Raw genomic sequence first — 121,896 nt, forward strand, 5'->3', positions numbered from 1 at the left:
GGCAAGTTTACAAAAACACTATAAAATACAAAAAATAAAATAGAATAACATGTCGTGTGTGTGTGTGTGTGTTTATGTGTGTAATACACACATGCCCACACTACCCTAAGTAAGAGATGGGGTGGCGCTTCTGGGTACTTGATGAAGTGCTACCCATGTGACGCCGTTTGGTGCTCTCATGCTTATGAGTGACTCTGATTCTTCATTTTGCTAATTAATACTATCATTGATATTGCCCCGCTCAAGGAAGAGGCAGGCTGGGCAGAGTAGGTCTGACCTAGATTTGTCCCTCAGAGTACTCTGTGCAGCATCAACATAGGCTGGGGACACGGGGCAAGGGATGGTGGTTCATAGGATGACAATCAGGGCCAGCGCGTCCATTAAAGCAAACTAGGCAGCTGCCTAGGGCGCCATAATGGAGGGGGCACTGGCCAGCCTGCCTGCTGCCCGACGCCGCCCGCGCCCCCTGGTGCTGCCTAGGGCCGCCTCCACTGCGCCTGTCAGCTGTTGAATGGCTTCAGGCTGCTATCCCGAGGCGCATGGGGAGCGCGAGCCTGGGGCCACATCGCTGCGCCTCTCAGCTGTTTTTTATTTTATTTTTATTTTTTCTATTTTTCTATTTTTCTATTTTTCTATTTTTATTTATTTATGTTATTTTTTATTCCACTTTTATTTTTTCTAAAAAAAGGTCAACAACTCTGGGAAATGGGGGGGGGGCAGAAGGTGATCTCGCCTAGGGTGCAAAAAACCCTAGCACCGGCCCTGATGACAATCTTACTCACCTGGAAGCACCTTTTTCTTGGGAATGGGCCTGGGAGGACCGGCATATGCTGTTGGGACATTGAATGGGGGTGATGTTGGTGTACCACTCTCCTTGCTGTCCAGCTGAGGGGGTTGAAATGGTCTCGGCTGTGGTGCTGGAAGTGCCGAAGATTGCATTTATTCTGAGGTTGCCTCTGATATGTCAGCTCGGGGTGTCATGGGCTCCATGACAACCATGAGGATACCATAGGTACTCATCTGCTCAATGTACAGAGCGCAGCATACCCCTGGTTTGGTCTTTGTAGCTTGGGAGGACTCTTAGCTGCATCCCTGTCACTGAAGGCAGTGCTGTTCCCCAGCTTTGGCTTGTAGGCCAGATGTGTACGTTTATGGACAGGGATAGCTTGGCCACCGTGGGGCAACCTTTGGTTACCCAGCTCATGGCCCATTCTAGGTGCTGACCAGGTCAGCACTTCCTCTGCCTCACCCGAATCCTAGAAGAGAGATAGAGGTAGGCGTTGTCAGCATCCTGATGATATTTCACCCCACATCCTTGAATGACCTCTCTTAGCAGCTTCGTGTAAATGTGCAGGGGTCAGCAAACCTTTTCAGCAGGGGGCCAATCCACTGTCCCTCAGACCTTGGGGGGGGCAGACTATTTTTTTTGGGGGGGTGAACGAATTCTTATGCCCCACAAATAACCCAGAGATGCAGTTTAAATAAAAGCACACATTCTACTCATGTAAAAACACGCTGATTCCCGGACTATCCGCAGGCCGGATTGAGAAGGCGATTGGGCCCCCGGGCCTTAGTTTGCCTACCCATGGTTAAAGGCGTAGGGCACAAGATAGATCTGTGCACAAATACCATAGCACAAATACCATGTGATGAAAAGGAGTTCCAAAACGGCACAGGAAAATGAGCCCCCCCCCACTTTTATTGCTCATAGGACCCAGATGTAAATCTTGAAAAAGTTGCTAGCATTCATGATTTTTCAGAACATCTTGTATCTAGGATGTCAGCGCTTCATAAATTAAAGGACAAAAAGAAAAGGGAAAAAACCCAACAACTCTGATGTCATCCAAAAGTATAATTATTTTTTAATATCAGGCTTTCAATTTAGCTCATACTTTTATAAATCAACATGGAGTTGAAGGTACATGAACTTTTGCTTACCCCAGTTATCTAGCAGAATAATTGATGAGCTTTTAAAATTGTTCTCTGGTTTTGCTGCTGTTGTTACTGAGTTTCCCACTCCAGTCATAAAATAAATGATAGAAAGGGTGTTTCTATACTCAAGAGTAGACCCATGGAATCAATAGGCTGAGACTGAGGAGAAGGCTGTGGCAGGCAGTGCTTTGGACCGGGTGTACACAACAGTTAAAGGCCCAAGAATTCATCTTCTGGTCCCTGAATGTGCAAACACTGGGAAAACACATAAACATTTCTCAAGCATTTTAACCTGCATAACACCTGCCACTTATTTGCTGGGCTGGCTAATGTGCACCATTTTTCTCTGTGTACCAATTACCAACATAATACCGGTATAGTCATGCTAGTGAATTAAGATAGCCGGAATTAAGATTGCCGGAAGAAATATCAACAACCTCAGATATGCAGATGACACAACCTTGATGGCAGAAAGCGAGGAGGAATTAAAGAACCTTTTAATGAGGGTGAAAGAGGAGAGCGCAAAATATGGTCTGAAGCTCAACATAAAAAAAACCAAGATCATGGCCACTGGTCCCATCACCTCCTGGCAAATAGAAGGGGAAGAAATGGAGGCAGTGAGAGATTTTACTTTCTTGGGCTCCTTGATCACTGCAGATGGTGACAGCAGTCACGAAATTAAAAGACGCCTGCTTCTTGGGAGAAAAGCAATGACAAACCTAGACAGCATCTTAAAAAGCAGAGACATCACCTTGCCGACAAAGGTCCGTATAGTTAAAGCTATGGTTTTCCCAGTAGTGATGTATGGAAGTGAGAGCTGGGCCATAAAGAAGGCTGATCGCCGAAGAATTGATGCTTTTGAATTATGGTGCTGGAGGAGACTCTTGAGAGTCCCATGGACTGCAAGAAGATCAAACCTATCCATTCTTAAGGAAATCAGCCCTGAGTGCTCCCTGGAAGGACAGATCGTGAAGCTGAGGCTCCAATACTTTGGCCACCTCATGAGAAGAGAAGAATCCTTGGAAAAGACCCTGATGTTGGGAAAGATTGAGGGCACTACGGTAGGAGAAGGGGACGACAAAGGACGAGATGGTTGGACAGTGTTCTCGAAGCTACGAACATGAGTTTGACCAAACTGCGGGAGGCAGTGCAAGACAGGAGTGCCTGGCGTGCTATGGTCCATGGGGTCACGAAGAGTCGGACACGACTAAACGACTAAACAACAAAAGTGAACAACACATTTCTTTAAGTAAGTGCATGTGGCAAATATTTAAGCCCCACCTCCAGAGTTTAATAAACTAAAGATTCTATGAAATGGTGTGCTCCAGACTAGAGTATGTAGAGTAGATGATCTCATATGCTCCCCCACCTGCTGCTGCTTTTTAAAAAGCTGGGTCAAAGCTGAATGACAGGCAAGAAAGTTTAAGAAATGAAGTTTTCCCAAACTACCATCTCCAAGCTGGGGAAATCTTCACTGGTTGAATTTGCACCTGTTCTGAAGGCAATGGAAATTCTAAGCACATGAACAATACCAGTCAAACTGGTTGTCCTAGAATAACCATATTTTGGTAGGATATTTATTTCATTCATATCCCACCTTTCCTTCAAGAGGCTCAAGCTGGTGATGTTTTCCCCCTTGGTCATTTAATCCCCACAACAACCCGGTTAAGTGCCGTAGGTTAGGCTGAGAGTGACAGGCCCAAGGTAACCCTGTGAGTTTCATGGCTGAGTGGGGAGATTTGAACCCTGCTCTCTCACGACTTAGACCGATACTTGGTCTAACCACTATACCATACAGTACTAGCTCTTTGGACCAAAGCATATGTGACAGTGGGATATATATCATTGGATTGTTTTCAAAAACTTAATTGCAGCTGTGTGGGGTGGGGTAGGGGTGAAAGGGGAGCAAATCCAGTTGGGTCATGGTACAGAAAAAGAGATCAAGCCTTCCCATGCTTAAGTTTACTGATAAAAATTAAACCCCCTTTCTCTAGTTCTGTGTTTCTGATAAGATTTCCTCTCCTTGCCCTCCTGTCATTAAACTTCTTTAAAAGACAGCAAGAGATCCAGTTACAGCTCTTACTGTCACATGCAGTTATTTCATATGTCATCATGTTAGTAATCTCCCACATCCACCTACCTGCTTCAGAGAAACATTTTCAATCCAAATGTTAGGTCCTACACATTTTTTAAGGTCCTATGTGTTGAGCTTCGGAGCAGAGCTTAGTGGTGATTAAATGAATGTTTTGTGTGAAAGGTCCTAGGTTTAATCTCCAATTAAAAGGATCTTATGTAAGGCTGGGGAGGCCCTCTGCTTGAGACCCCGGAGGGAGAAGGCAATAGTGAACTGTCCAGTTTATCATAAGATAACTTTTGTGATCAGAAAAAGGCGGTGCAAATTCTGTTCCCCCAAAAGCTGGAGAGAGAAAAAGGGTTGTAAGCTCCTTATTGACAAATAAGGTGGTCAAGATTTTTATTATTATTGTTTTTGTCCTTTTTCTTCCTATTCTGTTGGTATCAGCTTTCAGCTCTTCTGGTTTTCACATCCTGTTGAGGTTGCAGTTCATATGAAATAGCAAGATCATCAAAGGGAAGATCATGAATTTAAAAACTGTTTTATGACATGTCTTCAAAGTGCCGTTTTAAAAGTTCAAAGGACATTAAGAAAGGAGGGGATAAAAAAAATCAAAGGAAGATGGGGAGGAAGAAAAGAAAATTAAAGCCTCAAAGGATCTTGATGGTGTGTTTTCTGTAACACTTTCAATGCCAAAAGTCAAAAGTGTTCACAGCAAAGGGCTTTCTGTTCATATATAACCAATGCAAGGAAAACAGGGTTGGTTTCTCTCTCACACCCTCCCACCCCAACTCACCCCTGCTGTTTTTTTTGCATGTAGAGATTTCAATACAGGGGGGCAGGCAAGCCATCTCCATGTTGTTTTGGCTAACTGGCAACAGGCATAGGCATAACCAATAGAGGAGGTAGTGGGGCAGCTACCCCCTCCATCAAGTAAAACTATAGGAATGCTTAACTAACTGATCCATTTATAAGATATGGGAGAGTCTGCAAAGGTCCCAGAACAGGAGGGAGATAGCGAGCATAAAACTTATTTACGGTAATACATTTCTATTCTGCCTTTGGCAGGTCAGCTGATAATCTGCAGTATTACTTAATCATTTATGTACACCCTTTTTCCAAATGAGCTTTATCAGTGCGGGAGCCCTGCATAACACAACAAAACCTTTTCTTCTTTCCTCCCCCCTGCATGCCCCCATACCCATGAAATTGGCTTTGCAGGGTTCCCTCTTCCATGTGACAGCCCTTTAGATATCTGAATATGGCTATCATAGCTCCTCTCAGTCTCCTCTTTTCCAGGGGAAACATTCGCAGCTCCTTCAAGCTCTCCTCATAAGGTTTAGTTTCCAGACCCTTGATCATCTTGGTTGCCCTCCTCTGCACATGTTGCAGCTTGTCAACATCCTTCTTTAATTGTGGTGCTCAGCATTGGATGCAGTATTCCAGGTGTTGTCTGAGAAAGGCAGAATAGGGTGGTACTATTACTTCCCTTGATCTGGACACTATACTTTTGTTGATTTGTAATCAAATTGTCCCATATGAATAGGGTAGTTTTGAGCAGGACTACACCAAATGTCCTCTAGTTTCAGCTTCCCCCACCCCAGCCTCCCCTCCAGCATTTTGCTTTTGAATTCATTTCTAAAATATAATTTAAACAACAAAACATTGGATATGTACCTTTATACCACCCCGCTCCCACAAAAGGCCTCTATATTTTTTTAACCTTCTAACAATGCTTCCCTACTTCTGGAAGGGCTGTACACAGATAGGAGATTATTAGTTGTGGGTTTGGGTTTTTTTCCTGCTTAACTAAAAAAAAAGTCCTTAGCAGGATTGATCCAACGATTCACAGGTGCTTAAAGCATTAAGTAAAGAAAAAGCAATATATTAAGGTCAGGGAGCCCTTTTCCTTGCAAGTAAAGGATGTAGTTTCCCCAACAGAGGATATATCACCTACTTAAACTAATAATATCTGGCTTGCTCAGACGTTTGGTCAGGTTTTACCACTCATCCCTAATATAAATGTGGAAATCACTTGGCTGTCAAGATTACCAATAAATGCAGAAGAATAAAATATCCTGGAGTCTTACTAACTCAGCAGTTTCCAACAATGTGTTCTGAGCGAAATGTTTTCTAATTATAGAAAATTATTTTTGCAAACATGTTCCTCGGAAGGGATTTCTTTTTTTGCAGTCCAAGAACGAGAATGGAGTAGGATGCTGAGAGGTTTTGGGGGGACAAAAATCGTAATAAACTGCAAATAAACTTACTGCCAGTATAGAAAGTTGTCCAAAAGTCTGTTTGAAATAAAGGATTGATTACAGTAATTCATTTAAAAAGTAAAATTGAGTACTGGTACCACAGACTTAACTGGGATATCTAAGCGGCAGATTTGTCTACCCTTCCCAATATCAGTGCTACAAGTGAAACACATCTTTCTGAAAATAATAAGAATGCCACCAACTTACATCTATTATAATCATTGAAGTAATAAATTTCCTGTTAAGAAACGTATAGCTCAATAATAATGAGGCTTAATGTTTTCCTGTTCAGTTTATATTCTCTTCCATCACAATAATCTAGATTAAGATTTTAAATTTTAGAACCTAGGAACTCTTCCAGTCAGAGTTAACTCTTGCATTCTTAAATGTGTCTCACTGAAATCAATGAGTGATATCCAACATTAGTCATGTCCAGACTGAAGCCAATTGCTTTCGTCTGCTCTGCTCTGAGTATGTCTAACATTGCATATCACCCAAAAGAATTAAAAGTATTTAACTTTGCTTGGATTCTGAACACAAATCCACAACCTTCGCTTTTCTAGCCAATAAAAGAGGAGGTTGTTTCAGGTTGTGGTATTTGTGGATTGGCTCCAATGGGTGCCACTCTCCCTGAGCCAGCCCTGCACGGCTTTGCAAAGCATCTCAGGGAGGGCAGCATGAGAAGTAGGGACACCATGTGCCCATCGATCGCTGGCTCACCCCCCTCCAAGGGTTTGGGGACCACAGGTTCCCCAGCCTTGTTATTAGCCCAAGCTATAGTGTGGCTTACAAAGATAAAAGCAACAATCAATAAAGCAGCAAATATCAATTGTTGTTGTTGTTTAGTCGTTTAGTCGTGTCCGACTCTTCGTGACCCCATGGACCATAGCATGCCAGGCACTCCTGTCTTGCACTGCCTCCCGCAGTTTGGTCAAACTCATGTTCGTAGCTTCGAGAACACTGTCCAACCATCTTGTCCTCTGTCGTCCCCTTCTCCTAGTGCCCTCAATCTTTCCCAACATCAGGGTCTTTCCCAAGGATTCTTCTCTTCTCATGAGGTGGCCAAAGTATTGGAGCCTCAGCTTCACGATCTGTCCTTCCAGGGAGCACTCAGGGCTGATTTCCTTAAGAATGGATAGGTTTGATCTTCTAGCAGTCCATGGGACTCTCAAGAGTCTCCTCCAGCACCATAATTCAAAAGCATCAATTCTTCGACGATCAGCCTTCTTTATGGTCCAGCTCTCACTTCCATACATCACTACTGGAAAAACCATAGCTTTAACTATACGGACCTTTGTCGGCAAAGTGATGTCTCTGCTTTTTAAGATGCTGTCTAGGTTTGTCATTGCTTTTCTCCCAAGAAGCAGGCGTCTTTTAATTTCGTGACTGCTGTCACCATCTGCAGTGATCAAGGAGCCCAAGAAAGTAAAATCTCTCACTGCCTCCATTTCTTCCCCTTCTATTTGCCAGGAGGTGATGGGACCAGTGGCCATGATCTTGGTTTTTTTGATGTTGAGCTTCAGACCGTATTTTGCGCTCTCCTCTTTCACCCTCATTAAAAGGTTCTTTAATTCCTCCTCGCTTTCTGCCATCAAGGTTGTGTCATCTGCATATCTGAGGTTGTTGATATTTCTTCCGGCAATCTTAATTCCGGCTTGGGATTCATCTAGTCCAGCCTTTCGCATGATGAATTCTGCATATAAGTTAAATAAGCAGGGAGACAATATACAACCTTGTCGTACTCCTTTCCCAATTTTGAACCAATCAGTTGTTCCATATCCAGTTCTAACTGTAGCTTCTTGTCCCACATAGAGATTTCTCAGGAGACAGATGAGGTGATCAGGCACTCCCATTTCTTTAAGAACTTGCCATAGTTTGCTGTGGTCGACACAGTCAAAGGCTTTTGCATAGTCAATGAAGCAGAAGTAGACGTTTTTCTGGAACTCTCTAGCTTTCTCCATAATCCAGCGCATGTTTGCTATTTGGTCTCTGGTTCCTCTGCCCTTTCGAAAACCAGCTTGCACTTCTGGGAGTTCTCGGTCCACATACTGCCTAAGCCTGCCTTGTAGAATTTTAAGCATAACCTTGCTAGCGTGTGAAATGAGCGCAATTGTGCGGTAGTTGGAGCATTCTTTGGCACTGCCCTTCTTTGGAATTGGGATGTAGACTGATCTTCTCCAATCCTCTGGCCATTGCTGAGTTTTCCAAACTTGCTGGCATATTGGGTGTAGCACCTTAACAGCATCATCTTTTAAAATTTTAAATAGTTCAGCTGGAATATCATCACTTCCACTGGCCTTGTTATTAGCAATGCTTTCTAAGGCCCATTTGACTTCACTCTCCAAGATGTCTGGCTCAAGGTCAGCAACCACACTACCTGGGGTGTATGAGACCTCCATATCTTTCTGGTATAATTCCTCTGTGTATTCTTGCCACCTCTTCTTGATGTCTTCTGCTTCTGTTAGGTCCTTACCACTTTTGTCCTTGATTATGGTAATCTTTGTACGAAATGTTCCTTTCATATCTCCAATTTTCTTGAACAGATCTCTGGTTTTCCCCATTCTATTGTTTTCCTCTATTTCTTTGCATTGCTCATTTAAGAAGACCCTCTTGTCTCTCCTTGCTGTTTTTTGGAAATCTGCATTCAGTTTCCTGTATCTTTCCCTATCTCCCTTGCATTTTGCTTGCCTCCTCTCCTCCGCTATTTGTAAGGCCTCGTTGGATAGCCATTTTGCTTTCTTGCATTTCCTTTTCCTTGGGATGGTTTTCGTTGCTGCCTCCTGTATAATGTTACGAGCCTCCATCCATAATTCTTCAGGCACTCTGTCCACCAAATCTAAATCCTTAAACCTGTTCCTCACTTCCACTGTGTATTCATAAGGGATTTGATTCAGATTGTATCTTACTGGCCCAGTGGTTTTTCCTACTTTCTTCAGTTTAAGCTGGAATTTTGCTATAAGAAGCTGATGATCTGAGTTACAGTCAGCTCCAGGTCTTGTTTTTGCTGACTGTATAGAGCTTCTCCATCTTTGGCTGCAGAGAATATAATCAATCTGATTTCGATGCTGCCCATTTGGTGATATCCATGTGTAGAGTCGTCTCTTGTGTTGTTGGAAGAGAGTGTTTGTGATGACCAGCTTGTTCTCTTGACAGAACTCTATTAGCCTTTGCCCTGCTTCATTTTGAACTCCAAGGCCAAACTTGCCAGTTGTTCCTTTTATCTCTTGATTCCCTACTTTAGCATTCCAATCCCCTGTAATGAGAAGAACATCCTTCTTTGGTGTCATTTCTAGAAGTTGTTGTAGGTCTTCATAGAATTGGTCAATTTCACTTTCTTCAGCACCGGTAGTTGGTGCATAAACTTGGATTACTGTGATGTTAAAAGGTCTGCCTTGGATTCGTATCGAGATCATTCTGTCATTTTTGAGATTGCATCCCATTACAGCTTTTGCCACTCTTTTGTTGACTATGAGGGCCACTCCATTTCTTCTACAGGATTCTTGCCCACAGTAGTAGATATGATAGTCACCCGAACTGAATTCGCCCATTCCCTTCCATTTTAGTTCACTGATGCCCAGGATGTCGATATTTATTCTTGTCATCTCATTTTTGACCACATCCAGCTTACCTCCACTCATGGTTCTTACATTCCAGGTTCCTATGCAATATTTTTCTTTACAGCATCGGACTTTCCTTTCGCTTCCAGGCATATCCGCAACTGAGCGTCCTTTCGGCTTTGGCCCAGCCGCTTCATCAGCTCTGAATCTACTTGTACTTGTCCTCCGCTCTTCCTCAGTAGCATGTTGGACGCCTTCCGACCTGAGGGGCTCATCTTCCAGCGTCATAACTTTTATATGCCTGTTGTCTTTGTCCATGGAGTTTTCTTGGCAGGGATACTGGAGTGGCTTGCCAGTTCCTTCTCCAGGTGGATCACGTTTAGTCAAAACTCTCCACTATGACCTGTCCATCTTGGGTGGCCCTGCATGGCATAGCTCATAGCTTCTCTGAGTTATTCAAGCCCCTTCGCCACGACAAGGCATTGATCCATGAAGGGGGCAAATATCAATAACAGAACCAAAAGCAGAGCACATCAAATTCCAGCATCAAAAACCAAAAACAACTAAATGAATTGGTGGAAATCTTTTAGCAATGCACTTCAGGTACTGAGTCTATGAGAATGATCCGCAAAAGCCACCCCCTGTTTTTTATGTCCCCCTCCTCTCTATTTTGCAGCCATGCAATCTCCATCAAACTCCAGGAAGACCTGGGAGCCCAGTAACTGCATGGTTCATTGATTGTCCTGTCCTGTTCCTGGACAGCAAATTTTGTGACTGTGATTAAAAAATGGTTGTAGATCATACCATGAATTTTAATTAAGTCTTCTGCCCATATCTTAACTTTTCTAACACCCGTGATTTAGTTTGCCGTGTTATCTCTATGTAAGCTGCTCTTTAGTACATCGGTTAAGAACTAATGAGAGGCTCCTATTTCTTTCCTTCTTTTCTTTTTTTTAAAGAAAAAAATAAAGTTACTTCAGCTAATTATACAGCCATCCATTTAGCTGATCAAACATGTACCGTTTCAGCAGATAGGGGACCCTGCCACAGCAGAGCCGTTCAATAGTCCAGCAATATCACATGACCCAGATTGTATAAAGAGTACGAATGATTTCCGCTCACAGATATATAATGGAGGTATCTCTTTACAAAGCCCCTACTTCAGGCCAGCTGAATGCCTTAACAGTGCCTCAGAAACCCTGCAGCCCTAATCCCTTTAGCAACAAAGATCTGTTTCTTTGCTTAGCATGAAGTAGGCCTCAGAGGCCTGTGTGTGCCTTGGCCTCTAGGCCAAAAGCCTCCTGTTTACAATTTCCCTATTCCTGTTTTTAATGTTGTTCTGAGAGGAGCCACAAAGGGCTAGTTTTGTCCATGAGGAACAAGGGAGCTATTAGAGAGGGCCGGAGGAAGGAAGGAAGGGAGATCCAAAAGGAGCAGCCCAGGAGGGATTAGCATGCACAGCTGTTCCCTTAGGGAGTGCAGCTTTATGCATTTTATAATTTCCCGCTCATTTACATTTTATTATCTTACTTCCTGGTTTTCCTATCTTATCAATTTTTTTACAGTATCATCTGCCCGTTTTATTGGATTGGATTGCTAAACTTTAAAAATTAGTATGCTAACCCGTGCGTGATTATTATAAGTTAAATTCTCAGGGTTTTTGAGCTGCCCTGGTTATTATAGAAATTATACAGGTTTGGGTGTTTCTCTCCTACAAGTCTTCACGTTGGACATCAATCTCCACCCATCAGGACCTGTCACTTAAACACGCACACATGCCCATACAAGTCTGCAAGCAACACTCTACATTTATCAAGACTTGATGAATTTAGATCAATTAGTATGCAATAATGCCAGTTAGAACCAAACACAGATGTTGGCTCCTGCATCGCTATACTTTGTTTTGGTCTGTTCAAGGAAAAGCAATCATTTAAAACTTTATATTGCCATATCAATTATATTATATTATATTATATTATATTACATTATATTATAAATATTTCAGAGCAAATAAAGTTTTATTTAGTAATACGGTACTGGATTTTACATCACTGCTCTGCTATCAAAACATTTATGGGGAACAGAAACAGTCGTATGGTGGTAGGAGAAATTAAGTATTCAAACAGCACTATTGCTACTATGTCACAAGAGACTGTACTATCCTACCATGATTTTGAGATCTTCTTTTAAGTGAAGACCATGATTTTTGAAATTATAACATGAACCAGATATAAGCAAGATTTCACCAGCTATGCAGAGGAGACTATATGAACAAACCTCTTTTAGATGTAATACTAAACCATGGCAAGCCTTGGAATTGCACTTTTTCCATGTGCAAAGGGGGGAATGAGATGCTTCTGGCTTGCAACAAACCAGTTTCCTGGTTTGCCTGAATATGTGGAATTGTGGCTTGTACAAACTCTTGTTTTGTCACAAATCAGGGCATCAAACCAGGATCAGATCCTATTTTGTGAACAAACTTTGGTTTCGTATCAACCGCCTCCTTCTGATATGATACCCTGGTTTGTGAGCTAATAGCTTCACTTATTCAAACAAAGCAGCGCAATGCACTGACAGAAACATCTCATCTCTCCCCTTCACATGCAAAGGTAAAAGTAATGGAAAGAGGAAGTGCACAATGCCAAGGTTCATTGCAGCTCAAGTCATGAACACAGTGGCAATCTGTGGTTGGCCATTACATCTGAACTAAGCCTAAATGCCTTCAGAAGGGAGGCCACAGCTGGCTTTATCGCTATCAGCTTGTTCCCCCTGTTTCTCAGGTAGAAGGAAGATGGTTTCTTGGAGTGCATGATAAACAAGGATCACACTCTATAAAGTCAGTCTTTTAGCATCAGGCTGAAGTATGGGCTGAAGAACGTGGACCCTGCAAAAACACTTGAATGCATGAGGACCAACCAAACCCACAATAAACAGCAGTCAGAAAGTAGCATCACCTAATGGCTCTAATTTGGAAATACTGTAATACCTTTGGACCTAGGTCTGCACTCTGCACCTATGCTAGTATGCTGTTTTTACACAGGGTTCCCCAAGTGGTACTGCTACTATTGTAACTGCTACTTGGCATTTGTTGAATGCAACACAAAACACTGAATTGTACATGACATGGAGAAAAGCAGTTACATTGAACATATTCTGTGTTCTAATGTTTGTATTTACTTTGTAAAGCTATATCAGGACCACTCAACATTTTGCTTTCGCAGAGTAGCTTCTGCATCTCCATAATGTTTGTGAAGCCGTCAGGAAGTATAATCTGTCTTTGCAAGATCTGTCTCTCACCCTTCAGGATATTTCAATATAACGAATTAAACTTTAATTTTAAAGGAATATAGCAGAATGAATCTCTTTCCTTGCCTGCAAAACATATCTGAAATAAATGTGTCATTCTTCTAAGGAAACGTTCTTAAACATTCTCGTGGAATTTGAGTGTTTCCTATAGGAAGCCACTGTAAACTGGTCTTGAGTAACAGAGAAATGTCTGTGATTAACATTCTCCTGATTTACCCTGGGACATGAAGTCTAAACCCTTCCTTCCTGCCCAAAGTGGAATTATCATTAACTGGTAACTAGTTTTCAAGAGGAACATTTTTTGTAGTCTGTGGAATTCTTCAAGGTATATATTCCCCCCCCCATTTTTATAAATTAAAATGGGGAGTTGAAGCCAGATGCCAACAAAAATGCACTTACTATATACCAGCTAGCCAAGGCAGCAAACCACAAGTTAAGCAGCACAACCTCTAAAATATCCTTTCTAGCACTGGCTGGTAAAAACACTCTCTAAAGCCACAGTTGCAGTTACTCTTATTACTCATAATATCCTTTATGGAGAGGAACTTAAATGATACTTTAGGGAGCATAAGCTTCAACAACCCCAGGCAAACCTTGGTTTTTGGTTCTGCAGCAGAGTTTTCTTTTACAGGATTATAGACTACAAGCAATGATTGCAATGTTGACAATCATGTATGCTCTTTAAATCACTATCTGCCTGTGTGAAAAAACATGTGGTGCCTTTCTCTTCTTTATTTAGGAGAATTGCATGGCAGATTTTTCTTGCCAACAGGTGTTGCCAAAGAGATATTGGGACGGATATGGTCCTGACTGTCATTTTCAAAAAGGGGAAAGGTTGTCACTCATCAATGTTCTGTTATGGACATTTTACCCAACATTTTTTTTATATTTCTTACCCTCCCTGTAAAGGCTTTTAAAATACTTATTTAGAACTATGTAAAGCCCAGGTGGCGCTGTGGTTAAACCACTGAGCCTAGGGCTTGCCGATCAGAAGGTCAGCGGTTCGAATCCCTGTGACGGGGTGAGCTCCCGTTGCTTGGTCCCAGCTCCTGCCAACCTAGCAGTTCGAAAGCACGTCAAAATGAAAGTAGATAAATAGGAACCGCTACAGCAGGAAGGTAAACAGCGTTTCCATGTGCTGCTCTGGTTTGCCAGAAGCGGCTTTGTCATGCTGGCCGCATGACCTGGAAGCTATACGCCGGCTCCCTCGGCCAATAATGCGAGATGAGCGCGCAACCCCAGAGTCGGTCACGACTGGACCTAATGGTCAGGGGTCCCTTTACCTTTACCTTTAAAGTAGTATGAGAGAGACTGAGGGCGCTTTTACATGGCATTTTTATTGTGGACTTGGTGCATCTCATGCACAACCACCACCACCAAAATGCTGTTCCACAATATTTTCCCATTTTATCCCGGGGCGACCATTTCCAAAGAAAATCCACTAAGTAACAAAACAAAAAACCTGTAGTAATGGCAAATCAGGATGAAATGGGAGAGAAAGTGGGATGACATTTGATGAGGATGACATTGTGCGGATGCTGTGAAAAACTTGCATGCGTGAGCAGCACCGAGTCCAAAGTAAATTTCTGTGTGGAAATGCTGTGTCAAAGTGACTGGACACTTTGTGTCATGGAAAATGTAGAGGACACATCCATCAGGGTTAGTGCTTTTTTTCTAGGTGCCAGTACTCCCCATGAAGTTGCTACAGTAAGTGCCACACCTTTTAACAACAACAAAAGAGGTGCCGGTACTGCGAATCATTGAGTACCCCCCGGAAAAAAAGCACTGGTCAGGATGCTCGTCAAAAACTTTGTTGCCTGTTAAGCAAGAGCAGAGCAACAACAGGAAACTCCTGCCTCCATTCAGATACAACTACCGTAAGTCCAGTGCCACCCAGGAACTAAGCTATAAAACCATCCCCACACCCAGTGACCTTTATGGCTCAGCAAGGACTTGTGCTGTCAATTGAGAATTTATTGTAGAATCAGTGCTGTTACATACCTGCATTTTTCACAGCGTCCACATATCATCATAAAAATTCTGCACTCAAAAATGTGCATATTAGGAGAGAGTGAACTAAAATGCTAATGAATTTTCGTAAGGCTTTTTGAATAAAATTGCTGCAGAAATGTGGAGAACAAAATTTAAGTGAAAAACTGAACTAGTGAGAGAAACAAAATGGACAAGTCCTTCCATCACTACTCCCAGGTAACTGTATAGGATTGTAGCCCCAAGGCTAATAACATTTGGTCTTGTACTCTTGCATATTCCTAGTAATGTTTTCGTTTGTTTGTTTGTTTTAAGGTGCACACAAGCAGGACAATAAATATCTGCACACTTACTCAGAGCAGGAAAAGGTAGTGGAAGGTGGAGGAGGAATGAAGGAGATGGGGGTAAGCCTCACCAGGCATAGGCAAACTCGGCCCTCCAGATGTTTTGGGACTACAACTCCCATCATCCCTGACCACTGGTCCTGTTAGCTAGGGATGATTGAGGGCCGAGTTTGCCTATGCTTGAGCTACACCTCCTGGTTGTGAACCGTCCTGTGATCTTCAGATGAAGTGCGGTAATACATACATACATACATACATACATACATACATATGCATATATATATATGCAACCCAGGACCCTAATACCTCAAGGCTTGTGCCCACAATTGAGGGGGCTGATGTCACGTGACGTCCCACACATGATGTTGCACAATGCCATGACATCACCACTGGATATTTAGGGGGCTCCGCCCCCTCCTTAAAAACAGGGGGGGGGAGAGGGCTGCTGCCCCCAGAAGCTGGTGCCCCTGCCTCAATGACTGCCTCTCCCTCCATGAACCCACCCATACCCTGTGTTCATCATCTGAGGAAATTCTTTGTGTGCCCCTTTCCAAGGGAGGTGTAGAAGGTCTTCTCAGTGGTGGCTCCCCATTTATGGAATGCTAGTGTTAGGTGTCATGCAAAAACACTTTTATTTACTTAGGCCTTGGACCTTAATTTCCACATATTGTTAGCAGGGTGGGGGTAGAGTTGTAGCTGTTCTATTATGTATATTATTATTAAAATTTTAGGTTGTTTTTATTATTATTTTATATTCCCTTTAAAGTTTATTTGCTTTGATGTCAGGCAAGAAAACTCACACGCAACAATACAAGACCAGTAAAGCAATAAAGAAACTCACTCAACACAATTCTAAGCATTGGGACAGCTAGAGTGAAACAGCATAAGGAAATTCTCCTTAACTATATAATATATTTTAAACATGGCATTTACACCATAGTCAGAAAAAAATATAGGCACCTGTATTTGATTGGAATTTGATCAGAAGCTTGAAGGACTTCCAGACAGGAAATAAATGCGAACCACAGTGCCAAAATGTGTTTTAAAAACGCATACGTCAATTATAAGTTGTCGGATATTAAAAGCCACTGAAATAGAATAAGAAGTGAGAAATTAACATATTTTGATTTATTGTTAGGCCCACTTCATACAGCATTGCAGCAGCCAACTCAACTCAGAAACTAGGCCAGATTAATAAACATGAAGTCAATCTAGTCAAAGGAAGACATACCCACCAAGTGTCCCAGAAAAAATGGGACATCCTGTTTTGTTGCTCAAGATCATGGTGGTGATTTTGGATGCTGCAATCTCACCCTCAATCTCGCCCCCCAGAAATCTTTTATCAGGGCGAGATTGTGGTGCAGGTCACGTGACTCACATGGGAGCACATCCTAGAAGACACATATCCTGTTTTTTTATCTGAAAAAGTTGGACAGTATGAGGAATAGCTGCAATGTTCTCAAATCTTTACCCACATTTTCACCAGTTTCTCAGCTGGGATTTGTTGACTGCTTCAAAATAATATGAGCTGCCTGCAAACAGGACCAGTGTTGTAGGGTACAGTCCTATAGACCAGGCTTCCTCAACCTCGGCCCTCCAGATGTTTTTGGCCTACAACTCCCACGATCCCTAGGTAGCAGGACCGGCTGATGGGAATTGTAGTCTCAAAACATCTGGAGGGCCGAGGTTGAGGAAGCCTGCTATAGACCCTTATCTTTAGAGCAAGTTCCATTGAACTCAATGGGGCTTTACTTTCTAGCAGACACATATAAGATTGCATTTTTGGGTTAAAACAACAACACTAGACTTCACAGTCTACTTTGTAATGCTAGGATGACAGAACTGATAATAAATGAATATATATTGGCATGTTACCCAGCACACAATACCATTTTGGGGGTTTCCAATATGTAATAAGAAAGAAGTCATGGCAGTAGACAGTGGGAATTTCTGCTTTCTTTTTCAAGATACCCATGTCTTTTTCGCAGGCTGCTGCATTGCTTGGAAAGGAAATCCTTCCCCACCCCCAAAGTCTCCTATTTTGCTAGCTTGCTTTTCTTTTATTCCTCTTGCCACCAGGCACCTCCCGGTTCAGATTTGTCACCTTATAAAGATCTGGCTTTGCTGAGATGTTCTAGTCCTTACCAATGAACGGCAGGATATTGAAGGATTTGGACTGCAATCATCAAGCTGCAGCAAGCCTGCCTCTTTAATCCAACTCATTTCCATGCGAGATATAACTCATTCAGCTCTTGATTTCCTAGAGTTAATACTCTGTTTCCGAGACTTCATGTTGCTAGTCACTAAATCTTCGAGGATATACTGTGTGTGTGTGTGTGTGTGTGTGTGTGTGTGTGTGTGTGTGTGTGAATGAATCTGGTGCTTGTGAATGAAGGTGAAGGTGGTGGTTTTTTTTAAACCTTATTACTGCAGATCAGCAAAAAGGTTCAGACCCTCAGATTGCTCTCTTGGTGTAGAGCAGGCATCCCCAAACTGCGGCCCTCCAGACGTTTTGGCCTACAACTCCCACGATCCCTAGCTAACAGGACCAGTGGTCAGGGAAGATGGGAACTGTAGCCCAAAACATCTGGAGGGCCGAAGTTTGGGGGTGCCTGGTGTAGAGCTTACAGATAACCTGATAGATGCAACATCAGCTGCACATCTTGCCCATATGTATTGTCAAACTGCACAAAGGAACACTTGGAAGAGGATCTGGCAGCCTTTTTTTTCCTGTTAAGAGCTGCAGTCTTTTTGAGGAAAGCAGCCGGTGGGAGCTGCATGCTGGCAGTGGCCAAAATCAAAACTGGACAGGGACACCCCCTTATCTATGTCCTTCTGCCAGCACATGGCTTCCTCCCAAAAATAAATATTGGGAACTGTAGTAGAGACTAAATTCCTAGCACCCTTTACAAACTGCAGTTCCCAGGATTCTTTGGGGAAAGTCATGTGCATTGGACATACTTTTAATGTATAGAATGACTGTCCCTCCCTCCCAACCTTTCTACGCAGCATGCTGCCAGATATTTGATCTTGCTAGAGATTTGAACTGATGGCTTGCAGAGGTCTTTTGAAGTTAGGCCAAGTGTGCCCACTCCTGCTTTATGCCAGGGGTCCATTCCCTGTTTCCTCTCTTGCACTAGTTGTTGTTGTTTAGTCGTTTAGTCGTGTCCGACTCTTCGTGACCCCATGGACCAGAGCACGCCAGGCACTCCTATCTTCCACTGCCTCCCGCAGCTTGGTCAGACTCATGTTGGTGGCTTTGAGAACACTGTCCAACCATCTCGTCCTCTGTCGTCCCCTTCTCCTTGTGCCCTCCATCTTTCCCAGCATCAGGGTCTTTTCCAGGGAGTCTTCTCTTCTCATGAGGTGGCCAAAGTATTGGAGCCTCAGCTTCAGGATCTGTCCTTCCAGTGAGCACTCAGGGTTGATTTCCTTCAGAATGGATAGGTTTGATCTTCTTGCAGTCCATGTGACTCTCATGCACTAGTAGAGATGAGGCAAAGGAGCTTCAGGAAGTCTGCTGCTGCTGTAGGCCTGCGACTTCTCTCCCCAGAATGAGCCAGTGGCGCCCATTTCCAATTCCAGCTGGATCTCTTGACATCAAGCAGATCCTTTGCCGCCTTTCCTTCCTCCTCTTCCGTCCAGTAGCTTTATCCTCTTGGAAATGTTCCCCCTGGTAGTTGAACAAACCACTTGGCTGGATCGTCTCCCTCCTGGGCTGTAGCTTAGGAAGGCAAGTCTGGAACAGGAACTTAAGAAAGAAATTTTCACTCACTGTAAAATGTGCCTCATGCAAACATTTCTTCTCAGAATTAAAAAAAGAAAAGAATACCCATCTGCACTGATGGCTTTTGCATATTCTAAGCATGTGCTGTTGGCAATGCTGACTGAACTGAAATGTGAGGAGAAGCAAAGAGTAAGAAACATCTATCAGACAAAGGTTAGAAACGTTTTTTAAAAAATGTACAGGAACTCCTCCTGAAGCTTAGGAGCTGTTGGGTTGATGTATGGACTATTAGTCCATCTGGGTTGGTACTTCTGTTCTGACTAACTGCAACTTCCAAGGATCTCAGGCAGAGGATTTCAGTCTGAACTTCTCAGGTGCCTTAAGGAGAAATGCCAAGATGTATTTGGGACTGGCTGTATGGAAAGTGTGTGTCCTCCTGGCCACTGAACTATCCACCCACCCTTCCCCCATAAAACTAGCTGTACCTTGTTGACACCCTTCTTCTTCATCTAAACTACTTATTTATTTTATTTTGTAACATGTATATACCAGCTGATTGTAAGAAAAAACCACTGAAGCTATGACATCAAAGCCATGATGAGTCCCGTAAACCCTGTCTTCAACTGAGACTCTTATTAGAAGGCTCTTCACCTACAGTATATGAACATAAAGCATTGTCAAACCTACACCGTGAAGAGCAGTGGCAGCTGTTTGCTGGTTTTCCCATCACTCATTCCACGTTTGAGAGAAGCCTCTTTAGACATATGGCTAATTGCACAGGAAACACAAGAGTCCTTTACAGGAAGAGCCAAACTGGAGTCTGCCGGCACTCAAACTGCAAATTGCTGTCACCTGGAAAATAAGATTCCCCCCTCCCTGCTACCAGTACCACACTAGGAGTGCTATGCAGACAGCGGCTCTGTGTGTTGGGCGGGGTGTGTGTGTGTGTGTGTGTGTGTCAAAAGCAGGTATTGACTACTGCCAGTGATATCACTGGTCCCCAGTAACACTTGCAGATGCCATTTTGACCCATTATTGTATTGTTCTGATCTTATCTTGCATTGTTTTGCATTTATTTATTTACTTTTAAAATTTATGCACTGCTTAGTGGAACTTCAAGTGAAAAAGTGATCTACGAATGAGAAAGGATCTTTTGTTTCTGTTTCTCTCTCGCTCTCTTTCTTTGAGGCCAGCTTCTGACCAGTAGAGTATTCCAGCAAGAACACTACATGGTTAAAAAATGAAAACGCAGCTCTTTAAATTGGGGGGTGAGGGGAGAGGGGAACCAGCTGATCTCATTTGAGTACAGCAGTCCTCCCCCCACATGCACTGAGGGTATCCCAATTCACATCCAGCATGGGAGAGCTGGCCTGTACTTACCTAGGTCTGCCTTAGCCCCATCTTTATCACCGACAGACTTTTGCCGTTTTCTATCATCTGGAAGAGTCCTAGGGAATTTGGACAAGAGGTGCCACACATTTGCTTGGAACTAATATGCACAAAATGACCTGTTTGTTTGTTTGTTTGTTTGTTTGTTTGTTATATACATAACTGGACACACATCTGCAATCCCAAGCTGTACCTCCACTGAAAGCTACACACAAAGAACGGCTCATACCAGAGGAGACACTTTAAAGTGCCACATGTATTCACAGCACCTAATTTGCCTTGTCCTTTGGTAATTTGTCTGCGTTCTTTCCTCCTCTGCTGCTTCCTGCCTCGTAAAATGATAGCCAGCTGCCTCTTCAAGGGAATGATGGAAATCCCCTGGGAACAACTTAGAGGGAGGGAGCGTTGAAGAAAACATGTACACACACACATACAACCCCCAAATGGATGATCACCTAAATGCTATCTTAAGCTGTTTATCAGTCCATATGGCTGATTGCCCACCAGGGCTGTGGAGGAAAAGAAATGACAGACATATTCTTTAAAGGAAAAAGTGGGGGGTTAGCAGTTTTTCCTTTTGTGGCAAACAGTTAAAACATCCTAGTATGTTTTTCATATACCTTCCAAGTTACTGACACCTATCCATCCTTCTAGGAATATAGGAAATTGCCTTACACTGAATCAGACCATTAGTTCATCCAGCTAAGAATTGTTGACACTGACTTGAAGCCCAGGGTATTCAGGCAGGGTCTTTCCCAGTTCTATCTGGGGATTGGGGGTGGGGTGGGGTGGGGTTGAACATGCAACCTTCTGCATTCAAAGCATGTGTTCTACATGTGACAGACCTTTCCTCTCTCTTTTTTTAAAAAATAGAATGTTGCATTTATTGAACATGAATGGTATAGCAGTGTCCTTTCAGACAAGAAGAGGTATCTGCTGTGACCCAACATATGTCATGGAAGAAACCACCAAGAACATATTTATGCTGTACAAACAACACACCAGATTTATACCAATTTTAATTGCCATGGATTCTTCAGTGCTGCAAACCCAGTGTTCCTTTCACAGAATTGTGGAATAGGAATGTCCATTAACCTGCTTAACCTGTTTGTGATGCAGAAATAGCTCAACTTTTTGCCTCAAGGCAGAATATTTTAAAGCATCTCCAATGTAAGGCTCTGGCTATTCCTTCAAAGCTCGCAGGAATGAAGAGTCACTCTAAAGCTGAACAGGTTTCAGAATTATGAAGCTTTCCAAATTTTGAAGCTGTTGTTCTGTCTCAGCGGGTCTGGTGAATATTTATAAGGGTGAATTTTTTGTGGCTGGGGGGGAGGAGAGGAGAGAAGCCCTGCTACGCAAACAGAAATCCTTGTGCAGGGCTTATGCTCCTGGGGGGGGGGCTGGTGAGGTGAATCCTACCCAAAATATATGTCCCACCTTATCATTAAAACACCTAAGGGAGCTAACACGAATTGTAAAGTCCTCGATGAAAATTAGAACAATTCTAAAATGAAACAAAAACAATGCAAACAAAACATCGCAGTTAAACATAAGGAGCTAACAGAGCCATTCTTTCTGTCAAGTGCCTCTCAAAGCTCTCTGGGATAAAATGGCTTCTGCCTGGTGTCTGCTGGACTCCATAATCCCAGTGCTGCTACTGAGACAGTCCTATCTACTGAGTAATAACCTGAAGAACATCTTAATGTATTAATAGGTTCATATGAGATGTATCCTGTGCCTAGATCATTTAGGCTTTAAAGCTCAAAACCAGAGCTTTGCGTTGGGTGTAGAAGCCTACTGAAGTCCGTGGTTTGTGGTCCGTGGACTAGGGGGACTAGGCTAGTCTCCTAAATGCTCCTGGTAAATTAGAGTATTAAAGTATTAAAGCCTGGTGCATCCTTCCCAAAGCCTGGGTAGCTTCTGCCCAGCTTAGGGAGTGAGACACGATGCTCATGAGTGCAACGTCGAGACATCGAGATGTCACACGTGCAACATCATCCCTGCAATTGCCCTCACAATCTGGCACCTCTGGCCCTAACTGTTCCCCTGTGAAAAATTTCACTGCACATCACTGACTGCAGCCAATGGAGAAAGCCAGCATGAAGCCTATACAATAGACTATACAATAGAAGTCTATTGGATTTAACAGTGTAGGTTGCCTCTTTCTGGACCACTTGTAATTGATCTCTGTTTTCTTCTTGCTTTTAAGTATTTTAAATGGCAACTGTGTCTGTCCTTGGTCATCACTTCTTCCCTTTTCAACTTAGCCAACTGTGAAATTTCTTCTCAATGGCAACAGCATCCTTACAGATCTTTTCTGAGTTAGTTTCATTTTGATACTGCTCCATGGTTCGTGAGATCCAAAACTGGATGGAGGACGCACTAAAGAATATTTTACCGGCACTTAGGTAGAGCTGTGTTACTTTTTATGGGCTTGGACACAAGCTCTTGATAAACCTAACACTGGCAAGCACCACACGCCAGCACTTTAGTTCCTGGAGAGTAACAAGCACTCAAGACAAGCTCCACAATATATATAAGGCATCCGTTCTTGGAACTGCAAGGTGTGTAAGCACATGTCAATTGGTGGGTGGAAGTGGGAAGAGAACAGCTATCTCAGCAATGTGCTTGCTGAACTGCCTGACGCATGCCACTCCTTGTAATATGCTGGACTGGCCTTGCAAATGGTTTTAAAACTTGTTTCATATGGGATGCTGAAGAGCCCAAAGGAAACACAGACTCTAGCCAAACCCAAATTTATGTCTGTGGTTTTCAAGCTCATGAGATCCATTTTTGTTCAGTTAAAGAAAAAAAAATCCAAAGCTTGAGTTTCTTTTTGTGTTTCTGGGCAATGTACATGGTGCTATGGCTCATAGGAAGCGTTGCTGCAGACCCATGGCTCTACATTTGTTGGACCACATGCAGAATGAGGCCTGGCTGAAATATGGGTCTGTGGGGCCTCCTGAGGGTCAAGTGGGACTCAGAATGCATTACAGAGCACTCTTGGTCACTGCTTCCAAAGCAGAGGAGGTATTGATATAATGTCAACAAAGGGGAAAACCAAAGGGAGAGTGGCCTCCCTTGGGATTAGTATACAGCCCTTGGATATATGGTGTAATCTAGCTTCCAAGGGAAATTTACTCTTTGAGCTTCTAAGATCATTTCTGAATAATCCCTTATTTGATGTCAGTCTCAAGGTATGCTTTACAATCTGCACCTAAGCATGTTTACTTGTAAGTCCCACTGACTCCAGCGAGAGTAACTTTCTCATAAATAGGGTTAGGTCCGCAACTGGTAAATTAATGACCCTGTCGGCCTGTTTCTTGTTATGAGGAGCAGCGTGTGCTGTTGACTCCTCCGTGTATTCTGTCATAACAGGAACCCTGTGAGGTAGGCTGAACAGAGAAAGAGCGACAGGCCAAGGGAACTTCATAACTGAGTGGGGATTTGAATCCTGCTTTCCCCAGTCCAAAGCTGTGTCCCCTGAGCCATGCTGACTCTATAATTTAGGCTGCAATCTGTAATTTAGACAAAAATAATTTAGGCTGCAATCCTATACACATTTATTGAGAGTAAGTACCATTGCACAACCGGACTTCATCTCCTCTCCCATGTGGCTGCCAAACCCTCTGGAGCACTCTTGCTCAGGGGTGCACTGCAATGGAAAAGATCAGCAGTCTTGCAGAGAATCTAGGATCATAGGAAGCTGTCATCTAGCTTAGTATTATCTATCTAGTATTATCTATCTACCTGCTATCTATCTAAGTATTATCTACTATGACTGGCAGTGGCCTTCTAGGGTTTCAGACTGAGGCCTTCCCCAGTCCTGCATGAAGATGCCAGGGGAACCTTTTGCATGCAAAGTGGATGTGCTACCAGCGACCTATGGTCATTCCTCTAATCTAGTCCACCATTACTGATCTTGTCACAGAGAAATTGCTGGTATGCTTCCAAGGAACCTCAGGATTTTCTATGAGTTGTTTGAAAAACACTACCTGAATGGATTCCAACCTACTTTTCCACTGAAGAATTATAAAAAGAGAATGTGGATTGAAGAATTCAGCAAATAAAAAAGCTCAAAAGTTAGTAGACTGCCTCATGCATTTGATTCATCTATTTTATTCTTGCATAGGCCAAAGAAGCCTGTACATTTTTTTAAAGTCTGAAACACGCAACAATGGTTGATATATTTAGGGTTTATCCCAATGGGATGTAACAGCCTGGAAAGAAATGCATATTAACATCCTTCAGGATAAAGTGTATTGGAAGATAAACATGTGGGATAAATAAAGTGCAGAGCAGGAAGCAATGGTTTATAAAGCAGTGGCCAAGAACAACACAGGTGATGTCAGATCCTAAATCCCCCAGTCCACCTCCTCCCCTTTTTGAATCCATTCATATCACTCAATAAGGACCTCCAAGATGAACTGTTAGTTTCTTTTGGAATTTCCCCAACTCAGATCTTGGTACCGGTAGTTGGGGAAGTGGAGACTAGTATTTTAACATTCATTGCCAAGGCCAACCTTAGCATAGAGCAGCGGTGGGTAACTGGGACCCTCCAGATTTTGTTGGATAATGTGGATTCCCAACTAACTCTCATCAGCCCCAGCCAGCCTGATCAATGGTCAGGGACGATGGGAGTTGAAGTTAACAACATGTATTGCTTTACTTCCTTACATTTATAATTCCACTTTTCTTCAGTCAAGGAACCTAAAGTAGTGTACATGTGATTCTCAGATGGTCCCCTCTTCAGGCACCAGATCCATATCTGCTTAGCTTTATGTGCCTTCAAATCATACCTTGAGGCCTTCAGGAGCATGTCAGGTTTCTCCATCCCTGGCAGTGGCTTTCCAGGGTTTCAGATAAGAGTCTTTCAGAGCCCTATCTGGAGACGCCAGGGATTGAACCTGAGACCGTACACATGCAAAGTGGATGCTCTACCACAGAGCTAAGGTCCTTCAATAATGCGTTGCTTTTTAATAATTCATTTTTTCCCCTTCTGCTTTGGATACAATAGGGCCATTTTAAAGGATTACTTTTCAAATGTGGTCTTTTTGCTAGCGACGGTGAGCCTGTGCTCGTGGATGTGGACATGATGGCAAGTGCCTTTCCCCTTCTGATTAATCTCATTTGAAAATGCCATTTGGATTGTTTACATGGCGTTGACAACACGAGTCTGCCTTTCGCAGAGCACAGATAACAACAAAGTGGATTGTTAACCTTTCAGATGTTGTGCTCTGGATACAGCAATAAACTCTTTTCCTGAATCACAAAAGCATTTGTAAGAGTGGAGTATTCTTGAATCCGCAATGCCAATGCATAATGCAGGCATTTAAAACAGGGACCAACTACCTTCCTTTAAAAGAAGACGAAAGAATGAGACAGAAGCTCTATATAGGTAAAAGGTAAAGGTACCCCTGCATGTTAGGTCCAGTCAGATATAAGATATCTTTATTGTCATTGTCCCCTTGCGGGAACAATGAAATTACTCGGTTGCTACATCCACTCCGATAAAGCATTCCGCATAATCCAAAGTTATAAAAACCTAATTAAAACAGTAAATATAATACAAAATAACAAGTAAAATAAGATGACTTCAAAGTCCAGGCTTTCCATTTAAGGCCAAAATTGCTCTAGAGAAGAAACTGTTCCTGAGACGGCTCGTTCTTGCCTGCATTGTTCTATATCTCCGTCCCGATGGCAGGAGCTGACAGAAATGGTGACCAGGGTGTGTTGGATCTCTTGATATATCTAGTGCTTTTCTATGGCACCTGGTGGTGTAAATTTGTTCTGGGGTTGCGGTGCTCATCTCACTTTACTGGGCGAGGGAGCCAGTGTTTGTCCGCAGACAGTTTTTCTGGGTTATGTGGCCAGCATGACTAAGCTGCTTCTGGCGAAACCAGAGCAGCGCACAGAAACGCCGTTTATACTTTCTCTCAATCCTACCATTAGGCAGTGAGATGACTGCCTCAGGTCATATGTACACCATACATTTAAAGCAGTCTTATACCACTTTAACTGTCATGGCTTCCCCCAAAGAATCATGGGGATTGTAGTTGAGAATTGTTAGGAGACCCCTAACAGACCTACAGCTTCCAGTACCCTTAACAAATTGCAGTTCCCAGGATTCTTCTGGAGAGCCATGACTTTAAAGTTGTATAAGAGTGGTTTATATGTATCAGGCAGGTGATTTGGGATGCCTTGAAAGGCAGCAAATGGTTATTGACTCCAATCCTATACAGTACATATTTACCTGGGATCCCCATCAAACTCAGTGGGGCCTACAAAATTCCTTGGGCCAGCCATGCTCTTTCTATTCTTACCAATAAGGGTGCCCCCACCAAATGAATTGCAGTGGGTGGCTATTCCCTGGTTATGGAATGCCCTCCCCAGAGAGATTCATCTGGCACCTATGATCTGGTTTCTTTAATGCCACACCAGGTAAAGATCTTTTTTATTTTCCCAAGCTGCTTTAAATATTTTTGCCTAGAGCATTTTTATGACTCTATAAGATTTTGGGATCCTTAAGATCTGCGAGAAACAAAGCCTTAAATCCCTTGATAGGGAAAAAAAGATGGAATATGTTCCTATAATAAGTTACATAAATAAAAAGGTAATATGATGAGATAGTTATACTGTTGACAGGATGGTGAACAGGTTTAGATGTCAGTTTGAAGTTAATTTGGGGATTAGGTCCCTGGGATACAAGAAGGTTAGAAGGGAGACTCTATGAGTGACGACAGTTTTGTATAGATTACAACCTTGCAGACTAACATCAGGAGAAGACAAAGAAAAATGGAGATGCAAGGCAAAGAAGTCTTTCAGTGATCTAAAGAAAAGGAGAATCATACAGGAGATGTTGCAAGGAAGGATATGTCATATATTAGAGGGGGGAAATTCAAAAGCCAAAGAGTGAGTTATATATCTAGCGAAAGATGCTAGTAACAATAAGGGAGCCCTTATTGTCAGAAAGAAAAGAAAGGAAGAGGCAATTGCAGGATTGACAGTCAGTCGGGTGGTTGCATTACTCGCAGAGCACACAATGAAAAGAATTGTTCAGTGATTATGTCTGCATTGGTTGTGAATTGTGAGCAGGTGATGAGCAAAGTTTAACACAAAGAATGGGAAGCCATTGGAAGTGAACTGGGGAAAGAATAATATTGGTTCCTCTCAATCAATTCAAGCCCACATGATCTGATACTGAGTACTGTTAGGAATTTATGGAGAGTTTTCCTCCCCAAGTAATACCGGTAGTAATCAACCTGAAGAACTGGGCAAATGTTAACTGCCTATGTTTTAGTGGAGAAGCAGAATCCAGGGCAGGTGAGTGTAACAATGTGGCCTGCAAGCTGATTCTGATCTTCCAAACCATTTTATCTAACCTCTGGTAGCACTACCAAATGTTAATGAAGAGGTAATAGAAATTTTACTCAGAAGGAAAGTAAGTGTTGTAAGGGATATTAATCCAGACTATAGCACGATACCTTTCTCTTTGCTATTTTTATATAACACCACTGCTATGCCTGAATGTATGTGATCTGTCATGCTGAAACTTTCATTGCTGGATGGAACAAAGATTATTATAGAGCAGCCTTTTTCTTATGCCTGGGTCCCCAGATGTTGTTAGACTAAAACTCTCATCATCCATAGCCAACAAGGGCAGCAGTCATGGATGCTGGGAGATTAGTAGTCCCTCCCCAGAACACTGCCTTAAAAAAGAAAAAGTAAAAAAATTGGAGATCCCAGACATAAGGAATTGTGGATCTGGCAATCCTTAAAGAAATTAAATGATGTTACATTTCTTGCAGATCCGAAGCAAACTCAAGAGATGAGTAGTGGATATTTTTAAGCTAGTTAAAAATCCATAATATAAAAACAAACAGATCTGGCATTGAGTTACAAATATTTGATGTATTTACCGGCCTTACTTAGGAGTTAGATGCAGTGGATAAGTAGAAGAGGTTAAAATCTTTGAAAGCTGCCTGGGGTGGAGAGAACAGTATTCTATTATCCTGATGTTTGCTGCAAATGATTGCACAGAGAGAAGGTGGAGAAGGAAAGGACATCTATTGAGTTAAGTCAACGTAGAAGTGAGCATGAGTGGAGGAAGAAGTTATTATCTGAACTAATAATAAAAGTCCTCCTGCCTGTCATAAAAAGTGTAATTTCCTCTTTGTGTGAGTAGTCCACATGACAAAGGATATAAAGAAACCCCCCCAATGTAGTCAATTTGAAGGAGATCAGAGCAAGGTGTGCGTTTTCCCTTGGTGTGCGTACAGTCACGTTGCAGGAAACTTGCAACTTTGAAAGCCTCTGATTCAGCAAAAGACAGCTAGCAAGCTTATTCTTTGAAGACTGAAGATATTATTTCCATATGAATCACAAAATGTAGCAATGGAGGGGATCTGAAAGCTACCTTGCACCAACCATCTAAACCTAGGCAAGACCGTCAGCACCAAAACCATCAAGCCAAATAACAGGATAATGCCTATGACTGTCATGGAGAGTGTAGTGTTCAGGTCATGCAATGAGAACAGGGATGCTCATGGTGTAGTGTCAGAAATGCCTATGGTGCAAAGAATCCATCTATTCACTAAAAGCAAACCCAGATGTCTCAAGCCATTTTCTGTAGTGGTGATGAATATAGTAAGTGAAATGTATTAGCAATTGGTTAGGCAGCTAGGGTGCAAAAGAGTTAAATATTTGTGTGCTGGTTTGTGTATGTGTTTGTCTTATCCTTCCAGATAAATGCAGTTGGACATCTCATTGGAAAGACATGATTCCAAGAAGCTTGAGCCCTACTTCTGTTGACAGAAAGGCAGGAATGGGGAAGAAACTAGATAACCACTTCAGAGCTGCCATCATCTCTACAGTTCTTCCATCACACCCTGTTAAGACATTTGGGGCCTGCTCACTAAGCACAATGGTTGCTACTAGTTAATTTCAAAGGGTGGGAAGAGAATGCACAGGGTGGTCGTGTGTGGAGTTCCTTTTGCAGAGGGATGTCCTCTATTGGAAAGGCCCTCAGAGGACCCTCTTCTATTTGACGGCATCCTCTAATATGAAGGGTGGTCCACCTGATCTTGTGTTGTTCCAAAAGAAAGAAAAACAAGAATGGTGAGTTGGGGGTGAGGGGCTTGAAGCTGCCCAACCACAACCTGAAAAAAGAAGAGAGTGAGCATGTTTAAATATTCAGTCGTTATTTCTTGGAATGTCCCTGTTGAAGGACCAGTAGAGTCTGAAACGTGTTAGAATAATAAATATCTCTTTTGTCTACCCCACTGCTTTTTGTACCTACTTCCAGTTCCTTTGGAGGGTCTCAGTTTTTGTTGCATTTCATCCACAGTTAGCAGACTAGGGGGAGGTCCACGGGTCGCCTGCTCCCAGTCTTTCCTGCTGTGGTGAGATGCATTTTATTTCTATCTCAGTTAGAACAATTATTTCTAAATTTGCATCTATACATATCAGTTGGCACCTGCAGATTTTATGCCCATCTGCATCCATCTTTAGACCTTTTTGGGTGGTGGTGGTGGTGCTCTTCCTCTTTTATTGGCAATGCGCAAATGGCCGTCGCAAGAGCACACTTGAATGTAATGAATGGCCCTGTGCAACAAATTGGGGCTTGTGTCATGTAGCCGGTCGTTCTTAGTGACCCACGTATGTTACAGATGGCTGTCTGCCCAAGCAAGGTAAAGAACAGGAGATGGCAACTCCAAATGTGAAGTCCTTGGAGGGCAGATGAACAGAACCCACAAGGCCTCAACACCTGAAAAATACTGACTGTTGCTTTTGAAAAATAAACTAATATTCCAAATTCCTTGCGAAAGTCAGCTCCTAAGCCTCAGATGTCCAGGACAGAGGAAACAAGGAGCGAGTCTCTTGCCAGCAGCCTCAGTGCATTGAAAACATATTTTTAATAATATCCAGATGGATCCGCAGAAATTGTTAGCTCCCCACCCCCCAACCCTAAATCAGTTGCAGGATAAATGAGATTCAAGTGGTTTAGGAAGGGCAAATTGGAAGAGAGCTCTAGTGCTGTGATCCCCAAGAGACCTAGGATATGTCTGAAATACAAAACGCTGTGGTGGGAGTAGTGCTTCCTATGAAAACTTGGAAGGGAGGCAGTGCAGAGGCCCGGCGGGCTGTTGCATTGGGGAATGACAGCTTGCATGCACCAGGAGCGATTTGACAGAGCCACTACCTCTTATGTTTGCACAGAGCTCACTAATTTGATCTGGATTTGAAATCCTGTTTTATTTATGAGCCTGCTTTTAGAAGCGGCCTCCCCCTTACACCGTTTGGGTATCTGGGGATGTATGACTCCCCCCTCCCCCTTACCCGCAAAAGAAAGGAAATGGGACTAACTTTGCTAGTCTGAAAATGCTGAGTTTTCTGCGCTGTAAATCAAAATGGGAGAAAGGTAGGAGGAGGGGACAGGAAAGGGGACTTGTAAGGCCTGGAAGCCTGGATTCAAAAAGTATATTGGCACAGCTTGTTCCTCTTGGTACATTTAGCAGAGTTTGGCAAATCTACCGTCTACTTCAATGCTGGGTGATGGTGAGGCCGAAGAGTCTGCCCTCCTGGACGTGTCCACCACAAGGTTGAGGGAGCTCCTCCGCAGACCTGCGGCGGATGTTTGGAGAATTCCCTGATGGTAGACGGTCTGACAACCATTTGCTTTTAAGGCACAGGAGTGCTCCAACCAGAATCAAATGCATCTAAAGGCAATTAAAAGTTATTTCTGTTCTGGTTACATCTAGGGCTGACTATTGTTAACACTTTGTACATAGCTGAGCAGTGTTTAGAAAACACAATTAGTTCAAACTTCAGCCACTGGACTTGCTTAGAGGAACTAGTCTGTGGAAACATACCTCATTGGTATTTAAATAATTTCACTGGCTAGAAGAAGAAGAAGAAGAAGAAGAAGAAGAAGAAGAAGAAGAAGAGTTTGGATTTGATATCCCGCTTTATCACTACCCGAAGGAGTCTCAAGGCGGCTCACAATCTCCTTTCCCTTCCTCCCCCACAACAAACACTCTGTGAGGTGAGTGGGGCTGAGAGACTTCAGAGAAGTATGACTAGCCCAAGGTCACCCAGCGGCTGCATGTGGAGGAGCGGAGACGCGAACCCGGTTCCCCAGATTTCGAATCTACCGCTCTTAACCACTACACCACACTGGCACCACACTGGTTCTAGCCTGTTTCCAAAGCTAATTTAAAGCACTAGTTCTTGGCTTTAAAGCCCTATACCATAAGCCACCTGAGAGCGCCCATACCAACCTGCCCATGCATAGAAGCCCTCTTTGAAGTACTCAAGGGCCACACCATTTGAGGTTAGTGGCAAGCAGAGAGAGTGAGTGTACCCACAACCTAACAGTGAGAGTGTGTGTTTTCTCAGTAGTGGTACCCCATTTGCAGAATTCTGTCCCCAAAGAGATCTGCCTGGCACCAGCATTGCTATCCTTTCAGCACTAAGCAAAGATGCTTTAAACATAAATCACCGTATTTTTCCGTCTGTAAGACGCCCCCATGTATAAATTGTATAAACTCCGATTTAAGAATATGGGGGAGTTGTATCCATGTATAAGACGCCCCCATTTTTGACATTATTTTTTAGGAAAAAACCCTAGTCTTATACACAGGAAAATACGGTATATAAGTATACAGTGGTGCCTTGCAAGACGAATTTAATAGTTCTGTGAGTCAATTTGTTTTGCGAAAAATTCGTCTAGCGAATCCCATAGGAATGCATTGAATTTTTATTTTTATTTAATAGAATTTCAATGCATTCCTATGGGAAACCACGATTCGCTAGAAATTTTTTTCACAAAACGAATTCGTCTAGTGAGGCAACCTCCGCTCGAAAAATCTCTTTGTTAAGCGAAAAATTCGTCTTACAGGGCATTTGTCCAGCGAGGCACCACTGTATAAGAAAAGCCTGCTGAATCAGGCTAGTGGCCCATCTATGGTAGTCCAGCATCCTGTTCTCTCACTGGCCAACCAGATGCTAGTGGGAAGAAGAAGAGTTTGGATTTGATATCCCGCTTTATCACTACCCGAAGGAGTCTCAAAGCGGCTAACAATCTCCTTTTCCCTTCCTCCCCCACAACAAACACTCTGTGAGGTGAGTGGGGCTGAGAGACTTGAGAGAAGTGTGACTAGCCCAAGGTCGCCCAGCAGCTGCATGTGGAGGAGCAGAGACGCGAACCCGGTTCACCAGATTATGAGTCTACCGCTCTTAACCACTACACCACACTGGCTCTGAGGGCACCACAGAATCTGAGAGCAGCAGCATTCTCTCTTTCCCACAACCCTGGTGATTTCCAGCAACTGGTACTCAGAGGCATTTTGCCTCTTGACAGTGGAGGTGTAGAACATAGGCATAAGGATTAGTAAAGCACTGGCAGCCTTCCCCTTCCCAGATTTGTCCAATCCTTTAATTTATTTCTAAAAATATGCTGCCATTTATTACATTTCATCTATGCATTTTATCTTTTTGGTGTGCTGCCCCGGAAGCTTCGCTGAAGGGCGTTATATAATGCTTACAAATAAAATATGTTTTAATAATAACCATAGTACATTACAAAAGGAGCCAGACAAGAAAAGCCTGGCTGGGTTTTTGGAACTAGTTCCGATTTTCTGCATCCAATTTTCTGTGTTGGCCTAAAAGGATGGATGTCTACCAGCAAGGCAGGCAGGGCTGCAAGCTTTTATCAGTTCAATCGATAGATGAGTCATCTAAAGCTTGGGGGCATTTTTAATTGGAGAGCATGCATGTTAACCCCTTCATGGATCAATGCCTTGTCGTGGCGAAGGGGCTTGAATAACTCAGAGAAGCTATGAGCTATGCCATGCAGGGCCACCCAAGATGGACAGGTCATAGTGGAGAGTTTTGACTAAACGTGATCCACCTGGAGAAGGAACTGGCAAGCCACTCCAGTATCCCTGCCAAGAAAACTCCATGGACAAAGACAACAGGCATATAAATGTTATGACGCTGGAAGATGAGCCCCTCAGGTCGGAAGGCGTCCAACATGCTACTGAGGAAGAGCGGAGGACAAGTACAAGTAGATTCAGAGCTGATGAAGTGGCTGGGCCAAAGCCGAAAGGACGCTCAGTTGCGGATATGCCTGGAAGCGAAAGGAAAGTCCGATGCTGTAAAGAAAAATATTGCATAGGAACCTGGAATGTAAGAACCATGAATGGAGGTAAGCTGGATGTGGTCAAAAATGAGATGACAAGAATAAATATTGACATCCTGGGCATCAGTGAACTAAAATGGAAGGGAATGGGCGAATTCAGTTCGGGTGACTATCATATCTACTACTGTGGGCAAGAATCCCGTGGTAGAAATGGAGTGGCCCTCATAGTCAACAAAAGAGTGGCAAAAGCTGTAATGGGATGCAATCTCAAAAATGACAGAATGATCTCGATACGAATCCAAGGCAGACCTTTTAACATCACAGTAATCCAGGTTTATGCACCAACTACCGGAGCTGAAGAAAGTGAAATTGACCAATTCTATGAAGACCTACAACACCTTCTAGAAATGACACCAAAGAAGGATGTTCTTCTCATTACAGGGGATTGGAATGCTAAAGTAGGGAATCAAGAGATAAAAGGAACAACTGGCAAGTTTGGCCTGGGAGTTCAAAATGAAGCAGGGCAAAGGCTAATAGAGTTCTGTCAAGAGAACAAGCTGGTCATCACAAACACTCTCTTCCAACAACACAAGAGACGACTCTACACATGGATATCACCAAATGGGCAGCATCGAAATCAGATTGATTATATTCTCTGCAGCCAAAGATGGAGAAGCTCTATACAGTCAGCAAAAACAAGACCTGGAGCTGACTGTAACTCAGATCATCAGCTTCTTATAGCAAAATTCCAGCTTAAACTGAAGAAAGTAGGAAAAACCACTGGGCCAGTAAGATACAATCTGAATCAAATCCCTTATGAATACACAGTGGAAGTGAGGAACAGGTTTAAGGATTTAGATTTGGTGGACAGAGTGCCTGAAGAACTATGGATGGAGGCTCGTAACATTATACAGGAGGCAGCAACGAAAACCATCCCAAGGAAAAGGAAATGCAAGAAAGCAAAATGGCTGTCCAACGAGGCCTTACAAATAGCGGAGGAGAGGAGGCAAGCAAAATGCAAGGGAGAAAGGGAAAGATACAGGAAACTGAATGCAGATTTCCAAAAAACAGCAAGGAGAGACAAGATGGTCTTCTTAAATGAGCAATGCAAAGAAATAGAGGAAAACAATAGAATGGGGAAAACCAGAGATCTGTTCAAGAAAATTGGAGACATGAAAGGAACATTTCGTACAAAGATTACCATAATCAAGGACAAAAGTGGTAAGGACCTAACAGAAGCAGAAGACATCAAGAAGAGGTGGCAAGAATACACAGAGGAATTATACCAGAAAGATATGGAGGTCTCGTACACCTCAGGTAGTGTGGTTGCTGACCTTGAGCCAGACATCTTGGAGAGTGAAGTCAAATGGGCCTTAGAAAGCACTGCTAATAACAAAGCCAGTGGAAGTGATGATATTCCAGCTGAACTATTTAAAATTTTAAAAGATGATGCTGTCAAGGTGCTACACCCAATATGCCAGCAAGTTTGGAAAACTCAGCAATGGCCAGAGGATTGGAGAAGATCAGTCTACATCCCAATTCCAAAGAAGGGCAGTGCCAAAGAATGCTCCAACTACCGCACAATTGCGCTCATTTCACACACTAGCAAGGTTATGCTTAAAATTCTACAAGGCAGGCTTAAGCAGTATGTGGACCGAGAACTCCCAGAAGTGCAAGCTGGATTTCGAAGGGGCAGAGGAACCAGAGACCAAGTAGCAAACATGCGCTGGATTATGGAGAAAGCTAGAGAGTTCCAGAAAAACGTCTACTTCTGCTTCATTGACTATGCAAAAGCCTTTGACTGTGTCGACCACAGCAAACTATGGCAAGTTCTTAAAGAAATGGGAGTGCCTGATCACCTCATCTGTCTCCTGAGAAATCTCTATGTGGGACAAGAAGCTACAGTTAGAACTGGATATGGAACAACTGAGTGGTTCAAAATTGGGAAAGGAGTACGACAAGGTTGTATATTGTCTCCCTGCTTATTTAACTTATATGCAGAATTCATCATGCGAAAGGCTGGACTAGATGAATCCCAAGACGGAATTAAGATTGCCGGAAGAAATATCAACAACCTCAGATATGCAGATGACACAACCTTGATGGCAGAAAGCGAGGAGGAATTAAAGAACCTTTTAATGAGGGTGAAAGAGGAGAGCGCAAAATATGGTCTGAAGCTCAACATCAAAAAAACCAAGATCATGGCCACTGGTCCCATCACCTCCTGGCAAATAGAAGGGGAAGAAATGGAGGCAGTGAGAGATTTCACCTTCTTGGGCTCCTTGATCACTGCAGATGGTGACAGCAGTCACGAAATTAAAAGACGCCTGCTTCTTGGGAGAAAAGCAATGACAAACCTAGACAGCATCTTAAAAAGCAGAGACATCACCTTGCCGACAAAGGTCCGTATAGTTAAAGCTATGGTTTTCCCAGTAGTGATGTATGGAAGTGAGAGCTGGACCATAAAGAAGGCTGATCGCCGAAGAATTGATGCTTTTGAATTGTGGTGCTGGAGGAGACTCTTGAGAGTCCCATGGACTGCAAGAAGATCAAACCTATCCATTCTTAAGGAAATCAGCCCTGAGTGCTCCCTGGAAGGACAGATCGTGAAGCTGAGGCTCCAATACTTTGGCCACCTCATGAGAAGAGAAGAATCCTTGGAAAAGACCCTGATGTTGGGAAAGATTGAGGGCACTAGGAGAAGGGGACGTCAGAGGACAAGATGGTTGGACAGTGTTCTCGAAGCTACGAACATGAGTTTGACCAAACTGTGGGAGGCAGTGCAAGACAGGAGTGCCTGGCGTGCTCTGGTCCATGGGGTCACGAAGAGTCGGACACGACTAAACGACTAAACAACAACAACATGCATGTTAAAGGTCCCCTCGCTTATTTTTGAAGCTAATGTTGCTCTTGCGTTTTCAGAATACCTGGATGTAAAGTTTAAAATAGTAATAATGACTTTTCCTCCTAAAAATGAGTGGTAGATTTTGTTTGTTAAATGATAAAGTTATATTATTCTAAAATCTCAAAAAGTCACCCATGCTGAAGTTTTGGTAATATACACATTTAATTAAAGTTAATAGATGGATGAGTTAACCAGTTTAAAGGCAGATGGCTGATAAGCTAAAAATTCATTGATTCGTTGACACCAAATCTTTCCTATGTTACATTTTTTTTAGACACGAGTGTCTTTCAAGCATGGCTGTAACTCAGTGACTATGAGATTGCACTATAAATCAGGAGGTTGCCAGTTGAGATGTTGCGTGCATCTGTTTTGATCTCACCTGGTGACCGTAGGCCAACCGCTTTCTCTCAATCTCAATAGCATCCTATTCCCTCCATCAGCCGTTAATACTTAAAATGTTAATACTTTCAACCTTACACAATTGTTTTAAGGATTTCAACAATGCAATGTATATGAAGCACTTCCTCAAATTGCCCCAGGTTGCGGGGGGGGGGGAGGGATTCACCATTCTATTATTCGTTTTGAGCCAGATGCTCCCTATGTTCTGGTGGTTTTCCCCCCAGATGTACGTTTTGGAGCTATTCAGTGGGGCAGGGCATGGGGAGGGAAACAACAGGAGAGTGGACCTGGACTTTGGTCTGAGCCAGCTGGGCTCTCCATAGGCCTTCTAAATACTATATTATGTAAATGTGGATGGTAAAGATGATTTAAAAGTGTATCTTTAAAAAATGGGGCTTAGGGCAAGTCATAGCTGCCAAGTTATCCCTTTTTTACAGGGATTTTCCCTTATGCTGAATAGGCTTCCTCGCGAGAAAAGGGAAAACTTGGCAGCTATGGGGCAAGTATCTGCAACAAATGCCAATGCGGATTGCTTCCTTGGACAGTGATGAGCATTGGATGTCCACAGAGAAGCCAGAGTGAGGCGAGAAAGGAAAGTCCATGTCCTGTTCCCAGAGGACCAGTTGCATAAATTCCCCAACCAGGAAACACTGTCAGAGAGGATGTGGCTATCAGAAGATTCATATCCTTGGAAATTCCAGTGCATAATGCTTGGGGTGTTTGGTACCATATAAGTGTGTGCATGTATGTCTTATTTGTATATATATCCCAACTAATGCGGAAAACAGGATTTCCTGTCACAGGCTGCGTTACCAGAAACCCCTAAGCAGTGAGAGCCACAGGAATGGTCATTAAGCCATAAGCAGGTAAACTCATTATATAAAGCCACCCCACTCTGTTGGGATTGTGTGGGCAGTTGCTCTCTCTTGCTTTACCCCCAAGTTTCTTTTGAGGAGAGTAATGGCTGCGACTGACAGCTTGTCTGCTTGTATGGAATCTCACATGAGGGCTGGAAAGGCCAGATGAACATGTAGTTGTCACAGGATTCTTCCTCCTTGCACCCTGAACAATTAGAACCAATACAGAAGTGTTATCATTTATGCCAGTGCTTCTTGAACTGTCTGATGTGGTGGCCCAGCAATTCACCCTCCCCAATGTGCCAGGGAACAGAACCATATCTGGTCCCGGTGGAGTTGCTGTGGACTCACAGCTGATGGCTTCTGGACCAGCACCTTAGTCCTTGGACCTCCACTTTGAGTAGCCCTGATTTTTGCTAGCTGTCTCTCTAGTGCAGGCATCCCCAAACTGTGGCCCTCCAGATGTTTTGGCCTACAACTCCCATGATCCCTAGCTAACAGGACCAGTGGTCGGGGAAGATGGGAATTGTAGTCCAAAACATTTGGAGGGCTGAAGTTTGGGGATGCTTGCTCTAGTGCATACAAAAACACAAGCCAGCCATTTAGGCTGAGTTTAACCATAACATTAAATCAAAATTTCCTGCTATGGGAGCAGACCTGAGGGAACCTTGGCCTTGCAAGCTCCTCATACCATCTCTTTTTCCAGCACAGCAGTCAGAAGGAAATTGAAAGCATCTACTTTGGTTTTCAACTACCTGCAGTTTGTCATTATTTCCAACTAGGTTTTATTGAGAGTAGAAACACTGAAATGAATGAACATGACTAATTTCAATAGGTATGTTGTGAGTAAAACTTAGCCAAATACCACCCCAGGGACCTTAGTTTGTTTTAATGATAATTTACCCAAACAAACCAGGACTGTAAATCATGGTTTGACAATGGAGCACAGTTTTAAAAACTATCTACAGTTTGTCCCAAGTTAGTTTTGGGGATCAAATGCCTCTAGCTTCCTCTTCGCAACTGTGCTGGAGAGAGGAGAAGGGAGAATATATAAACCCAAGGCTCATTCAGTCTCATTCCCATAATGCTAAGCTATGGTTTTGTGTTAGGTTTGAATGAGGCCTTCCTCTCTTCAGCCACACATTTTAGTATTCCAGGTGGAGTGGGACGTTATTTTGCCAGTGACATTTGTTAGAGAAAACATCCAAAATCCAACTGACTCCTGAGAGATTCGGTGCTATATATTTCTCACAGAGTCTGGTGCTACACAGATGTAATGCCGTGTCTGCCTCATATCTCAGATCTTAGCAACCTGAGGTTTGACATTTATTTTCTCTCCCTGGTATGTAGCTGCATTCAAATAAATCAAATTCAGCTGAAAACAAGTTTTGCAAAATTTTACATCTGTAATTATCAATCATAGCTGGAATGACACTCCTGTGAGACTCTCATTGTGTTGAATAATATCCTGAGCAGCATAACTAAGGATTACCAAAATGGGAAATGTTTGGGGTTGAAGACATTCAGGAAAACTTTGGCTTGTGGAGTTTAAGACAGATAGTATCTAGCTATGAACAGAAAAGGTATTATAGGAAGATTTGCTGTAGACCATGAGGCACAATTGAAATGTCTTATTAAAATAAGAGAATATAAACAGGTGGTGTTTCTGAATTAGACATTCAAAGCAGAATTTTATGTGTGGCTACTGAGAAGCAAGACCTGTGTATAGGATTGCAGCCTGACTGAGATATTCACAGGGATCAGGATTCTCCCCCCCCCCCCAAAAAAAATATTGTTGTTTTAGATGTGTTATGTCATTCTCCAATCCTGGCCGATGAAGAACAGCTAATTAATGGAACAAACAAGGAAATAAATACATTGTTCACACAACCCCACTGCTCTTATGAGAAGACGTTAGACTGAGAACTGGCTATGTTTTATGAAAAAATACTGTGTAGAAGAAGGGGGCAAATCAGCTGGGCCAATGACACATTTTGACATGTGTTTGTGTGTTGAGTTTGCATGTGCCCCCAACCTTCTACGTTGTGGGGACATATCTATTAAGTTCAGAAGTCTGCTCACCTTCTTGCTGAAATGAAGGGGATAGTTTTTAACCACAGAGCCTAGGGCTTGCCGATTGGAAGATCGGTGATTCGAACCCCCGTGACGTAGATAAATAGGTACCGCTCCGGCGTTTCCGTGTGCTGCTCTGGTTCGCCAGAAGCGGCTTAGTCATGCTGGCCACATGACCCAGAAAAACTGTCTGCGGACAAATGCCAGATCCCACAGCCAGTAAAGCGAGATGAGCGCCGCAACCCCAGAGTCGTCTGCGACTGGACTTAACTGTCAGGGGTCCTTTACCTTTTTAACCATCTACATTAATTTACATTTAAATATTCCTGCAGTAAATCATCCTTAGGTTACACTCCTATAACCACTTACATGGGAGTAATCCTCATTGTAATCATGCTTTTGAAGACTTGCATAAGTTTGTGCTGTTGTTGAAGGAAACGTGAAAGGGCGTATCGTTTCATAAACAAAGGTTTAGTACTCCGGGACAGAACATATGCTTTAAATTATAGAATCATAGAATTGAAAGGGACCCTGAGGGTCTTCTAGCATAACTCCCTACAATGCAGGAATATGCAGTTGTCCCTTACGGAGATTGAACCTGCAACCTGAGCACAAGAGCACTCTGCCCACTTGTGATTCCCAGCAACTGGCATTCAGTGGCAGGATCCCTCTGACAGTGGCAGTAGGTATCGGTACAGAAGGGTTGGTATTGGTACAGAAGCACAGTGGAGTGAGAAGAAGGGACAGATTTGACTGGGACTAGTGAAGTATAAAGCTGCAGTCATTTCTGGGCTCAGTGTTTGGGAAACGGGAGAACATGCTGTTTTTGAATTAGTGTGCAACATGCCTTTGATTTGCTCCAGTGTATTGATTTGCCACCGGTGGCAGAGAGGAAACTCTGTTCTCTGCAAGGCTACCAGCTTTTCATCCTTCTCATCCCTATCTGGGAAATGTCTCATGGTTCCTGACCATTGGCTATGCTGGCTGGGGCAGATGGGAATTGCCACAACATCTGGAGCCCATTGTGGGGGCTGGTCTAGTGGGGCAAATGAGTCACTGCCCCAACTGTGTGCCCAGCCAGCCCCCACCTACCTGCTTCTTACTTAGAGTCTCCTCCTCCTCCTCCTCCTCCTCCTCCTCCTCCTCCTCCTCCTCCTCCTCCTCAGTCTCATGGTTGCCCCTAACTCAGAATTATGGTTATGGGTAGAGTTTTTCTACTCTGTCTTCCACTGGCATTGACTCCCGCTTCCGTTTTCCACTCTCTCCCCCCCCCCCGCCGCCACTTAGGTGTCCCCCATCTGCTTTCTTTGTCCATTTCCAGTAACTGTCCCCTAGCATCTTTTGATTGCGATAGCATCCCATGCTCGCTTTTTTTAAAACATGGCTTTTCTTGTGATTTGTTTGCATCCAGGCTACAGCGAAAGCTGTCACAGCAAATGTAAGTACATGTGTCATTTCCTCTTCCAGTTCTCCCAGGCTGTGTCTTTGCAGTCCAAATCGGATGGGAGAACTGTTTAGCTTCCTTGCTGGTGAGATTTGCTTAGTGGATTTGCTGTTTGCCTGGGGGTGTGGAGCATTTCCTTTAGAAAGGGTGTTGAGAAGGAAGCCTTCTATTTATGTACGGTACCAGCTAGCTGTACTGCAGGTGGTAAACCTTAGAATACATTTTCCCCTGCTGTAACATCTTAGAGGCAGGCAGCACCCTCTTCTGGGCTTAATCCAAAGGCTTCTGACTTACTGAGATGTTAAGCATGACAGTACCAAAAAATAAGATAAAAAAAATCTACATGTCTTTTTTAAGGCTGGTGACTGCCTCTGTACTGCCCCCTTCTGGATCTTCCTCCTAGCTTTACTTCAGAAATATAAATTATTTTCCACTCCAGCAAATGCTAGGAAGCTACCGTGACTCTGTGTCCCTTTGCACCTTACAATGTAAAGGTGGGCCTTTAAAATGTTTCATGTGTACATGTAAAAATGTACATTACCACCATGCCTGATGTGTGCTTAAAGGTAAAGGTAAAGGGACCCCTGACTGTTAGGTTCAGTCGTGGACGACTCTGGAGTTGCGGAGCTCATCTCGCTTTACTGGCCAAGGGAGCCGGTGTACAGCTTCCGGGTCATGTGGGCAGCATGACTAAGCTGCTTCTGGCAAACCAGAGCAGCACACGGAAATGCCGTTTACCTTCCCGCCGGAGCGGTACCTATTTATCTACTTGCACTTTGACGTGCTTTCGAACTGCTAGGTTGGCAGGAGCTGGGACCGAGCAACAGGTGCTCACCCCGTCGCGGGGATTTGAACCGCTGACCTTCCAATCAGCAAGCCCTAGGGTTACAGGTATGTTATTTGGATGCACTCGAAGTTGGGAGCAGTTCCCATTGCCCGAAAAAGGGCTTATGCATCAATGTACTGTGGGAATTCACCCTAATGGTAGTAATTGAGCCTCTGGCTATGTTGCCCTAGGGTGATTCCAGGGCAGTCCCTTTAGTGCTGCTGAGACACGGAATGAAAAACGCGGATGTTCTGCACATCACTTAATAGCACACCGCAATGTCCTTCCCCCATGGGCACGTCTTCAGTGAGGTCTACTCAGACTTAAGTCCAGTTCAGCAAACGCCCTTCTTAATGCCAAGCCTCCTGTTTGTAAATCCAGCTGCTGCTTAGTACTTTCTTCCTTTTTGTGTGGATCCAGCTGGGGAAATAGTGATGAATTCCCCACCCCACCCCAGTTTGGCCCTTGAATGGCCTCTCTGAATTGCCCCCTGTCATTTTCTCTTCCTGTGTTGCTGAGTGGGTGGGGGGAAGCTTTAACTACTGACTTTAGCTTCATTGTTTGTCCCCCCCCCCCCGTTTTAATGGCAAAATTTAACTCTAGCGATAGCAAAATAGTACTTTCAAAAGAAAAAGAGAACATCAATAATGAAACCCCCCCTGTCCCCATCCCACCAGGAAAGGAACTGCAAAACCCGATGTCCAAGGCTCAAATAAATTGAGGAACAGCCACCACAGTTAGGTAAGGTAAAGGTACCCCTGACCATTAGGTCCAGTCACACACTTTGACGTGCTTTCGAACTGCTAGGTGGACAGGAGCCGGGACCGAGCAACGGGAGCTCACCCCATTGAGGGGATTCAAACTGCTGACCTTCCAATTGGCAAGCCCTAGGTTCTGTGGTTTAACCCACAGCGCCACCCGCGGTTAGGTAGGAAGCTGCAATTCTGGCATTCCCAAAAAGCACCAGAGCAGGGATTGTAGTGTCCTCCAGATGCCACTGGAGCACAGTTCCTATCATCCCTGGACATTGGCCATGCTGGCTGGGGCAGATGGGAGTTGGAGTCCATCCATACCCGGAGAGCACCGCTTTGGCTACCCCTACCTCAGAGCAATGCTACATCATGGGATTGTGGAACATCAAAATGCTCTGCAGCTCACAGGGTCCTGGATTGTGAATTGTGGGTCTGCCAGGGCTTTGCTACAAACCCACTCAGACTTGAGAATTGGGGGTGGGGGTGGAGGACGACGACGACCCACCATTCTAAGAAGTTAGTAGGCCAAGGAAGGGGAAGGAAGAGTACTTGATCAGAAGAATGAAAGGGAGAAATGAAGGTCAAGAGTTAGATGTCTGAGAGGGGGAGGAAAAGTGCAAGAGGGGCATATAGAGTTAGGAACGGCAGAGTTGAGGTGGGATAGTCATACGCTGATCTGAAATAAGCTGTTTTTTTCTGTGGGACTCTAGTAAAATATAATATGCAATGATGATGATGTTGCTAACGTACAAAATGTACATTTTGTACATTTGACTGCAGGCCTCTTGTAAAGTTATAATAATACTATAGAAAATAGAGTCCTCACAAAGAGAGCATATCAAATATTAATGGATGTTAACACTATCTCGGTCAATGATATCATGTTGCATTATGAAATATGCTAGAACTACATGGTCAAACACCAACAGCTTTGTTTTTGCAATCTATTGCAGCCTAACAGGGTGTCCCTAACTTGGGAGGGGGAGAGAGAAGACCTGAAAGGCAGGACAAAACTGTTATCAATATAGGATGTAGCATTTTACATTGAAATATGAGACAATCCTGCATTACACAGAACACATGGCAACTTTAGAGTCTTCTGTTTCTTCTTCCCTTGGAGAGATCCAAACCTACTTTCTCCTCAGCTTTTGGGGAACCTTCTTTCTGAGCTGCCTACAAACCAATTTTCTCCCTAATCTGGTGAGAGTTTATGTCCTGTTTATCTATCACAGTCTTTCTGGAAATATAGAGGCGGCGGTGGCGGGGGGGGGGGGGAGACGACACATAGCTCAGTGGTAGAGCATCTGCTTTGCGTGCAAAAGGTTTGATTTCTGGTGTCTCCAGGCAGGACTAGGAAGACACCCCTTTCTCAAATCCTGAAGAGCAGCTGCCAAGTCAGAGCAGACAACCCTGAGCTAGATGGACCAAGGTGTTGACTGTGGTACAAGGTAGCTTCCTAGGATTTCTATTTTCCGTAATATTCTGAACTACAAAGCAAAAGAACGTACAACACCTGGACACAAGCAACACGCAGCTTGCTCTACTCTAGCTTTATCTGTTTGATATTTAGATCTCCCTTTGCCCCCATTGCTGCGTATGGGATTGCCAGCAAGGCAAGCCGTGAATAAAGCATAATAACTAGAAAGAGAAAGGCAGCTTCCTGCTTCGGTTTGCCGGAACCATTTGAGATAATCAATTGCAGGATCACAGGCTTCTTCCTCTGCGATAGGAAGGAGCTGTGTCACTCCCATGCCCTTGTCAGACTGACACAGGCCCATCAGCCGGCTTTGTTAAGTAGCATCCTGCTTGCATTCCTGCCCTGCCTCCCAGTGTTCTCATTTGAGAGGAAGCAATTCTCCCCTCCCCTGCACTTAATAGGTCCTTTCCTGCCCCTGATGGCAGCCTCAGGCAGCAGCAGCAGCTTCCTAAATCACTTTGAATTGATTTCAAGCCTTGGCACTGAGGGTGGGCTTCAGGGCCCCCTAATCCTGCTGAGCAGGAAGGCTTTAATAGGAAAATGTTGTTTGGCTGAAAGTTAGAAGGTCAAATAAACCCAGTCCAGAGACAATCGTACTATTTTATCTGCTGAACAAACTACTTTCCTTTCCTCCCCTCCCCTCTTACCACCAGCTCCTTGCAACATTTGCTTTGCTTTTGACAAGGGTCTTATGTTTGGTTAGGGGGGTTTATGGTGATGAGGGATTTGAATGTGTCTCTCTGTTGTTGTTGTTGTTGGTATTGTTGTTGCATGGAGTCCTTTTGCCATCAAACGCCAGTTCAGTTTTAATGCTGTGATGGTCTGCTTTTCAGGTCCCCCCCACCCCACTAAGAATCAAAGGAGACAAGCTGCTTCAGGCACTCAGCTACACACACACACACACACACACACACACACAGAGAGAGAGAGAGAGAGAGAGAGAGAGAGAGAGAGAGAGAGAGAGAGAGAGAGAGAGAGAGAGAGAGAAACAAAATTTTAAAAATTCCTTCCAGTAGCACCTTAGAGACCAACTAAGTTTGTTATTGGTATGAGCTTTCCTGTGCATGCACACTTCTTCAGATAACTTCTTCAGAGAGAGAGAGTTGGCAGGTGGATACAGGTTGCTAAATTCCATGGCATTTTATTTTTTTTACTTGTCATAATGAAATCATCAGCATCAACCAAGAGTGGCTGGGGCAACCTAGTCAGATGGGCGGGGTACAAATAATAAAATTCTTATTATTAGGATGTCCTCAACACTCCCATGACAACTTTCCATGCAGCACGGAGAAGCTAAGGTGGAAGGACTGCAAAATCTATCATTATTTATTATTTATTTATACCCCACCCGTCTGGCTGGGTTTCCCCCGCCACTCTGGGAGGCTTCCAACAAATACCAAAATACATTAAAATATCACAGATTAAAAACTTCCCTAAACAGGGCTGCCTTTAGGTGTTTTCTAAATGTCAGGTAGTTGTTTATCTCCTTGACCTCCGATGGAAGGGCGTTCCACAGGGTGGGCGCCACTACCAAGAAGGCCCTCTGCCTGGTTCCCTGTAGCTTTGCTTCTCGCAGTGAGGGAACCGCCAGAAGGCTCTCGGTGCTGGATCCCAGTGTCCGGGCTGAACAATGGGGGTGGAGACGCTCCTTCAGGTATATAGGACCGAGGCCGTTTAGGGCTTTAAAGGTCGGCACCAACACTTTGAATTGTACTCGGAAACGTACTGGGAGCCAATGTAGGTATCTTAGGACCAGTGTTATGTGGTCTCGGCGGCCGCTCCCAGTCACCAGTCTAGCTACCGCATTCTGGATTAACTGCAGTTTCCGGGTCACCTTCAAAGATAGCCCCACGTAAAGCGCATTGCAGTAGTCCAAGTGGGAGATAACTAGAGCATGCACCACTCTGGTGAGACAGTCTGCGGGCAGGTAGGGTCTCAGCCTGCGTACCAGATGGAGCTGATAAACAGCTGCCCTGGACACAGAATTAACTGTGCCTCCATGGACAGCTGTGAGTCCAAAATGACTCCCAGGCTGCGCACCTGGTCCTTCAAGGGGACAGTTATCCCATTCAGGACCAGGGAGTCCCCCACACCTGCCCCCCAAAAACAGTAATTCTGTCTTGTCAGGATTCAACCTCAATCTGTTAGCCGCCATCCATCCTCCAACCACCTCCAGACACTCACACAGGACAGAACCCTGAGGCACCACACAAGTGAGAGCCCAGGGGTCCGAACACTCATCCCCACCACCACTTTCTGAACACGGCCCAGGAGGAAGGAGCAGAACCACCGTATGACAGTGCCCCCAGCTCCCAACCCCTCTAGACAGTCCAGAAGGATGTTATGGTTGATTGTATCAAAGGCCGCTGAGAGATCCAGCAGAACTAGGAAACAGCTCTCACCCTTGTCCCTAGCCCGCCGGAGATCATCAACCAGCGCGACCAAGGCAGTTTCAGTCCCATGATGACGCCTGAATCCCGATTGGAAGGGATCCAAATGGTCCGCATCCATATCAGTTCAGTTTTGTAGGTTGAATCCTGGGAGACCTTCATCTACCCACAAGAAGAGATGCATTTGTTAGAGCAACGTTGTGGCATCCAGGGATCGCTCCCTTTGCAGAAACCATGTCATGGCAAAAGCTGTGAATCCAGAGAAGTTGATCTGCAGTCTACTATTCAGCATGTCATTTCCTGTATATGGGTAACATGGCCACATGGAAGCTATTATCTCCAAATTTACATTCTTCTCTAACTAGCGGCAGCATTTGTGTATAAACACACACACACACACACACACACACACACACACACACACATTGGAGAGTGTTATATGTATTCAAACACTCATATGTACACACACACACACACACACACAGAAAAGGTCTTTATGATTAGGGTGGGAGAGGGAAATCAGTTGTGTGTTCTTCCTCAGATCAGAGGACAGCTGGTCAATTACACATTGCAAAAAAAGAGGATATGTCTCACCAAACAAGAGAAATAATTCCTATAATTTAAACAGAAATACAAGACACCTCACCATAGTGGGTAAGAGTAGAGATGACTTGTGTGGCTACTTAGTCACCTGCCCAGTTGCTAACTGGGTGAGCAATGTCAAGGCCGCTGCCCTCCTTTCTTGTGGTTCTTTATCTTTAAACTAAAGCAGACAGCCCTTAAAATAGAAGACTTCCTTAAATAGAACAGCCCTTCAGATAGGGGACAGCTTCAAACAGAGGGCTGTCCTCTGTAAAGTAGACAACATGGCCAACCTCCTAGCAGGGACAGATTTAGGGCTCTGTGATAGGTGTGCATGCACTGGGCACTGAGCAGAGGAGGGGCTTTGTCTCAAAGCGAGGTGCTGGGCTTTGGAAAGGAGGCATGAAGGCACTGAGGGTCCTAGAGCCCTCATACCTTCTTCCCAAAGCCAGGATCTCCTTACCTGCCTTCAGAGAAGGCAGTGCAAGAGCTGGGACTGGGGGGCACATGCCAAATTTTAGAATCACACAGGCTGCCATAATGCCCAAGTCAGCCTCTGCTCCTAAATGATCAACTAACTCAATCCAGCAACATAGATTTACTGTAGTTCTCCAAAGAACTGAAATCCCATAGTTGTCTTAAAAACCTCTTTCTATGTTAGGCTTCCTTGTTTAGATTTGGTGGATGGCTTTGGTATATAACAAAAGGTGTCACAACATGTTTGTTTGTTTGTTTGTTTGTTTGTTTGATTAATGTAATGCTTGCCTTCACCACATTCTTATGAATCTACCTGTCCTGCAAGTGGAATGGTGACTGGACCACCTTCAGCAAAGATTGGGAGAGGAAATGTGATCTTCTTTAAAGAGAGAGAGAGAGAGAGAGAGAGAGAGAGAGAGAGAGAGAGAGAGAGAGAGAGAGAGATAGGATTCTACACTAGCAGGAGAAGGGCTGTAGCTCAGTCAGTGGCAGAGCATCCAAATAACAACAACAACAACAAAAATAAAATCAAGAAATATTAGAAAAGAACCATAGTTCCTTATTTGATGTGGGGAATTACATTTTGTGTATTTGATGCATAGCCCTCCAGCCAGCCTCCATCTAACCCCAAGCTCATCACTGCTTTTATTTTCAGATCTGGAAGATACTCTCTGTTTTTCTGGTGGTGTGGTACCCTACATTTAAACAATTTGGGTATTGCTTATCAGATTGCAGTCTGTTCCCACTGGAGAGGCATGGATATGGAGAAGGGAAGGCTGAAAGTAAAGGTCTGACTATCAACAGATGCAAGAGCATCAGGCTCTTAGGCAAAGGGCCCCGAGGAGAAGGCAAGCTGGGGGGAAACGAGATGGGTTGGGAAGGATGGAGTGAAAGAAACTCATGGAAGTCCAGGTAGAAAAGACAGATTGGAGGGGTAAGGGTGACAGACATTGAGAAAAGTACTGGGAGGAGAGTGTGGATATTATGAGAGGAAACATGGAAGGTTGTGGTAGGAGATTGCTGGGCTGGTACAAGTAGCATTAGGGGAATATTACAAACCACAGGAAATGTGCGTGAAGGGAAAATGAATGCAAGCACTGACCCAACACTCTGTCTCCTCCAAGATTTTCTGCATGTGGTCTTTGGGCCTGTTTAATTTCCTTTCCTCCTGACAGCCGAGACTGTATACTGTACTGGTTTCTATCCCTTCCAAAGTCTGCCTATAACCTGGAAGACTTGAGAAAGAAATGCGAAGATTCTTGCTTCCTGCTTTGGGGAGGCAGTAGGCTGTGAATGCAAAAAGGTCAGGTGTGATGAGGAGAAATGGGTGGGAGTGGAGGCTTTCTATTGTGTGTGACAGAAAACAGAAGCTGTAGAACTGGATGAGGAACTCCCCTCCATTTTCCTAAAAAAAACAAAACAAAAACCATAGAGGGCGTCTCTAGGGAAGGTAGAGGGAGCCCCTTTCTGGTTCCTCTTGAGACTGACCTGAGTGTTACAGTTGTTACATGCACTGCTCCATGCTTACCACATCACTGAATAGCCACTGTGCAGGCCAGCATCTCAGTGTAGCGACTGTAACATGTAGACCACCATACCTCAGATTGTGTCTTCCTTGGACTAAGAATCACCTTGTATGTGGAGGTGTTGTCACCAGTAATGATCAGTCGTCTCTCTTTCCCACCTTCAAAATGTTTTATTGGGAAGCTTAAAATGCATTTTCTCTTCACCTGCTTGTCTATTAGCCGGTATACATCGCCCGACAAAATTTTCTCTTGACAGACCACCGGAATTATTTGTGGACTATTTGAAGGCCTGGTACGCTAGGAATGAAAAGTTGGAATTTTTCAACATAAGAAATAATTAATGCTGTCATCGGCTGAGATGCAGCTATTATCATTGTACTTTATCGTGGCAAAATATGCGCTTAAAGGCATAAACTAGTTGGTAACCTGCTTGTGAAACCACGATTAGTTCAATATATGTTTACACATGTAAGGGACGAGCACACTCATGGATTGCCCCTTCAGTATGAATGCACCCACCCATTCATGCTTTTTTACTCCTGTGAAAAGGGACCGACATGTACACACGTTAGGCACTTTCACAAGAGCAGGGAGACTCTGCTGGGAAGACTCATTACACACCCACATGAGGTCAAACACTTGGCTACCTAGGCATAGCTTGTGAAGGTAATTCAGTTTCCCCATGTGCACATTCACTGAGTAGCCCTAGAGAGGTCATTCTGTGAGTTGCCAGCTGTTTTCTAAAATGGCTCCTGTGCCTTTAACGGGTGCATGAGACACAGAACAATTCAGCTGCTACAGTTTCAGGGGGCAAGCGGGGGGGGGGGGAGAGAGAGAGAGATTCAGATACTGTATTGGGCTTTCTGTTTGCCCCACAACTGCTAAAGGAACAGGAGCCCTGAAGGAAAAAAGTAAGCAACCCATATCTTTCATTGCAAATGGTCCTCAAGAGCAGGTAAGGGAAACACACCCATTCCAAGCTTAGGGCTAATTTAACTCCTAAGGCTTAGCTGGAGAAAGAGAGGCCTCTTTTTTTCATTGCCCCTAGATAGCCTCCCATATATAGGCTGAACAGATATCTGGACCAGCTCCATTTAGGTGGATGTTTTGTGGGCATCCGACTGCAGAAAGCTGACCTGTAAGAAATCACACACACACACACCATAGCTGCCAAGTTATCCCTTATTTTAAGGGATTTTCCCTTATGCTGAATAGGCTTCCTCGTGAGAAAAGGGAAAACTTGGCAGCTATGACACACACACCCCTCTGCAGGGCTTGCCAATCCGCTTGAAGTTCTCTGAGTATAGGACCCAGTAATTCTGTCTCTGTGTTCCTTTTCTACAGATTGTTTATTCATCCTCATTATTCAGTTACCAGCTTGTCATGGGCTTTGGAGCTGCAATTTTTTGTCCAGCCAGCTTTTTCTTTATTACACTGAGGGGCCCTCTCTATCCTGGGGCTGTGGGAGGATGTGTTAACCTCTCTGCAAGAGTTACATTCCAAACATCCTGTGCTGCTGCAGTCCCGTTCAGTTTTTTCCCTTCAGGTGCTTGAAGATCCTCTACCCTCCAACACCCTCCTCCTGTTCTCCATTCATACAAAATATACTCTACTCCAGGCATGTCAAACCTGCGGCCCTCCAGATGTTTTGGCCTACAACTCCCATGATTCCTAGCTAGCAGGACCAGTGGTTGGGGAAGATGGGAATTGTAGTCCAAAACATCTGGAGGGCTACAGGTTTGACATGCCTGCTCTACTCACTTTCTTACCTTCCCCTTCAGCCCAGCAGCTTGAGAACTATCCTGACCCCCCTCCCCATTTGCCATCGTTAACAGATATTTAGTTCTGATAATCTATTAAATCAATTTTTTAAAAGGAAGGTTTTGTCATCTTTCATCTCTTCATCTGAGCTGGAGGAGGGATAAAACTCCTTAAAACCGTGTATGGCCATATTCCAGCGCAGATTTAAGCAGCCTTAAACCCATTGAAATTGATGGGCTTAGGCAGGCTTAAGTCCATGTTGGATAATTTGTGGCCTATAGTTTTAGCTGGCAGCGCTGTTCTCTCCTGTTCATCCATCTGGAGCAATTACTGGGGATTATTTTCCAGGCAGGAGTGTTGACATTTCCCCCCAGTTGGGTGTCAAGTATACACGTGAGGTTAGCAATAGCCAGGCTTCAGATGTTTAATGAAAGGAATGCCCTGAGGTTAATGAGGTGCTGGGAAACAGCAGAACTAAATCCGATATTACCGTTTTCCAGCTTTCGGATTTAATTAGAAACTCCAATCACCTGTGCACACAGACATTTCTGTTTGCACCCAATTGGCAACCTGGTTCTTTGAAAGAGGTGTGTGTGTGTGTGTGTGTTATGGTAGCAAAACCTGACTATATATGCTGGTTAGCTGTAGATGGCCCATGAACTAGTTCTAGCAGTTTCTCGTGCCATGTTCCAAATCTGTTAACCTCTGAATGACTACAGTACTGTATCTCCCTTTCATAAAGACTTCCTTGCACTTTCCTTTGCCTTTTCCCTGTGGCACTTAAAGAGTTCCATTTCAGTTTTAGTGCACGCTTTTGGTCCTTTGCAAAAGTTGCTGCTACTGTGTCCTTGCACTTCTTTTAATCCCTGGGCTTCCAGCTATTATCCATCAAAATTAAGCCACTCCAGCATCAGGTTAATGGATGTGAACCTTACCTAGGTGAATGAATGATGGAGTTAAATGCTAAGTCGTTTATGTGTAAGGATGGCTCATATCCAAGAGGGCTAAGATATTTGGATACCTGCTTTCAAGCTGCACTGCAGAACCGACAGGTGCATATACACACAATCACAAGTGTCCTGATGGAAAAGGATAATCTAACTCTTCTAGCCAAAAAATAACTGCACTGTTGAATGAGGTGATCCATGTTTTTGCTGCTTAAGCATTTTTGAAAACATGCCTAGAGTCTGCATACATGTATCGCTTTGATCTACTCAGAATAAAGTTGTCTCAGCTCAAGGAAGACACAGAACAGGTTGTAGGATGGATTCTGCACCATTTCAAACCACAGGTTTTATTGACTATTCCTCTATATAAACAAAGCAAAAATGGGCATACAGAAAAGCAGAGGTCAGGGGCAAGGGTTCTTATCTAGCCTTCTCCTGAGAAACCATTTTCTTTGTTTAAGGATGTATTGTCATGGAGAAGTTTTCATCCGTGGCCAGAGGTTCCCCATCCTTGTTTTATTGTATAATTATAGCACAACGTTGTTGCTTTGGGATTGCCATTTGTTCCAATCTGTTGCAAAAGAGCAGGTTTTACCTCGGAAAGGAGCAGGACAAGGAGAAAATTGCTCGGATCCGCATTTTCTAGGCAGGTTACAAGTAGAAGCACGGACAAGCTCATGGTCAGTTCCTGTCCCAGCGGTTTGTATAAGACTGTATGGAAGGAGCATAAACAGAGCAGAGAAGCTCCTCTTGATTGGATTACATCAGATGAGAGTCTCCAGCAGGCCAGGTGGAGCAAATGCACATAGAAAAGACAGCTGGACATTTCAACAGAAACAATTAATCCCCGGAGAGGATGACGACTGGGAACAGAGAAGAAGTAAGCGAGAAGAAAATTTGGCAGGAGTTTACAAACAGAAGAAAAACAGAATGGTGGGAAAGAAACACTGATCTCATTTGACAAACGAAGTGCTTGCTGCAATGTAGTACTGTTGAATTGTATCTTATAGAAGTAAGAAAAACAAAACGAAACCCTGCACGCACACACTGGAGAAAAGAAGTTTCCAGCAAATAAGAAAGTGCCTTGTGAATCAGAGGCATATTTCTTGCAGACTCTGGTTCTGTGGAACTCTGTTCCTTTGCTGAGGAAAAGTTTCTATCTTGGGACAGGAACGGATTTCCTGAATTGTCCTCTGTCCAAGAAATAACAACATACCCTTCCTTTAGCTGCTATCCTGGAAATACCTCCCACATGCTAAGACTAGAGACAGGATGTTAGGTAAACTGGACTTGCACCCTGACACGTTCCCCCCCCCTTTTTGGAAATACTTGGTGGGTAGGCTTTGCTCAAGCTCAGGATAGGAACATGGGGAACAGCCTTATGCTCAGTCAGACCCCTGACACATCTCGGTCAGGACTGTCTAACCATGGGTAGGCAAACTAAGGCTTGGGGGCCGGATCCGGCCCAATCGCCTTCTAAATCCGGCCTGCGGATGGGGCCAGGAATCAGTGTGTTTTTACATGAGAAGAATATGCCCTTTTATTTAAACTGCATCTCTAGGTTATTTGTGGGGCCTGCCTGGTGTTTTTACATGAGTAAAATGTGTGTTTTTATTTAAAATGCATCTCTGTGTTATTTGTGGGGCATAAGAATTTGTTCATTTCCCCTCCCAAAATATAGTCCCTACCTGGGTATTGAGCCTGGGACTTTCTGCATGCGGAACAGATCACCACTGAGCCCCGGGCCAGACTAAGACCACCATAGTCTGATCTGAAATCCTTCCTGTTCACAAATACCAGGCTAGTGATGCTGGGAAGCTTTTCCTCGTTGCATGCAGCTTAACTCACACCCTTGCGATATCTGGAGCTAGTGCTTAGAATGTGAGGGACCCAGGTCTGGGGCAATTATTCCAAGTTGTTTTGGGTGGGCTTATTGGCACAGGTGGCTGTCATTTTCCTCCCCTTAAAAATGTGAGTATTGCAATGGAAGACGGTTCCTCCAACATCTTGGCACTGAATGTAGTGGTCCTCTGAGGGCACTAGGAGAAGGGGACAACAGAGGACAAGATGGTTGGACAGTGTTCTCAAAGCTACTAACATGAGTTTGACCAAACTGCGGGAGGCAGTGGAAGACAGGAGTGCCTGGCGGGCTCTGGTCCATGGGGTCACAAAGAGCTGGACACAACTAAACAACTAACAACAACAAGCTGCTGAGGGATAGACCTGCCCTCTATGCATTTGTCTAAGCCAAATCTCTCTCCACCCCTTGCACCTATGGTTGTTATATGATCCCTGTCCGATACCAAAGCAAGAAAATAATCAGACACAAGAACGCATCCCTGCAAAAAGGCCACTATTTAATCCATTGAGGAATATGATTAGCAAATGGGCCAAAGGATTTCAGAAACCTGCAGTGATAGTTTAGGAGCAGATGGTTCCATGGGTAACACAGAATGCCCTATGTCTGGGTTTGTGCTGGAACCAAGTGTGACTTTTTGGAAACACTCAAGTAATGACATGAACAACCCTTACTGGTGTGAGATGTAGGAACTGACAGTGGGGAAGCACTGAGGGTATCCTTTGGTAGTGCCAGATATGTTGAAATACAACAGAAAACAGATTGCCAGCAAATTAGTGTATTACAAAAGCTTTGATTTGAGCACTTTTAGCCAATTGATTTTTGTTTTTTGATGCACTTTAAATTTTCTATTGTATGCTTTTATAACAAAGTATGCCACTTTGAGACATGTTTGTAGTAAGCGACAATTAATGTAATTAGTAGTGATAAAAATAAAACTCGGGAAAGGCAGAATGTTTAATCAGAAGTTAATCTGATTTGCTGCTGTGGAAAACACACTGGGAAATCCGGAAATAGGAACAGCAAGATAGAATAGTTTGCCTCCCCTTGGAACTAAGAACTGTGGCCTGCCAAATATATAGCTGGTCAAGCAGCTTTTGAAATGCAGTAAAATAATACAGATTACTAATACCTAGGGAAGAAAGTGATTCATCTGTCATTTTGCAACTGGTCAATTTGCAATTGTATCCCCAAACCACTCTAGAATGTGCAGGTGTTACATTCAGATGTTATGTCTATTAGTCTTGGCCTCTCCTTCAGCATAGAGCTATGCCTGTAATGTAGGCAGATAAACAGGCTCTTTTGAGAAATGATGCTGAATGCATATAGCTGGGGATAGGGGATGGGGTGGTTCGGTCAGGGCCAAAGTGCATTATTTTGCTCCCACTTTTGTGTGTTTAGTCAACATTGAATGCAGCATCTCTACAGCCTCTATAATGATCTAGATTCTAGAGTAATGGCACGCAAACAGGCCCACCCTTCAAAATCGTGGAAATCAATGGAATTCAAAGAGGTCGAGAAACCTGGGATATGACCTGCAAATCACAACAAGGTTCCATCTTACAAGGATAGAGAAAAGTGCAAGTTCTCTTAGGAGGTCGTTGGAAATTCGGTCATTTAACCACACAGTCATTGTATGCAGTTAAGCTGGTTGTTTTTTATGTCTGCGGTAAGTAAATGAAATATGAAACATGTGGCAAAGTATGACTACAGATGAACAATGAATTCCTATCACACTTATGTACAGTAAATCTGCTCCCTAGGGAAATCTGCTTTCTACCAGAGCTCCTTGCCCCCACCACTCCCCCCAAACACCAGGCAACCAGAGAGCACGTTGTTCATTGGTTCTGACATAGCTTGTCATGTTACAGTGACTGGTGGAATAAAGCCCCATCAGCCTGGAGCACCAAGCCCAGCTGCAACACTCATCCTAACTGGGGGCTGTACCTACCCATAAGCAGTGTTAGCCTTTATCACATGGCCTGTGGGCCTTGCAACTCCAGTTCTTTGGTTTGCCTGGGATTTTCTGGGGCTCAATAGACTGCGCTGGTCTCGAGGGGTGTGGCAAAGTGTCACATCAGCACACTGCAGACCAAATCTTTAATGCCACATTGAAATCAGCAGGATTTTGGCTCATGGTTAAATTTTCATTGGTTCCAACTGGAGCTACATTTGTATATAAACGCTCCACTGTGTTTTTATATTTGTTCTGTGTTTGCTCATTTTCCTTGCCAAAGTATTCAAGATCTTTTGGATTCATTTTAATTCCTGGTGTGCCTTTGTCTTATGCAGTGCTTTTTTTCTCTAAAAAAAAATGTTTAGGGGTACTTTCATTTTCCTACTCATATTGAAATACTGCCCCTCAACGATGCCAAACTTAGATTCACAAAATGTTCAGGGGTATGCGTGCCCCTGCATCCCCCCAGAAAAAAAGCACTGGTCTTATCTAATATACACAATATTGATTGTCTACAGTTAAAAATGGCCTAACAACGTAGATTGTATACAGTCTTATTAATAAATAAATATATATTACAGAAATATTACCAAGAACCAGAGCAATGTTACTTTTTAAGAAGCAAGGATCCTGGTACTATAAGCACACAGTTAAATTTGTTTTAAATAATAGGATAGCTTCAGCATTGTTGGTTATGATTCCATGTGATACACAAGGATTATGAAAAAGCTGTCTGGAAGTTAGATCATATTGTTTAAATGCGGGTTTCAGAAAAAGGGGAGCTTTGCTATATATATGACTGTAGAAGCTGAACACCAATGTACGTTCTGTTGTATGACTATTAAGTGACTTGGTTCATGTTGGAGGCAGTGCATCTGAGATGCCTGTGTACTCTGCTTGTATACATGCATGTTTTATGGAATTGCTTTGCAACTTTTTTTTTCATCTCCCACATCTTTTTCATGTTCCCCAGCAGGAGGGAGAATCAAAGGAAAGGAAAGGGAAAAGTCTACTGGCTGCTTCGTTCTAAGGAACCTATTTTGCTACGTGGGGAAACTATCTAATCGGGTGAAACTGGCAGGGGAAGGAAGAGGATTGCCTTTTGACCATAATGAGTCCGTGGTCCCAGTTTGCTTTTCCCATTCTTCTTCAGGCCGACAAACCAGTTTTTATCTGCATGCATCTTTGATGTGTAGGTATTGTAATGGTTTTCTTCCATCCTCTCCAGGAACAAACACTCTTCCGCTGGCAACTGCTGAAGGGGAGAGAGAGAAAGAGAGAGAGAGAGATTGGATGGCCATCTGTCATGGATGCTTTAGCTGAGATTCCTGCATCACAGAGGGTTGGACTAGATGACCCTCAGGGTCCCTTCCAACTCTACAACTCTGTGATTCTGTGTTGATCCATGTGATTGGGAAACCTGGATGGAACATAGGAAGCTACCTTATAGCAAATCGGCCCATTGGTCAATCTAGCTCAGCGTTGATCCGTCTGACTGGCAGTAAAGCTCCAGTATTTTGTCAGCCTAGCCCAGTGATGGGCAACCTTTTGAGCTTGGTGTGTCAAAATTCGCCAAAAAACCGAGCATAACTCAGGTGGTGTGTCACTTCGAGAAAAAAACCATAATTTCGCGATATTTATAGTTTAAATAACAAAAATGTATAATTGTAATATATAACTGTATTTAATAAACAAAAAACTAATTATTTAACCTAACCAAACCCAAAACCCCTTATTTAGTGCCCAGAGTTGTTGAGCTTTTGGGGGGAGCTGCTGACCAAAGTTTTGGAGGTTTTTTTGGGGGGTGCAAAAGTTGCTTAGCTTTTTGGGGGGTGCCCCAAAGCTGCTGTGCTTTTTGGGGGGGGGAGAGAGAACAGAAATAAATGACGAATAATACCTTTGCTGGAACTAGCACGCAGCACCGACCTGCCAAAGCGCCAAAAAATATCAGCACAGAACGGGTTAAAAAATGAACACTGTTATACCCAATCATCGTCTGCCAAAGCGCCAGAAAAAACAGCAAGGAAAGGGTTAAAAAACCAATCTCTGGCTATCAGCAGCAACAACAACAAAAAAGGATCCGGGTTTTAACAGAAGAGACAATGGGTTTTAACAGGGTTTTAACAGCGGAGACAAGCTGTAGGTGAGGAGGAGCGGGAGAACAAATGGGGGGGGATAAAACAACAACAGCGCGAATGGGCCGATGGGGCGCATGCCAGCAGTGAGGGCTCTGCGTGTCATAGGTTTGCCATCACTGGCCTATCCCAATGCTGAGATTGAACCTTGAACCTTCTGCCTGCCAATATGATGCTCTGCCACTGAGCAACAGCCCCTCCCGAAGTGTGAGAGCATCACGCTTGTCCCAAGATGGCAGCACTAACTTTTTGGCTCCACCTACGTATCTGTTGTTCTGCAGGGTTGTTTCTTTTCAGCTCCTTCTGTATCCTTCCACCACTCCAACCTGCTGAGTGAACAGCACATACAACATCTCTGATGCTCGTTTATCTTAGGGTTAAATTTGGCTCAGTGTCGCTAATGGCATCACCCACTGTGATTTGGCCGCTGGAGGAAGAAGCAGCATTGCTCCTTCCAAATACGAAATCCAATATCTGGAAGTATTTTGGAACATCGCTTCTCATTATTTTATTTATTTTTCCAGAAATAAAGCTGGGCAAAATGTGGCAACCCAGCTGCAAAAACAACAAACAAGGTCTATTTGCTGCTTGTGAGCTACAATATATCTGCAAACCTCAAAACCTCCCCCAGTCCCAGTCCCACAGAAACCTCATACTTACCGAGCCATATAAACGGCCATTGGCATCCATGGCTAAGTAGTGCCCAGACTCTGTGCTCTTTATGTACACCTCACCCAAATTTTCCGCACTTAGCAGCAGTTGAACTGCAATAGAAAATAATAAGAAGAACAGCAGCAGGAAGGTAAAGCAGTTGTCCAAAGATGTAGGAAAGGATGTGCTAGCTCCTTGGAGGAAAAAAATGTGGCATGGGTGTAGCAAATGAGACCAGCAGCAAAATATTGCAGTGTGTGGAATGTTTCTTGCTCAGCTTTCCAGTCTTTTGTAAAGTCATGCATTACAAATACCCCTGTTTCCTTATTCTCCGTGGTTGCAAAAAATCCAAATCTGAGTATTTACTATTTTAGTATACCAAATTTAGTATTTTGGTATGACTCCTTTCACATTTCTAGACCTGTCATCAACATTTAATGCCTCCCCTTAAGTATGAACCATCTCACAGAAAAAAGCAAGTTAGAATGACTAGCCCAGTGTGCCAGGACAAAGGTTATGAAGGGGAATATGCACCCATGCCAGAGGTTCTTCAAGTGGCAGGGAGTTATTTTGTTAGATGACTCAATCAGATGAACCATTCCTCTGCTGAAGGAGAACTTGACCACAACCCTCCAGGATCACTTGGGCTGTGCAGTAGCTCTGGATGCACAGCTACAAGTAGATGTGAAAATTGCAGCCAACAGCCATTTATGAAAAAAAGAACTGCTTCCTATGGGAGGTTGGGGTAACGATTCTTAATTCATATTCATGTTGTTGCTGTTGTTTTAAGAAATGTGATCTTGCAAGATAAAAGATGGATGCTGAATCCTCTAATGACTTTGTATTTGAGAAAAAGTTGGCTGCTCATGGACAACTCATAACAAACACCAAACAGAGAAAGAGAGAGGAAATTACATAATATAGTCAGGGGGAAACTGACCTTATTTATATTAAAATTATTAAACCAATCCTTTATTTTATATAATAAACTCCAGTGGGTAATTTGGGGTCAATAACAATGAGGGGTGTGTTTTTGCCATAGATGTTCATTTGCCACTTTCTCTCTCTGTCTCCCATGATCTTCTTGCTTCCTTTCTCTGCCTCCCATTTTTTTTCTTTACTTCGCTTTAAAAGGGACTCTTAGTGACAATCTGGCAGTGGTGCCACGGGTTCCAATCCACCACCCAATGGCACAGCAACCCTGTTCATGTCTGCTCATTCAGTTCAGCATGACTTTTTCTGAGGTAAGTGTGTTCAGGATTTGCATGTGTGCAAACACACACATATAGAGGGGGGGGGAGAGTGCATGAGAGGAAGGGGTAAAGGAGAAGATTATGTTTCCCTTAGTAGCAACCCATGCCTCATTAAAGAAGACCTCTTCCTACTTTTGTGGCTGTTTTGTGGTGTGAGTGAGAGGATGGACTGCTTATCACCAAAAGAAACGAGATTGCTGTTTGTGCGCATCCTTCCATGTAAATGGGCTCTGCTCACTTCAACAGAGTCAGGGCTCTGGCCCTGTACAAATGTCATTACAAAGATTAGTTCAATAGGTTGTGGAAAGTGAGGGCACCACCCAAGTTTACTTACGTCGTCAGCCCAAGACTTGTCCTCTGTAACTAGGGTTATTCCGCTGGCACATACCCGTTTAAGGAGTTTCCTCTGTAAATATTTTTTCATCAGGATGTCCAAGTTTAATAGCTCATTTACGCTAAGCTCATTTCTGGCACAGGCTAGCAAACATACACCCTTTAGAAAGCAACACTGGCTACACGCAACATTTTTCCGAGGGGGGTGGGGGGAGAAAGCATTGAGAAGACTATAGTGTGCCAGTGATGCATGGTGGGAGGTGTGTGTGTGTTTTCACATGGAGCTAATGCTTTCCCTAGCTCATAGCTGTTCTTCCGCTTACAGCTTGCTGACCTATTAGGGAGTAGGAACCCACCCTTGTTACAACACAGCTAGACACTGGGAAGGCCTGGAAAATCTTTTGCTACCACAAAAACGAAGCAATGGCTACTGTGTTATATGGCCTTTTCAAAAGGATTAGACAAATTCATGGAGGAGAGGACCTTCAGCATCTGGTGGTGGTGGTGGCTAAATGGGACCTCTGTGTACATAAGCAGCATACCCCTCAATACCAGATTATCAGAATACACAATAGAATACACTTCCGGTCTGCTGTGCCGACGAAAGAAGACGCAGGGACTGCGAGCTCCGCAGTCCCCGGCATCGCGGAGGGGGGGGGAATTCCGCGGGGCGAGCGGATTCCCCGTAAGAACCTCGGGTAGAGCGTCCCGAAGGCTTAGAGACCAGCGGGCTCCGTTTTCGGGCGATTCCTCTGCTGCCCGGAGACACAGTAGAGTCTCCGAGAGCCAGCGGAGTTGGAGTCGCGGGAGCCATTTTGGTCGACATCGTCACCTCCGAGAAGCGAAGCCCCGAGTCTTCTACCGGGCAGCGGCAGATTCTCCCAAGAAAACAAAAAACTTTTACAAAGTAAGTGAAATCTTCATTGGGACTTTTTGGATTTTAAAAATTAACAATCGGGAAAATTAGGAGAGATTCAAAAACGGGACTCGATCTCTTCCTAATGGTCAATTAAGAGGCGCATTAAACATTCCAAAGCCAAAAAAGGGACTTCGTTCCTAGCACCCGAAAGAAACAAAAACTTTATACTCCTTCACAAACCCCGGTGCCGATACCTCCTGAGGAACAGTAAGTGCACAAAGGGGAAAATTTATTTGACAGCTGTCAAAGCTGTCAAAATTGCTAAAAGACAAGGAAAATTCATAAAAATTTGTTGAAAGTTCAATCGGCTGCAAGATTATACTAAAAGAGAAGTATCTGGAATTAAGAGATGTTCTATTGTTGGAAAACTAAAGACAATGGAAAGAACAGGCAAGATGGAGGAAAGCGTGAGTGAATGGAAATTTCCAGTGTACTCTGCCTCCTAATCTCCTGCCAGTCTGTGGTTAGAAGGAATGAAAACAATGTATTCACCAAGCTTCCAAGAGACAGTTTTGAACTATTTAGAGATTCTGAAGGACATTCACAGGACACTGCAACACTCCAGTCCAACATGTTCAGAGACTTTGGTTCAAGATCAGGACTTAGAGGATAATGTGGAAAGCCTATTTGAGAGCAAAGAACAAGAAGTGGATTTGGCAAAAACTGAAGTGGAATATAAAAAATGTGACTTGGAGGAAGAACAACAAGGACTAGAAAAGGAAAATGACAGCTGTCAAGAACAACAAAATGAATTAAAGATTCAAGAAAAGAAGGCTCCTGGAGGGACTAAAAATTGGGCATGGGCAACTGAGGGAAAGGAAAGGCAGAGGGAGGGGGGGACAGAGGCCTGGATTTGGAAGTGGGAAAGAACGGGTGTGGGGTGAAAATTTTTAGTTAAAAAGTATTTTGGTGATTGATTAACGGTTTCTGAAATATTGGCTGGTTAAAGGACTGCTGATCCAAGGGGGGGGGGAAGACACCGGGAGGAGAAAGGAGAGTGAATAGATATAAAAATTTAGTTTTCTGGAGGGGAGTAGAAGAATGGCTTGGGAAACAATTTTTGGATTTGTAGCAACATGTTTGTGTTCAGATAAGTGTCTGGATGGAGGGCCGCCTTCCCCCCTCTCTTTGCTCAGAAGCACCTGGTGGCAGAAGGTTCTCTGGGGGGGAGAGGAGGGGGTGGAGGGAAGCCCAGACACAAAAATGGAACCTTTGAAGTGCTGCGCCTAGCAGGTTCCTCTTGTGGCAGGAGGGGACTTGTGGGGAGGCAGCATGAAGAAGGAGGAGGAATAAGTTAATATTATAAGGATAAGATTTGGAATTGGAGTAGAAAATCCGCCACAATCAATTAGAGAAATTAGGAAAACCAGGAAGAAGAGATTTGAGGAAGTCACAATTATAATGTGAAGAAAATAAGAATTGGGAATTTTTAAATTTTTATTTGTTTTCTTTTTTGTTGTTGTTGTTGTTGTTGTTGTTGTTTTATAGGTATTGTGTTTATGTTTTGTTTAAGGCTTGTGTTAAAGGAGCAGCTGAGGGGAAACCAATCCCCAGAGCCCCTCCATCCCTGTCCTTTCAGTGGCAGGGAGGGGATGAGGGGGGAGGGGGGAGGTCAAACCCAGCCTTACAATGGACCCCTCTGATTCTCAATGCCCACGGGTACTACTGGTGGCAGAAGTGGACTTGTGGGGGGAGGGAAATTGGAGGGACAGATCATGTATTGTGTGTTTTGCCTGTTTTGTTTCTATAAAAAACCCAATAAAAATTATTATAAAAAAAGAATACACAATAGAGCAGGAATGGGGAACCTCTGGCCCTCCAGATGTTGCAGAACTCCAGCTCCCATCAGTCCCAGCCAGCTGGTTGGAGCTAGAGTTCAATGAGATCTGTAGGACCATCAGTTTCCCACCACTATAATAGAAGAAGGCCCTGCTTTTCTCCCCACTCCATTTTTAAAACAAAAACTATTTGCCAATATAATAGAAAGCAAGAGAAAAATAAACACTGCCAGTTTACTCTATCTTCAGGGTCAGTTTCAGAGAATAGCATTGGGTGGTTGACTTTTGGCCCACCGGCAGTTGTGCTGGCGGGTATCATAGGGTACCATCTGGTCCCCAGTGCTGTTTAACATCTATATTAAGTTGGGAACAGTCACCAGGAGATTTGGAGCAAGGTGTTACGAGTATGCTGATGATACCCAACTCTCCTTCTCTTTAACACCTGAACCAGGAGAGACTGTGCACAATTTAGTCTTGGTAGTGTGCTGGGTAAACTGACTCTGAATCTTGGCAAGACGGAGGCACTGTGGGTGGGTGGTTCCCAAGTCCAGATAATTTATTGCTTGCTTTGCATAGGGTTGTATTTCCTCTGAAAAACCAGGTTTGTCAACTGGGGGTGCCTCTATATCAGGGGTCCCCAAACTACGGCCCCCGGGCCGGATGCGGCCCAATCGGCCTTCCAATCCGGCCCGCGACGACCCCCGCCGCCCGCTGCCGCCGCCCGCTCTCACAGCGCGCGGCACAGCGACAATCAAAAAAATCGGCAAAAAATCGCCAAAAATCCTTTGTGCGCATGCGTACAGGCCTCTCCCGACCCGGAAGAGGTCATTTCTGGTGCACTTCCGGGTCGGGGGAGGCCCATACGCATGCGCACAAGCGATTTTCGGCTATTTTTTTCCGCCCGTGCGCGTGTGCGCATGCGCACGGGCGCGCACTCCCCCGCCCTCCGGCCCGCTGCGCGCGCACTCCCCTGCCGTCCGGCCCACCGCGCGGGCGGCGCGGCGGGCACCGGCCCGCCGCTCGGTAAGTCTGGGGACCCCTGCTCTATATCCACCTTTGTTGCTAGAGACCCAAGTGACCTCAGTGGCTAGGAATGCCTTCTACCAGCTAGGGTACATAAGATAGGTAAAGCCATTTCTGGACCACAATAGACTGACGATGGGCTGGTAGCCTATCGGACTACTGCAATGCGCTCTATGTGTGGCTGCCCTTGTAGTAGGTCAGGAAGCTGCAGCTGGTGCAAAATGCAGCAGCTGTACTGCTCACTGGGGCAGAATATTGTCAGCACCATGTTATTAAAATCTAAGTGCTGGTCTTTTGCACCTGCTTCCAGGGCGACTCTTGGAGTTCTAGTAAAACACATAAGCCTGGAGTTGGAGTCTGTTTTTCTTTGTTCTGAACAATGTTCTCTTCCCCTTCTACACACACACCTATCTGTGAAATCAGTGCATTGTGAGCGTGTGTTCCAGTGTATAAAAACAATGTCAATATTGTTGTGAAGTAGGGAAGACCTCAGCTTAAAATATTTATCTGTCTATGTGTGCATACCTGCCAACTCAGGATGGCATACAATGGATCTGATGAAGTGAACTCTCAACATAATTTGACTACACTGCATCCCCTCTGGAGCCTATTCTTGATATATCTGCAATTAATGGTAGAGGAGTTCCTGCCAGATTCTTTATGTTCTGCTGTGAAAAGCAAACTTTTTCTGAGGTCCACAGAACTCCCTGAAGGCAGTGGGACTGACTGATGGCTTTACTTTGAACTACAAACATATTTCCCCTGTGCCATGTAACTGCTTTTGAGTGTCTGCTAAGTTTGGAAGACGTTATGCCCTTATGAAGACCATGTTCTGAGCAGGGAGTTGGAACTAGTTGACCTCAAGGATTCCCTGTGGGATGAGGGGGCTCTCTTTTCAAACAGCGCAAGCCCAGACCCCACATTCCATGCTGAGCTAGCTACACAGCTCTTCGTCTTCCAAATGACCCACAGGGCTGACACCAAAGGTCAGCATCAGTGGACACCAGGCAGGGGTCTTTCAGTGATGATGGCAATGCAGTGGGGCCACTCAGAAAGGGCATCTTGGCCAAGCCCCCCCCCCAACCTGGATCTAGAGCTGGGGCTGCCTATGCATCACAGAAGAGAGAGGTGTTAGCAAATACACTTGTTGGGGGGGGGTGGGCCTCTGCATTTCAGAGCATGCCTCTCCTCCTGCATCTTGCCTTTGGCTTGTTCCTTGCAAACGGCAGGCACGCTTGTGTGCCTTCTGCAGATTTCCCTCCTTGTTTGCTTTCCTACCTCCGTTGCTTGAACAGGGTTTCTGAAAGGTTGCATGCCAGTTTACTCTGGGTTAGAGACTTCCCGTCTGTCCTTTGCTATGTTTATTCAGGATGAGATCATCTTCGCTCAGTCCACTGTTGAGCGTGTGTGTGTGAGAGTGTGAGTGTGTAAATGGCATTTATAATTAAACCTCTGCCATAAACTGACTTCAGAAACAAACCAGAGAGCAAAGTTGGGGCAGGGGAGGGAAACCGCATATTCCTGTGGCTTTCCTTTTAAAAAAGGGGGGGAAAAGAAGAAGGTGCTTTTCTTAGAATTTGGAGAGCACGTCTGACTGCGTCCTGTCAGCACATCCTGCAGCAGGGAGCCCAGCTGTATTCCAGTAAGTGCACAGCAGCACAGAGTACACACACAGGGCAGGAAAAGGCTGCTCCTGTGGAATCAGTGCATTGCGAGTGTGCGTTCCAGTGCACAGTGGAGCACGGTGCATGTCAGAGCTGCTGAACCATCACAACAGTGGAGCTTCTTGTACTGTCTTATCTTCCAGTATCCAGCTGCCAATCGCACCCGCCAGTTTCCTGGGACAAAGGAGTTCAACAAGCCTCCCAAGCATTTTGCGACCGTAATAGCGCTGGAACTTCAAAACGCAGATTTGCATGGGTGGAGCAGTAAGCCATACATCTGTATGTATGATTTTGTAAAGAAAAGAGCCGTTTCTTAATGACATAGATACAGGTAGAGTTCCACAGCTGCCTTAGATTGCAGAATTGTAGAGTTGGAAGGGACCCTGAGAATCATCTAGTCCCGTGGTTCCCAACGTGGGGCACACGCCCCACAGGGGGCAATTTGATTTTTAAGGGGGGCAATTCAAGAATGAGTTAGAACTTTTAGGCTTCCTCCACGTGAAAAGGATGTCACTTTTTGAGTAATAAGAATATGTCATGGGATGGGGCATCAGGATTTTAGAAATGCTTAGGTGGGGCATGGCCCAAAAAATGTTGGGGACCACTGATCTAGTCTAACCCCATACAATGCAGGAATATGCAGCTGCAGGATTGTACCTGCAAATTTTGGCATTATCCTCACCATGCTCTAACAAACTGAGCTACACCCCCTACACCCCTTCCCCAAACTGGCACCTGCCAGATGTTTTGGACTACATCTCCCATCAGTCCCAACCAGCACAGTGAGCGGTTGGCGGTTTTATTAATTCATTTGTTACATTTCCATCCCGTTTCTCCTCTGAGCAGCACAAGGTGATGTACACAGTTCTCTCCCCTCCCCGGTTTTTATCCTCACAACAACCCTGTGAAGTAGCTTAGGCTGAGAGACTGTGACTGTCCCAAGGTCACCCAGTGACTCTGGAAGGATTTGAATCCTGGTCTGGCAGGTCCCAGTCCAGCATCTTCACCATGACACACACTCACACGCCACCTGAAGAGCGTTGTAGGTCAAAAGATCTGAAAGGTATCATGTTCAGGAAGAATGCTGAACACTAGGCCATATGCACCAGGCAGCATGGGAAAACTGATTCATACCCAGTGCTTTTCTTCTAGGAAAAAAATGGTGCTGGCACTGTGTATCCTTGAGTGTTTGAAAAAAAACACTGGCGAGACCCTTCCCCCTCCCTGCTTTGCAGTGTTATGGGTAGGAGACAGGTACTTTATTACAAAAGTCATGTGACACAGTCCACGACGAAACTGGAAGCAAGGCATTTGCTCCTAACATTGTAGTCTGGACATGCATGAAAGGCAAACGTTTGGAAAACTGCTGCTCTTAACTGATCAAGGATAAAGTCTCTCTTAAAGCCCCGTTTAGTCAATTTAGGACATTCTTCACAACACACGGCGCAAGGAGCAAGCACTGAATCCCAGTAAGAGAATAAAGTGTTCTTGTCCTAAGGAGGAAACTATTGGCTCCCATGCATTCTTCATCCTTCCCACTTCCTCTCTCTCCATCATGTTAAAGCACAGAATAAGCATTTCAGCAGATTCTGTTCCCTCAGGAATCCATTATGAAGTGCTGTGTAGGGGGAGAGGAAAATGGATCTTGTGTTGAGAACACATCCTATACGAAACAGCGATAAAACGCATTCCTTATCCATAGGACCTTCAGTTACTGTAGGGTACTGCATACAGTCCCCAAACATGGAAAGTAAATTGATAGGGTCAAGTAGGAAATGTGGGCAGGTAAGCTTTAAGTGTTTTATAGTATGGTTGGCACCGGTGCCACGACTGCTGTTTTTCATCACTGTGCTTGACCCATCCTGAACGTCATAGAATCATAGAATCGTAGAGTGGGAAGGGACCACAAGGAGTCCTGTAATCCAACCTCTTGCAAAGCTGGTCAGCTGAAAACTGGGCAAGGGTGCTGGCTTCTATGCTTAAAGTAAAAGGTAAAGGTAAAGGTCCCCTGACAGTGAAGTTCAGTCACAAACGACTCTGAAGTACTCCTCCGTAATTGTATATATTTAGTTTTGGGGGCTGGGGGAGAACACGTTGAAGGCAGTCTGTACATGATCAGAGACACATTTATCGTATTTATTCTCTCCCATATTCCAGGATCCATCACTCATGCTAATTAATGTTTTTGAACCTGAGCCCTTGAACAAATGAGGCCTAGGTAAGTGCATGATTTCCTCGGTGTTTTGGGATACAGGGCATCATTTTTCCCGAGGTTTAGAGCGGGCACCATGTTCCCTGTGCTTTGGAATTGTAAATGTAATAATATACCGTATACAGGGCCAATGAGGGCAATTATTCAAGAGGTTTGATTAAAATGAGCAGGGATAAGGCTAGACAATCAAGACTAATAGTACTTGCAAGAGATTGCTGGCCGTGAAGCAGGCTAAGGGCTGAGCTCGACTTTATAAGGGACATATCGCTGCCATAGATCTGCACCTCGCCTAGTAAAATTTCTTGTAAAAGGCATGTTCAGTGTAACAGTATCCCGTTGGATTTTTTTCCACTTGCAGTGGGTTGGGAAATGCTGAACAAAGAGATCTCACTCCATACATTTCTCTGACTAGATACTGTCTGGGAGAATGGAGGGGAGAGATGCTGATTGGTTGTTACAGAGCAACTTGCACAACACTAACTTCTGACTGAGGTCCATGGAAAGAGCCAGGGGATGACCTACAGACTGTGATGCACAATGCGGACATCCTCCTAACCAGCTGCAGTCTTTCTCTTGTTGAATCTCAGGCATTCAGGCTGTGGGATCAGTGAACACACGTAAGGGAAATGCAGCAGGATGAAGCCTTTGCCTATGTGGCTGGACCCACAGCCTGTCTCCAAGTGCAAGCTTCCCAATTGCAGAATGGAAGGATCATTCTGCACATTGCAGGGACTCTGTTCAGACGTCCTGCACACATGTTCATTGATCACACAAATCGAACCATTATCTCCTGGCTTACAGGGTTTTTTTTGGTTTTCAGCTACCTGTGTCTGTGGATGCGGCTATGATTTGTGTTTTAGGGGTGGTGGTTTATATTTAATGGTTTAACTTACACATGCGTACATATTTAATGTCGAATTATCACAGACACACACATTAAAAACGCACGCATATAGATGGGAAGCCTTTGGCATGCTTTAAACATCAGTGCTTGCTACATTGCCATGTAGAGGAAAATGAGATTTGGTGTTCGGCATGTCCTAGGCTACACTCATTGGTCAAATGGTAACCCCCCCCACACACACACACACAACAGTGCACTCTAGAATGTGCCACCAGGATCCTTTGCCAAACAGTCAAGTTCCATGGCAAATGATCAAAGGTTCCATAGCGGAGAGGTCCAGTGCTGTATTTAGGGTGGTGTGAGTGGTTCCCCTGTTTTGCCCAGGGGGTGCAAAACAGAGAAGATTCATAATTGAGAAGATATATTTGGGGGCCTCACTCAGTGCACCATATTACCAAAGATTACCAAAGTCCACCCCAATAGGCCACCACAATAAGGGTTTCTTTAACTTTGAGACCCACTGATTAAAAGCAAGTAAAAGCTTACTGTGTTGGTCATTTCGATCCATTGTACCATCCACTTTGCCATCAGGAAGTATCCTCAAGAAATGGCCTCCGTTGCTGCAGTAGAGGAGTTTGGGCTTCTTGTAATTCCCCATTGGGAGATCAAACTTCTCCGTCAGAGCTGTGAACGTTGTGATTTCCCCTTCAGCCATTTCTTGCACGGTCTGGGTGTCTGGGTTTCAGTCCTGAAAGAGAATTTCAACAGGCCCATAGATAATAGCAACAGTCCCTTTCCCCCCTTTTTCTCCCTCTCCCTCTCAACATTCCTCCATTGCTTCCACCCACCTTGCGCATCACCTGCATGAAATGAGAGACCAAGGGTCACAGGTTGCCCACCCCTGCCTTATGAGAAGATACCAGAAGCAGAGGGGAAATGGGGAAATGTTTTCATTGCTGCTTTTGAGATATGCCAGCAAAACAAAGGGGGAGCGGGGGGGGGGGGGAGGAGGGCTCTGCTGCCTGCTGTTTTGGTGAGGTTTTTGAATAGCAGCACCTACTGCCAAAGCAATCAGAAATCAAGGGGGTGGTTAAAAGAAACTGAGGAATGGGAATCCTTTTCATCTCTGAAGAATGAGCTGGGTTAGACACAAAGCTGTTTCTAAACAGAGGTTTCAAGGTATAGGAAATGAACAGCTTGAGACAACCCAGAGGGTGTTCCTCAAGCCAAGCTCTGTTGAAAAACTACTCTGATTTTTTCCGTGGGGGGGGGCACATGGAAGAGCATCAGCCAGTGCTGCAGCCAATACTGGGTCTGAGTCTCCTCTTCACCCAGTGGATGAGATACCCTCTTATACTGCTGGGCTGGAGGCAGCTTTCCAGCCAAAAGCCCACAATTCAACTGAGTAGCAAAACTGTTTAGTTTCTTCTTTTTATTGTCGCTATTATTTTATTTTTCGGTTGTCCCGAACCGCCTGATCTTAGGGACCTATGCTGAATGGAGAGGCACAAAAATAGAAAACAAAAAGTAGGACGGATATTGACAGGTCCAGTTCCAGCTCTTGTATGACCCATTTAAACTCTTGTGTCAAAGCAGACAGTCTACTGACTGCAGGTCATAGAAGATACCCTAGGAGGTGTCTCTCCAAGCACCTTGCAGCCTCTTGTCTAATTTGTCTAGTACAAATAAAATAGAAAACCAATTCAGACCCATTCGTTTTATTTGTTAAAACAAGGAGGGCTTGACCATGACGCTTCCTTCCTGTATATACAGTGGTCTAAGAATCCAAGTGCTTCTCCAGATTGTTTTAGCAGAACAGCTCTATGGGACATTTGGAAATGATTTAGTTAATTCCACGTTGCTTCTCTCCTTTTAAGATTCGGCACTATTTTTAGAACCCATCCTTGCTTGCCAGCAGCCTTTGACTCCACAAGAGAAGTTGAATGAATACTATTTTCCACCCCCATTGTCCCGCTGTGCTAGACGTGAACGCTGTTCTCATACTTTTATGACCGTGTCGTTGGTATTCTGCACACAGCTCTCCTCATGGGCTCGCTATTATACTTTTGGCAGGGAGAGGTTGGGTTTTACGGGAATGAAAGTGTGTGTGTGTGTGTGTGTGTGTGTGTGCGCACACACACACACACACGAGGGAGAGAAGACAAACCAAAGACAACATAAGGGGCCTGATTTTTCTGGTTAGAGGCCTAACCCGCTTAATGATTAAAAAGCTTGGAGAAGGCCAGGAGGCTTCATCCAAGATGACATCTCCCTCCAGTGCTTTGCAGCAAAGGTGGAATAGTCCAAACTAAGACACCCTGTAAGGAAAGGCTTTTGGCCTTGGCTTGGCCAGGGAAGTAATGAATGGCAGCACAAAAGCATAGGCATCTCAGGCAATTTGGGAAGCAGTTTTGTCTACTGATTTTAGTCACTTGCACCCAGCTTCAGTTTTATTTATTTATTTGAAAAATAATTACATACTGTTATATCACTAAAAGAAAAAAACACACACAGCAATAATACATAAAACATGCCATAAAGCCATATAAAAAGTTTAAAAACAGACATCAATGAACCATGGTGGACTGTCTCATTTGTAGGCAGGCATTCAGCGCAATGTTTACCTGGAAATAATTTGCACTGAGCTCAGTAGCCCTCAGTAGCTCAGTTCCACTAGAACTCTCCTTGGTTGGTTGGCATCCGTTTGTCTTGGGAGACAATGGGAGGGTGTGCCTTTGGGGAACTCTCTACATGCCCTGAAATGATGTGCTTGTTTTCTCCTTGCTTCAAACAATGAGTCTAATGCCTTTGCACAGGAGTCAATACTGTGTATTTAGAAGTAATTAGACTTGGGTATACCCCCATCAAGAGAAGCTGAGGTCTTCCAGTCAAAAAGATAGGGGAATTTCCCCATGGTGACTGATATGCATAATGAACTATGTAAATGCAGGCCTAGTTAGTCCCCTGGAATCTCTGCCATATCTAATGCAAATAGAAATCCTTATTTAGCATTCATTAATTCTTGACAGTTATCAAGGAGCAGTTTCTATCAAGCAACTTCTATCAACCCCAGGTAATTAGATTAAACTGCAATTTACATTTCCTTTAAAAGTCCTCCACCTTTTCCTGACTTACTAATTCATGACAGCTCACTGCCACATACCCTTTTGTCATGCAATGTCCTTGCATGACAATGTCCTTCACATGATAGTCCTTCACATGATAAATGTCCTTCACACAATAATCCAGGCATCCCCAAACTGCGGCCCTCCAGATGTTTTGGCCTACAACTCCCATGATCCCTAGCTAACAGGACCAGTGGTCAGGGATGATGGGAATTGTAGTCCAAAACATCTGGAGGGCCGAAGTTTGGGGATGCCTGCAATAATCCTTTGTTTGTGAGCCCAGGCCAGTCAGGAAGTCTCCTTCCTATAACTGGGCACCTCTCTGTCCCCAATCTGTTCATTCTCTTTGGTCTGACACTCACCACCCTGATCCACATAACTTGTTTCAAAGTTTGCCCCTACCTCGTGGATACAGACTGGAGTAGGACATCTTTTTTCTGAGCTAGACCCTGTACCTTTGATTCCTGTTCCCATTTCCCTGCTTCTGTTTCTCTCTTTCTTTCACATTATTCAGGACCTTTGCAGGAAAGCCCTAGTCAATTACCACAAGGAAAGCTCTTTCGGTTTTCAAACTTTATTGGAGGGTTCTGGCCCTGGGTGTGGCTACCTGAATAAACTTGAACCTAAGTCTATGCAGAACTTGTCAAATTACAAAAGAAGACCCCTTGCAAAAGGCTTAGCTTAATTAATGTGCAGACCTAGGGCTTCCCCACACTGGAGGAAACCGCTCTTTAGCGCTCAGTCAGAGCAAACAGCATACTTTGGATCTGACCCCAAATTTAATTTCAGTCCTTTGTTATTTGATTATTTAAATTACACGAATATAATTTATTATATAATTGGATTATTGTAATCATCTCAACATGCTGTACTGTGGATTTAAATATGTGTTTTTCTTGTTTGTTTGTTAAATAAATAGTATTTTAAAAACCACTGAGACTTGTTTCCTCATCTTTGTCTACACTGTATTTCACTCTTCATATGTTTTAAATCTTCTTCCGGGTGGGGTGAGGTATAAACCTGAGGGAACTTTTAACGAAATATTTTTCTTGTTCTTCTTTAAAAAACACACACACCAGCCCCTCACTCCCTCCCACTTTCAGTTGTTGGGTAAACACAATACTTTTGTCTCTATCCTGCCCGTTACAGTAACATTTAAGTAATTGCTTATGTACAGACTCCTTGGTTTATGTGGCTGAGCGATTCCTCCTGCCAAGCAGAGAGCTGCCTCAGACATTCTGTCAGGTTATCAATATTTAATACAAAGGGATCATAAAATCTGATGGATTTCTTTGTACTCATCTAATTCTGCATCAAGAGAACACATCGGACAGAAATGAAAAGTACATTGTAAATCTAGTGGGCTGGAAGAACAAGCTGGGGGCGTGCAGAAAATTTGGTCTATATGCTTTAATAGAAAATTATTTCATGCACTTTAAATATATTGCAGTGCCTGTTTGGGGGGCTTGTCTGTGAGTTTCTTGCCCATATTTGTCTGTTCTCTTCCTCTCCTTCCACCTAACCTGCTTCTTCTAGATCAGTGTTTCCCAACCTTTTCCCAATCATGGCCTCCTTCTGACCTCGTTTCCTTCCTGTAGGTGTAGCTGGGGGGGGGCAAGCTGCCCCCCAATAAATAAAAATCAATACAAATTAATACAAATATGAGGTTCTGCCCCGTAACAAAAGCCTGCCCCCCCCTAAGAAAAATCCTGTCTACGTCCATGCTCTCTCCCCCCCCCCGTCCTACCAGTAGAAAGGTAGCTATAAATAGAACATGTTTTATTTATATTTTGTATAATTTGTACAAAATACATGGTTGGCCACTAGAGAGTCCAAGTTAACTCTTCTCCCTTGCCTTGGGCCCAAACCAGATGTGAAGTGAATTAAACACTTTTAGAAAATGTAAATAGCAGCTGCAACCAGTAGTGGCACTTCTACTGGCTTAAAAGAAAAGCCTGACTAGCTTTTCAGAAACCCTTTAATTGAATAACATTTTGAGGAAATGCTTGAAGTAACTGATATGATGGTTTGAAGTCTTGTTTATTCTGTTATATTTTACTCTAGGAAGATCCATTCATCCTAAATAGAACCCAATAAGGTCAACATGTATGTACAACTTTTTAAAAAAGTGATCCCATTGAGATCCCAAGATGAAAAATTGCAGGAAACTCTTAGAAATATGAAATAATCAATACATTTTTTGGAATTTTAAAACCATATTACTTTTTTAATCACTTAATTTTATTTTTTTTAATGTAAATTAGCTTTAAGATTTAAAGAAAGTCCAACATGTGCCATATCATATTAGACTCCATGAAGTTCTGAAGAGATTGGGTTTTTTTTAGTTTTGAAATATATTAATTCTGGTCTGAGCTTTCAAGGTTTTTGTGTAGTCCGTCAAGGCCAAAATTGTCAATTTTTTAAAATTTCAAACCTTCATAACTCAAAAACGGGATGAGATAAAAAAAATTAAAAACTGAGATCTGGGACCTTCTCTTATACTGAAGATGAAAGCAATATAAAATGGTAAGATAAAAGTCCCTGGATCACTTGACATGGAATTACCCTATTGCAACATCTCTCTATAGCGCCCAGCTACACAACCAATGGCTTCCTTTGTAGTAAAATAGTTGACAGTAAGAACTTAAAACCACCTTCACCTTCCAGCTGAAAATGGGTGAGGGAGCACAGGCACCATAATTTATCTTGCAGCTTTTTATCTTTGTGCCTATTTAGTTTGTGTTGTGATGCTTAGTCCCTCTTGGGATGGAGTTAGGGGCAACAAAAATGAACCTAAGTATAATTGAAAAATAAATGGACTTTCTGCCTGTTTGGTGATGTCTTTGCAACAACTTGGAGAGCCAGTTCCATGTGTTATTTGAATTCAGCGTATTTACCTACAACTGGTTCGCTTACGGTAGTTTTGGCATGTCCCTTGAATACAACTGAAAATTGGCTTGCAAGAGTGACACCTGGTGGATAAATTTGGTGTGGCTGCACTCTCTTCCATTGAAAAAAACCTCGTACTTACTTAAGTGCCACCCTTGCAGGACTCAATATCAACCTTAGCAGCCAGTTTGGCCCATGTCCAGGGGTGATCGGAGTTGTAGTATAGCAAGAAAGAAGTAGTAAGGCAAGAAAGAAGGGGCATGATAGAAGTGTTTGAAATTATGTGAGATATGGAGAAAGCAGGTAGAGAGGGATTACCCCCCTCCCCCTTCTCATAATATGAAATTCGCAGCTGAATTTTGAAAGATTCTGGAAAGACATAAGAAAGTATTTCTTCACATAGCATGTGCCCCTTTGAAATCTGTGGACATAAGCAACTCCGGTTCATTAATTTTAACAGCTCTGCTCTGATTGTGACTTGGATAACAATGAATATCATTCATATCTCACAGCTATCACAAATATCAAACTATCGCAAATGCAAAATCCCAATACTGTACCAGAAACATCCCCTTACCTATTTATAATTCCATCTGTTCACAACAGCAAATTAAATTAAGTGCATCATAACACACTATATTATATAATCTCCTCTTCATGAACTTAGAAAAGAAAGCCATGTTTCAACAACCTGTTATACTTCTGCCCCAAAACACTGTGAATTGCAAGTAAGGAAGAGAACTTTATTCAGGCTCATAACAGCATGAGCTCAGTACACGAACAAGGCAAGAGATCAGGGGTGCCAACTTGAATAAAATATTGTGGGGGCCCAGGTAAGCCCCGCCCTGCGTAATTGATCACATGACACAGTGCACACACACCATTTGAATGGGAATGCCCACCAACTTTGTGGGGTCCCAGCCCCCTCAAATATCTTATTGTGAGGGCCGAAGGCCCCCCCCCCGGCCCCTAGGCAAGAGATGCAGGATTGAGAGCAAGCATCAGAGATGTCCCAACTGCCCCCGCTGCGAAGCTTTTAAAGATGACCTGAGATGAGACTCTCTCTCAACATGCAAGATCGCTACTTATTCAAATGTGCACTCTGCCTGGGTAGGTGTGCCTGATCCCACCTACAGAGGTGACACCTGGTTCCTGGTGATGAGTCTGGGTCCTGCCCTTCCTACTCTTCCTCTGCCTGCTCAGCCCCTCCCACTAGTGAGTTGAAGTCCCGTCCCCCCACTCCCCAGTGGGCAAGGCCGACCAAAGACATTTCGGCACCTGAGGCAAACCACAAAATGACATCCTCCCTCCATCAGGGAGGAAGGGGTGAGAGAAGAGTTACATCGGGGGGGGGGGGCGACGACAAAGCTCTACATCAGGATGGCTTTAAAAGAGAAAATTCATGGAGGATAAGGCTACCAGTGGCTACTAGCGGTTCCCTCACTGTGAAAAGTGAAGCTACAGGGAACCATGTAGAGGTCTTTAAATGTTTTATTTTTTATTCTGTTTTTAATGTTCTGTTGAAAGCTGCCTAGGGTGGCTGGGGAAACCCAGCCAGATGGGCGAGGTAGAAATAGTTAATACTACTACTACTACTACTACTACTACTACTACTACTAATAGTCACAATGCCTATGGTCTACCTCCACTGCCAGAGTCATCAACTGTCTGAATATCATTTGCTGGGAATCACAGGTAGGCTGAGTGGTTCTGCACTCATCTCTAGCTTCAAGGCTTCCCACAGGCATGTAGTTGGCCACTGTGAGAACAGGGTGCTGGATGAGATGGGCTTGTGGCCTGATCCAGCTGGGTTCTCCTTAGGTTCTGAATTATTTTTGCATCCATATTCAAATAAGAAAATTGTTCACTGCAGACAGTCAGTTCTGAAATCTATACAGAGGAGAAATGTTTTGCATTAAAAACATACTTGTTTTCTCTGCCTAAGGCAAGCTGCTTTTCTAGCATTGCCAACACAGAATCATAGACTTGCAGAGCTGGAAGGGACTACAAGGTTTATCTAGCACAACCCCCTGCAATGCTGGAATCTTTTGCCCAAGGTGGGGCTCGAACCCATGACCCTGAGATTAAGAGTCTCATTCCATAATCTATTTTATTCATAGAAGAGGATATAAAATATTTCTTTTTTGCAGTTAAAAATGTGTGATATAACTATAATTACTGTTCTCTGATTAATCCCCAAACGGCTAGAAAGACTCTCATGATTAGAGGCAAAAATGCAAACCAATCCGTATTCAAACTATGTTTGAATTATACTCAAAAGGAAATCAAAACACTTATGGTACCTTTTGCCAAATACAGAGCAATTCTAAAACATCTGCATTAACGTTGCTTGCTCTTTATTGCAATGCCAATACTCATCAAGTTAAAATTTTACTTATATTTCAAGCATGTAAAGGCTTTTTTTGTTTTACCCTGGACCGATCTTAAACCTTGTATCAATGGATGCAAATTGAATCCCCCCCAAGCCACATTTCCATAGCAGTGACTGTATATTAACTCCTGGATCTATTACTCAAGTTTATTAATCATATAACTTTTCAATAAAGTTTTGAAAATCAAAAATCTTTCTTTTTTTAGGTGAAATTGTTGCACTAGGGCAACAGAGTGCTTGAATCCACTTTAATTTTGCAAATGTAATTTTCCAATATGCATCTGAAATCCTCACACAGAATACTGACAGCCTGAATGCACCCTCCTTGGCACTGCTCCTGACAGCATCCTAAGACCCCTCTGCTGGCTTTAGGATTTTGGCTGTAATATGTTGGATAGGATCAAACCTATCCATTCTGAAGGAAATCAGCCCTGAGTGCTCACTGGAAGGGCAGATCCTGAAGCTGAGGCTCCAATACTTTGGCCACCTCATGAGAAGACTCCCTGGAAAAGACCCTGATGTTGGGAAAGATTGAGGGCACAAGGAGAAGGGGACGACAGAGGATGAGATGGTTGGACAGTGTTCTCGAAGCTACGAACATGAGTTTGAGTAAGCTGCGGGAGGCAGTGGAAAGACAATGGTGTCCCGGAAAGAAATTGTCTGCTGGAGTTTAGCATTTTACAGGTAAGGCTCTCACAATCAACCTCCTGAACTAGCAACCGTCACATGAATCCATTGATTCATTTGTTGATCAAGAGAAAACATCAGACCCATCTGCACCTTTTGCTTCAGAGTTCTGTCTGTATGCATCAGTGGGGCGTAACCATAAAGCTGCCTGACCATTTCCTTCTACGTGGACAACGAAAAGAAATGCAGAGGCAGGCCAACTAGTCTTTGTAGTTACAGGTAGGTAGCCGTGTTGGTCTGAGTCGAAGCAAAATAAAAAAATTCATTCAGTAGCACCTTAAAGACCAACTAAGTTTATATTTTGGTATGAGCTTTCGTGTGCATGCACACTTCTTCAGATACACAGTCTTTGTAGTGTTTGTATTTGGTGAGTAACTTAATCATGATACAGTAACTGGGAACATTTAGTAGTTCTAGTGGAGAGAAGTTTACATTATCTGTAGACTCCAGAAGAAAAATAAAATATGGCTTATTAAGCAGAGGCAAAAGGTCCATAGGGTCACGAGGAGTCGGACACGACTAAACGACTAAAAAACAGCAACAACAAGCAGAGGCAAAAGAATGTTGGCTTTGTTCCACTGTTTTCTGAGTAATCATGTGTCCACATCAAACAATATAATCTTTGCTTGAGTCTCTTTGGTTTAAAATGGAAAGTGTCATTAGTCACCATGGTCAACAGAAGGCATCAAGCATGCAGGCAGAGGCCATATACCACAACAAAATTAATCACCCCATTCTTCTAACACACTCACCCACGAATACACACAAACACACACACTATAGCTTCTGCACCTGAGAACATGAAAAAAGGTGTCACTTGGATTGTTATTGATCACTTTTGATCGTTCCAAAGAAAATTCAGAAATGTTGACACTCAAAGGAGCCAGCTTAAGCCAGCTCAAAGAGATAGTGCTTAGAAGGCTGGACTTAAATTGGGGAGAAATAAAAGTGGGTGACTGTGACCTTAGGCTCATCACTATTCCTTAGACTTGCAGGGTTTTTGTGAGGAGGCACACAATATATGGGTGGGGAAGAAACCAAATCATTGGTTCCAACCATCCCACAACCTCATCCAACCACTACTGAAACAACACCCAAGTATGCATAGCTGTATTATTTGCTCACAATCATCCCTTGTTCTCCATGCCACTTCTGTGCCTTTCCCGTCTTTGCTGTCACCCTTGTACTGTATCTCCCCTCTAAAGTGTCCAGGGTATCTTCAACCACAGTCGCAAAATGATCCCACCCAACCCCAATCAATGTAAAAATAATTAACATATCTTGCTTATCCTATGAATTCACCTGAGAGGATTGCCGCTGCTGAGGTGTGATAATATCAGTTTACAGAACGCAGCATTGAGTTGCCTCACATCACTGAATAGAGTTTGGCTAGTACTTCAGCTGTTTGTGTTGAGATTCACTGATCTTCCCAGCTTTTTGATACCAGAATAATGCATATTAACCTTCTCTTGCTGGTTTTTTATTTTATTTTTATGATATAGCAAATGCCACACGGAAGCTGTGTCGAAGTGATTCGGATAAGTTTTGAGATCCAGGTTTAACCATTGAGAAAGGTTGATATTTTTGAATAAAAACCATTGTAGAAAAACAAAATATTTTATTCCTTATTGACAACCTTGTGAGGTTAAATGGGGCCAGATATTCCCCCCACCTTCCCCTTCTCCACCTCCTCTTTCTTTTTTCTGTATGACACAGGCCTAAATGTCAGACCACAAAAACAATACTGCTGAGGTTTGTTTGGTGTCTTGCTGCAGGTGTGGCTTCCTTAGCAGAAAGATCCTGTCCCGAACTACCTCCTACAGAGGTAGTTAGCCATTTCCTCCTGCTCTGTATTTCAGAAAAACAGACCAATCTCCCCTGGACCAAGGCGAGGCCTTTAATACGTTTATTTCACCATGCCATTTATAGGCACCATTCTGTCCCTTTTCCTCTGTCTCTTTATTTGCGTCTTTGGGGTCCGAAAATATAAATGGCCAGTTGTTTGTGGTCAGCAGGCTGGCCACTCACAGTTAGGCCCTGTCCGCTGACCCCAGGAGTTGACGTAACATGGGACATGCTCCGTCTTGTGGATTTTGCTGTCATGCGTGCACCTATAGGCTCCATCCAATAAGAAGGCATTATGTTTCATTTCTTTATGGCATTTCTTTATCATGTCAGTTTATGGCATGAATGCCGCTGAAACCAATCCATTCCAAAAAAGAAGCACAAAGAGAAAAACAGAAACAAACCAGCACAAAAAGCAGCATAAAGCCACCATAAAAACAATCTGAGAGATGACACTACAGTGGTACCTCGGGTTAAGAACTTACCGTAATTCGTTCTGGATATCTGTTCTTAACCTGAAACCGATCTTAACATGAGGTACCACTTTAGCTAATGGGGCCTCCCACTGCCGCCGCACGATTTCTGTTCTCATTCTGAGGTAAAGTTCTTAACCCGAGCTACTATTTCTGGGTTAGCGGAGTCTGTAACCTGAAGCATCTGTAATCTGAAGCGTCTGTAACCCAAGGTACCACTGTATTTGTGTAATAGTCCAGATTTAGGCAACTGAGAGGCAAAGTCAAACTAATGCAGCATCCAGTCCTGGAGTCCATTTCTGACACAGATTTATAAAAGGGGGGGGGAATGTGCTGGTACTGCATACCCTTGAATACCCCCAGAAAATATGTGCCGGTTTTCACTGTAACCAGCAGGCGCACCTAATGGCTAGGGCCAGGCTTAGAGGCAGGGCCAACCCAAGACATTTTGCTATTTGAGGCAAAGGACAAGACTGTATACACACCCAATTCTACATACAGAAGGCAATTGGACAGATACCGTAGTTGAATCTCACTGATATCCTCCACAGCACCTGAGAGCCACTCTGCTTTAAAGCATGCTGGTGGTTTTGTCCCCCGCCCCCAGACACCTAAGCGACCCTCTTCCTTGAGCCTCTTGACAAAAACAAAACAGAGCACAAAAAATTACCACAAAAAAAGCAAAGGAGTAAATGAAGGGTTTTCAGTGCTATAACACTTGACAAAATTATAAGCTTGAGTCGCCAGTACTTTTAGCCCAGGCCTTTCTGCAAAAAATAAATAAAATAGTCTGGGTGCTTTTGTAATTGAAACCTGTGAATAGATGCACTTTTTCAGTTGTGAAAGAAACTTTACTGGGAATAGAAATCTGCTCCCACGACTACATACAGTGCTCTGTTCCTTCATACCCAAGCTATCCTGCACACACACACAGCGGGTGTCATAATGATAAAAACAAAAACAGAAATAGTTAGTAAGGAAAATATTAAGCACTCTTCCTGTGCCCTTTTTCTGTTTAGAATCTTCCCTCAAAGTATTTTCCCCCTTTTAAAGGGAGATCTATTTATGTTTTCATGGAATATGCAGCAAGCCCATAAGTTTCTACTTACTAGTGGAGAGAAAGATACATGTTAAGTTACATGTGTGAAGCTATGTGAACTTAAAACCACATCTTCTTTTAAAGTGGACCATATGATCACATTCAATTGCCCTCCAGTGCAATATGCCCTCTTCCTAACAAAATCCAAGTTCTCCCAAGCCTTGCTTTATACAATTGTAGAATTGTCTCCATGAGCCTTTAGATTATTTGAGGGGAATCTGGAACATTTGAGAGGTTGAAAAAATGGATCCTGGGAGACCCATCAGGGATATTTCAGAGTTGACTATCAATTTAACTAAGAAATCCAGTGTGTTCTTCCTTCAGTATACTATAGCAATGAAAATGTCTGTATGTGCCAAACTCAAGCTATTTCATATATATCTAAAGTAGCTGACTCAAAATATTACACTGCTCCAGTGTGCCATGTCTACTTATCTTAATCCCAGCAAAAGGTCACAATCAAGAGGGTTTTGTCAAGAAGCCAGATATACCAAATGAAGAGGCAAACTGCCGGTGACTAAAATTGCCTATATGAATTTCTGAAAGCCGTGTCTCCCCATCCGTATCTGACTTGATTCATACTTCCGCCCTTCCCACAGCATTCAAGGGACAAGTCACACTTCAAATGTAAAAGGGACCCATTTTTAACTGGTAAGATATATATGCACAGTGAACACCATCAACTGTGAAAGGCTCGTGAACATTTAAATGGCTGGATTTCACATGAAAATTAAACTTGATTGCTGGTCCTGTGTGTTTTGCAGGGAAACCTGCCCATTTATTTAAAATGTATGTGCTTCATGATTTTCCACCACTTCAATTTGTGCTTGTATGTGGTTTGATATGTTAATTTGAGTACATTTTGCACCTGATGTTAGTAAACACGGAAAAGTGGCCCTAAGTGTTTCTTCCCTTATGATCAGTGCTTAAAACAACAACAAATATATGACACTTCTAGATGACCTGCTTACTGAGCATTCATCCTGACTATGGCATTTGAAATTCACATTTTGCACCTGGCTATTGGCCACTTGTGTGAGGTCAGGTGATATGACAGCTTTGTCTGATCTGTGATTGCTCATTCACACATGCAGGTCATCACTCAATATTGCATTCTTCAAGCAATGAACATGCCTATCTGAATGAGTTCTTTATTTCACTTCATATACACAGCATGGTGTTCCCACCGTATGCATAGCCAGCTTGACCTCACATTGTTTGTGGATCAGAAAAGGTTGGATAGGCACTGAGATAAACAGACACAACAAACGGCTTTAGTGAAATAATGTTTCTAAGCACATAGGCCGGCTGAGAAGTGGCATAAGACAGAATGCTGAGACTGTATCATTCCAAAAAAGAAGCATGGGCTTCTGTTGATTGACAGAAAATGAACAGCTCTCCAGCAGAGGGTGCTCGAGGTGAAGCTGAAGGAAAGGTGAAGGGTTTGTTGGTATAACAGTTCCAAATACCCAGCTGCTCTGAAAAGAATCCACCCAGCTTTTCACCTTGTTTAGGCACCATGGGAAGAAAGGATGAGGAACGGCTATAGCATTCACCGGCACTTGATATTGCTGGAATTTACTGACTTTGGCACCGTCTGCCTGGAATAGAGAAAGGCATTTTGAGGCGTTACTGTGTTGCATAGTATTAGCTCTTAAATCAGAGCTTTCTTCATATCTTTCTTGGTAAACGCTTCAGTTCTTTGGATTCTTGTTTTGTTTCGATTCGTTATTGAATGCATAAGCCACCTTTCCCCCAATAAAGCTCGACATTGTACATATATATTTCCTGTGCCTGCTTTTTTGTCCTTATAACAACCCTGTGAGGTAAGCTTGGCTGAAAGAGTTACTGCTCCAAAGTCACCTTTATGGCTTGCCTGACATTTTCAGACAGCAGATGCTGGGGACGGACAGGACGGACGGACGGGGGACGAGACAGAGCAAACAGAGCTAAGTGTGCCACATGGTCCACCTTGGCCTCCCTAAGGTACTGTAGCTCTCAGGTACTCTGGAGGGCACAAGTAAGAGTCAAGTATCTGTCTGGTTGGCATTGTATGTGGAATTGGTTGGAGTAACCACCTTGTCCTTCACCTCAGGCCGCTAAATGTAGGGGGGGGCACTGCCTCTAAACCTAGTCATGACAGTGCACCTGCCAGTTGCAGAAAAAACTCGAAAGGCTTGGCTTCAGAGCATCCATTCTATTTCCACCTGGGATCAGTAAGCACTGCGATTCACTTTCTCTCTGCCTCCTGTATTTTCCTGCCCAGCTCTAGCTCTCATGAGGCAGGAACATGACTACTTTGTGTGTAACCACTTACCCTTCATGAATCTTTCACTTTCCCGGTAGTAAAAGTCAGACCTTAAGACTCTGGTTCACAGTCAGAGCTGGATTCCACACACACCCCCTCACAAAAGTAAGCAAGGCAACCAAATTCCATGCATCGACTTGTGTGCACAATTGTCTCATGTAAAGACCCCAAGAGCAGTATGGCTAATTTCTCAACACTACCTTTTTCACCAGAACACATAAAAGATATGTGTTCATGAACAAGTGTGTAGAAACAACTAGCAGATTTGGAAACAGGAGGCCTTTTGGGTTAGGGGTTCCCCCCGCTTCCTGAGTGGGACCCCCTCCTCCATCTTCTTGCCACCATTGAGTGGTGTAGCATGGGGACCACGGAGCAGGTTGCCCCAGGTGCAAAATTTCAACACCCAGTGCTGCCTTAATACAGCTTCCATCGCTGGGCTCCATTGAAAACAGCTTCTCCATGCAAACCAGGAAGTGACCTCTCCAGACAGCAGAATGACTCTTCTTTTCTTATCTTTGCGGCTGCAGTCTCCTGGGTGACCCGGACACTGTTAGGCAATTGAATGTGCATGTGTACTCTGTCTGTTTATCTCCCACGCACCCCTCTGTTCAACTCCGGGTGCTGGCAACCCATTCTAGGCCACGGCCACCATTGCAATTTGCCTGTGCCCATTCACTGAGCTTTCTCTGAGCTTCACAGGCAACACCTCCCAAAAGGAGGAGGACAGGGCAGAATGAGGTTAGTGATGCTTCTTTCTGCTCCTCTCTCTGTTCACTTGGAAGGAGCAGATGAACAAGGCGACAACAGCAAGTAGGAGAACCATGGGGACAAGAGACACCAAGGATTGGCAGTGGGCCCCTACGGAGGCATGGGACTCAGCAGGTGGCCAATGATGCCAACTCAGCAGAAGTGAGTCTCCAAATTCAGTCTTTCATCACAATTAAACTGGCCTGAACAATGTGGTGGGGTAGGTGGAAATAAGCAAATCAAATGCTTGCTTGGGAACTCTAAGTTCTGTGCTTGGAATAAATCATGTAAATAAAAAAATAGGCACAAATGTTTGACCTGCATTATCTATTCCAGTTATAAACATCTGGGAAAGCTGGCAAGGCAAATGCATGGGTTGGTTTTTAATTTTTTTTTACTTATGTTGACTACAGAAAGTGCTGGCTAGTCCCAAGGGCTGGGGAGAGTTAGAAGGAATTATTTTGATAAGGCTCACCTAGATTTTTGAGATTCCAGAAACAGATTCTATGCTGAACGTACAGATGATGAATAACACTGACCACAAGGTTATCAAAATTAAAATGTCCTTTAAAACCCATAACCTACAATAGTCCAAGGCGAGTATGCAGATGTAGGCATCAAGAGAACTGGTTTAATAATGTAAATCAGCAATTTCTCTGAGATGAGAAAACAGTTGGCAGAATGGGGTCAACAGCATGTCAGAGAAGGGCTGCCCCCAAGCTATTTATATATTGAAAGGCTTATGTTGCTTTCCGGCAAGCTGCTGTTCCCAAGCAACTTCTCCAAGGCTGCTAGGGGAGGTTCAGATCTTCAGACCTAATTATCAGGCGCAGGACATACCAATCAAGGAAACTAATGAAGTCTCAAATGTTGCTCCTTCTGACAGGAGACGCTTATGCCGTGCAATTGGAGCTATCTATCTCCTGGCCACCAGTTGATGAACCCTTTCCTATATCTAAAGGAAGAAGGTTCCAAGTAAACACAAATTGCCCTAAGATAATCATTTCTATGTAGGGATAGTTATTATGGTAGCTTACTACCAAGGAGATATGCACTTAAGGAGCATTTAGCATAACCTGTGGTTCTCTCTCTATGTGGGAACTTTTCACAGCAACTGCAGGACAGTAGATCAGTGGCAGAAAACATTTTGCGCATGCAGAAGGCCTCAGGATCAATCCCTGGCACCTCCTGGTAGGACAGGGAAAGACCATGGCCTGAAACCAGAAGGAACTTCTGTCAGTCAGTGTAGGCAATACTGAGCTCAATTAGGCAATTATCTAATGTTATAAGAAACTAACTTGATGCAAAACAGCTTCCTTTGGTTCCTAAGAGCTTAATCCTTTAAATGTTTGTTCTCAAGTCTAACAGAGCTTAAGTATACACAGGCATGCAGCTTTTGTCTTCAAGGATGGCGATTGTACAACCCATTATACACACCTACCTAAGAGTAAGCATCTTATCATCCCTGAATATTGACCATGCTGGCTGCAGTTGATGGGTCCATACAGACAGCACCCCCCTGGCGTCCCTGCTATAACATATTCCCCTGTTCATGTGAACAGACCACTTGTGCGAATAATTAAATGTCCAGTAAGCCCTAAGTATTAATGCTTGCAACAGTCCTCAGAGACCGGCTTGCCTCTTGGCACTTCTCACTCTCGGTTCTCACATACCTTCAGACTGGAGTGTGCCCTCTGAGTCTATGACACTATGCTAAGGAGTATGTTAAGGAGTAACTTGAGAATCAGCCCACAGAAAGCCATTTGTTCCAGCAATGGTGCAGAGGTCAAAAATGGTAACTAAACAAATCTATGCTACAAGCCAGAACTCTCAAAGAACTAACACCCATCTGCCCTATAATGTGTGATGAAATCTTTATTGCCACAAAGAGTCAGGCCTCGGGGTGTATATCTCATCTATTTATGTCTCTTTAAGGAGTGGTTGCATCTGGTATAAATGCATATTCTCTGAAAACCCTTTCCAGCACCCCTAAGATATCACAACGTATAGCAGGCCAGAGAAACGACAGACCCAGGAGATGTTTTTCCCCTCTTGATATGCTTGCTTCCCACCCAATGGAAAGTATACTGTCATCACAGCTGCTACAACATGTATGTTCTCTGTGAATTTCTTCTACATAAAAAATTACATTTTCTTAGTAATGATTTGTTTGATATTGTGATTCTATAGACTCTACAGTAGCCTCCGCCATCCTGGTGCCCTCCAGATGTTTGGGGCTGCAACAGGGGCAGAAGGCAGTTGTAGTCCAAAACAACTGAGGTTTCACCAGATAGGACAATCTTTCCAAAGGGGCCTTCATGTATACAGAGACATATGGTGGAAACTGCTGATCCTCATCAGTCCCCCTTCTCCTTAGCATGTTCAATATATGAGTACACACATCTTCATGGCATGTCTCTGATGTAGTTCATATTAGGGTATTGGGCTGTAACAGAAATGGCACCGCACAGCATGACTGTAGTCAGCACTTCTCTCCCTGCAAGCGTGCATTCAATGAATCTGAGTGAGGGTAGGAAAATGATGAATCCAATGGTGTCACATTATGTGTTTCTTTTATTAAACATTACAGGTGCCTTTTCTGTGGTGGCTTCCCATTTGTGGAATGCTCTCCCCAGGGAGGTTCACCTGGCGCCTTCATTGCATATATTCAGGCACCAGGCAAAAACATTCCATTTCTCCCAGGCCTTTGGCTAATTTTTTTTTTTTAAGGTCCTTTAAACTGTGGTAGGGTATTGTTTTGTTTGTTATTACATTATGTATTTTTGTGTTTTTATACCAAACCACTGTGTAATCCTTGGATGAAGGGCAGTTAGGTTTCTGGGTACCGAGCGTGTACGTGAAACTGCATATATTGGGGAACACCATCTAAAAAGTCTGTCAGCACCCTCAAAAACCCTTTAAAAACCCTTTTAAAAAACCAACAGCGCTTACCAGGCGCAAAGGCTCCCGGGATTGCTAGCTGCTTTCCCGCTCTTTTCACACCGTTTTTGCCTTTTTAATGCCTTTTTACAGTTTAAATTTATTTATTTAATTATGTCCCACCTCCCATTTGTACAAGACCCTAATAAATTGTGTGGGGGGGAGCCCTTTTGGGTCTGTGGGCCAGATCATTATCAGTAGTCTCGTGGGCCAAATTTGGCAGGTGGGTGGGGCTTCCCACCTGTCATTCACCCGAAGTCCCAGTGACATCAGGTGACTGGGCAAACTGACTTGAGGGCATCCAGTCATGCGTTGGCAGCTGCCTCTCTCCCTGCCCCACACCCGATGTCACCTGTCTTATTTATTTATAAATTTATGCGCTATGAGAAAAATGTGCCATGGATGTGCATTTGACTGCTTCTCCCTTTAAGATGCGTGTGAGAAAAAAGCTGATTCTTTTCCAGGCCTGACTCACATATAGGAAAATGAAGAAGGAAGCCATAAAAAATAAATTTGCACAGTGAGTATGAGAAACCAAGGAAAGGAGGACTGCACCTTTTTGGGAGGGGCAGGGAGGGGAGGAACTCAATTTACACCCTACATTTTTTGCATGATTTAATCTCATTCCCTTCCATTCCCAGTTAACATAATTTCCAGTAGCAGAGTTAGGGTAGGACTTTTGCCTGAAATGCTGCTACAGTACTGTCGCTGCTGCAGTCAGAGTAGATTGAGCTGGGCTATGTGAACCAGCATTTTGGCTCAGCAGTATGTCCTGTTGTGTTTATTCTACTTCTTAGTTGCCCAATAGCAACTATTCTCTGGGTGACATATAAAAATAATGCAAATTCCAGAGAAAGAAAATTCTGCACAACAGCACTTAAAACATGGTAAAATGAAATACAATTATTTTTAAATCAGGGACTCTAAAAATCATAGCAAACTCTAAAATATACCAACCCCCCCCCCAAAAAAACCTTAAGAACTCCACAGAATTATAATGACAACAACATAATACTACATAAGACAAGTAGAGAGTTTAGAAGGCCTGAGCAGATCAAAAGGTCTTTGGTGCAAAATAATAATAATACAGTAATACCAAAGTAGGTGCCAGGCAAGCCTCTCTGGGTAGAGCATCCAACAACCCAGGGGCCAGTGAGAAGAAGGTCCTTTCTCATTTGACCACTTGCTGTATATCAGCTTGCTGGAAAGCTCAGTCAAGGACCTCTGATGATAGTCTTAGGACTTAGGTAATTAGTATGTGAAGAGGCAAAGTACAAAAACAGGCCTTATGAAGCAATGCTAAAGAAGAGTCTACCATATATTTGCTTGAAATGCATGCCTATTATTCCAACGCTGATAGCCATCTTCAGCTATCTGAAGGGCTGTCACATGGAAGATGGAACAAGCTTTTTTTATTCCTGCTTCAGAGGGTAGGACCTGAACCAATGGATTCAAATTACAAGAAAGGAGATTCCAACGAAACATTAGGAAGTTTGCTCTAGAGTTTTCTTCTTATTAAATAGGTGCAATTCACAAAACTCCTACCTTTGGAATTTATTTCAAGAGGAGCTGTACAGGACCAGTTGTCAGTAGATTTCATTATATGTTGTCACTGGTTTAACTAACAATTACCTGGGACAATCTCTGAAAGGTGAGGAAGAAGAGATGCCCCATGGTCCTTCCTGCAGTTAGGTGCACAGCTTGTTCACATTTCGAATCTGGGCCTGAAGTAGTGATGGGTGTTGACCTTTTTTGGAAGTTTCCTGTTTCTATACTGTATTATCATTGCAATATTGTACACCCAAATTACTTCAGACCCAGGGTGCTTTGGGCTAGGTTGGTTATCACTTGGATCTGGAGCTATTGCAGTAGATTAAGAAGTCATGGTGTCTTACTTCAAGTGGTTGAAAATTCAGTGGAAAAGTTGCTATGTTTTTCTTTTTTTAATTTTTTTGTTCTTGTCTTTTTATTATTTTATTTTTTGCTTTGTTTGTGTTTTGTATTTTTGTATTTTTATAAAATGAATAAATATTATTTGAAAAAAGAAAAAGAAAATTCAGTGGAAAAGACACATTTGTAGAATTTTCCTAACCATGCAAAACACTTTTTTCTTCGTGCCCTTGCCTAAACTTGAACCAATGAAATACCAAACTCATTCAGCTGAATGAACTTCTGAAAAGCGCCTAAAAGAGAGATTCAAACAATCTGCTGCTCCAGAGAGTGAGACCCTTAAGTGATGTAAATAGAGTGGCGCCATTTTTCACTGCTGGATGGAGAATATAAATAAATGTAGGGCAGACTCTCAAACAAGATACCTGCTATTTCTAGCCAGACTATTTAAACAGGGTAAGAACAACTGCTTTGCTGTTTTGCCCTTCCTCTTCTATTTGCAAAAGAGAACCCACAACTTAGTCAGGAGAAGCACCATGAAAATGAACAAAACGACCAGTATTTGGATTCTGCTTGTACTATGTATGTCCGGATGATTGCGTAAAAGAGAGAAAAAAGTGCACCTTTCATCATGCTTAGCAATAGCTAAGGCCTGGAAGACACACCCCTATTGGTCACTTGATAACAGCAAGCCACAGTTGATGACTTGTACGTGTGAATGGGCCATTGCAGATATTTCTCCTCATACCTTAAACCCAATACATTTAAGTGAAGTCAGTTTGAACTTCCAGATGCTGGCCAAAAAGCGTACAACAGACAAGTGGTGTACAGGCACTTTATCTGCATAAAGAGGGCTTCAGCTTGGGTAAAAATGTGAACCTTGGGGTGACAGCATGCATTTATATTTCTTACAAGAATATCATTTTATGTAGGAACATCATTTTTTATACTGTCAGAAAACTACGGTACGTTGAGTGATGAGCATATGACATCCTAAGAAAGTTATTTCCTTGTAGGAAACTATTTTGAATGAAGCTTCTCTTCTGGTGAGTAGATTGAGCTTGCACCAACATGTCCATTTGAGGAGATGTGCCGTTGGGTTGCTTACATCCTAAAAGAAAAATGCTCTGCTTTGAGATATGCATCAAGGTTACTGTTCATTGTTGTTGTTGTTGTTGTTTAGTTGTTTAGTTATGTCCGACTCTTCGTGACCCCAATGGACCATAGCATGCCAGGCACTCCTGTCTTGCACTGCCTCCTGCAGTTTGGTCAAACTCATGTTCGTAGCTTCGAGAACACTGTCCAACCATCTTGTCCTCTGTCGTCCCCTTCTCCTAGTGCCCTCCATCTTTCCCAACATCAGGGTCTTTTCCAGGGAGTCTTCTCTTCTCTTGAGGTGGCCAAAGTATTGGAGCCTCAGCTTCAGGATCTGTCCTTCCAGTGAGCACTCAGGGCTGATTTCATTCAGAATGGATAGGTTTGATCTTCTTGCAGTCCATGGGACTCTCAAGAGTCTCCTCTAGCACCATAATTCAAAAGCATCAATAACTGTTCATTATTAAGGCACTGTATATGTACGTGCATATATACGGTAAACTGTATAGAATTAATTCTCTGAAAAAAACATTTTAACAATTATTAAGGGATCGGAAACAGACTATGCCTGTGTACACATGGAGCCATTTTCCTCCATAGTGCATTTCGTACATAGCAGTTTGCAATTGTACACACCTTCTCATGATAATGACATTTAAAGTTGCAACTGCTATCCCTGTTGTCTGTATACACAGGTGAGCAAAATTTCAGACTAGTGCACAATCGTCTTCTCTATTCCCTTCCCCTCATCTAGTGTTTCCACAGGTCTTTTTAAACATTGTAGTTTTTCAAAAGAGGGGCTTTAAATGAGTGTGTGGATATACTGGTGTACAGAGGATATAAATCAGTATACAGAGGCAGCTCAGTCACTTCCTATTTTGCCTATGTTATTAAGAAACAATTTAAACATGGCGAGGCAGAGCTGCACAGCTCTGCAATGTCAGGAGGTCTGCCCAATGGGAAGTGACCTGAGAAAGTGCCCTCTGTGTACACGTGTGCAGTATGGTCCTGAGAAGTGCATTCTTGGTACAAAATGGACTATAAACTTTTCAGAAGAATGCACTTTAAATTGACCAATAATGTGGGATTTTTTTTGGGGGGGTGACATCGTGTAGAACACCACAAAAAGGCATCTGCATTCAGCACTGAATTCACACTATCATGCCCAATGTACATTCCATCCTCAAAGTTTCTCTCTTCTTGCACACAAATTTCCCTCTGTTTTAAAATTGGGTACGATTTTCACTGGTATTAATCTTAACCATGGTTAGCGCTAACCTTAAAACATAAAACTCTGGCTAGTGTTAGCCATTGTTCAGATGGGTCCCACTGCACAGTTCAAAGTGTTGGTGCTGACCTTTAAAGCCCTAAACGGCCTTGGTCCAGTATACCTGAAGGAGCGTCTCCACCCCCATCGTTCTGCCCGAACACTGAGGTCCAGTACTGAGGGCCTTCTGGCGCTTCCCTCGTTGCGAGAAGCCAAGTTGCAGGGAACCAGGCAGAGGGCCTTCTCGGTGGTGGCGCCCGCCCTGTGGAACGCCCTCCCATCAGATGTCAAAGAGAAAAACAGCTACCAGATTTTTAGAAGACACCTGAAGGCAGCCCTGTTTAGGGAGGCTATTAATGTTTAATAGATTATTTTATTTCATTTTTCTCTTGGAAGCCGCCCAGAGTGGCTGGAGAAACCCAGCCAGATGGGCGGGGTATAAATAATAATAATAATAATAATGTTGTTTAGTCGTTTAGTCGTGTCCGACTCTTCGTGACCCCATGGACCATAGCACGCCAGGCACTCCTGTCTTGCACTGCCTCCCGCAGTTTGGTCAAACTCATGTTCGTAGCTTCGAGAACACTGTCCAACCATCATGCCCTCTATCGTCCCCTTCTCCTAGTGCCCTCAATCTTTCCCAACATCAGGGTCTTTTCCAAGGATTCTTCTCTTCTCATGAGGTGGCCAAAGTATTGGAGCCTCAGCTTCACGATCTGTCCTTCCAGGGAGCACTCAGGGCTGATTTCCTTAAGAATAGATAGGTTTGATCTTCTAGCAGTCCATGGGACTCTCAAGAGTGTATTATTATTATTATTATTATGCTCAACTAATTAAGGCCACTTGGACAATACATGTACAAAAGACAGGAGGTGCTATAGGGAGGCAGCATGTGGGCCTGCAGTTGGGGCATGGCGTCAAGAATAATGCACAGAGACGCAATCTGGCCCTACTACATAAATGGCCAGTTCAAAATGGCTTTTTCCAGACCATCATGGAGAGTTGGTGGTCCCTTAGATATGCTGGATCAAAGGCTTTAAGGGAGCTATGGCTTTCCTTTTTTTTCTTCAAACTTTGAATTGTGCCAGGAAGACAATAGGAGACAATGCAGATGATGAAGTACTGACATAATAAGCTTCCAGTGACTCACTCCTATGGGGAGGCAGGCTGACGCATTCGTTGCTGGCCGAAACCTCTAAGCCAGGCATGTCAAACCTGCGGCCCTCCAGATGTTTTGGCCTACAACTCCCATGATCCCTAGCTAGCAGGACCAGTGGTTGGGGAAGATGGGAATTGTAGTCCAAAACATCTGGAGGGCCGCAGGTTTGACATGCCTGCTCTAAGCTATCATTAAGAGCAGTTCCACTTTAACACCTGCAAGTAGGCAAGGCATTCAACATGAAGCATGTTGGGCCAGATTCAAGCTCACAAATACAAGGTACTTAAGGGGAAATTCCTTGAATTGTCATGAAGTAGAAAAAAGACTAATACCTACCCTTTCAACGTACCTAATTCCAGGCTTGCAAAGAGATCAGATCAAACAATGGGTGCAGCTGTAATGAATGAATGTTACTATTTAAGCTAAAAATAAGGTGCTTGTAATAAAGCAGGGACACGAACAGTTAGTTTCCCCACAATTCTTTAAATTGCACTTATTCACAAAATAAGATTAGCAAAGTCTCATGACATCAGTAAACCAACCCAATGCCTTAAGAAAATCAGTATAGAAATCGCCTATTATTTTATGCTGGAAAAATTATGAGTCACATCAATACAAAATTGTTTGCATTGTTACTTACTAACTAAGCACCTATGAAATTGACACACCTAGGTGAACGCCACACGCATACAGGAAGCACCATTCCGTCACACATATTATTGAAGGCAACAATGTGCTCCCATCTGTACTTAAAGCTCAGTATTTGGAATGGTCCAATGAACAGGAGACTGGGTTTTTTCATCTTTTCCAGGGCCACATCAGGACATCTGCCCCCAACGTGCCTCATTTCTGCCCCTGTGGCACTGGCAGTGGAGGTTTCTGGCACTGTACTGTTGAAGCCCAGGCTCTACCACCAGATCTCCCCCCTCTGTCCATGGAGAAAAAGGCCCACAACATCTTGCAGCTCCTCAACCCCCCCCCCCGGAAGAATCTGGGGGAAATAAAATGAGCCATGCACGTAAAATGAAGAAACCTTCCCCCAAGACTACACTTACATACGTACCCATAGATTTCAAGTTTGCAAAATAATTCCATGCTGTAATACAAACAACTTTTCGATCACCTGAGACTCTTATTACTTTCCCTTTCATGATTCAGCCAATATTGGCTCACTTCTATGTACCCCATGTCCTGAATTCTCCTCCAAATTTAGGCAATCTGTTCATTAGATCAACATATGGAATCTACACATCCATACATGGTCATTTCTCATGTCCCCCCCCCTCCGCCTTACCTCAAATGAAGACTAATCTATGTGTCAGGGGCGTGCAGCATTACCTCATAATGCATGAATGGTGGCAGGGACATTTCTCTGTGAGCCTACGTTAATAATCAGCCAGCTGCTTGCTTCCAGAAATACTGTAATTACTCACATGAACTTTCTACTCTTGTGAGCAGAGTAATGGGCTACAATGGCGAGTGAAGAAATGGCAGCAGGGGGAGAAGCTGCTTAAGTATGTCCCCTGTGACTACTCTTCCCCAACCACACACACTCAAAATGGCTTCCCAGTTGCTTCTCCACCCACACAGAAAATATAATAATAATAATAATAATAATAATAATAATAATAATAATAATAATAATTTATTTATACCCCGCCCATCTGGCTGAGTTTCCCCAGCCACTCTGGGCAGCTTCCAACAGAAAAATAAAATACAATAATTTATTAAACATTAAAAGCCTCCCTAAACAGGGCTGCCTTCAGAAGATCCGCCCATTTCCCTCAGGAGGTGGAAGAGAGAGGTTGATTTTGAGCACGAAAGCAGATGGAGAAGAAAGGTTTTAACATCTGGTCCTTCCACTGTTTCTCTGCTCCTGGTTGCAGCTGCACTTGCTTTTCCTCTTAGAAAAAGAGTGAAGGAAGTTGTATACATGTCTATCGGTAAGGTAAAGGGACCTCTGACCGTCAGGTCCAGTCACGGACAACTCTGGGGTTGCGGCACTCATCTCGCTTTAATGGCCGAGGGAGCCTGCATACAGCTTCCGGGTCATGTGGCCAGCATGACTAAGCTGCTTCTGGCAAACCAGAGCAGCACACGGAAACGCCATTTACTTTCCCGCCGGAGAGTACCGTACTTGCACTTTGACATGCTTTCGAACTGCTAGGTTGGCAGGAGCTGGGACCAAGCAATGGGAGCTCACCCTGTCTTGGGGATTCGAACCGCCGACTTTCTGATCAGTAAGCCCTAGGCTCAGTGGTTTAGACCACAGTGCCACCCGTGTCCCTATACATGTCTATCATGCTACATTTATTATGACTCCGCGGTTCAGTCCCTGTTGTCCTGCCTGACACATGTGCCACAGCACACTTCTGCACTGTGAACACAAGCACATTCAGAGCACATTTCTCCGACTCACCAAAGGCGGTAGGAACTGTAGCTTAACCCCCACTGAGCTACAATTCCCAGCACCCTCAACAAACTACAGTTCCCCGGGATTCTATAAGAGAGGAATGTGCTTTGAAGGATACAGTTTAAAGATCTACCGTAGTGTGTATGCTGTGTCTGGCAGCTCCCAGATAGGATGGATCATATCCTGTAATCAAGCACCTTGAAGTGTTACCTAATGATACTCATTACCAGAAGCGCAGCAATGCCCATGGGGGCTTTAGCAATGTGATTTCAGCAGAGCTGGAAAGAGGGCTTGGCTTTAGCTGCATTGAGACACCCAAAACATCACTGCATTACTTCAGCAAGCAGTTTAACTCCCAGGGATTTCAAACAAAGATACAAATGTAGTCAGATGGCGGGGCGATAAATACACTCTCTTTCACACTGACAAATACCATTAGTGACAACTGATCTAATCCTTTAAAAATAGTGCTTTCAACGGCAAAAAAATATTTATTGTGTCAGTAGTTCCTGAGCTCGTTTTCTATTGCATGTTTATATCACGTATCTGGACTCTACTAAAATTGATAGATGCATCTGCCATTGTGAGTGAACCTCCATCCACACACCCGGCAACTAGATCCATTCAACAGAAATAACTAGAACTACAACAGGGCCCATGTCAAAGGCCTCTGTTCAGGAAAAACCACCCAGTCCTTTAACTAAGTTTACTAGACATTAAGACACAAATGATGTCAAGCACCAAATAATTATTTACCTCAATATGTCCAAACTTAAGTATCTTCACGAGTCAGACAATCACCTAGAGGAGGCTTGGAAAACCCAGTTGGGGCTCCCAAACACTTCCCAGTAACTATGCCAATTCTTCTCTCAGTGATAACTAATTCATAGAGCAATTTGCCGTGAGAGAGTGCCATCACAATGGCACTGAAAATTAACCCCTTTCACATAGCGCTGTTACATTGGAGAACGAGTAAGTAGAAATTATTATAAGGCCAAGTCTTATTCCCATAGAGTGTAGTTATTATTATGATTTTTTTAAAAAAAATTATTGCCCTTCATCAAGAGAGCACAGGGCAGTTTTTAGTTCTTGTTTCCACCCACATGTTCAGAACCTCACCAGGCCAATGAAAGATTGCTTTCCCTGATAAGCTTGAATCAAGCACATCAGTGGTTTTAACCAAAAGAGCAAAGCAATATATGGTATGGTTGTTCAAAAATTGGAGTAAAAAGAGGAGACATGTCCATATTCAGCACTTTAAATCTTGCTGTACATGTGATAGTTTGAAATCTGAAACATTTGTAGACCTCATCAAGTAGAACATGTATGCCTAGCTATGTCACTAACTCAACAGGTGTTATTTTTATAAGCTACAAAAGGTTGAGGTGTACAGTGGCAGAAGATTTTAGGGACCGTACTGTGATCCTTTACCTTGAACTCAATAGTACTGCTTGGTGTGTCAATTTCAATTTAATCAAATATTAGTTTTGGCCTCCCAATGGCATATTAAACAGCATTCCATTTCAGGTAGCTTTCATTTCAATATCTAAGCAGGGAAATTCCAAATTCGGGTACTTGATCTCTGGATTTGCATGATGTGTCTGAAATATGTTAATGTGTCAAAACCTGCAGCAGTTTGTCTCTGCTATAGCACCATAAACCTGACTGAAAGTTTATTGTTGTAAAATTGGATATTTGCTCAGAAGACGGTTAATCTCTTTTAATAAAAACTTAGAGAGAGCTGAGTTTGGGCTCCATAAACATCTCAGGATGCTAGCCACCTCCCTGGAGCAATGGACCTTGGCTGTCTGCTGGAATTGTTAACACAAGCCTCCACCTATGCTTGACCTGTGTGTTTGTAAATAAGTGCAAATATTACACAATGCCAATAGACCTTCAGTGTCCTCCTTCCAAAGGAAACCAAAGCACCGAATCCTTAGAGCTTTTCTCTGTTGGTGAGCATCACAACAGGCATGTAACGGGATTGCAATATGAAGGGACGTGGCGCGCATTCTGGGGGTGGGGCGCACCGTGCGCAGGGGTGGGATGCACTGCGTGCAGGGGCGAGACACACATTTTTAGGTGCGGGGCATGCTGCGTGTTTTGGGGGTGTGATGGGCAGGGCCGGCTCTATGGCCAGGCTGGGTGGTGCAGGGCGCCACGGCGCCGGCCCACCAGGGGGGGCACCATGCAGCCGCGCCTTCCTGCCCGTCACGCAGCAGCACCCTCGGCAAACGCGCTGCATGCTGAGCCCGGCCGCCCGGCCACCCGTCGCGCTGGAAAATGGGGCAGCGGGGGGCGGCAGAGGGATCCATCACACCACGGCGCCAGGGCGCCAAAGGTGCTTAAGATGGCCCTGGGGATGGGCAGCCGCGATGGCGCCCCTGGGATCGGGCCGCTTGGGGCGGCCCGCCCCCACCGTCCCTATCTTCCTACGCCCCTGTAGTTAAGTGCTATATAAATTGTGTAAATGAATAAATAAATAGACAATGCTTTAGGAGATATGTTGAGTACGGTACATAAACAGCACACGTAAGGCTCCTTTAGAGCCCCATCAGGGTGCTTCCAGACCAGGGCTTAATATTGCAAAAGGGTCGAACAGATAACAGAAATGGGTCATTGGCAACAGGTTTGTTTGCTTTTTAACTTACCAGGTTTTTCACAAAAAGGGTAAATCAATATAGGCTGCCAATGATGCCTTGTGGGTGCTTTAAAAAAATGCATGTGTGGGCAGCACCAATCCCTCAATAAACACCTGTCTGGAAGCACTCTCAGATTGTGGCATGTCACAAGCAGAAAGGAAAGAAGAGGCATGAATGATGGCGGGAGGCAGGTGGTGAAGACATCCCAGCCTCCTTCAGCTAAACTGTCCCTTCTATCCCACATGGCCACCTACCACCAACTGAGCCGTGGAAAAAGAGGACCAGGCTAAGGTAATGTTAGAAGCCGCCTTCTGCTTCCGCTGGACGATTCCCCCCCCTCCCCATCTCCATTCTCCATAGGGCCAACTGACATCAACTGCCCTGTGGGAAGAAGCTGGATGGATTTTTACGTTTTGGTATTGTCTACTCATTATTATTTTTTTAAATGTGCTTTGATTTCACTTGTAAGCTACCTTGGAAGAATCTGTATCCTTAAAAGTTAGAGTGATATGGGGGGTGGGGCAAAGGGAACTAAATAAACAATGTATATTTATTAAATGCATTACTCAAATAAATTAAATACACAACTAGGGAACTACATTGCTACTGCTGCTACGACGGAAAGCACTAAGCAGACAATTAGCATCCAAGCTAAACTCATCCAGCAAGCTCTCTTTTTCTTAGGCAAATATACAGCGTACAGTTCCTGTCATTTCCACTGCCGCAACTAATGGTACAGGAGCGAAGGGGAGCCTTTCCTTCCTGGCCTCCAAAGACTCCTGTTCCCTGACACCCTCCAACCTGTGGGGCATGCTATTTGCACATAAAAGTACGCTGTAAGTCTTGCTCAGCCAAGAGCCCCAATTCACTGCCTTAATGTCAACATGCAGAACAATCTTGGCAACTGCTATCTTTTCTAGAGCCAGGAAGCATCCTCTGCTGCATTGCAAGAACCACAAACTCCTTCTGGAGTTGCCGCTTTCCCTCATTTATCTTCCCTCTCACTCAGTCCCTTCTTGGCTTGGATCCTTATCCCGGGCTCACACCGGATGGTTTTCCTCTTACCTGCTGACAACTGCTGTGGGAGCTTTTGCCAGGAAGCGGAGTCCTTGCCTGTAGCAATCTGGACAACAGGGAGGGAGGTGTGCCAGCCCAGTATGCCTGCGGGTTTCCCTCTCCCACAGGTTTCCTGTACAGTTTCTCTTGGGTGCTGTATAGCTTTCCTCCTCTTCCTTCAGTGACTGCAGAGAATAGAAGTGACAGGTCACAGCATGCAGGTCAGGTCATCGCAAGGCTTCCAAAAACTGCGTCCAGAACAGGGTGCTGCTACCAGAGAGGAGGAAAAGCTCTGTCTGTTCAGTGCTGGCTGCTGTCCGGCTCTCTCCGGCTGCCTCAGAGACCTTGTTTGATGGAGCAGTGGCAGACAAACCCCTTAAATCTAAAGCCACAAGTTGACACTGGCAGGAGAGGAGGGAGGGTGGAGGAAACCCGAGACAATCGTCTGACAGACAGCAGGACCGGTAAAGAAGAACAACAGGCTCATCTGATCTGCTAGCACATTCATTGGCGGGCAGGAGGCACTGCAGCAGCAGCAGCAGCAGCAGCAGCAGCAGCAGCAGCAGCAGCAGCAGCAGCAGCAGCAGTAGCGGCAGCAGCAACAACACAGCCCTTAAGTAAATCATGCTTCTAATGGGTTTCCTCTCTAGACAGATGATTAAACTAGATGGACCCACTCAACTGAGCCGGAGAGAGATCTGTATTTATTTTGAGGCTTCCATTGCTAAGGAAAGGGTGGACTGCACTAGAGCAGGATCGTAAAAATTTGCAAGCAGAAGGCAAATATTTTCCCCTCTTCATTCCCCCCCCCCTACTTTTCACGGCATAAAGGCAAAACTGGATGTGATAAAGTGGAGCATTGGTGTGTTGGCTGATTTTGAAAAGGGCCACTTGATGGTGGGGGCGCATTGGATACCCCTTGCCTCCTGCTGCCCTTCCTTCTCTTGAGACACGCCCCACCTCACTCTGCCCACCAGGTGCTGATATACTCAGCTGAGGAAAAAGTGACATTGCTGGCTTCAGTTTCTGGGGAACCCCTTGGGAAATGCCCTCAGTGAGTCCCTCTCCACCTCAGTCGTTCCCTCACATCCCAATCCCCATCTCCACGTAGAGAGAAAGGCCTGCCCTTCCACTTCCCTTCCGTCTGGGCCCCAGGGCCAGAGAGGGTGACAAGAAGGCATTGTCAAATGAAAGCTGCAGCAAGGCCAATGGGTTCTTTGGGGCTGGAAGCGGGGGGCCCTGAAGAAGTTTGGGCTTCGGCAGGTGCCTGGTGATGCTGATTGGGCCCTGTTAAAATGGAACCTGTCGGCTAGGACACTGTTAGCCCAAAAATGGAAATTACAGGAATTACCAACAATTGAGGAGTGGCAGACAAAAATGATGGATTATGCTGAACTTGCTAGGTTGACTTGCAAGATCCGCGACCAATGTGAGACGAGGTTTCAAAAAGACTGGAGTAAATATGTGGACTATATGGAGAAAAATTGTAGATCTTTAAAAACACTTGCAGGATTGAAATAAATCCTACGAATTGACTAAAAAAGTCAAAAAGGAACTGCAAAAATGGAGTTAACAAGAAACCCGCATGAAGGGAGGGGGGGAAGTCACAGCTCGGCAGAGCAAGATGTAAGATGAAAATATAAGATGTTTTGTATAAAAGATTGTTTTTTTATTTTAATTTGATAAATTGGAAAATGGAATAAAATTTATTTAAAAATAAAATAAAATGGAACCTGTTATGTATTAAGTTAACTGCAGTATTCCTTCTGGTCACCATGGCTGCAGTTCTTACCCTGCCCACTGTGGCTGCAGTTCTCACTCAGGTCCACAATGGGTGTTATGTATTAAGTTAACTGCAGTACTCCTTCTGGCCACCATGGCTGCAGTTCTTACCCTGCCCACTGTCGCTGCAGTTCTCACTCAGGTCCACAATGGGTGTTATGTATTAAGTTAACTGCAGTACTCCTTCTGGCCACCATGGCTGCAGTTCTTACCCTGCCCACTGTCGCTGCAGTTCTCACTCAGGTCCACAATGGGTGTTATGTATTAAGTTAACTGCAGTACTCCTTCTGGTCACCATGGCTGCAGTTCTTACCCTGCCCACTGTCGCTGCAGTTCTCACTCAGGTCCACAACATGCAAATGAAGGATTGAGAGTGCTGTTCACGGATTGGGTAGCTAGGGGAAGTTTGTTACTGTTGCAAGTTACTGAGTACTATATAAGCCAGTTGGCTAAGCTACTGTTCAGTCTGGACTCAGAGCTAGAATAAAGAGCTGGTTGTTTTGAGAGCTGTGTCTTCATCCTTCTTACCCACTATTCTACAGAACCTGCCCAAAATTGGAGCAGATCCTCATTTATAACAGGCAGGTTTTTCAGCTGTTTCATCCAGTTTATTTGCCTTTTCAAAATATTGAAAGCTGCTATTCAAAGCGATGTCCTCACAAAGCAGCTTACAAAAGAGTGAGAGACAAGGAATAATAGAAGAAAATGAAAAAGAAATGCATTCGGAATATATGGGGGGGAGGGAGAGAAAAGTAGTCAGAGCAGAATTTGATGTAGCAATTAATATGTGGTGCTGCCCTGGAAACACAAACTATTTATGGTGTCTGTTTAAAGGAAGAGCCTCCAAAAAAACCACTGTGATTATTGTCCTATAACTGCACCATAAACAAATCAAAACAAATGCTCAATAAAGAGAGGAATTAGTCTAACCACCACATACGTTTTGTGCAAGAAAATCAGAATGAATGCTCCATAAATGGGTCATCTGGAGCACCTATAGTGCTAAATTGGAAGTTTGGAGAAAACATATTTCAAGGAAAAGAGATGGATTAGAACAGGCATCCCCAAACTGCGGCCCTCCAGATGTTTTGGCCTACAACTCCCATGATCCCTAGCTAACAGGACCAGTGGTCAGGGATGATGGGAATTGTAGTCCAAAACATCTGGAGGGACGAAGTTTGGGGATGCCTGGATTAGAATAATGATTTTGTGCAGTGGCCATTGCTGCCTAACAGCCCCAGGACTGTAGGCCACATCTGGAATCACCAGGGATTATGGGTCAGGTGGAGGGACGAAGCAGCAAACCCAGCCAGGAGTAGAGGGGAAAGTAGAAGAACTGAAGAAGCAGTGGTGGCAGGGACTGGGAGTGGTTGCTGAGGATGAATGGAAATCTTGTTAGAAAGGACATGGTGATTTGAGAGTGCCAGTATCTTCTTCTATATATTTTGGAAAGTTGTTTTTCCGCCATGCAATTGGACACCTTTTAACATACCGTAACCAAATTTTGCATTATAATTACTGAGAGCAAAGAGCAGCTTTTTGTCCATGTTTGGGTACAATTGGGTGACATTTTGAATCAAGATGGTGGACTGAGTCCTTCAAAACTTTACTGATGTTACCCAAAATTGGTACAATGGTTTCTGAGGTTTTTATCTGTTTGGATACAGCTGGGCACTATTTTGAATCAAGAATTAAGCTAACCTCAAGATGAAATGGCAATTCCAAGAAGATTCCACTGAACTTGTGTCCCAGAATCTCCCTCCCCTTGTCCTGGCATCCTTTCAACTCCACAGTTCATAACCCCATTCTGCCTCTTTATCAGGGAGAAGCCACAGGAATGTTTTCAGGTTAGCAAAAGAAAAACCCTAGGTCTAGAAACAGTCTGTTTTTTCTGGTCCTTAAATGGCCTGATGAAAATAAGATTTTAGAGATTTGAATCTATCCTGGAATACGTTTTCCATTTATTCAGTAGCGTGGATATCTTTTGCCAGTATGCAATATAAAGAGCAAGCTCCCCCCCCATCTTCCTTAAATGCAGTGCTTGCCCACAGAGCAGAAAACATGAGCTGTTGCTTCCCAGTACATTGACAGCAGTGTACAGCACTTCAGGAGTGGACAACATGCTGAACAGACTTGCAAAAAGCAGCTGGCAATCAGAAATAAGGTGGGCAAAGCACAAATGCTACTTCAATGCTTCCCAAATGAACGTTCTCTTGTCCATTCATCAGGGTCCTCACAGTAAGGTAGCCTTTGCTAACCTGGTGCGCTTTTCATGTTTTGGACTACAACTCCCATCAGCCTGGCTGATGGGAGTTGTAGCCCAAAAGATCTGAGAGGCAACCAGGGCTGGTGCTAGGGTTTTTTTGCGCCCTAGGCGAGATCACCTTCTGGCGCCCCCCCCAATAAAAAAATAAAAATTAGAAAAAAATAAAAAGTACAAAAAATAAAAATAAAATAAAATAAAAAAACAGCAGAAAGGCGTGGCGAGGTGGAGCTTCGCACAGGGAGCGCAAGCCTGGGGCGCCTCCACTGGAAAAATTTCCAATAAATGGAAATTTATTTTTCCATGGAAAAATTTCCACCTCATAAGTTCATTGATAACAATGAAAGAAGACCAAGCACAGATGCATTATTGGTAAAGCTTGGGAATTTCGAAGTATTTAACTTTCTAAACACTTATTAAATGCAAGTAAAGTAACCATACTCTCTAGCACATAATAATTTTTCTTGGATGCAAACTGAAAATTTTCCAATGCAAATGAGCCTAGTTTAAAATTCCCCCAATTTTTTTTAAAAAAAGGTTATTCTAGTTTGCTGTTAAGGGTGCAGACTCTGGATTTAATGATCTTATTGGGGGGTTGCTCTTTGTTTAATTCAAAATGTGATAATCCAACCCTGTTGCATTTTGGAGCTCACCTGCTCAGTGTGACCCCTAGACGTCTGCTCCAAATTCTTGCCGCCACAGTACCACTGAGTTAGTTAACAAAGCTAAAAGAAAAAAGAGTGCATTGATTCCGCCTCCACGCAACACTATTACTACAAGATGAGTAGTAATGTGACCTCATGCATATCTACTCAGAAATAAGCCTCACTGACTTCAGTGGGAACTAAAAAGGTAAAGGGACCCCTGACCATTAGGTCCACTCGTGACCGACTCTGGGGTTGCAGCTCTCATCTCGCATTATTGGCCGAGGGAACCGGCGTACAGCTTCCAGGTCATGTGGCCAGCATGACAAAGCCGCTTCTGGCGAACCAGAGCAGCACACGGAAACGCCGTTTACCTTCCCGCTGTAGCGGTACCTATTTATCTACTTGCCCTTTGACATGCTTTCAAACTGCTAGGTTGGCAGGAGCAGGGACCAAGCAACAGGAGCTCACCCCATCGCGGGGATTCAAACCGCAGACCTGATTGGGAAGCCCTAGGCTCTGTGGTTTAACCCACAGCGCCACCCACATCCCTTTCAGTGGGAACTACTTCCAGGTTAATGTCCGTATGAGGATTCATGCATCCTGTACATGAATCTCACCATCGAGTAGTTCAATGGCTTCTGCTCTCAGCACTTTAACTACCATCTTCCCTTCTGAAGAGTCACAGGGTTCCCCCCACATAAGACTTTTTGTTCATTGTACTGCTCCCTAAGCTATTCTCAAGGTAAAAATTAAAGTCCCGGGGAGGATTAGTAGCTGTTGTGTCTATTGATATGTTACTAAAAATCTGGGTGCGGTTTGATGCCCCCTTCTGTCTGACTCACAAGTAGGTTCCAGTGTAAATATTTTTCCAACATTACAAGGAGTTTGCAGGCGGTCTCCTGTGAAGAAAAAGCTGTGATTTGAAGCTACAGTAGATATCCCTGTATAGGCATCTACAGTAAATGCCCTTCGTTGTGTCAGGGGCTTTGGAAAGAATAAGGACTTTGGTTGGTGAGGAGGAACAAGCCATCACTTTTCATCTTGTGGAAACCATGTGGAATAGGAATGTGAGCTACAGAGAGGCAAGGAGGCTAAAGGAAGGAGAGCAGGGTCTTGGGATGCAAGTTCCATGAAATATTTTTTGCTTTGGAATGGTGATTTCATTTTGAGAGAAGATAAATCTTCTCTTTGCTCAAATCGTAGGACACAGTCAAAGAACCTGAGCTTTTAGCTTTGCTGCCAAACCTTTGTGAGATTCTCACAGAATTCTGTGAATTCCTTCTCTCCCATACCCTCCAACATTTCTCCGATGAAAATACAGACATCCCATTCCATAATGATAATTTGACTATTTATACGCCACACACCTGACTGGGTTGCCCCAGCCACTCTGAGCAACTTCATACACACACACACACACACACACACACACACACACACACACACACACCATTTTAAAACTTCCCTGTACAGGATTGCCTTCAGATGGCTCAGGGATTGGATAACTCCATACCTTCCAACATTTCTCTAGGGACATCCTAAGGAAAAGTGGGACATTCTGGGATCAAATCAGAAACTGGGGTGGCTTCTCTAAATCAGGGACATCCCTGGAAAGTAGGGACATCTGGAGATTCTGCTCTTCTCCCCAACTCTAATTTACATCCCAAAGGAATAAAAATAAAGATCAAAAGATAGTCCAGTTCTCACAGCTTTCAAAAAGGACTCACAAAGTTCTGTGTTCTCATTGCTCAGACAGTGTAATTAAGTTAAATTCCATCTGGTATCAAATAATCCAATATGAAGCAGAGCTATTGCTTTATAAAGATTAGGTTTCCCCCCTCGTTTTGCTGGAGGAATTCTGCCTCAAAGCTTGACGCACATGGGTTAGAGAGAGAAGGCTGCCAAACACACCCGAGCTGAATCTGTATACCGTGCTGCGATCTTTAATAACCACAGACATATTGCAGATCGCTTGGGATGGAGGTGGGAAAAACAAATGGAAAAGCCACTATGAGGCTTCCTTCAACTACAGGAAGGCAAGAGGAAAAATTAGAAGAATTCCGCAAAATTCGAAAGACCACAGTGAAGAATAGAGAGCTACAAAAGTTCCTCATTGTTTTAAATTCTGAGGAATTGGGGGGGGGGGCTGGCTAGTCCATGCAAGAAAGGATGCCAGAAGTTCAGAAACTGAGATGGCACTCCTGAAGGAAGGGACTTGCTTCATACTGCTAAACAGGGAATTGATTTGTTGAGGGGTGGTGTGGTTCATTCCTCTTTTCACATATTGGTCCAGTTGGAGACAAGAGAGTCTCTGAAAAATAGAATGGGGAATGGGGCAGATTCCCCCCCCCCCAAATTTTCTACATGATTTAAATCTAATAAATAATAAACATGACACATTAAATAGAATAGAAGCCCTAGTAAAAAATTCAGCATCACTTACCAGGATCAAAAGTTTGCAGGATGAGATGGAGACCTTGAAACAAACGTCTTTCTAAAAGCACAAGTCACTGCAATGACATCCGCTTTCAACGAGCTACGAAAATAAGAGCAATCATTGGCATTTCTATTCCCCCCCTCTTGTTTTTGGATGTGGTACAAGAGATATTTTAAGGCTGGCCTGAAGCCCAAGTGAAAGGACAAAGATTTCATCTGGTTTGCCTCCTTCATATATACAGAGAGTTCTTGAGAGTGATAAATGCCTGAAAAAGCTTGAGACAAGGCTTCCCTAATAAGAGTGGCCCAGATTCCATTCCTCTTCATTATCTACCGATGGACCATAAAATCCCTCTGTCCAAAATGCCTTGCTGAAGTTAGAGATTTCATTTTGAACTTTTGCCGTTCTCACAACATTGGAGTAGGAGAGGCAAGCCATCCAGCCTTGTCAGTCACAAAGCATTTTGTTGTGCACACTCCCTCTTGTTTACATGGAAGAAGTGCAACTAAACACATCATAACTAACCATGCTATGCTGTGAAGGAACCAGTGGTACAGTCGGGCAAATTTAGACTCAGGGCTTCCTATTACATTTATATTCCACCTTTCCTCCAAGGAGTTCAAAAAGTGGCATACTTCCTCTCCCCATCTTAACCTCACAACAGCCCTGTGAGGTGGGTCAGGCTGAGAGATAGAGACTGGTCCAAGATAACCCAGTGAGCTCCATGGCAATGTGGGGAGTTGAACCCTGATCTCCAACATGCTAACCACTGCCCCGCACAGACTCCTACAATGGCCAACCAGATGGGAAACCCACAATTCGGGTATTTTACTACCCATTCACCCCATTTGGCAAAATCCTTTTGGAGCTCTTAACAATCCCTTTTGTTTAAACCACCCTAAACAATCTGGTATCATCAGCAAACCCGGATCCCTCACTGCTCACTCCTAGTTCTAGATCATTTGTGAACAAGTTTTAAAGCACATGCTCCAATACCGATCCTTGGGAGACTAGACTTTCTCTCTGTTGGGAGAACTGTCCATTTATCACCAGTCTCTGCATCCTGTTTCTTACTGATCCGCAAGAGGAACTCACCTCATCTTGCTTTTAGGAGCCTTTGGTGCGAGACGTTTGTCAAAAGCTTCTGGGAAGTCTAAGCACACAATGTCAACTGAATCACCTCTGCCTATAGGCTTGTTGGCACTCTCAAAGAACTTGTACAGCTTGCTGAGACAAGCTATCCTGGTTCTGCTTTAATGAGAGTCATCTTTCTATATTCTTGGTAATTCTACCTTTAAAAAAAAACGCTTTCCTTCAGTTTTCCCAGAACAGATGTTAAACTAACCGGCCTGTAATTTCCAGAATCTCCCCTGAATACATTTTTAATAACTGGTGTTAGATTGGCCACTTTCCAGTGCTCACTTTAGAATTCTCAAGTGGATGCCGTCCAGACCTATGGATTGGCCAGTTTCTTGTCACCATTGTTTGCCTCACTTCCTCAGACTCCCTGCCTGTGAAAGTTGGTTGAGGTACTGAGATGTGCCCTGTATCTTTAGCTGTGAAGAAGTCAAATTCAAAGAATTCCTTTGGCTTCTCTGCAATATGCTTATCTTTCCTTCAGCACACCTTTGACTCCCTCTTTGTTTTTGCTCCTTATGTTTTTAGCAATGTGCTCCTCACCTTCTTTTTTTAGCATCATTTACTGCCTGCTTTTTCCTTTGCCAGAATTCTCATTTAGACAAGACTTCTATTTTCTAAAGGAAGCCCTCTTGCCTCTAATAGCTTCTTTGACTCTGCTTGTTAGCCATACAGGCACCCTCCTTTGCCCTGACAGTACTCAGAACTGATCCCTCACTGCGAGAAGCAAAGCTACAGGGAACCAGGCAGAGGGCCTTCTTGGTAGTGGCGCCCACCCTGTGGAACGCCTTTCCATCGGAGGTCAAGGAGACTACCTGACATTTAGAAAACACCTAAAGGCAGCCCTGTTTAGGGAAGTTTTTAATCTGTGATATTTTAATGTATTTTGGTATTTGTTGGAAGCCGCCCAGAGTGGTGGGGGAAACCCAGCCAGATGGGAGGGGTATAAATAAATAAATAATAATAGAAATGTAGAGTTGGAAAGGATCCCAATGGTCATCTAATCCAACCCCCTGCAATGCAGGAATCCTGCCCACTGCCGTCCCTGGGTGGGCTTGAACCACAAACCTTCTGGTTAACAGCCAGACGCACAAGCGCATTGTGCCACGGGATATGGACCGCTCTTTGTGATCTACAGCATTATGATCTCCTGGAATGGACCTTTAGATGGGAGCTGTGTGTTACTTCACCTACTTTAAAACGTGGCAAGCCAAAACTGCTGAGTTTGGGTAGGCCCCTCGCTCATTTTGCTAAATTGGGCCTCAGACCACTGCTCCTAAGTCCAAATGGTAACATTTCCAGCTGACTTCATGAAGTGCTCCCGCTTTCTAAAAGCAGAAGGACCAAGGTTTCATGCAGACTTTTAGTTTGAGAGCCCTTGTCTTAGAACATAATCTCAGATTTGTTGTGGACAGTTAGAGCTATTCAGCAACAAGGCAAAGGTATTGTATACATGAGCACAGATACTCTCTTTCATACATAAGAGCTCAGGCTCAGCCTTTGTTATAGGCACTTACCTGGCACTGACTGCTGCTGTTTCTGCAGACAGAAAACCTCTTTGGGTACACGGCACACTCTGAAACCCGAGTACTATTGTTCCTCAAATGCATCTTCTACTGAGTTTTAATTTCCTGATCTCACCAGAAAGTTACTATATTGATGATGCCCTTGTTATGTTTGCTCCTACCCATTATAATAAAATCGGATACATTTTGATCTGTAAATATTGTGGTTTACTGCTCTTTTCTCTTGTTTCAGATTACATCAATTCTCTAGCATATTCCAGAAAGTGCAAATGGACGTAAAAACAAGCTCTATGGGAAATGCAAGGTCCTACAAGGCCACAAGAAACTGCAAGGTGTCAAAAAGTGGTCAAATACTGGCACCTGCAGTCTGAAGGGCAGCATTACTTCATTCCCTGACACTATTTTCCAAACACTCTGCCCTGGGGAGAAAGTGGGTGGTAGTCAAGCTATTCTGATTTTGCTACTTCAAAGCACAGCAACCAATTATGTTTTAAAAGCAAAGTTCGCTTTGCCATTTTTGTATATCCATAAAACAATTAGTCCAGAACAGGAAGGTTCAAACAAGAAACAAACTCTAACAGGGGGTCCACCTACATAATCTATTAAAATGCTTTGTGCCCAAACTATGTTGTGGAAGCTTTTGAATTAACTCAGTCTCCTTTTTTCAGCTCAGACTAGCATACAGAGTAATACTTAGCACTGAGACTAGCCCAATTCGGTCTTTGGAATTTGGAATTGGGCAAGTCTCCAAATTCCAACGATAGCGGACTGGCATAAGAAGATGGTGGAATACATGGGGATAGCTAGATTAACATCAAAAATAAGACAGCAAGATAACGAAACGTATGAGAGAGAATGGGGAAAATTCGTGAAATATATGGATAGGGTGGTAGAAATATAAACAAACCAGCAGAATGAAAACCACCTCATAATTAAAGCTTAAACTTCTTTAATGGTTATTTAGGGAGAATAATAAATTCAATGTATAACAAAATAAGACAATTAGACAAATTTACAGGGCATATGAGTTGGAATGGCATAAGCATGAAAATAGAAATTTGACATGATTGTGAAGACATCAATAACAGTGGATCTATTATCTTAAACATAAAGAAAGTTAAACTGCGTAAGTTCAAAGTAAGACTCTAAAAAAGGCGAATGAAGGTAGGGTGGAAGTCATATATTTAATATGTGTATTAATAATGAGTTCTATGTATATATATAATATGTATATATTCTTTTTTTCTTTTTTCCCTTTTTTTCTTCTCTTTGTGGATTTTGGGGTTTTCTTTCTTTCTTTTTTCTCTTTTTGATGTACAAACAAGGTTGAAGAAATGTGGTGTATGTAAAATGTAATTTAAATATTGGTTATTGGATATGTAAATTAAATAAAGATTATTGGGGGGGGGAGAGAGAGAGAGAGACTGGCCCAATTCGCAAGTGATGCTAAACCATGGTTTATTAAATTATGGCTTCTTAAAGCATGGTTTAGCATTATGTATGAACCCAGGCCTACTCCTTAACTACGGTTAAGGAGCCAATACCACTGGAAAGCTACCAAGCATCAAACTGCTAGCAAATTCAGGTTGCACAGTCAAAGCTGATTGGGCACTACCTGTCTCCTTCCAACCCCCCCCCCCCCGACGTAATGCAAATAGGAAATGCACTTGAAAATGTGGGGAAACGCTTGATACAATGTGCCATATAACTTTCCCACAAACAAATCAGGATGATTGCTGAAAAACCTGGGAGTGTTCTAAATGCAGGGAGGGATCCAGCAAGGTCGTTTTCATGTTTGGTCCTTATGATCTACATTTGGTGAATTTCCTAATGTTATGCAACCTTGGATCCCCAGATGTTGTTCAGCTAGAACTCCCATCACCTAAGCAGGCTGGGGGCGGGATGGGAGTTGTGGCAACATATGGGGGACCAGAGGTCGAAGATGGAACATGATTGCTTACAATACTCGCAATGACAGCCACGAGGGGGAGCTCTGACCATATCTGCAGCCTCTGATGAGCCAACTGGGCCAAGCTCCAGAAACAACTGGAACTGATTCACCTCCCTTTAAATGAAACATTTGATGATGATATTTTTCAGCTTGAATTCACACTGGTGAAAGAGCTCTGTCTTCTTAAAAGATTGGCTTTCACCACTGCACTCGAGACAGGACTTATTAGAGTCAGGACTCTTGGCAGGATCACAATGCCAAGCATATGAGGAGCTAGAAGCCATCTAAAAAGTGCCTAAATGGCTGTGTCTTGCAAGTCTTTAGCCATTGGACAGAGCAGCCATTAGTTTTATAGCATACTTAGGATACTATATCTGTTAAGGGTGTCTGAGAGTTACAGAGCTACAATTTCCAAAGTGGTTTAACAGTCAATCGCTCTTCCTGGGGAACTCTGGGAACTGTAGCTCTGTAAGGAGAATAGGGGTCTCTTAAGGACTTCTTGGCATCCTTAACAAACTACATTTTCCAGGATTCTGGGGCATAGCTGCCAAGTTTTCCCTTTTCTCACGAGGAAGCCTATTCAGCATAAGGGAATTTCCCTTAAAAAAGGGGATAACTTGGCAGCTATGTTCTGGGGTGAGTTTAAATTTGTATTATACTGCTTTAAATGTGTAGTGCAGATGGGAGCTAGAAGATCAAACCTATCCATTCTTAAGGAAATCAGCCCTGAGTGCTCCCTGGAAGGACAGATCGTGAAGCTGAGGCTCCAATACTTTGGCCACCTCATGAGAAGAGAAGAATCCTTGGAAAAGACCCTGATGTTGGGAAAGATTGAGGGCACTAGGAGAAAGGGACGACAGAGGACAAGATGGTTGGACAGTGTTCTCGAAGCTACGAACATGAGTTTGACCAAACTGCGGGAGGCAGTGCAAGACAGGAGTGCCTGGCGTGCTATGGTCCATGGGGTCACGAAGAGTCGGAAATGACTAAACGACTAAACAACAACAAGCAGATGGGAGCTATGGTAAGTTTTACTGAGCTGGTTCCGAAGCCTGACTTTTTACACAATCCTTCTGTAGGAGTTTAATCAGTTCTTCAATAAAATCAATTAGAAGCCAGCTCTTCTGTGGTTTGGATTTGTCTCCTCTGTCCCTCCTATTTTACTATTTTTGTTTTGTTTTGTTCCATGAACATCTCAGTGCCCCCACCTTTAAAAAAAGAAGAAGTCAGATAATGATAAATAAAAGGTTAGGCCCTCCACATATTTGACAGCTTGCCGTCAATCCCGTTAATGCCATCTGATCCAATGAGATTTGCTAAAAAAAGCCCCCCCCCCAACACACAAACCCCAAGCAAAGGCAAAAATCGTAGACATCCCTGTCAGGACTTTGCAGTCAATACATAATTGCCTGGGATCTTGAGACATTTCTTAGTTTGTCTTTTCTCAGTCCAGTGATTAGCACAAATGGTATCAGACAGGCCTGTTCACACAATGCCTGCCTGGTTTAATGTCATTCCCCTGGAACAGAGGCACTAGGAACCTAGACAAAGAAAACTCTGTCTCTCTCTCTCTCTCGTATTCCATTGACATCCAGGCATTCAACCCAGAAAAATCGCCGCTTGCTTTTGTCGCTGGCATTTTTGAATGTGCCTTTGCAGAGAGTTCTGCGAGTCTTTTGCCAGTGTCAGCAGAATTTCATTATCTGTGCAGTACTGCAGCTCTGTGTTGAGATTTCCATTGACGTATGGTTCCTGTTAGGCTGTGGGTGTTAGCGTTCACTGAAGGTCAGATCATGACCACGACAGAGGGACAGTGGCAGTCTAGTGGTGCCCAGAAAGGGCTGTGTGCAATGGCTGGCAGCCATGAGATCAGGTGTTATGCTTAAATTGCTTGGAATGGAAGATGTTGCACCTGCCTTCCGTTCTGGGCGACTTGATTCAGCATTTTCATTGCATCAGCAGCGATGCAAAAAGAAATGATTGCCGGCGCAGCACGAAAATAGTCTTAATGCACTCACGAAGAGTGCAAACTTCTTTGGGGCTAATGTAAGGCTGTAGAGTGCTATAGTAGGATGCCACAGAAGTTTCCAGGCCCCTGGTGCACCACATTGATGCCATTACCTAATCTAATCCGTGTACTAGAGATTGTTTCGGGAGTGGGTTAAATTGGGGGAGGCAAGATCCACCCTTTCCTAGCAAGAATGTTTGTGAATATTCCATTACATCACAGGAGTGCTGCCAATCAATATTGCCACAAAAATGATAATATAGGTAAATCAAGATAATAATGAGGCAGTTCTCTTATACGAAAACATCATGCAGTTATCTTATAACAAGGACACTGTTGTGAGCCAATTTTGCCTTGTTGTGAGCCAATTTTGCCTAGTAGATGGAATCAACGGAATAAGCAATAGCTTTGGAGTTAATTCAAATGTGCAAGGGAAACCTTATAATCCTCCCCTTCCTGGACCATATCACTTCAGATAGCAGGTAGTTTATGTTCCTTCAAACAGTTTTCCATTCACAGGAAGCATTCACACACCAAGTTCTTCTTATACAGTACAGGGAGATTTCAAATGTCTTATTTTCCCACCTGCAGTCTGAAGTAGTATAGTCCTGGGTTGACTGGACAATGCACTCTTTTTTGCATGCCTCTGTCAGCTTTTAGTTATAACCGCCCAGGGTAATGATCCCTTTTTGTCCATTCTAAGTAGCTGCTGAAATACACATGGTCGGACCTAAGAGAGCACTGTGAGCCTGATTACTCATACAGTTTCCCATGCTTTCGGTTCGCTGCAGATTGAATTACAGTACAAGAAGTTGGATAAAAGAATGAAATCATTTTGAAAATATGTCCAGTTTCTCCCAAAGAGCTCTCTGCGCCATGTGTAAAATACAGCAACAAAACTGTGGGAAAATGGCCAGAACGACAACTTAAATGTGAGACAGAAGAATACCATAGAAATCAACGCCCGATAACATAATGTTGCGGAAGTTGGCTGCCAAGATAACATTTGGCTCGGCAATGGGACATAGCATCCAATGAGCATGGGATATACAGAGCTGTTAAATTATGAATCTTGAGTCATATAGTAAGAATCCTGATGGATCAGACCATAGGGCAGCATCCTCTTTTCACTGTGACCAATAAGATGCCTTAGGTGGGGGAATACCCCAAGCATGATCAGAGTGCAACAGCACTTTCTCCTCTTGTACTGTAATTCCCAGCCACTGGTACTAAAAAGTATACCTTCTCTACAGCCATCATACCGTAGTTACCAGCCATTGATAACCTTGTCTAAGCTCCCTTTAAAGTCTTCCAAATAAGTATACCTGTAATACAAGGCATCCCCAAACTGTGGCCTCCAGATGTTTTGGCCTACAACTCCCATGATCCCTAGCTAAGAGGACCAGTGGTCAGGGATGATGGGAATTGTAGTCCAAAACATCTGGAGGGCCGAAGTTTGGGGATGCCTGTGTAATACAGTAAATAAGGGAATTAGTTAAAAGAAATAAAGCAATAAGATGGGTAGGAGTTGAAGAAAAAGTTGATAAAGGCACAATCACTGTTTTAATGGGAAAGAAAAAACGAGAGTCCTAGGAAAGGCAATGTATCTGCTGCACAAAAACGTTAGTGATTAATTGGAAAGTTAAAAAGGGCATGTCCAAGAAATGGAAATGAGGGCAGGTCACTAAGGACAAGTACAAGTGAATAGTCCAGACTTGCAGAAACAGAGTCAAGAAAACTGAGGCAACAAAATGGGCCTTTTCAGGCACTTTGGAAGAAAGGGGAAGAAGAAGAAGAAGAAGAAGAAGAAGAAGAAGAAGAAGAAGAAGAAGAAGAAGAAGAAGAAGAAGAAGAAGAAGAAGAAGAAGAGAAGGCTCGCTGCTCAGTGAGGATGGTGAAAGGGAATCAGCTGCTCGGCTCCTGCTTCTGTCTTCTCCCAAAATAGGCACCATGCACAAGTTGTGTAAGTAGAGAAACTGGTGGTGGAACAGTCAGGATTGCAGTTCATGACTGATAAACAGTTGACCATTATTTAAGGACCATGACCTTAAATAAATCCAAGTCTTCAGGGCTGGATGAATGGCACTTCAGAGTACTAAAGGAACTTGCTGGTGTACTCTCAGAACTACCTCTGAGAAATCCAAGAGAAAGGGTTGAGTTGCCACAGGACTGGAGATGGACAAATGTTGTCCTGATCTTAAAACAAAATACCCCCATAAATTTAAAGTGGGGGAAGCCATAGGGTGGTATAGTCTGACTTCGATGCCAGGGAATATACACTAGAACAGAGTGATGGAGCAAAATGTTCTGGGCTGCTCTCAGTGGCTGGTTGTTATACCTCAGTTCATAAAACATCAATTACCTAGTCTCTACAGTTATTTACTGGCCAAGAGGGAATATCATATAATGTGTATGAAACAGTGCTGTTCAACTGTCTGAACTGATTCAGCGTGTGCATCAGGTGGCTTACATGACAGGCAAAACAGCATGTTTAGCAAAAATAAAAATAAAAATTGCTTTTATTGACAAAGTAGTTTTATTTTGCTTCATTCCCCCTCACCCCATGACTAAAATTCTGTTTCAGAATAAGATGGACAAATGACACAGAATGCACTCTGATTCTGAAAAGAAGTTGGGATATTTAAAACATCTGTAACAATGTCTAATGACAGTTTGTTTAAGGTGCTTTGTCATGCCAGGTATAGGAGCTACATCTGCTGCAGTAAATGCTAAGTTATAGATTTTGTTTTAGATGGGGCCAAACAAGCCTTTCATGTGAAACCTACTTGAAATTGCTTTTATTTTGCAATTTAAATCAATTTGTTTTAAATAGCTATTATGGGGAATGCTATTTCTCTCTCTCTTTCTCTCTCTTTTTGTTCATATGGAATTACTTATATCGACCAACTCCTGGAAAGTCTACCCTCAGAAATGGAAACCGGGAAGAAGAACCAGTATATTAACAGAAAATAAAGACCTCTGTTTCAAATACAACACAGCCCACAACAGCCTTGCCCAATCTAGTGTCCTTTAGATTTTGTTGGACTACAACTCCCCATGACCACTAACCAAGTTAGCTGGGGCTGATGGAAGTTGTAGTCCAAAGTTCTAGATTAGAACATGGCTGGCTGCGGGAGAACAATAGTGAGATCTAAGTAAATCCAGAAGACACAGAGTAAAAATTATGCTCACGGATATTACAGAGTGGCTTGCAGCAAAATATAATAATAATAATAATAATAATAAGGGGGAGCTTTTCTAGCCATTCCAAACATCTGAAAACAATGGTCTGTGTGCTGATACAAAGAAAACTACTTTGTTCATAAGGCGAGACCCTGCCTAAGAGCAGCACCAGGTTTAGAGAGGAACAGCCCCCCCCAGCACCGAGCCAAGGGGGTGCAAAATACTAATACTCTAATACTAATACAGTACTAATAATGATGCCTCAGCCAGCATGACCCTAGGATATGGAGACTGGTGGGAGCATGTATGTGCTTCCTAGGTTTGATAGACTATGTAGTTCATAGCATCTAAAACACCAAATTGCAGAAGGTGAAGAGATCCAAATGAAGGGAGAGTTCCCACATCTTTAAGAGGCATGTCAAAGAGACCCAGCTCCTCCTGCAGTGGTGAGAAAAGCTGCACTTGCCAAGTTTCTTCTTTCATACTCAAATTAAAGGCACAAAACAGGCCCTACCCTCCTTTGCTTCTGGCTTCCTCAAGGCTCACCCTTCAAGGAACTTGAAATCCCTTGCATTTTGCAAATCTTTTACTGACTGTTCCTGTCATAATTAGTTAATTTGCTACTCAAGGTGTTAATAAAAGAAATCAGGCTTATCGCACCAACTCTCCAAGGAAAACTCCTGCTGACATACATCAATTTATATGGCAATTTTAGGTAGGACAAAAGAAATCCCTGCAGACATTTTTGGATGACAGATCCTCTCATTGTTCACGTTTCCGTCTAACTCTTGCACTTCACGGTGTACCTTTCATGGTGCTCAGTCAAGGTACTCTGTGGGTTTTTGTTTGTTTCTGTATTTTAATGTTTGATGGATTTCTGTATTTTAGAATTTCTGTTTTGTTGGAAGCCGCCCAGAGTGGCTGGGGGAACCCGGCCAGATGGGCGGGGTATAAATAATAAATTATTATTATTATTATTATTATTTGTTACGAAAACCAATGTTTGATTATTAAAAGCCCGATTCCTTTCTTCTGAGCCCTCCATATGTTCTTTTGATTGTGTATCCATGATGATTTGTGTTCCTGATGGTATCAGGAGAGTTATATACAATCTTGCTTTCAATGCACTGCAGCAGAGAACAAACTGGCATAGGATTTGCTGAAGTACAACACAAAGTTTAGCATAGTGTAGGAATGAATGTTGAATCTTCTCTTTTTAAAAAAGGTTCCATTGTTGTTATGTTATGTACTGAGGGCCTTCTCGGTAGTGGCACCCACCCTGTGGAATGCCCTCCCACCAGAGGTCAAAGAGAACCAGAATTACCAGACCTTTAGAAGGCATCTCAAGGCAGCCCTGTTTAGGGAAGCTTTTAATGTTTGATGGATTTCTGCATTTTAATGTTTTGTTGGAAGCCGCCCAGAGTGGCTGGGGGAACCTGGCCAGATGGGCGGGGTATAAATAATAAATTATTGTTATGTTATGTTGTTGAATTGTGTTGTGTTGTGTTCCTGCTTCATTGGGGAGCAATTATTAGAAATCTATATCCTTCAAAAATGTTTGATTAATACCCAAGCCTTTTGTGTATGGAAACTGCCTGCCCCCCCCCCCAGAAATAGAAAGGAGAAAAAGTTTCCAGTAACTATTTGAAGGCTGCTAAGCAACACTGAGTGAGGGTTTCTGCTCCAAGCCATGGTGTTTGCAAAAACTCTGCACTAATCAGCAAAAATTGCTATGCAAGTTTTCATATATTAGCCACTCTAAGGGAGTACTCAGTGTCTGATTTTCAAAGCCATAATTTTTGGTGCATCACATTCCTAGCCCCTTAAGGCTATTCTTTCAGGAGTTCTGTTTTTCTCAACCATCTAACTGTGTGAAGGAACATTGGAGGCTGCCTTAAATGAGTCAGACCGTTGGTCCATCTAGCTCAGTATTGTCTGCACTGACTGGCAGTGGTTTTCCAGGGTCCCAGGCATGTGTCTTTCCTAGCCTAAGGAGAGCAGATGCTCCGTCACTGAACTACCACCCTTGCTGCTTCATATCCATTTGCACTTCTGAGCATTTGTCTCTGAACATATGGAAATGGATCCAGCTCGAGCTCCATTCACTTCGATTGTTCATTTGTTCCAAATCAAATGCACGGCCCTAGTGTGAATCAGTCTTAGGCAGATTTCAGTTCTATCATCAGAATGAGTAAGGTTATGGAAATACAAGCAAATAGTTAGATCTTTGTGTTTGGCACAACTGTAGCTGTCATTTCCCCAGCCTCATGTAACACTAATGGGAATCATGCAAGACTTCTCTAGATAATAATGCACTGCTTGTTGTATTTGAGATGCATGCATGTATCCATGTTACTCAAATAGACAGCACAAATGATGTTTTAAAAATGATAACAGAAAGAGTTATTGTCCTTGAGCCAAGCACCAACTTGTACTCCTTAATTAATTTGATGCATTTTGATAAACGACAGCGCACTGTAGAATAACAGTTTTGTTTGGCCTGTGGTTTTTATGACGATTCTTGGAGCAGGACTGGAATTAGCCCCATTGCAGTAGTAGAAGTCTTTGTGTGGGCTTCCACTAGTGGGACTAGTAACTGCATCCCTCGCTTAATTCTCTTAGTTTTTGTCCATTTTGCTATGAGTAAACTGCTCAAACTTGATTTATTTGTGTGAGGGTGTGGGGGTTCATGCCACTTTATTATCATGCAAGAGAAAGTGAGAGAAATTTTAATGACTTTGGCAAAGGAACAACCATATTCTAGAACAGGCATCCCCAAACTTCGGCCCTCCAGATGTTTTGGACTACAATTCCCACCTTCCCTGAGCACTGGTCCTGTTAGCTAGGGATCATGGGAGTTGTAGGCCAAAACATCTGGAGAGCCGCAGTTTGGGGATGCCTGTTCTAGAATCTAGCCCTATTGGACTTGTGTTGGCCAGACTAAAAGCTGAGGGGACAGATGGTCTACTTAGAACATTTTGGTGCTCCCATTTCCCCTCATATTTGTTTTGCATTGGTTTTTCCCATTCTATGGATGTGCCAAGAGAACCAGGAGACTTTGGATAGGGCTACCCAAGGCCCCCTTTGATCTAACCCCACCACACACTCCTTTCCCCTGTTTCCTTGCACCACTAGAGAATGGGTGGCTGTGGGTGTTTGCATAGGTGAAGAGGAAGCCTGCTTTTTCTGCAGTCCCTGGAATGCTCTCCTAGGGACCATGGGATATTGTGCCCCTTTTCTAGTTCCTTAATATGACTATCAATATCTACACTAGCCTACTAATCAAAATAAAAAAGGTGTGCTTTTAAAGAATTCAACACTTTGGAGTCAATTTCATACAGATAATCAAAACCCATTTGTCTGACAACTAATTATTTCTTTATAATTTATCATTGACAGTTAGTTGACTGCATGGATGAAATTATTATATTGAACATGATGAGAGCTGATCATTTCTCAATCAGGTATTGACAACCTTTTTCTAATCAGAAAGGAATAATACGAATTTAAGCAATGAAATCAGCATTTAATTTTGAAGTGCTAATGAATTATCAGACATCTGAAACTTGTATGCAAGTTCATTCCACTGGGAGCTTTCCACTGACACAGAAGTCTGCCTGAGGGATCCGGGAATATCTTCAGCCCTTTGCAATCTTTAAAGATATGGCGGGGGGGGGGCGGGGCGGAAAGAAGTCCTCCTTTGAGGAAGGGGGAGCTACATTGTCATATGTTGTGATGCAGCTCCAGAGTTTAGCTTGCAAGGTCGAAAGGTTCACCAAAACAATACATAAAATGTGTGAATATCAATGCAACCAGATATTTAACTTTACTCCTAGTTTGGGCCTTTTTCACACCTCATCATTTATTTATTTTTACAGTACCACCATAAAACCAGTGGTTTTTCTAGCTTCTTGCACTCATGTTTTCAACCTTTGGGAAAGGACATAAAATGTTGAAAGGAACCCCGATAAAACGATAACATTTTATTAAGGATTTTGTGACATGGCGTCTCCCGACCTCCAATAACAGACCTGTCACCATCCTTCTGACAGATCCCTTGTTTCTTTTACAGCCGCGTTAGAGGTGGATAAGCAACAGGGAGAGCTTTCCCCTTTCCTCTGACTCTGTCCTGGGGGGAAATACTTCATCTGTTGAGTTATTACTTCTGCAGCTGCCATAGACACAGGAGTCTTGCCAGAACAACAATGGCAATCCCAACCCATAAGCTTTTTCACCTTTATAGCTGAGATTGGGTTCTAATTACTTGTGGGAAATAGTTTGCTGTTTCTCAGGTCTTCTCCCTGGTGATTTCATTGAAATAGTACTGTTTTATAATATGCACTGACACCAAGATTCTTTAAGACCAGCTGTAGTCAGCCAGGACTGGGTTAGTAAATCAATTCTATTAGAACTAAATTGTTGCAGATGTACATTTGAGTCAGGTGGAGCTGGGCCAAAGGCTTAGAGTTTCTGCACTGGCAGCACACTCGGGGGAGGAGGAACGAAAGAAAGAGGAAACTAAAAAAAGAATATTCCTTCATCTGAGCTCAGAGAAAGCAAAGCAGGGGTGTGTTGCAGCGAATATGCAGAAAGAGGAAAGAGAGCCGAAGGTCATTAACAGAGCTCCAAAAGGAGGCTGTGGGTAGCTAAACAGTTATTATCACAAGGCCATGAAACCAGATGGGTACTGAACAAGGCTTAAAACTGTTAAATTCAAGCTTGGTGAAAGTTTTTAGCTGTGAAGAAATGTCTTCAGGTTATCTGAGACAGTGTGCCGTGGTGGATAGAACTGTGCACAATTTAGGCTATTTTTTAAAGGCACAACCCGTGCCCCCTTCACAGACAGGAAGTGCTATCTGGTTCAGCTGCTGCATACAGGCACAGTAGGAAACTGGGATTCCTCAATGAGCATACGCTGAAAGGGGTTAGGGAAGAAACCCAGTCTGACCCACTTCTCTTGCTTTAGCTGCAAATAGAGCTTTTAACAGCATGAAGCTAAATATCATCATCTATTAGCAGGGCTGGTGCAAGAGATTGCAGCACCTGAGCAGCTGCCACCCCTCCTCTTTCTCTCCTTTGGTGCTGCTGGTACTCCCTACTCTGCCTCTCTGCTTACTTTTTTGCCACTGTTTTAGTCACAGCAAGGCTTTCATACCCTCCAACATTTCTCTGATAGGAACGTCCTATTCCATGATGATGATTAATACTCCGGCCATCTGACTGGGTTGCCAGCATCTCAGATACGAAGGTGATTCTCGAGCCATTCGTCACAGAATCACAGAATCGTAGTATCCCATTTTTCATCCACAGTGTACAGAAAACATAGCTGAGGCAATTCTGCATCATGGAAGCATTAGGAATAACTTTCTGAGGGTAAGAATCATTCAACAAGTGGAATGGGCTCCCATGGACTCTCCTTCCTTGGAGTCCTTTAGCAGAGGTCGGACGCCCTTATGTCAGGGATTCTTCTGCTGTGATTCCTACATTGCAGGAAGCTGGTCACTACATGATCCTAGAGGTCCCCTTCCAACTCTACATAATTCTATGATTTCATGGACCTGTGAAAGCGGCCATTCTGAAGGAAATCAGCCCCGAGTGCTCACTGGAAGGACAGATCCTGAAGCTGAGGCTCCAATACTTTGGCCACCTCATGAGAAGAGAAGACTCCCTGGAAAAGACCCTGATGTTGGGAAAGATTGAGGGCACTAGGAGAAGGGGACGACAGAGGACGAGATGGTTGGACAGCGTTCTCGAAGCTACGAACATGAGTTTGACCAAACTGCGGGAGGCTGTGCAAGACAGGAGTGCCTGGCGTGCTATGGTCCATGGGGTCACGAAGAGTCGGACACAACTAAATGACTAAACAACAACAACAAAAGGAAAAGCGGGATGTTCTGGGATCAAATCAGAAAATAGGGACACTTGGAGAGTCTGGGCTTTCTGACTCACCCCCTCCTCCCCACTCCCTGCCTCACTCTGAGAAAGACTAGGGGGTCCTTCCTCAGATTGAGGCATTCTGGACAGGTAGCCATGGCCACACTTTGCGTGTGGAGGTCCCCAAAACCACCCCTCAAATAACTCATAACAAAGACAGAATTTTTGTTTAATGGTTTTTGGCATGAATTTGGCCACAACTTTGTTGAATACAAATCAAACCAGTGAGTGGTTGCGT

General features: G+C 43.6%; 1 protein-coding gene across 3 annotated transcripts; it reads right to left on the minus strand.

The window, feature by feature from the left end:
• Positions 1–51,766: 51,766 nt before the first annotated feature.
• Positions 51,767–106,011, minus strand: FGF1 (fibroblast growth factor 1). Of its 3 annotated transcripts, XM_035105367.2 has the most exons (5): positions 105,926–106,011; positions 98,800–98,975; positions 69,310–69,511; positions 58,747–58,850; positions 51,768–57,206 (listed from the first exon to the last, which is right to left on the minus strand). In XM_035105367.2, exons 3-5 carry the CDS (start codon positions 69,476–69,478, stop codon positions 57,012–57,014), a joined length of 468 nt encoding a protein of 155 aa, XP_034961258.1. In that variant the 5' UTR covers positions 69,479–69,511; positions 98,800–98,975; positions 105,926–106,011; the 3' UTR covers positions 51,768–57,011. The 3 variants fall into 3 exon arrangements, with proteins under 3 accessions (XP_060127673.1, XP_060127672.1, XP_034961258.1); XM_060271690.1 differs by lacking the exon at positions 105,926–106,011 and having other exon boundaries at positions 51,767–57,203; positions 98,800–99,355; XM_060271689.1 differs by lacking the exons at positions 98,800–98,975; positions 105,926–106,011 and adding an exon at positions 71,388–71,628 and having other exon boundaries at positions 51,767–57,206.
• Positions 106,012–121,896: the final 15,885 nt, after the last annotated feature.

Source organism: Zootoca vivipara, chromosome 2, assembly GCF_963506605.1.
Source record: "Zootoca vivipara chromosome 2, rZooViv1.1, whole genome shotgun sequence".
NCBI classification, from domain to species: domain Eukaryota; kingdom Metazoa; phylum Chordata; class Lepidosauria; order Squamata; family Lacertidae; genus Zootoca; species Zootoca vivipara.

Bases quoted from the DNA above. Each gene is read 5' to 3' on its own strand.
- FGF1 (XM_060271689.1), bottom strand. From the start codon at position 69,478: ATGGCTGAAGGGGAAATCACAACGTTCACAGCTCTGACGGAGAAGTTT. The intron at 58,851-69,309 runs GTAAGCTTTTAC...TTTCTATTGCAG, and splicing joins GGATCGAAATGACCAACACA to TTCAACTGCTGCTAAGTGCG. The intron at 57,207-58,746 runs GTAAGTATGAGG...TCTCCCCTTCAG, and splicing joins ATGGCCGTTTATATGGCTCG to CAGTTGCCAGCGGAAGAGTG.